Source organism: Tauraco erythrolophus, chromosome 12 (assembly GCF_009769465.1).
Source record: "Tauraco erythrolophus isolate bTauEry1 chromosome 12, bTauEry1.pri, whole genome shotgun sequence".
NCBI classification, from domain to species: domain Eukaryota; kingdom Metazoa; phylum Chordata; class Aves; order Musophagiformes; family Musophagidae; genus Tauraco; species Tauraco erythrolophus.
This window is the reverse complement of record NC_141476.1, coordinates 20,971,978-21,106,508: the sequence shown is the minus strand read 5'-3', so window position 1 is coordinate 21,106,508 and position 134,531 is coordinate 20,971,978. Positions and strand designations below refer to the sequence as shown.

The 134,531-nt window shown below is 37.9% G+C and overlaps 2 protein-coding genes across 3 annotated transcripts; both read right to left on the bottom strand.

The window, feature by feature from the left end:
• Positions 1-15,991: 15,991 nt before the first annotated feature.
• Positions 15,992-125,084, bottom strand: ATG7 (autophagy related 7). 2 transcript variants are annotated; one of them, XM_086618875.1, is made up of 19 exons: positions 125,045-125,084; positions 120,666-120,876; positions 120,381-120,435; positions 118,495-118,612; positions 117,129-117,206; positions 116,428-116,544; positions 115,203-115,352; positions 112,907-112,995; positions 111,696-111,817; positions 110,595-110,685; positions 108,995-109,139; positions 108,232-108,390; positions 101,992-102,186; positions 97,521-97,724; positions 97,155-97,270; positions 96,362-96,437; positions 94,809-94,889; positions 76,603-76,725; positions 15,992-16,597 (listed from the first exon to the last, which is right to left on the bottom strand). In XM_086618875.1, the coding sequence occupies exons 2-19, from the start codon at positions 120,841-120,843 to the stop codon at positions 16,565-16,567; spliced, it is 2,130 nt and encodes a 709-aa protein (XP_086475001.1). In that variant the 5' UTR covers positions 120,844-120,876; positions 125,045-125,084; the 3' UTR covers positions 15,992-16,564. The 2 variants fall into 2 exon arrangements, with proteins under 2 accessions (XP_086475001.1, XP_086475000.1); XM_086618874.1 differs by lacking the exon at positions 15,992-16,597 and adding an exon at positions 71,411-71,476.
• A 7,738-nt stretch (positions 125,085-132,822) lies between these two features.
• Positions 132,823-134,256, bottom strand: HRH1 (histamine receptor H1). The gene has a single exon (XM_009989440.2). The coding sequence runs from the start codon at positions 134,254-134,256 to the stop codon at positions 132,823-132,825; it is 1,434 nt and encodes a 477-aa protein (XP_009987742.1).
• Between the last annotated feature and the right edge of the window lie 275 nt (positions 134,257-134,531).

The window sequence follows — 134,531 nt, the reverse complement described above, 5'->3', positions numbered from 1 at the left end:
CCGTGTTCACTCAAGGCCAACTGGTGACCTTGGCATCGGGTTTGATTTTTATTGGCAGAAAAGTTTCAAATTTTCTTCCTTAATTCTGCTTGGCAAATCCAAGCATCACATTTGCAAAAACCCACCAGCACACAAAGGCACGTTCAGGTGAGCAGAGCAGCGCGCGAGCGACTCCGGGCGTGGGACCCCTCTGCCCACCGCTCCGAACGTGCTCCCGGGCTGAGACAGGGAAACCACCGTCTTGGGCAAAGCTCTGTGCCCCTCTGCTGACACGCTCAGTATTCCTGAACTTCACTCACAAGATTCTCCCTCGCCTCAGGAACTTCCACACCAGTAAATATTGACTTAAAAGAGAGACTCTCACTGGCCAGCATGGTGGCATTCATGAAGGGAACCAGATGCTCCACTGAGACTATTGTTAAAGTCTCCATACACGGTTTGTGCTTAACATGGACAACGCTCGCCTCAAAGAGAAGCAAGAGCAGCAGCTCTCCAGATGAGTGAGACCCTCTGAACGAGACCAACGTACACACCCTGAAGAGAGACACGGGGACCGGTGCCAGAATGCCAGGCTGTTCCCAGTACAAGCTCCTCCTGGGCTTCTCCTTCCTCTGGTGCAAGAGAGTGGACAACATCCCGAAGGCAGGCTCCGTCCTCATCTGACAGGAGCATCCCTGAGGAACATTAAATCGGAAACTCTCACATTTCCCTTTGTGACACAATCAGGAGCCCAATTCATCAGACAACAATGCACTAACGTAGGGGTTTTTATAGCTGCTAATTGCTGTATCACTTAAGCATTTATACCCGATTGACATGCCTCTCTGTTAAGAATGGTTGGCACAGGATTAGTCATACATGGATATTCAGATTGACATGCATTTATATTTTAACAGAGAGGGAAAAAATTTCTTTTTTTACAAGCTACTTTTAAATGATGACAAAGCAGTTACTGACTCCCAGGCAGAACACACTTCGCTACATTGACATGAGACTGTTTTTCGCTTGTAGGCCAGCCAGTTACACTGCTCACTGTCGCACTGTTCGTTCTAATTTTACATCTCATTTTGCTAAGTAGCAGCTTTCTTAAATGCCAAGGAGAACATCTGTCTTCTCTCCATCACTGAGACAGACACAAAGGCATCTGTCAACATGAAGCTGTGTCAGCCACATGCCTGCTACGTTTAATAGTCAAAAAGCTGCTTATCTTAAAACTGTTTACTCCATTTAGGCAAATACTATGCACGCAGAACACTTCTGATAGCGTCCTGCTATTCATGGTGGAATCAACGTTTTTTAATCCAGGAATACACAAAGCTCCAATCTCCTGCTTCCTGAAATACTAAAACAATGTGGGTCTAGTTGTATCAATGACATGTGGCTTGTGTGTTAAAATACACACGATATACACCACAGCAACTACATTAGTTCTAGTTAGTTAAAATGAAGTACAACAAATACAGTTGTGGGTTGTTTTTTTTTTTTTTTTCTTTCAGAGGAAAAAAGAAATACTTCCAACTAGTTTAAAAAAAAATAAATTCTCAGCCTAAACCCAAACCTTTGCTCTTTCCTGATCCATTGTAGCATTCTAAACTTTTTTTGGAGGGGGAAAGTGGGGAGAAAATAATGGAAAGAACTAACAGTACTTAGAGATTAAAGCAAGTGCCTTTCCTTTTCCTTTTCATCCCACGTGCTAAGCTCTTGGGCTCCTGCTAAGGCTACAGAAATTCTCAGACTATGAACTTCTTCAGAAGAAAATGCACGTGTTCAATTAGTACCTCAGGTAACACAGCATTGTTACGGGGTTTACAGCAGCAGCAAAGTCCTTTTCTCACACTTTCACTGACTTACCTTTATTTAACTTGATGTTACTTTCATTCATCAAACACCTTCTCATGGCATTGGTAGTTACTGACATTGTTCTGGCTGCGAGAGCTCACTGTTCTGCTTTACATACTGATATAAACACGTCTGCTCTGAAAACAAAACCAAAGTAACAGAACGGCAGAGAGTTAAGAGGTTCTTAATTTGGCCTTACCTCGTGATGCTGCTGACACACAAGCAGTCAGAGGTCACCGTGGCTTTGGGACAGGGAGCCGACGCAGCTCTCGGTGTCCCACTGCTCCCAGGTAATACACTCAGAAGAGCCGGGGCTGCCCGTGGAGCGGCCACCTCTGAGGAACACACACTTCATACCTGCCCCAGGAAATGCCCTGCTCCCTCCCGGAGCATGCCAGCCACCTGCACCACCCAGCTCTTCACAGCCAGAACAACCTGAAGCGAGCAAGCTGCTTTCAAAAATGATGACAAACTAGGACATGACTCAAATAGGCAAGGAAAAGACCCCAGGTGAAAACCTCCTGCCACCAACCTGACTTCCCCTACCAATGAAAATGCTCCAAAACAGTCAACAGGAACAGATATCTGATTAAAGAAGATTATTTCTTCTCATTATTCAGAGCTGCTAAAAATAAAGAAAAGTCATCCTCTGTTGTGAAGGTCTTTTTTGTCTTAATGGTAACCTTTCATCACTTGTTGGTAAGTCTCTCCTTCGCAGTGGCTCAAATCCCTGCCCCAGGAATTTCACAATCGAGATTAAAAGTCATTTCTTAACCTGTAGGGCCAATTCAGTGAAGTAACAACTGAAACCAGGAAACCTGTTTCTTCAAAAGTCAGCAATAGTCTCATTTTGTCCCCTGAAATGCAGGCATACATATGTCCATAATTCACCTTTTGCTTTGAGAAAGCCTTGATGATGTATCAGGAAAGCAGAATTAGCTATTCCAGAGGAAAACAACATCTAAAAGCACGCAAGACATTTTCTTTCTTGTAATGAAGATGTGGCTGCCTGAATATAGGCTAAGAATAGGGTTCAGAATGATCAACCATATGCATGTAAAATGCACTTCAACTTTTACAGACTGCACTACAGACGTTGCCTAAAACACACTATTTCAGAGATTTTTGTTTTGAACCACTCCTCTTGTCGTTTCACGCATTTTCTAATTCAGCCTTCAGCTTCCCTAGTCTGTACAAGGTAATGTCATTAGCTCAAATGTTGAGTTTTCAGGTGGGGAAATGAGGAAAAACCCAAGTCCTGCAAAGTCACCACCACACAGAACACAGTGGGAATCTAGGGCTCTTGATTTAATGATTTTCATGACAAGAACAGATTGCCTCACAACAAAAAATAATGCTTTTGTTGTTGCCAGGCTTTCAAATGCAGTCTGTGATGTGAGTCAAGCTACAACCTTTCAGGATGATGCAAAATCAGCAGTAATAAATAAACGGTAACTTTGCTGACATGTCTGTAACTTTAGTGATGAATCCAACAAATAAACAATTTCTGCTTGGAAATACAGGAAAGAGGAGTGTGGGATTCTCCTCCTGCTCTGCCCTGTTACAGCTGAACTCTGGATGCAGTTTTGGTCCTACCAGTTCCCACAGGAAACGTGAAAAATGCCTGGGCAAGGGCTGAGAATTAAAGTCAACAGCAGATCCACCCATAATACATCATTGAAGAAAGAGAAGATAATGAAGGCAAGAAGAAATATTGTTCTATTTATACAAAAATTTTGTTCCTTTTAACAGTTGCCCCATGACAGGTCCCCCATCTTCTCTCCATTCTGTCCTTCTGTGACATACTCCCAGAGCAAATTATCTGCACTTTGCCCCAAGAGAAGCGTTAATTTTACCAGCACAGCTCAATCTAGCTCACACATCAATCCACTGCCTTCCCCTCTTTCTATCCTTTACCAGACCCTTCCCTTTTCTCATCGGCACAAGACGCAGAGCCTCAGGTGGAGCACCAGACCCCCTTCACACAACCCTTGGGGCTCTGGGAAACCATTACATAAAACCCGAGTAACTTGCACAGATAGTTCTTTGAGCTGACTTTTCTAAAGTATAAAATAAGTTCTTCCCTTGAGCTATTCATAGCGTAGAAATCTATACTCAGAATGCTGATTTCCAGAGCTCAACAAAAAGAAAACTGTGAGTGCATCCAATTTGATTAGCTGCCCAGAATGTAACTTCTAATGCTGGTATACAGAGGAAATAAAGCATCAGAGCTGCCAAATATGTGATCTTGCTACTAGAGAATCAACAGGCTTTGGACTTCAGGACCTCTTTTCACCACTCCGTAGCCATTCAACAATTGGTTTTCTGCCGTTAGAGCACGGAGGAAAGGATACAGGCCATTGCTTTTATATGACTTGCACAAATCTCAACCGATTTGGGGGCTGTTTTTCCCACACAGATACCAAGGCATAACGATCAGAACAGTATCAAGGTGTTTCAGTGACAAGAAAGCTTTCTTGCCATGCAGTTATTTTGGTTGTAACTCACAGGAACAACTGGAAGGTGGTAAGGTAGTAACACCAGTATCTCACCACACTGTGTTATGTGTTCACAGAACTCACCAAAATTACTGTATGAGAAAATATTTCACTTGAATTTTTCAGAAGCAAAATTAAAGTTAAAATCAGGTTATTGTAAGTAATTACGTTTGGAATTAATTCTGTTCTTGAGCCATTTAGCTTCACATTTTCAAGTCTTTCTGCACAGCCACAAAACAGATGTGTTCATTTTTAAATTAAAGAAAAAAGAAAACAGATTCTTGGGAATAGAAGGAACATGAAAAAACAAAAACAAACAGTGTTGGGAGACCAGCATCAACATTTTGAGAGCTGAGAAAGCTATGATCTACCCAACTAGTCAGACTGATGAAAAGTAAAGATTCTCTCCCCAGGAACCCTCCCTTGCTTAGCTTTGCAGCCCTGATGTGGGAATTAGCTACACTATAACCTCAAAGCAAAACACTTCAAGAACTTCCACACAGGATGGTGTTTAGGGACCACAGGGAATGTTCATTAAGGTACAGGATCACATCGTGAAGCTTCCAGATGATTTTTTTTTTTTTTTTCCTGGTGAGTGAGAAGTCTGCTTAAGCAGCTATATTGGTCTAATTCCTCTGTCGGTACAAATTAAGAATGTTTCTCTCTTTCCTGAGCACACTAGAAGAGTTGGGTGACAAAAGAGAAGTAGCACTTAATTTCTGCAACAGAGCGAAAGGGAGAAGTAGAAAGCTGGCTGGGTAACCTATACTCCCTGTGATCCTTTGAAACCTTATAGCTAGAACAACCCAAGAGGAAGCCCAATAAGAGAAGAAAATTGATGCTAAGCCTCAGGAGAGCTTCCCATAGACAGACAGGCCTTGACCAGAAAAACGGATGTGCTAGGATCTGTCAATAGCCAAGGAAATGAACTGAAGCTCAAAGGAGGAATGGAAGTTACTCAAATACCTCTGATGGGAAAGCTCCCAGACTAGGGCATCCTTCATCTATTGCTCCTAAAGCCTCAAACAGGAATCCATCTCTTTGTGAGCGTCTTTCCCGGCTCTCTTCCAGGTTCCTCCTCTTCTGGAACTTCTGCTTTTCTTCTGCCCCTTCATATCTCTCATCTAGAATGGAAACAGTGGAGGAAAAGGAAATATTAGCATGGTAGGATGAAAGAGCGAGTGGAGCTTCATTACAACAGAGATTTGGGGCAGTGGGCAATGATTACAAAGGATTTCAGTTTATTTGCTCTTCTCTCATAACTGAAGTCTCTTTGCTGTTTTTTAAGGCAAGTGATTGTATATACAAGGCTAGATTTATTTTTTACTTTATTTGTGAAAAGTTTAACTGGGGAAAACGGCCAATGACTACACTATGGAAGTTTAGTAAAACACAAAAGTGTCACTAACACCACTACATAGTCCAACAAATCACAGGTCATGGCAACTTATTTACACCTTGTATTTGACTCATGAACAGTTCTCTGCATTTCACTCAGGAAACAGACAAAAAAAAGGGTGTCTTCTTCTTGGGAGTACATTTATAATATATAGTCAGAACTAATCAAGAAATGTTTAAATGTTTGTTAATTAAGAAAATTAAAAAACTCTCAACAAATAAGTCCAATTCTTACCCTGGATCTTGATTTTTAGATGTATTTTTTCTTCTCAATTCTTCTGTTCCATTACCAAGGTCAATGCACACCTTCCTTTTGCAAATGAATCCAAACGTTTAATTCTAGGGGACAGAAACTTGAAATGGCAGTGCAGGCCTTGGAGAACAGAACCAATGTTATTTCTAGCCACTCTCAGAATGGGTTGTCACATTCTATTACCCTGATTTCCAACTGTGCTGACAACCCAGGCTTAATGTGGATTTGAATCCCTTTGGGAGTAGCATGCCCTTACTGTGAAACAAAGAGTTAAGCTTCCAGCAGTCAGTCTGGTAACAAACACAAGCCTCAAAACCAGAAACTCCTTTTAAAAAAGTGCACTCAACAAACTTTTTCCCTTCTGTATTTCTTTTCTGCAAGAATAACAAAGCTCTTGTGTGACTCCTCACTATTTTAGCTGATTTGTTACACAAAAGCTAACGCTCATCCTGCTAGGCGTATTTTCCAGTACATTCATGCAAGAAAGAGCAAAACTGAAACAACAAGCGTTTAAAAGTTAACAGATTTATTTAAGTCTTTTACACACATAAAAGTTTTTAAAATACATGCTTCATGTAAGATTGTCTTTACATTTGAAATCAGACTCCTTTTAGAATTCCGAAATCCAGTTTAAGACATCATCAAACTCTGGCTTAAAGCATCCAAAGTTGGGCATCCAAAAATTGAGGCAAATGAATTTCACTAACCACTTCTGAACTCCCTGTCCAAACTGGTTAAATTAAAAGGCATTAATAGTCAACGTTAGGGATGAGATCTACCTGTATTGTCTCTAACACTTGCACTATTCTACTGCCCAGCTGATTCAACCAAGATTGGTCTTGCTGTGCCAGGCACTTAGCAAAAGAGACTCTACCAAACAAAGCTCAGACAACGGGTGCGAGGTGGAGATGATGTGACTTTCTTTGTCTTCACCAAAGGTCTCTGGTACAGACCATGTGTTCTGCCTCAATTCATCTTCCCACGTCTATAACTATTATGGAGAGGACAAAGTTGCTTTAAACATGAAGTGTTTTTAAAAATCACAATAATCAATTACATTAATCTCCAAACCGTGAAAGCTGAAACATAACATTTTGGCTTAGAAAATTTCTGAAGCCACAATCACCTACTAGTATAGCAACAAGATAATTTAAAAACAGTTATTTGGTCATATTCTGAAACTATGTACTGCTGCATGTCCTCGTGGCATGAGTGCCAGTCCCCTCCTGACACTCAAGTGACATTTAAGTCACATTCTTTTCCAGTATCCCAGATCAACAGGCGCATCGTTATTCTCTGTTCCTAGCTGATTTTTAAGCATTGGATATCTTGACGTTATCTATCAGAATCTCTTAATGACATTTCCAAATACTAACAACAGGAAGCTAAATTAAATAACGGATGCTATCATTGTTGGAAATGAAACCAGAACATCTCCAGCAACAGGAAAACGCTGCACACATGCCAGTTGACTTGCTCCCCGTTTCTCCCTCGCAAATCCGAGCAAGTGGTGACAAAGCAGCCTATCTTAATTTATAATGTTTGACTGCTAAACACTACTGAATTCCTATTCAACAAAATATAGTTGGCAAGTAATTGAAATGCCTTACCCAGGATTTCCGAGAGCACAAGTCACACAAGTGTATCAGGCAGGTGGTGAGAATGATCTAGCTACGTACTATACATCAGCTGCTGCCCTCCAGGGCTCCTGGGGCAGAATATGTATGTGTAGCTTACTCATTCCTAACTACTGCCCTAGAGAAAATCACAAACACTGTCTAACTGCATGCAAGAGACATACAATAGTAAACACTGTAATTAGGGGAAAATTGTCTTTATGTCTGCGTGACCAAATAATTGTAATGTTATTGCATTTATACCATCTATCATCTCAAAGCATTCCCAACTTAGTATCAATAACAACTATTGCTCTAACAGCCATTGGGTGGAACTTGAGAAGTTTTTCACTAAAAGCATGCATGACCCCTGCACAAAAGTCATTTGGAAAACGAAGGATCCAGAGGAAGCTAAACAGCAACTTTAGGAAGGTAGGATGAAATAAATTTAAAAAACGAACAAACAAACTATTAAAAAGAAAACAAAAAGAGATACAAAACCTTTTTTTAGGACTTTGGCTTAGTGTAGTGAAAATCATCTGAAAAATAACTTTAATTACATTTTAATAGTGCCAAAGTTTGAGATGGATTGATATAACTGGAAGACAGACCGTTACCTACAGTAGTCTCTGATACCACCTCCCTGAACACATGGGCTTTCTTTGAGTCCTTTAAAGTGCAACCACAACGGCACTACCTGCTCAGTGAGAACCCCCACAAGTAAAGCACAACCCAGAGGACATATCTAAAGTCTCTACTGTGCCAACATCTATGGAGTCCCAAAAGTGCCACTATTCAAACAAAAGGACACCGATCCTTCACTCATGACAATAATAAATGCCACACTTCAATAGCCTGTCCACGAACGCTATGAACAAACGACCTAGACAGACATCCAACTTGTCCCATCACTTTGATGATACGAACTCCTGACGTTACTTTTAACGGCAGTTTAACAGCCAGCTCCTGCGGCGACGTCACTGGGGGTTCTGTCCAAGAAAGAAGCACAGCCCGGCCCCTGGACCATGCCTACCTGCTGCAGCCACTGCTCCCGCTGGCTTTGGAGACATGCTGCAAAGAAGCGAATTTTACTCTGGCTCCTCCTATTCCAACCATGTATTTATATAGCATTATCATGGAAAAGTATCAGTGGCAGGAAAGGAAACATTGAAGTGTACCAAGAACCTCATGTGGAGCAAATACACGCTACTGAAAGCAGCAAGGGAGATCCAGTAGAACTGCTCAGCAGTATGAAAACACATTTCTTTTGTTTGCATTACTTCTAAAATAATACTGGAAAATCACGCTCAGGCCTTTTCCTTCCCCCTCCCCTCCCCACGCCAGGAGTGAATTAAGAATTCTTTGTAACAACAGAACCTCTACTAAGACCTAATTACAGTTACTTCATTCATAAACAGCTTGCGTAGAAACGCGGCTCTCCTGTTGTAAGCAAACTTCGGAATCGGCGATTTCAGCGATTCAAAAGGACAAAGCACATGCAGTGTGGTTGCTCGTAACGGCAAGGCTGCCTTCGATAATTAAAATCCCTCGTCCCCTCCCCCCTCACAAAAAAAACCCAAAACAAAGCTGCAAGTATTAAAAGAAAAACCAACAGTCCCTATTTAGGAAACAAGCAATTCAAACAAGAGTTGCCGGTGATGTCATTTCATTTATACGCTGCCTGAGTCACAGGTTCCTGAGGAAATGGTAACACCTACAGAATTACTGTATAAAAGTCAGACTTTGAAGCCTGAAATGAAAACAAAGACTCCCGAAGACAAAGCAAAACCCTCAAGCAAACTCATACCTACTTTATAGATTTGCTCCCCTCTTACACTAATTTGAAAGAAGGCTGTCACGAGAAATTAATGTGCTTGTTCGTCCACACCCTCCCTTACCAGTGAGGCACTGAGCACTGGAGGTAGGGAGGAGATATCCACAGGGAGAGAAAAAGGAGAGGGAGGTAAAGAAAGAAAAAAGGAAAAAGGACGCCAACTTACTAGCTGTCAAAAACTCGAGTTCAAATGCATCCAGAGTGTGCCAGACTTGGAACCTCCTCAGCCCTCGCCTTTCTTCCAAGCCTATTGACATGATGCGGAAACAATTTCAGCAGCATTTCTGCACACAGTTGCAGCCCATACTGGTTTTGATTTAGACGTAAAATCATTCCAGAAAGGAGCCGCCAGCTTGCGTTTCGAATGCGCCGGACCCCCGCAGCCCTGCTCGCAGGGATGCATCGACCGCAGTCCCTTCAGAGGGTGCACGCGTGAGCCCCAAAGAGAAATTGAGGAAAACACTACTGACCTCCTCCAGAAGAACAAAACCAGGATAACGTCTCCCTTTTCTTATTTAGGTAGTGCTTAACAGTATCTCACCAACAAATCAAACAATGAATCATTTTGCTGAGATCTTACAAAAATCCTATGTCCTGGTGCCAAAAAGCAAACTGAAGTTACACACAAGTCTAAATTTCTGGATGCTCAAAGGCTACTGAAGCAGCAATTCACAGCCAGTAAGAGCAGAACGTAACTGTATGGGAAAGAGGTTACAAAAAAAGAATTTTTTAAAAATTGTGCTTTTGATTTGCAGCAGTACAACTCTAAGTATGCTTCTGTCTTTTCCTGTTAGCTTACTAAAATATCTTGTTGAGAAGTATTTTGAAATTTTTATCATTTAAAATGAGATGCACGTGTGCACGTGACCTTCAGTTCCAGAGGCAAAGTCCATTGTACTTTATATCGATCTCCTATACAAACAGCTATTCAAAAAACAAGAGGAAACAGGCATTTAGACTGCTACAGTAGGTGGAAAGACAGTGTGTACTCCATGCCAGTCAGGAAACATAACATGTTTGTTTTTAGGACAGAAAGGGACTCCTGACTGTCCCTTTTTATCCTCAAACCCAAGGAAGTGCCTGCAAGAAACTACAACGGCAAGGGAGTACTGGCCTGATCAAACAGAAAGACACCATGCTCTTTCTTTTGCAAAGTTCAGACACTCAGCTGATGGGTTCTGAAAATCTTTTCAGAGAATGTCCTAAATAATTCCACCAGATTTGAATAAAATGCTATGTTTGCATAGTAACAGGCAGATGATACGCAACAATCAGAACCTGAAATTATAGATGGCTGGAGTACTCATCAGCACCCTTATCCTGGGGTGAGATCATTTGAACTGGGAAATTAGTTGAAAAAACTTGCTGCCCTAAGATACAGAATACCTTAAGGTACTTAACATCATTGTTACTCAAGCTTATTACTATTAATTCCTTTGGGAGTAGCTTTGTTTTCCCTTCCACAGTGCCAATTTCCTTGGCCAGGTTAAAAAAATCCTCAAGTGACTCACTCCAGAGCCTTCACTACAACCTGGACAAAACACCAACCACTGGCTGGTGGAAGAATATGAGTTGCTGAATTTCAGCTCCTGTACTTCAGAGAAAAGCAGCTACAAATTAGCCCAAGCCACAGCCTATTTTGGTTAACACAACACGTCTTCAAACAATAGACAACAATACTGCAACAGAACAATGGGCCGAAGGAACAGACCAGTTTTTTTGATGCAGGATAATTGAGAATGAAAAACATAGATATTCCTTGCCAAGTACATATATCCAATTTCTGTACCTTTTACCATTGAGAAATTAAGTAAAAGGTTTTTTTTTAAAAAGCAGGAGGTGTTAACCTCTCTGTGTCCACCTAGAAGTGCTACCACAAAGCACAGAGTCCTGTCGTCCTTGCATCAATCACTGCTCACCATGAAGAGCCACGATTGTCAGTGGTAGTGGACCAAAGGGTATCAATACAAGTAAAATGAGGCTGAAAACACTGTCAACAAATAGTCAGGGGATTTTATTTCGAAAGCTGCCCAGTGCTGCACAAGTAAGATGACCAAGTTTTTAAAAATGATTACACTGGATGGCTGCAGTGATAATAGACAAGGAAAGTCTGTATTAGTTCCAAACCTAAAGCGTTACCTGTGTGGTGCCACAGTTACGTTAAACACTGTTATGGTTCTGGAGAAGGTCCAGGAAGCTGCAAGGGAAAGAGGGCTGGAACTGGAGTAGGACAGATAGGTGGGTTTTACATAGGTTAGGAATTTACACATCACCAGACTGGGACAGTCCAAAGTCCTTCCAGTGTGGTATTTCTGTCTTTTAAAACAGTTTATCCAGGTGCTCTAAAAGGGAAAAGGTGCTCAACACCCTCTCGAAGGAAAGTTGCATTTTGGCAGGATATGCAGGAGCACATCTGCTCTGAAAATTAAAAAAAAAAAAAGAAAGAAGAAAAAAAAGGAATTAATGAAGCCATGTCAAAAGATTCAGAGACATCTTCCAGAGCATGTTTCTTAGGAAGTCTGCTAAAGTTTACCATGTTGCAAGTACTTCTTTAATGGCTCTCTTTGGAGTACAAATGCTTATTTGTTTCTAAGGAAAGTATTGCACTAGTATTTAAAAAACAAACAAACAAACACAAAAAACCACCCAACCTAAAAAATTGGGTATAAAAATTTGGAAAAACAGCAAATTAAAATCCCACCACCTAGCTGTTCATGCTCCCTTCGGCTTTTGTGTACTCTTAACGCAAAGTCACAGCACAGCAAACCCTGAAGCAATGGCCAGCACGAGAAGGGCTATTTGCACCGCTGGCCAACCGGCTGGGCTTGCACCGCCGAACAGCTGGCAGGATGGTCAGAAAGGTTGACTGTGCTAGTTTGCAACAGATTTGTTTTTGAAAGAATGTGAGCTATCCTTCTTATTCCCGTAAGAATAGAGAGTTAGGACTCTCCTTGAACTCTTAAGACATGGTTGAAGAGAAACTGAAGAGAAACTATATAAAAATATCTTGGTGGATCCTATCATGGCTCTTAATGAAACAGGCAGAGCTGTTCTTGATCAACAGCCCAAAAGCTGGTATCGGAAGCTCAGCGATCATTCCACGCATCCCTGGCAGTACGGGGAATCCTGCACACCAAAGTCGATTTGCAGTCACATCTTGGCAATCTCACTGCCTTCATGATTTGGCTCCAAAGAGAGGAAGAGAACTCCAAGGAAAGTTGGGAGCTGGATGAACTCTTCACGGCCCAACACCATCCCAGAGTAGTGCAACGATGGAGTAGCTAGTGGTGGACCTGGCAAAGTTAGGTTTACAGTTGGACTCTATGATCTAAAGGGTCTTTTCCAACCTAAAAGATTCTATGATTCTATTAGCAATTCCAATTAGACTAGTTAACATACATTTAGAAGGAATTTGTTCAGTAAGAGGGAGAAAAGTGCCGTGATATGATTCTAGAGTGCATACTGAAAAGTTCAGCAATACATAAAACCCATTTCAGTAAGTTTTCTATGAGATCACAAGTAAGAAATTAAAACAAAATGCTTATATATGGAAAAATATTCAATTTTGCTAATACTTCTTTTGCATATATTTAAGGTGAGTAGCCAAAACTTATACAAAGAAATAGAATTAGAAAGAACATTATACAGGAAGTAGAATATCAAAGATGACAAAACCAAAATTTTAGTTTATGTCACTGACCTTCTCTGAGGACACAATACAGAACACAGGGAAGGGAAAAGTATTTTTTCAGGTTCAAGTGCAAGGATTTCAGGGGCTGGAGCAATCACAGCGGTTTCCTTTGATGTGCCAAAATAACTATGGTGCTGTTGACTTCTATAGAAGCTGATTCTCCCTTTAGTTCTTGGGAGTCATCAGGTTCCTAGGAATATAAATTCTATGGCCCCATTCCTTTGTCATTTTCTCAACCAACCACTCTGGGACAACATGCATCTTTCTTCATGGATCTCAGTGTAATTTTCAAATTTGTGCCCTTTCTCCCTTACAGAGCCCAGTGTTGAAGGCTTAAGACTCAAACTAGCCCCGTGCTCCATGGACTAGATTCTCATGTGGGCTGAACCACCTGCTGGCTACGATTCTGCTGGCTTTAATGGTGCTAAGACAATCTACACATGATATAAAGACCTTGCCCTAAGCGAAATTTATTCCCAAACAACAGACTACAACACAGGTCAAAAGAACTTAACAGCAGATTGTGAAAGTAAGGATGAGAGCAAGTGAGGGCTTTAAAGAAGAAAACTCTCACATAGAATTTCAAGTACCTCACTTTCATGAACGTGGTACTACTCCGTAACAAACTGTAGACTTCAGCCAGCAAACACACTGAAGGGATGACACTGAAGAAAAATTCTCGTCAGCGAGAGTGTGAAAGCAAAACAGAGGCTATCATTCCATGAGTTTCTGTAATGCTCAAGCACAAAAATCATGTCAAGAGCTCTCCATTGCTATCTGTGGTCTTCTAACACTATTAGAAGTTCCCAGACGTGCTAGGTAGGTGTCATAGCTGCCTTCTGTGAGATGCAGTTCCACCCACACTGCCATATAATGCCATTACATTTCTGTTGGATAGTTTAGGAAGATGAGTAGATTCCTCTGAGGCGGCTCATTCCCTCTTCCCAACAGATTTGGTTTATACCTGAAAAGTCATGGTAGCTCTTGGGTTCTACAACAAAAATTAGTTTGGGCTCTTCACAGATGCCTAGGAGGTCATGGCAGCACAAAAACTTTAAATCCTACCTCCTTCATGAAGAAAGGTAAAGTTTAGCTTCTTCCATTAAACAGCAATAACTGGAGCTGAGGACAGTGTCGAAATCCTGCCATTAAGTGCATACAAGCCAGTAAATAGATGTGTTTATCTGTTAATAGTATTTGAATATGCACTCATTCATTTGAACGGATTCCCATGATTTCTCACCCAGCAAATGCCTAGAAATTGAGTAAAAGCAAAATAAGAACAATTCTAGTCCGCAAGGAGAAAGAAAACAACATTATAGTTAGACAACGGAAGTTATTCCAAGTCAAACTGAAGTGTTTCTGAACATCAGACACATCTGGGAAGCATATGTACAGGAAACAGCTCAGCCTGAGAGTTGTATGTCACTGAAATTACAGAGGTAAGGAAACATTATATTAGCCCTGAGTTTTGAACCTTTGGATCCTGTACACTTCTGCAGTTAAATAGATTCTTCCAAAGTAAAGCTGTAATAAGTAAAGAGTTTCAGATATTTAAAATAATTATTAGTGTTTATCAGACTTCAGAAAGATGTCTAGTTTTCCAATTTTAGATCACCAAAAACTGCAAAGAGAGTTTTATGCTCCATGGTCAGCAACTCCAAAAGATCAAAATGCAGATCATTCCCTTTAAACTATCCTGGTACTGACTGATGATTCCGGTTGGACTACAGCATGGCTAACAAAATGGAAGTCATCTGAGCTCATAACTAATTATGTACACTAACAAAGTGCTTTAAAATGGACATGGCATGTTATCAACCTTATTGTTCATTGCCTGACCACCAAAAGATCAGTTTCCTATGATAACTAGTCTTTCAAAAAATATATTTCATTCATATATATTTTTATATTACATTGAAGTAAGCTAAACAAGACATTCCCTTAAGGCTACTTCAGAAATCACATAAATATAATGAATAGGAGAACTAAAATAAATATAAATAACATCTATTTTAGACACTTGATGCAAACCTCAGCATGTTTCAGTAAATCTTCTTTTATGATCAGAACATGGGAGTTGCAGATATCCTTGTTTCAAGGCAAATTTCACCTGACAGAACTTCTTCTGATGTGGCCTAAGAGAGAAGCTGTGAAATTATCTACATCAAACAGTCAGAGCTTATGTTAAGGAAGGAACTAAAATAATTGGATTGATCAACTAATTTTCATAATATATATGGGAAATAAAGACTGCTTGGCAAATAAAGCGATTTGCACTTTTTCTGAGTGAGTTACTCCATAATCCCCACAATATAAAGCCATAAAAGGGATTTCAAATATACTTCTAAAACCTATTCCAAAACAAAACCCAATAGATTCACTCTCATTTTTGTAGTAATGTACTTTGATATTTTACAAATCCTTTTTTCTCAAATCTTTTCAACGCAAGGATTCTCAAACTATTGTTTGTGCTCAGCCATAATCTCTGATGCCATTCCTGATGCTGCAAAAATTGAAAAACTTAAAATCCAACCAAAATGAAAATCAGAATTGCTCTTTTTTAACTCTTTAACTCTTACCTGTAAAGTACCTCATGACAGCATCCAAGAATAGCAAAGTCAGAGAACCAATTTCTTATTTCAGTTAAGCATTTCTCTACAAGTTTTGACTGAGTCAATGATCCACCCCACCCCACCCCTCCCCAAGCAATTTTTACTATATATCAGAGCCTTCTCTAAACTTCGGGGGTGCCTAATCATGATACCAATGTGTTTTGGTCTTTCCTGTGCAAAAATAATTCAAACCACATTTTTTCCATAGCATGAAGTTACGAGATCTTTACAGAGAATAACACCTCCATTGACACAGGCAAGAACAATCAATTGTACTATAAATATGGACTTTGAAACAGCAAGCAATGTGGTGTAGGCAGTAGGTGTAGGTTCTTACCTACTCCTGCTCTCCTTTAAAGATGCAGTTTAACTCCCAAGAGCAGAATATTCTCAATTTTAACAGTAAAATCCAACTAAAGGGGCACAAATCTGGGAAAGATGAAGAAAGACATTTAGACATGCTGCTTGGACACGTCCATGGGCAAGTGAAATAAAAACTGGGACAAATAAACCACTAAAGTTTACTTAAGCAGCATATTTTATATGTAAGCTGTATTTAGAAACCAAGAAAAAAAAAAAAGACAAGGTTTAAACGTAACCACATTGCTTTAGTTATTTACATAATAAAAATGAAAATGTAGAGAGTTATATCCATAACAGACTGCTTTTAAGGTGAAGATACTAATGTCAAAATGTCAATGATATTTGTTTGTATTTGTAGCAGTCAGAACGGGTAAGCAATCATTAACTTGTCAAATAACAGATAAAAGGCAGCGCTGCAGTCCAAAGTAGGTCATCTTCCACCTTATTCAGCTGATTTTCAGACTGTTTCGTCATCACTCATGTCCCAGATCTGCAACAAAAAAGGAAGTGTAATTTTAGTTTGTGGAGTTCAAATATGCTTTTAATATACCTTTATAAAGTTAGTATTACTGTTTAAAAGGAAAAACAAATAATGTTTATGGACTGTTGACTAGCACCAATGGAGCTTCACGTAAAATTCAGTATTTTTCTCTACTGTTAACAACCTACACACCACTCATTATTTATAATTTTGGGGATATTTTTTAACATACGCTTTTCAACATTTGTCCCTGTAACTGTCAGTTTGGTTATTTGCTATTTATTATCAGTTACGGCAAGCCGTAGACCAAAAACCAGACATTTTGTTTTGGTTTGCTGACTCACTGGCACAAACTCAATCTGGATAATCACTCATAATAAATAGCACGCTTTACTAAACACTGCAGAAAATTTTCAAGACTTTAATGAAGAATTAGTTGTTCTCCAAGAATTAATTTTGCACCCAAGCAGTAGATCTCACAAATAGCAGCACAAAGATGAAAAGTTATATGGAAATTCGTCCTTTCCTATTGTTTAAAGAAATTTCAAAACTGCACAGATTTTTTTTCTTCTGCAGTACAATATAATCAAACTTTTACTTTGCTACTCGCCCATGTTCAGTAAGTGTTTGTAGATTGGGGGGAAAACAGTGAGTATTTTCACAGAACATCAAGGAATCTGGCATCCTTGTGAACATACTCCGGTGACTGATAGAAATTCATACCAGTTACCAGGGAGCAGAATGCACGATCTGAGGAAAAATACAAGGACTTGCAAGGACAACTATTTAGCGGGGAGCAGGGTGAAGGAGAGAACATATTGCGAATACATGCTACAAGCCGTTTCTTCCAGAGAAATGTGGGTGCTCTTAAAAGTTGGGGTTTTTTTATGATTTTTTGGAAGTTTAGCTCATGGCAAGTACCCTCTTCCCACTTGGCAGGGTTTGCAGTAGCCTGGGATCAAGACTAACATGGATACTTAGCTTTGAGTTGCATTTAATAATATCATAGTACCAATTTTATAATATATAAAACTACCTGTGACTCAGAGCATTTCAAACTTGCCTAAATTAGCAGCATCACTGCTGGAGTACCATGACAAGTCTTTTGGATTACAGGAGCAAGAATGCCATTTCTATGGGCTACAGCACTCGAAACCGCCAGTCCCTCACTGCAAACCACCTAACGCAAAAGGAGCAGCATCAGTCCTTTGTCCCTCTGGAAAACGAAATTCAGTTCATTTGTTCCAAAACATAACTTGTGTGTTGGCATAAAGTAACCCGCTAAGTTGTTCTCTCGTTTTACATCCTGACCACTAAAATATATCCGAAGAAATACAGAATGTGAACAGTTATTTAGGCTGTAAATTCTTCAGGGCACAAAGGAGTATTTTACCCATATCCAGCGTCTAGTACAATGGGGCAGTGTTCACAGTTGCATTGTCTGACACACATGCGTTAGTGTTAGACAATAAAAAACACAAACAAGCCCATTTCTAGACAGGCAACAATGAATATTGACTTACAGCTTTAATAAACCCCTTCAAGACAAAATGTAGGATTTCTGGAATTCGAAAACACTCTGAAAAATAGGTCTTCGAATCCAACTTCAGAAAACATATAAACCCAAATATTTCTATGCAGTGCTACAAGCTGTGCAAAATGAAAACTCTGAATGGCAAGATTTTCTCAATTCCTAGAAGCGTTGCAAAATGGTGGTGTAAATCCTTATGGAAAATACTGAAGGAACAGTTTGTTTACAAAAGGAAAAAAGTTTTCATCCTGCCCTAGATGAGCAGCTTGAAGCTTGCCAAGGCAAACACAAATGTCCAGCTCACCAGTCAGGGTCAAGGATGTGGAAAATAAATACAAAAAACAAAATCTTTAAATAGAGTTTATGCTATGATTCGAGTTGGCAAAAAGCAAGAAATCCAAAGTTCAGCCTGATAGCCCTCTTTGGCCAGCCCACTCCAGTCTCTGCAAACAAAGCCCGTAGACTGTAACCCTCACAAACACACCTCTCTGTCAAAGCAGCACAAGAAATACTTTCAAAAATACACCGCGAGGTGATGCAAAGGCAAAAGTGAAAGAAGCCAATCGACAGCCCTAAAAAAAATCTTCTTTATCTACTAAGCAGATAGAGCGGGAGCGCAGCCAGCTGCTCTGCTCTGCGCTTTCCCACCATCCCTTCCGACCCACGGCGTGCAGTGAGAAGGCAAGGACGCTCTGCCTTCTGCCTGCTCAGTTTTTATGGAGAAAGGCTGGAAAGGGTGCCAGTTACACTCGTAACCTTGGATATGAACATACTTCCATCCAGGAACCAGCTAGCTGCTCCGCAGTTCCTGTAAAGCTCGGAGAGCCTTCTGCCTTGGTGCGCAAGGCCCGCCTTACTCTAACAGCCCACAGGATACAAACAGCAGCTCCAACGGCATCGTGCTTTCTTTTTGCTGAAACTAAGGGGAAGGAAGCAGTTCCCTGGATTTGGCCTCAATCGTGGAGGACAGGCAACCCACTGAGGGCCTCAAGTAACATGAAGACTAACAGTGCCCATGCACTGCAGAGCCAGCAGCAGTGCCCACCAGGTCAGTGAGGAACTACAGCATCATCAGCAGAGGATGAAAGTGAAAAGAATGACAGTTAGATTGGCTCCTATCTAAAGCACAGCTCTTTTCTAGGAGGCTCTTAACATAAAAATATTTGCAAAAAGACTGAAACTGAGGTTCAGAGGTATTTAACCACTACGCAAACATCCTGGATTGAGGAGAATTATTTTTAAATGTCTTCAAAGCATGCTATTACTTTACTTCCAGGAGAACAGACAGTTTTATAAGACAGTTTACACCTCATCTAACTATCAGAGTAGTCACAACCATAGAATCATAGAATGGTTTGTGTTCGAAGGGACTTCAAAGATCATCTAGTTCCAACCCCCCTGCCATGGGCAGGGACACCCTCCACTACACCCAGCTGCTCAAAGCCCCATCCAACCTGGCCTTGAACACCTCCAGGGAGAGGGCATAGCATTATGTGTCGAAACTTACTCGGGTTTATAAAGAACAAAGTAGAAGTACCTTAATAAATGACATGCAGAGGGGAGAGAAGAACATGAAACAAAAGGGAAAAATTCAATACAAAAGTTAACAACTGCGCGTTAACCTAAAGAAAACAAGCTACAGGATATTGTGTAAAAGAGGTCGTGTTAAATGTCAGTACCGACAGCTAAATTACAATATATCATAGGCTCCTAGTCAACAGCAACACACACTTTTATGAAAAGACATTTAAACTAGATAGACTATGACTATGCAAAATTCAGATATTACTTTTTAGAGTGAAATTTTTCAGAGGAGAAATCTTAATGACATACAGAAAGCCAGGAAAGACAACATCTGAAATGACTGTCGTGACAAGAATCTGATATCCAAACCAAGCTGTGAATTTGGATTTTGTTTTCACTTCTCTTCTGTCCTGCAGCACATCTGGGTGAGTTGAACCTAAATGCAGCCACAGGCAATGACAGGAGAAGTCATAAAATAGGAAGATAATAAACCAGCTGTCAAAACCAACCCAGTCTGCACAAATCTGGACAGATTATCTGAATGCACCTGTTTCTTCAAATACGTGCTTTTATATTCAAACTTCTTTGCAGAAGTTCTTAAATTTCAGACATAATTTATATCTATTCAGGATAAGAGAATTCCCACTCTCGTTTTCTTAAGTATTTTTTTATATATACAATAGGAAGGATGGAGAAAAACACACCTGTGTATTAACTGTTCACAAGTTCCCACTGATTGATTTTACACAGTTCCAGATTGGATGTTCAATAAATCCTACCGAATAGGGAGTTTTGCATTTCCTTCATACAACGGTAACACCTAGTACCTGAAATTTAACTTCCATGACAATGGTTCCAAAATTGGTGTTCACCTACTGGAGCAGGTAGTGGCTTTGCATCTTAGAATTAACACATGTAATTCAAATAGATAATGACTGTTTATCTTATAAACAAACTCGCAAGAATATAAATGTATCCCTAGGATATTCTTAAAAAGTTTCTTGCCAACATGGATCTAGCAGGATTTGCCTCAAAAATGGCTACCTCGTTAAGAGAGACAAAACAACCAACCAACCAACTCCCAAATGTACTATTTTCTACACACAACTGAGATAAATTATACATACACATGTACCAAAACACTCTGCTTAGAAAAACCTGGAATAGTTTTATGATGTAAACCACAGTATTTACTATGCTCCAAATACGGTGAGGAGTAAGTAAAGAGTAAAATTCTACAGGCAGAAGCAAGGGCTAAAAATTAGTCGTTACATACATCAAACAGCACAGCTGAGTATCACATGAGAACATACGGCTTCCCAGGTCAATTAAGGCTTATCATATCTTAGTCTTTGATCTAGAAATGTACACTTACTCAGGAAATCTGAGTAAATGAAAAAAAAAAGAATACATTCAAGCATATGTTTAAATTTAAAACAACTAAATTCTTGTATAGCTATAAAATGTGGGGGTTTTAATAGATATTAGGTTAAACATGTTTTTGTTCTGTGCTCTACCAGAGAGACAACACATCAGAACTTTTGGCAGCCTAAACTACTTTACAAAATGTGTGTGTACGTGTGCCTAAATATACTTGTACTAGAAATGAACGAGACACAGCAGGCTGCATAACACGCCTCGTGCGACTTGTTCAGTATTCTCCTTGGTCTACTGGCTGTATCTTTGAGGAATGGCAAAAGAAATGAAATTGTAACTTGAAATTCATTAAACACCTGCAAGTTCTAACGTGTGACTTCTTCAGACTTCACGGCATAGACTGTGGGTTAATTACAAAGTTCAGCACCCTCCTTTCATCTTGGATCCCGACGCACAGTAAGCACTACCCTTCATCTCACTGAAACTGAAAACACTTCAAGCATTTTGCATATTCAACAACTCCTTCCCCATCCCCCTTTCCCACAGGAAAAAAAAAGCTGTAAATGAACAACGAACATGATCAGTATTCTACACTAACCCGAGCGCTTAGTTTTGTTCAGAATTTATATCGAGACGCATGTCAGAGCCTGCACAGAGCACTCTATGGTGAGGTAATTTCTTTGCTGTCTAAGAAACCAAGGTAATGCTCTTCCACAAGGATCCACTCTTACCTTTTTTTTTTTTTTTTTCAGAAGTGGCTGCTAACTTTCTATAATTAAATTATAGCTAAAATGAGTTTTGGCTATAATCTGAAGAATTAACTACAGATTATCAGGTACTTCTTACTTTGGTTGATATAGGACTTACAAACTTAAACATACACAAAAAGAAATCAAACTTAAAAAAAGAATATCAAAGTCAAGGATTATAAAAACTGTGCTTCCTTCCTCAAGCTGCATTATTTAAATAGCAGGTGGAGAAAATAATGGATAATTTTTCCAGATCCCTGTACACAATGGTCCTACCCTAGCTAGTTGACCCAGCTGGCAAATTCCTGGCATCCCTAGTACTTACACAAGTTCTTTTTTTCTGTCTCTGCCTTCACAGCCTTTCCTGTCTGAACAGTTTACCATCTTGCAATAAAATTCAAGTCCATCAACGGTGTCCTTTTTTTCAATGACGGTGTCCCTGACTGGTGCTTGGTTTCCCTTTATATCCTTTCCAAAATTCTGTATTTTCAGCCCATAACCACAGCTTAAAATCTAGGTCAAGGTCAGGAGGCATTCTCATTTTGATCTCAACCAACAGCAACCATTTGAGTTCCTCTTGCATGCAATTCTCTTAAATGTATGTAATACTTCTCATGAGTGGCCTCACTTTTCATACAAACTGCAAACACTACCCCTCTCAAAACCATCCGACTGATTTCCATCTTGTCAGATGAAGTGTGTTTAAGAACCCTACCATCACCTTTCAGGACATCTCTTCTTTTTTCCTCTGATGCTCTCCATTCTATCAAGCTAATTTCTATCCCTTTACCGTTTACTCAATGTTTTTATCCTTTTTATCCAGCATCTAGTGTTCTGGGAGCTTGGGACAGAGGGATCACAGTCTTTTCCTGAAAATGTCCTCTTCCGAGATGGGTTTTATACTTTGACCTACCTACATTTGAGCTGTTACTGCAACAGTTGGTCAATGCACATATTCAGCAAGCTCCTTAGCACATGGACTTAGCTGGCTCAGACACTTGAAACCAAACTATTTTTTTCTAAATATCTGGTAGAACTGGCATCTGAAGATTCCAAATACTTTGAAAGATATGTTTAAGAACAAAACAGAAAAAGGCAAGTAAACAGTACAGAAAGTATTTGTTTACAGTGTAAACCTTTAGCTCAAAAGCCTTTTTAATACCCTCTAATAATATGTTCCAAACATACAAATAGTAGCACTGGTCAGTAATTAGTCCCTTCTGTTTTACAGCAGTTTTCCTAGGTATTAATCAGATTATATGAAAACATTAATAAAAAGGATTTTTTTTTTACATGACTAACAGTCAATGAAACAATACAACAAAAGCAACAAAAAAATATGCATGGTAGGGTTTTTTTGGTATAAGAATGCCTCAGACACATTTCCTTCCGTTGTTTCTTGTTTTACGAGAAAAAAAACAAAGCAGAGAAGCAAGCAAATACAAAACCAATTTCTAACCCCTTCTAAAAGTGCTTTAGAGCTGAAAACGCCATTTTTCAGGACACAGAGCTTCAGTTGTTCAAATGATGTATAGCTAAGAGGATGGTTTCTACTATTAAGGCAGTTTCTACTATTATTTTCTTTTCCTCAGGCTCTTAAAAATTGAAAACAAACAAGTGAGAAAACAAACAATCACCCCCCCACCAAGCAGGTTTGATGACTACATTATTCTATTTTGCGTGGGATTTTAAACTTCATTTTACTACCACCAAAAGGCAACTATCCAACAAAGCCACAACTAATGTAATACTGTCACAGTAATGATTAGATCTGATATAAACCCTTTGACTGAAATGAAAATCAAAACATTATAGTATAGAAAAGTATACACTCAAATTCTTCTATCATCTTCCTCCTCCGATATGCTCAGATTTTACATTAAAAATAAAAATATGCTTATGTCTATATTAATGACATTGCTCAATCCTGCAAGAAAATCACAACGTAGATGTAAACACACACTTACTTTCAAGGGTTTCACAGACTTGTCCAGGAAATCTAGATCATATACATAAGAGGAGCTCTCAGAATAATTAACACCATTTACACACCTGACTCTATGCCATTCCAACTACACCGACTGCATTTGTTTTGCTGTAAATCAAGAGCTTGTCACGTTCCACTACAGCTTTTTAATTCACAGGTGTTGCATAACTGCTAAGGCCTGTAAATTAGCTTTCGGGTCATACAGAATCAAACATTTGATAGTGATCAAAAAAGAGCAGTGCTTTACTACACAAGCTATTCAAATGAATTTCAGAAATAAACAATTCAGAAACAATAAAGGGATTATAAAACTGAAGGCACACTCAGTAGTCTAATATGGGGTCACAGAATTGACCAAAGTCAATTGGAGGATAACTCTGGAAATCATTTTGTCAATTCCTCACTCAAAGCAGGGCCAGCAAGATCACCTTGTTCAGGGTCTTGTCCAGTTGAGTTTTAAATATTTCTGAGATTTCACAGCCTCTCTAAGAATCCTGCTCCAGTGTTTTACTTTAGCTCCAAACATAAGATTAAATCATCTCTTGAAACCAGGTTCATTTTTGTCAAATCAGCCCATACCCATCACATATCCATAAATTTGTGGATATTACCACATCATCGCTATCCTCCCAAAGCTTCTTTATAGCACCTGCGCATGGTTGACAGACATCAGCACCTTCCTGACAGGAACAGCAGACTCATCTACTTCCAACCTTTTCAACAGCTTAAAGATGCTTAAAGATGCCCACCTCAAATACTGCGTCCAGTTCTGGTGTCCCCACCATAAGAGAGACATAGATTTGTTGGAGCGTGTTCAGAGGAGGGCCACAAAGATGGGCCAGGGGCTGGAGCACCTCTGCTACGAGTAGAGGTTGCAGGAGCTGGGATTGTTCAGCCTTGAAAAGAGAAGACTTATTAGGGGGGACCTAATAGCTGCCTTCCAATACCTGAAGGGAACCTACAGGAAGGCTGGGGAGGGACTTTTTACAAGAGTGTCCACTGATAGAACAAGGGGAAATGGGTTTAAGTTGAAGGAGAACAGATTTAGATTAGATCTTAGGAAGAAATTCTTCAGTACGAGGGTGGTAAGACTTTGGAATAAATTGCCCAGAGAAGCTGTGGATGCCCCCTCTCTGGAGGTGTTCAAGGCCAGGTTGGACAGAGCCTTGAGTAGCCTGGTCTAGTTGAGAGGCGTCCCTGCCCATGACAGGGAGGTTGGATTAGATGATCTCTGAGGTCCCTTCCAGCCTGTGCCATTCTATGATTCTATGATGCGAAGTTATAAAGGTACAGTTCTGTTCACCTAATAAACCACATAACCCCTATATTCAACAGAAATTCAGCCCACAACTAGATGGCTGGTCAGACAGAGGATGCGCTCCTGGATGCTGCTGTGACAGTCTGTGTGAAGACTCAATCATCTCACCACTCTTCGTGGAGAGAGAGATTTGGGGTGGAAGAAGGAACTAAGATCGGTATTTGGAAATCGTGTCATATCACAAAGCCAGACTGTCAAATATCAAGAAGACCCTTCAGAACTGGAAAAATCTCTCTTGTATTTTCAAATAAACCCTCAACTTCTACAAGTCAGAAAGAAGTCCACAGAAATTCTTGAAGTTGTATTGCCTGATTAAAGCACACAGACCATTTTCAGATGAGACAACAGAATCCCACAACAAAAAGTATTACTGGAAGGTCATCTAACTCAGGTACGAGTCGTGTTTCAATCCCACGCCTACGGTAATCAACCACACTCCATTCTTACAAAGTGTAGCTGGCAAAGACAAACAAAACACACATTATTCTAAATAATTCTAAAATCAATAATATTCAGCTCAATTCCCATTATCAGAAAATAATATTTGGCAGAGAAAACTAACACGGGTTTCCCACATGCAGTTATGTCATCTTACATGCACATTTTGTACACATCTGCAGCATAACCATATTTCCTCTAGTGCTCGGTATACAACACATAACTAATAGAAAACTTGAAAAGCAATCAAAATACCAATTCATTATAATTTTGATTTATCCAGTGACCTCACTAATCTCATCATTGCTTCCATGGAGATACATGTGGTGTATACATAACATTTCTATCTTGCGGAGGAGGCATCAAGAAGTTCTGGAAAACTTTCTTCTCTCTCCCGCACAAAAAGAATGCTCTTCGTATAGTTAGGAACTAAAGTAATTTCTGAAGACACCAGCTGAAACTAAATGAATAAAGGAAGATGGTTTCCAGTATTAAATGCATTATTGCAGTATCATTTATCAAATGTTTCACGCTATATAGTTCAAAAACTTAGAAGATAAATGCGTTTGTATTAATATCTTATATGTCAGTTTCCCCCATGATTACTATTAAAATCCTCCATGCCACTTTTCCCATTACATTTATCAAATAGGATAAAAATAAATATTATCCAGAAAATGGCAAGTGTTGCTATCAAAGCACAACTAGTAAAATATTTAGATATTAAAGGCAGAGATATTCTAGAAATATAACAGGCAGATCAGGTTTTGGTTTAGTTCTACTGAACCCCTATTGTTTCAAATGGACAGAAAATTAATGTGCAAGAGCACAAGGTGCATCAGCAGTAACAGAACTCTACAAGCACACTGCCTCACTCCTCAAGTATTTGCCATGCTCCCACATTACAGTTTTCTAAACAATAGAGGCAGCCTCACGCTCACTTAGAAACCTGTAGTGACTCAGGAAAGAGTTCTGAAACTACATTTCCAACCCAGATCCAGCTGAAAACTTGTACAAGTGTCATTTTTATGATAACACTCCTGCTAGTATGGAAGCAACTGCACAAACAAGAATTCTAATGATCCCGTGCAGATGCTGTGCTAGGAGGGCCCTGCATGACTCTCAGGATTGTGTAACCCTTTTCAAAATCACTTTTGATTTTCTGACGACATAATTTCAACTTCTATTGAACTAAACCATCATTTGCAAATACTTGTATGTGTCCTAGCTATCAACTCACCTTATTTCATTCTCTCATTTTCCCTTTATCTGCACTGCTAGACCTGCTTTAACAAAGCAGAAACCCACTTGCTCTCCTGTTGGCCTTTCTCATTCCCAGAATCATGGAATGGTTTGGGTTGGAAGGGACCTCAGAGATCATCTAGTTCCAATCCCCCTGCCATGGGCAGAGAAATCCTCCACTACACCAGGTTGCCCAAAGCCTCATCTAACCTGGCCTTGAACACTTCCAGGGATGGAGCATCCACAACTTCTCTGGGCAACCTGTTCCAGTGCCTCACCACCCTCAATGTAAAAAATTTCTTCCTTGTATCTAATCTAAATCTCCCCTCTTTCAGTTTAAATCCATTGCCCCTGTCCTATCACTACACGCCCTTGTAAAAAGTCCCTCTCCAGCTTTCTTGTAGCCCCTTTAGGTACTGGAAAGCTGCTATAAGATCACCCCAGAGCCTTCTCCAGGCTGAACAACCCCGACTCTCTCAGCCTGTCTCCATAGCAGAGGTGCTCCAGCCCTCAGATCATCTTTGTGGCCTCCTCTGGACCCGCTCCAACAGCTCCATGTCCTTCTTGTGTTGAGGGCCCCAGAGCTGAACGCAGCACTGCAGGTGGGGTCTCACAAGAGCAGAGTAGAGGGGCAGAATCACCTCCCTCGACCTGCTGCCCACACTGCTTTGGATGCAGCCCAGGACACGGCTGGCTTTCTGGACTGCCAGCACACATTGTCGGCTTGCGTTGAGCTTCTCATCGACCAGCACTCCCAAGTCCTTTCCCTCAGGGCTGCTCTCAATCCATTCTCCACTCGGAAAACTTGTACTTGTGCTTGGGATTGCCCTGACCCATGTGCAGGACCTTGCACTTGGCCTTGTAGAACTTCAAAAGCTCGTACAGGCCCACCTCTCCAGCCTGTCAGGGTTCCTCTGGATGGCAAGTAAGGATACAGTAAGAAAGCAATATTTTAACAAGCTCCTGACAGCAGGTGAACCTTATTTCAGCCTGATGGCTCTAAACTGTTGGAAGATGGCATGACCATGCCAAGTGACTTGTTTCTCCGAGCGCAGCAAATTGTTCACCAATTCAAAATAAAACCCGTTCTGTTGCACTTCATTATTTGTGTCCCCTGGCTCTGAAAAACAAGAGAAACAACCACAGCCCCTGCAATGTAATCTACCTGGTACAAACCAATGTGTTTGTCACAAGCCTACTGAGTCCCATCGAGCTTAGCAAAGCCCTGTTACAGCATTTCCACAGTATCCCAGTGACACGAGTACGCAGCGTGCCACGCCACGGAGCTCTGCAACGCAGAGTACATTGCAGATGTGCTGGAGTAAAGGCTTCCAATTGCTTACAAGCCAAACAGCTTGTTTTGGCTCTGAATGCTCTTTCCCCCCCATATGGGATTACTTTGATCTTTTTGCCTATTATATGATTGCAATTACACTGAGTTTATAGGATCAACGGGGACCGCAGAAAGAACACATTAATCCAACTGTGAACGACAGAGTGAGAAGCTACTTTTAAAAGTTTGATTGCAGGGCAGCAAATATAGTTAGTATGTTTTCAAAATGGGAATATAAACCAAAGCTGTTCAAGGCATTTTCCATAAAGTTCATCTTAAAAAAAGCAACAGATCTCCTGCACTATGAAAAGATACTGTACATTTTTGTGGCACTAAATTTACCTTATCTTAAATACCTCATTTTTTTTCCCCACTTCACCACCTCCTCTTCCTCCCAAAGAACAAATTGGAACATATTTATGAGGCAGTTCTGCATAATTCTGAACAATGAAGTGTTATATTTCAAACAGAAAACCATAAAATACGTCAGGACCTACAAGGATACCCTCTCACGCTGTGATTCCCAGCAGGATGCACGGGCCACACGATGCCAGGCTACGACAGCATTCGACTGAGCTGTATCCCCAGAGCTCCAACCCGCAGCAGAAAGCAGCGCTGCCACCTCGTCAGGCTGTGCTTGTCCCTCTGTGCCAGGAGGAGCGGGCTCAGGCAGCCATCTGACAATATACTGTGAGTGACACCTTTCAGACGATGTTCAAAACCAAGGTCATACTAATTTATAAACATTTAGGACCATACTACACTTCAAAAAACGGTTTTCTTTTCAGTAGTGAATGAGTCATTTTACCCAGTTTATAACGCTCTTCAGTTCCTTACAGAACTGATAATAAACAGAATTTAAAAGGAACAGGTGATTATATATAGTGCACAGGGGAAAATTGAAGACTCAACATAAACCAAAACAGAAAAGATACTCTGTAAATAATTGAAACTAATATATTGTTTGCAACTCCAATCTTTTTGAACAGAAAAAAACATCCAAGGAGCATTCTCATAATGTTAATTTAAATGTTTGAGTCTAAATTTGAGACACGTAAGATAGTGTTGAATAGCTACAGTGTGGGAGGACTCAGGCAGGCAAATGATTTTATCCAGAATAAACACCTCACAAGAACTATTTGGATCATCTCTTTACTTTGGCAACATATGATCTCGCTCCCTAAATATGGATCTTGTCTTGTGTAAACTGGTATACTTTTGCTGCACAGTGCTCACTGATAAGCTGCATTCTGGCTTGCAACTCCATCTATAATCATCTCGTTCATATTCGTTCTGACTGAACATCTCATTTTGATAACCTTTTTTTGGCTCGATGGAATATTCTTACAAAATGCCAGTGCTGCATTCACCTCTTGTGCAATGCAGAAGACTTAAAAAAACCACCAACAAACACCCAAATTAAACCCCCAAAAATCCTACAAAAAACATCTAACACAAAGCACAGTTTTCTCAGGAGTAGTAATTCTTCCAAAACATCCTCACTGGGAGCTCAGAAAAGTGATACTATCTTGTATTTTCTGTAAAGCTGACCACCTCTCTTGGGTTAACCTTTCAAACGCCTGCTACTTTATTGAAAATTGTATTTAAAAGTTCTTACATAATTCTAGTTTCTCTTTTAGTGTCATAAACAAATGAATTACAATTCCATTGAAACAGTTCTTTCTCTTTATAACAGTACAAAAAACCCTTCTGTTTTAACTAAGAACTGAGGTTTTGCTTTCCTCCACGTCGGAGATGGATGTTTTTCCCTATTTTGTTTTTTATGAGGTGTAACAGAAAATATTTTCTAAGGAGCTAAATCTGAATTACAGTCATATCATACCCAGGCTGTGGTCTAAGACACTACAAAAATAACAACATTAGAGAAAAGAAGTTTCAAAAGACATAAATGACGTTGGTTTCTTCATGACCGTAAGCAGGGCAGTGTTAGCTAAGCACCAGTCATTTCTGCCTTTGAAATCCTCTCCTTTTTTCTCTCTTCTCAGTAATTCAAACCATTCTGGATATTAGAGTCTGCCTTTCTTTGAGCTACACATCAAGACAATTTAAAACAATATCATAAACATTTTTAACATAGTCCTATTTGTCCAGAGGTCCTTGTTAAAGCCCACATCACCTCATGCCTTAAATTCCCTTGGTTTTCTTACTGTTCTGAGAGTTATGCTGATCGCATCAGTCCCATTCAAAGCCCAGATCTACCATTTAGGTCTGTTATTCCAACTACAAATCTTTTTGCCCCTTTGTCTCCTGGCAATACGGTCTCCCTTGTATCACAAACTCTGTGCCTTTCACTGTACGTTATTTCACCGTGCAGCTCAAGCCAGCTCCTGTCTTAAGCTACAGACTGCACGCCATTCTGCCATCAAGGAAAGCTTCCCTTGTCCGTTCATCTATTTTATCAGTTACTCCCACACTGCCCTACCCACAGGGGATAAATTCTCAACCAAAACTGTATGATAACAAGATAATTTGTTCTTTGATATTGCTCAAAACTAAACTCACCACATTCAAGAATCAAAGAAACAAGGGCTACAATAAAATTTTGCTGTTGAAGTAGAATTTCTAAGTACAGCTTCAACCTACTAAAGACAGCAATTTTGTTTTGAGGGAGAATTAAAACAGGATATAAAAAGCAGGAATTATTTCCTTTGTTGCCCCTCTGCACAATATTTAATATAATGATACACAGTCCGCTTTCATTGTAAAGATGAAGCAAAGTTTTCCTTTGTCTTCAAGTCATGTGCTGTTTCTTCCACTGATAAGACTATGTAGCCAACAAAACTTGGCATAGTCAGTCTTTATAAATTATTCCAGATATACAGAGCTATAACTGAGAGAATAAGCTGGTTTAGAATTGTGCACTCTTCAGATAAGGCAAACTTTGAAGAAACGGGAAGAATCTTCCTAGTCCCATATATTTCACCTAAACGAATGATTTTCTTTAAAAAAGCAATTCCTTCTTTCTCTAAAACAAAACGGCAATTCAGTAACTCCTTTCAGTTACTGTATCCAACAGTAAAGTACAGAATAAAACCCTTTATGAAAATAAATTTTTAAAATTTATTTGGCTCAACTTTGATTTAAACTAGCTCTTAGCATTGAAAATAAAGATTTACCAAGAAATTCAGGGAATAAATGGTATATAAAGTTCACTGTGTCAGATACTTCTCTAACTTCTTAGTAAAGTATTTCCTCTCTCTGTTCCAGCAAATAATTGGCTGTGGAATCAGATAACAGACTCCTCGGAGTAGCACGTACAGAGAGAAGAAAAGGCAATGGGCACAAGTTGCAACAAGAGAAATTCTGTCTGGACATAAGGAAAAAATGTCAAGTGACAGTGGTTAAGCACTGGGACAAGCTGCCCACGGATTCAGCCCTGCACTGAGGAGGAAGCTGGATGCTTCCAGAGCTCCCTTCCAGTCCTGATTTTCTATGATTCTGTAACGTACTGAATAACTGGTAGTTAGGTGTTGTAATTAAAGTCGTATGAATATTATTAGGTAACTTAGATGACTTAGTTATATTTGTCATGAACAATTAAATCCTCTAATGAGTTTAGCATCTCAACTGAATCTTACCTACTTTAAAGGCTTATTTGTTGGTGGAGGAGGGAGGATTGCTAAGGGAAAGAGGGGATGGCATTTCTTTGTCATGTGCTGCTCAGCATGCACCGCGGTGAAGTTCCATTCCCAGCTGCAAACCCTAGGTAGCAAAGTTTTAACCAAATCCTGTCTAATTATTTTAATACAGAACAAATAACCTACACTTATTACAAATACACACTTTATAATTCTTCTTTTGAAAGTCATGGAACTGTTTTCCAGTTCAAAAGGTTTCTGAAAGACTGAACGATTAGCTGTCATAGTCTGATGCAGTCATTTCCTGCTAATCTGATATCCAAATATTGTTGCTCTCGCTGACTTTGGCGATGTAAGGAAGTAGCTGCTCATGGAAACTTTTGTATTCCTTTGTCTTTGTAGTAACACAGCTCAATTAAAATTTCAACGACTAAAAAAGTTCCATAATATTAACCAACAATACCGAGGCATTAAAAAACCCCAACCCATTAACAATCATATCTCAGGTTTGGATCTGTATGCTTCATTTTCTGTGGTGGTTTCTCTAAAGATCACTCAATACTTTAAATTCACTAGCTTCAGAAAATGTCTCTAATTACCAAATAGACATGAGACAGATATGAAAGTAGGAAGCCTAAAGGAAACAGGTCTGCCTCGGAGAAAAGCCCATATGTATCCGGTCTGCCAGCCTACCTCAGCAGATAAATGACTCTTCGAGGGCTCTCAGGACAGCAGGTTCTCCCCCAACTGGACACCACCCATAATAACTTATCACTGGACCAATGCCCACAGTGATCACACTATTCAGCATGATAAACCTAGTCTTTTCTCTCTCAGAGCTTTTATCAGTGACTTCCCTGTTCCTTGTCTTATTTAACACAATAGCAAACAGTTCCCCCGACACCAGCTTCACAGCATCAGTCCCCAGTTCCATTTGCATCCTGGAGATACCACTCCAGAGTTCTAAACTTACATTCAAGAGCCTCCACATTAAAGAAAAATTCTCAGATTCTTTTTGTGAGTCACGATGACAAGAAAACTGTTGTGGTCATGTATAAACATCGCTGAGTTTTCCTACTTTGTTTTCATATAAAGCTAGGTTTGCATTTTCTGGCTATGTTAAGTATTGCTTCCAAGGAATTAGAAAAACTAGAAAAATCCAGAGACTGGAAGTGGTTTTATTTATGCAAAGACTAAGGCACTCCTTGAAAAGTTACAGTTCTTGAGTAAACCTTAAAACGAAGAGAACATGAACAGCTAAAACATTTTTGCGCAGACTGAAAACCTCCTCTACCAGTTGGGAACAAGCTGGAACTTGCACAGGGCCCCGCACACACTGGCAAACATCTTAATTGTTCAGAGCAGACAAAGTCTGTTTAGTCATGTCTGCTGAAGTGGGAAGGATATTACAACACATCTGTGCAGTCTGTTTCCACATAGGTCAAACAGTTCTTGAAGCTGGTTTTTAAACCCCTTTCCTCCAGCCAGAACACCAGGCATACACACACCAGTGCACAGGGTGCCCGTACATCGGGCTAACGGACAACTAATCTTTTAACAGAAGCACACAAACGAGCAATCGAAGAAAATCTCAGAGCCCGAGCAGACACGCAGTGCCAACACGCTCACGCTAACGTCTGCGAGGGATTTTGTAAGAGCCTAAGTATGCCTCAGTGAAATTTCAAAACAATCACATTCAAAGTTTCAGTGCCCACTGAGGACAGCAATAATCTATTTAAAACACCCAGGGAACCACAGCATGGCAAGCAGAACAGGCAGCAGCTGACACTGGAAGATGAATTCAAATTGGCTTCTTCATTTAAAAAGGATGGGGCAGGATTCATTCTAAGATATTGGAACTAGATGATCTTTAAGGTCCCTTCCAATCCAAACCATTCCACGATTCTATATTCTAGCAAGTTTTTTAATCCATATTCCAAAACAGCCAAACACTATTCACCCACAGAACATGTTGCATGGCACAAAAACATATTTAGAAACAGCACTGAGGTGGACCTCACGTAAACCAACTATGCAAGGAGTAAGTACAGTTTTGCACTCTACAAACACCCAAACATTGTTTTTCTGCTTTGGAAACCTCCATTTGCAACACATCCCCTCTCTTTTACCTATATTGCATTACCGGAAGGAAAAGAGTTTCAAGATGCATCTATACACTGATTATGAAATGACACGTGAGGTGCCAGCTCTGTTGAGAGCAGCTTCATGGTGACCTTTTCAACGTGGGTCAATCTTGATCCACAAGACTGCGTTAAGGTCAAGACAACCAGCAAAATATTACACGAATCCATACACAAATTAGCATACAAATCTCACTGCGTTTGGATCTCTGTCTCATCTAGAGTATGGTGTGGCTCACAGAGCCCACAGGTATATTGGTTCTGTTGTGTACAGGGAAGGACCAATGTGGCACCATAAGTAAATGTTTTATTTGTATGGAAACATATACTCTTCCCTTCAGCTTAATTTTGCACTCTGGAGAATCTTCAGCCTTTGCAGGTAAGAAAGATACAATATTAGGTGGCAGGTTAAGTTATTTATATTTACTTTAATAAATTATTAATTAATAAATAAAAAGAAATAAAAAATTAATTTAAGCTTGTTTTAAATTCAAACCCTTCAGAACAGAAAACTATGCCTAGGCTTCACATCCCATTAAATAACTGAGTAGGATTTGGTTTTCACAAAGAAAAAACCCTAAAAGATCATGTTCAATAAAAGGAATGGTATATCTCCATTGACGTCTCCAAGCTGCAGTCAAGTTCTAATCCAGACAATAATAACATCAGTGATATTAGTTCAGAAAAAACCACTGTTTGCTTTATTTAGAGCAGCCAGTCAAAAAGGGATTTATCTCTAGACTAGTACTTTTCCCACACCAAGGAAAAATGGAATTCGTATGGAGACCAAGTACAAAGCTGGGCAGGCACATCATGTATTTAAAATTATGGCATTGTTGCTAACGAGAAGAAAGACGTCAAAAAACAACAAATCATTCAAAAGGCAGAACAAGTTCCAAGTTACTCCAATTACAAAGTTCATCCACAAAGATTAGAAGTACTATAAAAACTTATGGAAAATTATGCAGTGAGTCAAGGTTTATTAAAAGACAATGGGGAACGGGATAATTATTGCATTCCTTCATGCTTGTGAACTGGACTCAAAGAACATTAGATGAGCAGGACAATGTAGCAGAGGAGATACAGGTATGTTCCTTGACTTACACAGTATGGTATGCTTACATTAATAATGGTAATCTTTGTTACTTTGAGAAAATGGTGGTGTCACCTTGATTTATAATCCATATGAAAACCGCAAATTAGATACATCTCAAGAAAGAGCAAGCACCTAAGCTGATGAAATCAAGCAGCAATGAGATTGAAGAATAAACATATTTAGGTTGTCTGATTATTGGTGACAGCTCTAAGAAAAATGAGTTAAAGGAGATTTATTAGATGTGTTTCTTAGAAATCGAGATGAAAAAGGTATTATATAGGGTTCTAACATCACTACAAACTGGAAGTATTTTGCAGTAACAGAAAGGTGTCAGCTGACAGCAGTGGTGACAAGAGTTCAAAAGAAGATAGATATCAAGTAAAACGATTTTTAAGATAAGCTGAAAGTTAGGTCACAAGATGCATGGATTGGTAGACATCAAAAACCTTACAGTGACTGACAATATAAAGGACAAAGATGCTAGAATAAAAAATTCCTTAAGACAAAATACGGGTAAAACAGTGGACGAAGCAGACATGGTCCGTAGGGACAGTGCCATACAGCACTTAATAAAAGACAAACCCCTGGCCATGAAAAGCTATCAGCGCCACACAGAGATACTCCCTGACAGAAGGCAGCCTTCAGCATTGATGGTACTTCTGCCTGAAGAATCAGGCTTTTCTTTGAAAGTGTCCAAACGATGACGCAGCCCAACTTCTTTAAGAAATATGGAATAAAATTATTTTTGAAGTTTAAGAACCAGATTAAACAATATAGGTGTCTCCTGATGGCTCTGATCATAACAAACCATTTTATATTTTTTTTAAGGATTGATGACAACGAGCTAGTTACCATCAAACGGTGTGGAACTCAGCTGACTAAGTATGGACAGACCAACAGTTGTCACTATGATAAACAACGGCTTTAGAGCTCGTTACTGAAGTCATATTCCCAAGGGCTGTACAGTGGGAATTCCAGCCTCCTTCTGTACCTAGTCCTTTAAAATTGCTTTGTCTGTTTTGGCCCTAGGCTGCACATGAGAAATGATAAAAGTAGTTCTTTCATACTCAAAGCAAGACAGTTCGATTGCCAGTGTCAACATGACAAAGTGCTTATGGCTATAGGAGCGGGGGGAGGAAGCAAAAATGGGGGTGGGGGGAGACGAGGGCGGTGGGGTGGCACGAGAGAAAGCTCTGTAGTTAATATTAGGCAAGTAGGAACAGAATTTTTCTCTCCAGTGGAAGCCTGGACTTATCCCACCATATTTTTTACCTTCTGTATGTTGACTAGACTCAGAAGTGTTGCTCTGGCAGTAATTACAAATCAAATTCGTTATATAATTATTCTTACAACATAAAGATGAAGAAACTTCCCTGGAAACAATTCTATGCCTTTGATACACATTCAACGCTTATTCAATCAGTGTTTCCTTTTTTCAGAAACCGTGAAAAAGAAACAAGCAACAAGGAAATAAAGGAAGAGAATTTCTTGAGACAAAACCAAAATGCTATGCTTTACGCTGACCTACACATATAAGGTAAGGAGATTCTTTTCTCCCACAAGGTTAGAGTGAACAAATGTTGCATTTCAGCAGTAGAATAGTGGTTTTTTGACAGCATACAAATTTGACTTTGGGCAGACAGACAGACAAACAACCCCAACAGACTGTAGTGGCTTACCGCAGTACCTAAGAACATCCAAATTACACCCCAATAAGACTTTTCAAATATAATAATTAAAATCATGACCAAGATGCACGTTAAGTGTTCAAGAGCCAGAATCAAAAGCCTAAACAGGAATTTACTTCATCTTGAAGAATTATTCCACTACCTAAGAAGAACTATTCACAATGGGAGATATTACAAGATCTGTAGAGAGTGTGTTTCAGGAATTTGCAAAATTCAAACGGCGTTCTCAACACTGCAGTGTCAATTAGAATTTTTAGATGTTTCGACTCACGTTGACACTAATTTTTTTATGAACAGAAAATGCTCTAACTAATATAGTCAAAATATCCTCAAGAAAAATCCAGGTAACATACAATTTTAAATTATATATTTTATATTTACATGACATACGTACACTTATGGAACATGGCAAAAATTTTCTGTCATAGTACAAAGCCTGAAACAAGGCTGTGAATGCAAAACCAGTAAGTTAGCTTGACGGGCCCTTTAAGATACTACATAGCATGCAGTAATCTTAAATTTGATTGTAGTTTATGTACAGTAAGCTTTCACATACTTTACAAATAAAATCTTATTTGGTAATTTCAATTATTTTATTCCCTAGTGCTTCTCCTTTTTTGGACGTCTGTTTCTTCACACATTTTGCCCCAAGCAAACCAGCTGTCTTCACAGCTGAATGAAACGTCCTTCTCTGGCTCAAAGGAAAACATATTTTGTTTGTTTGTTTGTTTAAGTAGAACAAAGCCAGCCAGCAAAAAGCAGAAACCCTCACCTATAATCTGGGCCTTCGGATGCTAAGAACCCTCTCCCCATGAATATCTGTATACTCTGACTTTGAAATGAAAGAAAATAAGCTGGTCTACCACAGGTTATTGAGTCTGTCTCAAATATCTTTACTAACATCAGGCCTTCTCCTAGGAGTTTTCTATTAACTGTACTGAGGTTTCTGAAAACACCAGGAATGCTCTTATATCCTGCCTACCACTTATCACAGTAAGATGTCACCATCTGTGAGCTGAGGCACAGTAGCCAACTTTGAGCGCAGCCTTCATTAGTACCTCCTAACACTGAACTGCAGGCTCAGCTTCACATCATATGGGACTGCAAACATTGGACTGTCTTCAAACGACGCTGTCCTACTCCTCCTCTTCTGCACTACGTCTAGCAATCGAATAGCTACACATGAACTGTCAGCAGAAAGTAAAATCACTAAAATTGGCGTTACTTGTAACTGTTTTTCTTCACTGCTCATTGGTATCAAATAACTATGTTATAGTAGCACTCCAGGACTCTTGTCATGATGTCATCATTTGCTAAGACATGTTCAAGCTCATTGGAAATCTGTTTCTTGAGTCCTCGCTGTAGTCTAAGGCCTGTGTACTGCTGGAACCCACAGCCTCACTATTACAAAGCCTCACTATTGTTACCAGAGCTCCTTTTGGCTACCCACCTTCCTGCAAACAGAACATTCTGGCCTATTTATTGATACATCACTACACTCAGAGTATTCTGGGCAGAGTATCAATCAATAAAGCGTCAACTATCTGCAATTTTCTCTTCAAGCCATGACACTCAAATGAATCATTTCTTACAGATACCACATATTAACTGAGCTGTGAACAGTAACATGAAGAAGTGAAAATAACCTTCTAAATCAGCGCAACTAAAAACCAAGTCTGCTGCATGACGTCGAATAACGCAGGAAAAATATGTCTAAAGCAGAAAATCATAAACGGATATAGCTGCCACCATCGATTCAGAAGAGAAAGTTAAGACACAGGAAGGGATAGGAGATGCAGAGAATTTGGGAGGAGGAAGTTCATAAAGAGCTATATTTAGGGAAGCTTTTTTCATCTCAAATTTTCTGGAAAACATCTTACAGCCAAGAGTCTTAAGACGAATGAAAGGCACTCAAAGCTGTCTAGAATATGATAAGCATCCAGTTAACAGCAACAAAACAGTTTTCGTAAAATCATCCATCTCTTTCCATCAAATCAAACCATCTCTAAGCTCACATTCCTCATTTAGGCCTGACCACTTCACTCTCTCCAGTCATCTGTCAGATTTAAACTCTGGCTGCAGCCTGGGTGAGACGTAGGCTTTGGCAGAGACATCAGCCTAACAAGCTCTCTGCTCGCTTGCTCTCGCCTACTGCTGCACATTATCATACTTGCAGTGATGGCCAACGTAACTGTTCACGAATTTGCACTGTGAAATGATTTAGGAAAGTGATCTACCTTTGAAGAATGAAAACCAAATCTAAAACCAGTTCCTAACAGAAAAAAAGGGAAATGGAAATGACTGGATGACAGTGAAGCAAAGGAGAAACTCTGCTATTCCATCAATTCAGATCAAACGATTCAGCTTCAGGCAGCCGAAATTTTGCAGCTTTCCCTTTGCATGTAAATGCTGTAGGTCAAACGATTCTCTTGCTTTTCCAACTAAGTCAGTACGACTAATACAAGACACTACCTTCCCTACAAACCTTGCTGTGCGCACTCCTCAGATGGCCACAGCTCTGCCACCACTAGCTAACTGTTCCACATCACAAACTCAAGACCAAGAATCACTGCAACGATTTAAAAAGGTAGAAGCAATCAATAACTGGGACAACTGGATCAGGAAGGAAGTTTGCTTGTTAAGTGCAAGCTGCCAGTGTTTGATGGCACCACAATACGTCTAGTGAGAGACAGTGTCTTTAACGCGAGGCTGCCTTCCCCGAGCAAACAAATACACACCTTCAGTGTCCATCCGAATGAAGACTCGCTTACCCAGTTGTCATTTCCCTTCAGGTACTCGGTTTCTACCTTTCAAACAAACTATCATGCATGACCCTCCTGTTTATGAGATAAAATCAGAACGTGTCTTTTGGTGACTAAGGTCTTAATTCTGCTCCCTTTGAAGTCAACTGGAATTTTGGCATTTATTTAAACGATGAAGGATCAGATCCCAAAGCATTTGTGCAGCAGTTTTGGAAGAATGCCAGCCTTAATAAAACCAATTAAAATACATTTTAAAGACATGGCCAATCAAAATATTTCTTTTCAGACTCACAGACTCATCTCAGTATTTGGCGTATCTTTTCGGCTGAATCGCACGACGCTCCTTGGCAGAGGTAACACGGCACTGCAACATGTTCTACAGATTTCATGATACAACATTCTTGTTAACGCAAGCATTGGAACCAGAAGCTTGTAAAGACTCAGCAGTACTGAAATACTATTGACGTTTTCTTTCTCATCTTCACTAATGGCATAATGTCTTTGATACATCAAGATCTTAATCCTACTCTTGGAAGAAGTTCATGAACTTACCAAGGTTTTCCCCTTGAGAAAAGAATCCTTTTCAAGATAAGCTATAATATTTACTTTTCAGAAATTAATTCTATTCCTTCAATAAAAAACAAAAGCCAAAAAAAAATTGCCAAGGGTATTATTATCACTACTTTATAAAAGTATTAAGTAATAATTAAAGTGGAAAATAAGACTTTTTTCCACTGTGGCTTGTTATCACTATGTTCTTATATTTTCAGTATACGACATCATACTATGATAACTTGCTATTCCCATAGTTTTTTAGAATCACAGACAGATTTAGAAGGTGATGTGTAAGGATATCTGAAGGCTTCCAGAAAGAAGAGAAAAGGCAGAAACCATTTCTCATATATACACAATTTGATACATTTGCAGAGTGCAGAGGTGAAGAGACCAACTGAAAGTAGATCCTTAGTGCAACCATTTCATAGTTCTTAGAAGTCTTGTATGAACATGTTTTTAAAAGATTAATAGAAGTTCAGAATTCTTTGTAATCTTGTTTATACGTTGCTGGATTATTTACACACATAAATTCTCCAGAATTTTGATTTCTGCAGTCTTTTGAAATAAATATCTATAAATATCCATATCCACATCTTACTTTCCCCATTGCAAGCACAAAGACCAGCACATACTCTCTACTCATAATATTTAATTAACTTCCTTTCCATTATGACAAGGCTTTTTATTCGATAACTAACCCAAACCAGTTTTTTTACTTAAAATGCAAAATTAAAAACAAGTTGTCAGGGGTGTGAACTGCTCTGCAAAAATCCAAGACTTACTATCTGTAAATTGATGGTTACTAAGAAAACAGTGCATAATATTCAATGTTTTGAAAAGCTGCAGGGATGGCTCTGTTAATAAGGAATCGTCAAAATAACAACTGTGTGTTTATCCTGACTAAGAATACTTAGTGTTAACAGCCAGTCACACAGCAAGGAGAATTAAATATTCCATGTTGAGAAATCAACAATATAGGCTATGTTAAAATGTCTATATAATTTTTAAATGTATTTTTGTGTCTACTTGTGACAATGCTATATATATGAATATTTTAATTGGTTTTCAAATTTGAATATATATTATAAAAAGCATAATGTGGTTTTTGTGGGGAGCAAATGAACTTCTGGTTTTAATTACTGTATCACAATTAAATTACCTAATGTACATAAGTTCTGCAAAGTCTTGGAAACAATAGTGGGTGGTGTTTCCTGGAATAGGGCGATAGGTCTTATGACTGGGAAGGAACACACACCACCTCGTTCTAATGTTAAGGCACACAGTTCAGTCCACACAGTGAGGCAAGAATTAAGAACAGGAAACAGAGGGACTTCTTGTCAGGGTAACTATTCAGAGAATGGAAAAGTTAATTTAGTAGCCCAAGGCAAACAGTTAGAAGTAGCTGAAGTCAATTATATTTGTTTTGACAAAACAGTGTATCTATTGCTAGGTTAAGCAAGTCCACAGAAAACATAAATAACTGTTTTTAACACTGGTTTTAAGATTTAGGTATTTCAGGAATACACAACTCAATACTGCAACACACTCTGAAAATTAAGTTCAGAAAATTAAGAACTTTTCACTGTTTTACTTATAAAAAAGTTACAGTACTTTAATTAACACGTGCATACATAGTGTAGCTAGATACACAAACTGAGTACTGAAAACAACTTTTTCAAGTAAACCGAAAGCCATTTAACAGAGACATAAAAAACTAATATCCTAGGACACATTATCCCTGCTTGCCTTTTTTTTTTTAATGTATTGCGTATGATTAAAAAAACTACAGCTTAAATAAGTCTTGCATAGTTTACACCTAACTGTGTTTTTTAAAGTTAATTCCCAGTTAATCTAGAAAAAGTAGTCTAATTCATATGCTATTTCCAGCAGGCATAGCTAGAACTAATTTTCAATTATTCATATTGTGAGACTCTGAAAGGGAAACTCGAAAACGTTCCCAAAGGATTCATAAATAAAATTGATTGTTCAACACTGCATAACATCATACTAAACTTTAAAATAACGTCGTACGTTTAATCACTGAGAGGATAAATGTAAATGGTCGCATTTTCAATCAGTGCCCCAATCAGCACTGTTAAACCAGGAGTGCACAGCTGGAAGTTTACTCTACAAGATACAGGGCTTTAGAACATCTACTTTCATAAAAGTCAGAAGTGTATATTATAAACTGCTGAAGTTTTTACTGTAGCTGTACACATTAAATTATGAACTTTTTATCAGTTTCTCAACACAGCACCATATTTATTTGTTTTGAAGTACATGACTTCTCTTACACAGGATTTCTACGAAAAACAGGTTATGTAGATCACAATGGAGCTTGTGAAATTATGCAACGACTGAGTTCACCAAAACGCTACCATTCAGTCAAGATACTCTCCCTCGACTCTCCCTCGTTTATCTGAAAGATCACGAAAGATGAGTCAGTTTTCAAACTGATCAAGGAAGCCTTGAACCGTATTACTCTACATGTAAGTCAAGAGCAAAACTTCCTTTAGCTTCACTGTCAGTTTTCCAGCATGTTCAAAACTGGTTTTGTACGTTTATTGCCAAACAGGGTTTCAACATAGTTTAGTCTTGGTCAACACAGTTACAGGCTGCAGTGTGTCTAAGGACAGAAAGCAGCAACATGTGAGCAAGCTGTCTAAATCCAACAATAAGCCAAATTATTTTAAAGGCAAATTTTTGCAAAACCTACATTTATGGTAGATAGTTATTAATAATAATTAAAAAAATTATTTCCCCCATGTGTCAACACAGTCCCCAATTTCAGAAGTAGTATTCATGAATAATTGATGTGGATAATATTTGCCTTCTAATATCATGTCCTATATTTAAAAGCAACCAAGTTAAGAAGTTCCTGAATGTTGAGCCATCTGCAAAATTAGCTCGTTTCTACTGTAGCAAAACCATTTATCCTTCCATGTCATTAACTCCATTCAAATCCATGAATTAAAAAGTTTTCAAATAATTTTTATAAAAACTATATTAAAAAATTAATTAAGCAATGCAGTCAAGGGCAACTCTTACTTCTGCTAACTAAAATATGGCTAAACAATAAGAGATTTTAGTGTAGTTCAAATGTTGTGATTAAAACTTCCAGAAGTGCAGGCTTAGCAAAATACAAGAACTGAGCACAAGGACAGATTTACAAATGATATACAACACCTGTGTGTTCCTCTCCCAGAATTATTATACTTTTGATTAGAATTATAGAACAAATTAGGTTGGGGACAGGTGGAGGTCCTTTACCCACACCAAAGAGGGCCAACAAAACCAGGCTCAGGCCCTGCCCAGTTGAATTTGAGTATCTCTAAGAATGAAGATCCCACAGCCTCTTTCCATCCCTGGTCTAGTATTTCACCACTCTCATGATTAAAAAAACAAACAAACAAAAAACTGAACCAAACCAAAATAACCCCCTCAAAAAAACAAAAAAGCACGTAACTTTTTTCCCTATATCAAATCAGAATTTTCCCTGCTCCAACTGTCCTGTCACCATTTGCTTCCAGGAACAATCTGGCTCCGTTTTCTTCGTACAGTCCCCACAGGTACTTGAAGAGGGCAGGGAGATGTTGAAAACTTTTTCCCCGAAACGAGGAACAACGCGTTGAGACGGAGGCAGATGGCTACTGAAGCACTGCAATGTCTGATGGTGAGACAGGCACATCTGTTAGAAGAACAGAGCAGACAGAACTACTACTTGAGTAGAACCTCTACTCAACTCCAACCAGCCCTAGGTCTCCTGAGCAGTCTATCGATGTCTGCTGAAATACAACATTCTCTCTTGGGGTCTCATCTACTCAAGTGTTGCAAAAACAGTTTGCATGCAACTGTAAAGGAAACTTCTCCCATTTTAAACCTTCTCCTCAGTCTATCCTAATGTCACTGTTTTTGCTCTCTAAAGAATTACTCTCACTTACAAGGAGCCAGTTGTGAGCTCTGCAACTTCTTTTGACACATCGAGAAAAAAATCACAGCTAAAGGCATGAACATTTACCTCTTGCCTGTCAGTATCCAGTACCTCCTAGATGTTAGCTGTAAAATCACGCGGCCTTGGTAGGTATGTCAGATTGACTCCTTCACTACTGTGCGATTAAATACTGTATGTGTAAATTAATAGTAAGAAACTAACGACTTTGTGTCCCAACTGCTTCAGTTCCCCTTTCTGCTTTCCCACATTTGACAGCATTGCATGCTTAGAAAGACAGAAATTTTGTGTTCCAAGTGCAGCGCCCTTATTAGGCTTGGGGGATTATTTTAAAAAAAACACCTTTTACATTAGATGCAAGTGTGGAATGTAATCACTTTTAAAACCAAACCTGCTCCTCAGGATTCTACGAGAAGTCCTCTTAGAAGGAAGATGAAGGCCTCTCTGTTTGCATCGGCAATTCAAGGTAAAAATCTTGATGCTTCACTTCATTTTTGTTGAACGACAACAATCGAGACTATTGCTTTGTAAAGTTACAAATGTTTATAGCTAAAGTTTTTTCCTTCACAATAGCAGAGTAATTTTTGTTCGGCTTCATACAAATGAAGCCTGTATTACTTATAAACAGAGCTGTTTTGCAACGTGCCCCTTTTCTTTAAGTTAACCTTGATTTTAATCAGAAAGCAGATTTCAATACCTATTCAAAGATGTGACTTCCCCATAAACAATCCCATAACTCACACTATAGTTTACTATAGTAAATGAAACAATGGACAGGTGTAATCTCACTTTTTTGACTACAAGGAAACATTCAGTTAAAACAAACAGTTAAGAGGTTGTTTTATTTTGTTATGACTAACAAGTCCAAACAAGCAAAGACACTCTCAATTTAAGATTATTTTCCTCCAAGCAGGAAAATGAGTATCTTTAAAGTCAAAGATTCAATTTTTTTTTCTCCATATATTAAAATATCCAACACATTTAATTAGGAAAATCCCCCAAAAGACAGCTTGCACATAGTAAAGAACTATTCCCTGATTGCTAAATATTTTTCTATTTAAGAGAACTATAAAAAAGAAAAAACAGTCTGAAAGCCTAAATACTTCCAAAATCCAGCACTTACTGAGCTTTTTCAAGGAAGGTTTTACTCCTTATTTTTCGAAACACAGCAGAGGCTTGAGCTTCCACGTGCAAACATTCTAACATGCTAGATTTCGGTCAGTGTTTTATGTAACTCAGGGGTTGGCATTTGCACACAGTCAGGGCAGTATCCCTACAGCTGTGGGGTTGGAAAATAAAACCAAGCCCTCCAACAAAGATTTCCGTCTTTATAGGACCTTCCTAAGGACCATGTTTTGCCGCATTACAATTCTGATTCACAGGTAGTTAGCCAGTTAACTAAAAAGCCAAACCAAAGCAGAACAAGCCTCGGTCACGTCCTGGCAGTCTAGAACTGCACACCTAGAAACGCCCTGCGGAAAAGAAAGCGGAGGAGGGAGGGAAGCATCGGCCTCGCGTTAGCTTGGATGCCTATTCAACACCACGGCTCCTCTGCAACACTAGCCAGATACAGCTATGAAAATTTTTCATAACTTAATTGCAAGTCTTAAGTTTACTCTCCAGTTGTATGACCTTACTTGGTTGATTTTTTTAAATTGCTTTCTTATGACTCTTATGCACCCATGGAAACAAAGACAAGCAAGGGCTACTGTTTTGTTGAAGAGCTGGAAGACATCTGTGAAGGCAAGCCAAATCCCTCCTCTTCTTTCTCTTATTCAAATATTTGATGAATAATAACATCAGCACTCAGAAAACGCGAAGGCCTTGTATCAACTACCCACTCAGAGGGCAAGATAACCTGCTTCCTTCAGGTTTCGTTTATTTGCCTAACATTTCCAAAGGCTCACAAGACATTGTTTAAATCGTGATACAACACTCTACAAACATGAAGCTGTATCAGTTCGGCTGAAGTATTAACAACAAAAACTCCCTTCAAATAACTGCAGCAAAACCCGTCAGATGCAGCCCGACGTACTAGCATAGTTCAGGAGCTGAGTGCATACAAAAGCCACCGTCCAAATTTGCACTTAGTGTTATTTTTATCCCACAGTTCAAATATCTGAAGATGAGTATTTTAATGCATTGGAATGAAATTTGACTGTTGAACGTTGGAAAAAAATAGATTTAAGCCACTTCCAATGCAACTTTTATATTTTGATTTTTTAAATCCCTTCCTTAGCAACAAAACACAACAAAGAATAAATACAAAGTTAAGTTATTAGCTACATCTTCACTGCTTAGTTTCTTCTTTTCTCTACTAGTCACCTAATGTGACAGTGCCATAAGAAGCAGCATTAGTGGCCTCACGCTGAGTGGTAACATAGGGGTCACATTTGCTGAAGGTACAATTTTTTGTATGTATTTCTTCCTCTGTCTGCAAAGAGGGGAACGTGAGAACACTGTGAAACCCATTACACGTGAGACATGATAATTGATGAAGTGCCAAGTGTAAGACAATGCAATTTCGAATCGTGTTTTGTAATACCTGTGTACTTGTTTATTGAGTTTGAATTTCTCTTATTTTCCCAAGAGAAGTTACTGAGGATAGCTGGGAAAAGCCTGCTACACAAGCAAGAGCTTTCAAGAAGTAAATTTATATCAAAATTCAATTATGTAAATTACAAACTAATTCATAACCTGAAGATGTTGACTGGCATTGAGTTTAAGATCTCAGGGAAGATCCCTGCATGTGAAAATTCTGATATTGAGAAACACCCCAGAGGCTTCACTTCTCAAATTAATCCTTCATCTCCAAAAAGACATAGTAGTACTGTAAACATCATACAAACACTTCAGATGTAATCTGCTCTAATTCCCTTCTCATTTCAACAGAGCAAATCATATAGAGCTGTATTTTGTAAAGGTATTTGCAAAAACTGTATCTTGTTTTAAATTATTAAAAACACAGCCCTTAAATGGGACGATGACAGCATAGTGACTACACTAACTTATGACATAAAAGTACCACTAAATACTGTTAAAGTCTAACGTAAGCATTTGAATGTTAATACAAATACCCAAATTAAGTATAAATAACAGGAATAGGGAAACCTTGTCTGCACTATGGAAAGAACTGCAGGAATAAATCTGCATTACAGTTACAATCATGAAAAGATCATACCTGAAAACCTGACTTTATTATCAATGCATCATAATAGCAAAACTTGAATGAACATTCTTCAGATAGCCATAGACCCTCAGTAATTCTTTGTAAGAGAAAAGGGCTTGTGGGAGAAGGCTTTGTGCATAAGACCCTCCAAAACCACACAATATTTGCATAGGAGTGACCTTAAAGTAATTTGATTAGCCACAAGATCCTGTATGTTAGTATGGAAACACCCCTACTATTTCCTAAAATTACAGATTGGCATATACATCTCAGAACTAAAATGAACAAAAAAATCATTTGATTCACCACGATTTTTTTGTTAGGTTATTGTCAGAATGTAACTGCCCATGTCAAATCAAGTACATATGTATTTATAATCAGGCACAGAAAACAGAGCAATGCTGGAAGAGATGGTAAATAAACTCATTGGAAAAATACATCTCTCTGCTGAACTACGGAAAAAAACTTTAAAAAGAATGCATGCCCAGATAAGAATATGCTGTTTCAATGGCAGAAGCTTTATATTTTGTAACTAGAATTATCACAGAGGAAACAAAAATCAGCATTCCATTTTGCTTTGCCTTTTTCTTTTTTTTTTTCCCTTTTAAATAGGTTTGCTTTCTTTCTAGCCTCCCCTTTTCCCCCTCCACAGTTGTCATGTCATCTGGTAACACCAGAAATCTACACCAACTTAGTGCCTTAGTTATTCTGTGGAAGCAGTCAGGCAAATACATGATTAAAATATCTTTAACTAGTTATCCTCTAGTTATAATAATAGAAAAAAAACACATAATAGTTGATTTAAGGTTTGCAGAAGTACAGTAGTAGCCTAGGAAACCATTGTACAGAATCAAAGAATCAGATAAACAACATGCAAACAGGCTGAAGAGCTGCAAGCTGTAGTTTACTTTTTCACTTCAAATTGCCCTTCAATTATGTCACAACACACCTATTCATAGATGTGTAGGAAGAACACAGTTTTGGTACATGCCAAAATCTGGTAAAATTACTCGTAATGCAAAAACCCACCCACAAACATGGCACAGAGTGTATTGATTTAGCCTTAACGAAAATGAGCACAGCAGAGCAATGCAGCGGAATTTCAACCAGGGGCAAGTATGTTGTGGCTGGTCAACAATACATCATACCCATACCTACCATAACATACATCACCTGAGAACGCGTGGGGGTGTCAGGTAAATACTCTGGGGACACTTCTGATTTGTATTCAATGTAACAAGAAAACATTAATGAATTTTCAGATGTGGGGTCAAATTCTTAGAGGTTCAGAAAGATAAAAACTCAGCACACCAGTGAAGTTTACATGAATGCTCATCAATCGCACTCGTTAACTAGGTGAGACAAGGAAAGCATTTTATTTTTTAAATCATAACCTACTGAAGAAAAGCTAAAAAGTATAAAAAGACAGAAGAGTCTGAATAATATACAGTGAACACTGAAGAACAACCGGGATACCTGCCTGTCAAAGACATGAATCCATATACACTAAGATCACAACATCCCACCAGCGAGGCAAATAAAAGCAAATGATGAAATAAATCACCTGTATGAAAAAATTCTTCAAGGAAAAGCAAAAGTACTGATTTAAACCATTTCTTCTACATTTGGCTTTATTGTCTATAAGTAGTTCCTATGTAATTGTCCGTACAGACAGAAAACAAGAAAAAAATGAAAGGATGTGAACTACGTTTAACTTTGTATACAAGTCACCAAAATTACATAAATTGATAATTATATGAAATAAGGGTTAAAATTATTAAATATAACTGATTAAACAAGAGTATATTAAGATGCGATAGATGAGCTTCAGTGCCTTTATATTTATGAAAAACACTCAATTACATCTCGTAAAAGCTATAAATAAAGGTCAGTAATCAGAAGAGCACTTGATAACAACAGGTATTTGTTGGTTAAAGTAATGCTTGTTCAGTTGGGTACAGGAACTTGCATTAATAAACATTATTTTGGCGGAGATAACTGGCTGGCTGGCTTGGGGAAGCCTTAATTCCATCTTGCAGGCTAAAGATTTTGTTTCCAACTTCACTGCTTTTGCATGACCTTGTCAATTCAGCAGCCAGGAGTGATTGATTCCTCCTGCCCCAAGTCTGCGGTGTTGGTACCAGGTGGTAAACTTGGAGGTTTTTGTGTGCAACTTTCAGGACATGTAGCTGCGTTACCTCCCTGTTAGGCAGAAGCAATTACATACGACCAGAATCTGGGAAAAATTTCAGTATAACACTGTAAGGTGGCTCACTTGTTTCTAATGGCTTCTTCATCTTGCCTTGGGAATTGCTGTTTCCATTTTACTCCCAGTTGTTTTGTGTATCAGTTAAAATTTTGCAACTGTGGAAGCGTTATGAAATGAATTTTCACTACCTATGCTGAGGTAGTCTGTCACCCCAATTTAATCAATACCTACGTGTTTTAAACGGTGTCTGCTTGAAACAAAGCACTCTTACTGAAGGTGAACTGGGGAGCAACCCACATTTCGTACAGATGGTCCTATCAGAACCTGGTTTCTTTCCTCAACAATAGCTATTTTAAACATACTTCTAGCAAAAGACTTCGCTGCCATTCTTAGGTCTTTCTCTTCTTACAAGGTTCAACTCTAGGGAGTATGTATTTAGAAGTTTGTGGTGTGTTTTTTTTTGTTTTATCAGTTTGGCTGCATTCTAAGTCTTGTTTCAGAAACACTAGAAACTCACTCTGCCTTGTACAGAACAATAATGAACTGAAATAGAACATCTGTTTCAAAGAACTTAGCTGAGAGACATATAGACAAAAATTAGGAAGACATGAGAAACAGAGGTAATTTGCCCAGTGGCATAGTAGACTTAACCACTGGGCCCACTGCCTACTCTCTTTTCTTCTTGGAAAAAATACCCCTTAAAAATACTGCTAAGTGAAGGGGGTTAGGAAGGAGAGAAGCCTTGGCACCATTGCTCTCAGTACCAAAGGTGCACTAATTCTCAGTTCACAGGAGTTAAGGAAGCCTTGCCTGGGCCATAGTGAACCAAAGCCATGCCAAATATTTACTGAAACAGAAACACCTCTAGGTAGTTTTTCTCACAGTTATAACAGGTAATACTCTGGTTATTGACTATGTAGTCATATAAGCAATTTTCTTCCATTAGAAGTAAATCCTTTATGGGTCATACACGAGTGCTCAGTTACTCTGCATGAAAGCCTACTGTGAAGTTACACTGGAGTTCCAGTCGACAAACTTTAAATAAGAACCTTTCTGCTCTCTTCCATAAGAGGGAACTGATAAACATCTGGTCCTTGGAAACTACTTTGTGATGCTTGGATTTTGTACCAGCAAACTGCTCTCACACACTGTGGTATATCATCACATGATACTGTACTTTTCCAAGAAAAACCTAGTAAAATGAAAATACTTCATTACCATGAACTCTTGTTTCTTAAAAGTTATATAATTACTCTGCAATCTCTTATAAGATCTTATTTATTTTAGCTTTAATTATTCACTTAAATGAAAGGATTATTTCATAAAATGAATCTTTTCACTTAAAAAAAAAAACCAAGTCTTTTTTTCTTCACTGTGTGTATATATATTGTTTACCACTTGCCAAACTGTTATTTCACATATGTGAAAAGAAAACTGGACTGAATACATATGAAATAAACTATTGGCAAAGGAAGTGCAAGGCCTTGCCATTGAGAAGATTAAATTCACAAGAAACGCCTTTTACTTTTTCCAAAATCAACAAGCTTCTTAAAAAAAAAAGCCCTCATAAAAAGGAAGAGAAAAGATTTGTATGAAAGGAGAAGGGATTTTTCAGGTAACTATGAATTCCCAAGTTATTTAGATTATCCCCAGAAGACTTACATGTTTCAATTGTATGTTCACTAGAACACTAGGGTTCACTACACTGAGTAAAGACAGAAAATTACGAATTATTGTTTTTATTTAAGTCCATATTCCTCACTTGCTTAGCAAGACTAAAAACTCTGGATTACACCATTAACAATTCTGATTAGATTTTGTGGACAGCACTTAAATTCTGCAGCTTTCATTAATTTTTATTCCATCTTGCTTAGTCCATAGTCTGCAATATAATCTATTTCAGTCAATAATGAACATCATAATTCCTTAATTTGAGAGATCAAGAGAAAAATATATTAAAAAGCAAAGTTCTGACATACTGTATATATGATTCACTGCAGCCTAATAGTTAATTTCAAGTCAGGAATCTGTTGCACACACAGGGTGCGCATCTCTCTAGTTCTCAGCTGTGGTAGAAAATTGTTTTCAGCCAAATACACACTTGTAAAATTTTAAATGAAATTATTTCATTAAGCAGCTTCAACTCAACAAAATTCCACAGATTCAGTTCCCAGAAAAGTTCTCTAGGTGCAGATTTTCTAAAAGGAATCTCAGAGATGAAATGTTAGCAGATAGGGCAGATACGAGTTAGGGAAAAAAAGTATTGCAAAGCTCCTACATAACTTCAGCGTTCTAAAGAAATATTTTCTAAAGTTTATTATAATGATCATGTATATACTTTAGATTATCAATAATGTACTGCTGAGAATCAGATTAAATTTTACCATCAGCTGATGGTAATTTCATGCAATTCCTTGTCCATGACAGTTCAACTATGCTACTAAGACAAGTTTACATTTCTTTCAACTCTGCAACAGCCACAAGTAAATGACATGTACACCTATGAAATACTCACTTTTAAAATAATTTTTAAGCTAGTAATTTTCTCACAATTTTTCAAAACTTTACAAGCGGAAAACCAACAAAAGTGAGATTGAACTCCCTGACAAAAACCATACAAGAGTAGAAAAAAAACTTGGATTGGATTCAAGGATCCTCGATTGCTCCTTTTCTGCTAGAAATGCACATTCCTTCCGAAACCCAAAACAAAAATAAAAGATGTGAGAAGATTTACGACAAACGAAACTGTCCTTTTATCCCTGACATAACCACAAATTTTGGTTCAAACACAGTAATTACGCAGAAAGTCGCACTTCCACAACATAGAGCAAAATATTGTCAGATTAGAATGCTTTCATGTCTTCTTAGTAGAAATAATTGCCTTTCAACTACGTTTTTTGCTCACCCTTAGTAGCTCTCAGAAGATCCAAGCAGGTATAAACACGCTGTCTTTTAATTACAGAACTGGGTTACTGTTGTAACTGATTCCCAGTTTCAGCAAATTATAATCAAGTACCCATTGTGCACAACAATCATTTAATGGCCGAAAAACCATAATAAAGAAAGCTTTAATGAAGAAAGCTGGAAACTTGCCAGAATTTTATGGCAGTGCACTCAAAAAGAAAGAGTTACAATCTGTCTCTAAGATTAAGAGAGCCTTTTAATCCAGATGGCCAGAATTAAACAAGGCAGTGCAGGGAAATTTTGATCAAAAGCTAGTACAACATGAAAGTACCAAAATTCCTCACGTAAACCACTGCTAATTATTTCAAACAGAGGCTGCGCATTCATTTTGCATTGTGAAGAATTTTGAGAAAAATAAAATATGAGCATGTTGCTTTCTCTAACTTTAGGGACAAAAGTGCAGAAGGGTTTAGCAGCAAGAAATCCATTTGCTGGCAGTTATTTGGGGAAGTATTTGAACAGTAACGTAACAAAATTTTAAAAGAGTTTGCAAAATTAGTTACAAATTATTTCAGACTAGTATACATATAGTTTTAAGATACAAGTGAGTAAAATATAGCTGCCACAAGAGATCTGAAAAGGTCCTTAGTTTCAGTATTGTATTAATAATATAGATGATGTCCAAGTTTCAATTTGCTCTCCTCTCCCTTACTTCACTCGGAGCTGCTGACATGCTACTTAGTCATATCAGCTTTCCCCGATTCATCCCCCAGCCAGCAGAGAGGATGAGAGATTTCCTATTTTGCATAAGCCCCACTATAAAGGGACCGTTCGTCATTGCAGACTGGTCCCTGGATGGGTGTGAACAGGCTTCTCACGGTACGGCTCCTGGCAGCATCACGTTCCATGAGTCGGAAGAGTAGAGTATCGTCTGATGTCAAGGGCACTTAGAGCCAGTAAATTGTGGAGTATTTCTAAACCAAAAATCTTCAGCAAGTAAAAAGTAAAAATATCATTTTTTAATAGAGCAATATAGCAGTAAGAGGTTTGGGGTTTTAATGGCCCTTTTTCCACAAACATCGGAGTGGAGAAGCACGCACGGAAGATGATTTCTCAGCTCCTCTATAATAAAAACTCTTATCTTTTGCCAAGGCTTTTTATGTTAATGAAATAAAACCTCTGTAATATTCACTAATGAATTAGAAATCACAGAGTCCAGTCAAGCCTGAACTTACACAAAACCCGCAACACTTTACCTTTCTAAAAACACCTAAAAAAGAACTCACTTTGTACACCTAATTATTCTTATTCTTTCGCTTATGCCCATTTCTTTGATCTTTTTGCTGAGGCCAAGCCAGTGCTGAGCCATGATATAAATCACTCTGTCACAGTTACAAGCTGGAAATACTGATTCAGGCAAAAAAAGTAAGAAATCCTTGTGAGGATCTTTGTAACAGAGACGGGGCAAATTCCAGTGTCTACAAAGTAGTGTGGCTTCAGAGCGCCCCGTTCCCTTCCTCAGCCCCATGAACATCAGAGCATGATCTGCCATTTCTGCGTTCTGACGCTATCCCTGTGCTGGTTTAGAGAATCAAGAAACGATCTGCTTTTTGATAGTGACTTTTTGCTCTTGCTTCAGACAGTTTTAGTTGGAAGGACATCACTGTATCTTTGATTTGTACTTTTCCATTGCATAATCTTCTGACAGCAGTAACCTTTGAAAGCCTGCCAGACTCCCGTCAATGAAAAGAACCTGCAAAATCTGATCAGTCTACGTCTCTGTGCTGATGTCCGTATCTCTGCTTTGTACTTCTGTTATTCATGTGCAGATACAGAAGGCGGCTTTTGTTATCTCTGTCAACCCATCTCCTGCTCCCAACCACAAAACAAGGTCTGCTTGCACACCCAGAGCAGCACAGAACTACGTTTCTCTAGTTCTTGATTCTACCTAAGAGATTAAAGGAGATGAGAAAAGCTTGCTGAGAACATAAGCGATACACACAGGTTTGACAGAAGCGTGGAAGCTAAGTCTGAAAGGTCTGTCTGAGACCCCAGGCGACAGGCTCACATGGGCTGCATAACATTTTTCCATTTCTGAATGTTATAAAGTTCCCTGTGAGCTCACCCAGGGTTAATGAAACATTATTGACATGAATCAAAAATCCGAAAAAATATTGCAGCAACTGAACATGATCTGAGATAAAAGTTGTACTTCTGGAGATAACAGAATCTCCTGGATTATTTGTGCATTGAGCACTAGAAAATAAATCTTGTCCAAAAGCAACAAGAGCTTTTTATGGGCATGCAACTGCTATCCCCTTGGGGCAATGAGCAATCCAATGATGTTCATTCCCCCTTAGCCTCGATTTTTCAAACAAAACTCTTCTGCAATATCAACATTAGAGTTTCTGCTGTATGAAGAGCTGCTGCTGCCCCATTAATGATGCACTGGTTTATTGTGCCGGTAAAATATGAACTGTCACTTGCAATAGTTTACACACAGGGCAGAAAAAGCCAATACCAATGTAACTACTATTATGGTCGACTATTCACCAAAAACAGCTCTGAAAGAAGCAAGAAAAACAAATCAAAACAAAATCACATGTGAAATTTATTAATGAAAAATACAGAAGGAAAAAGTAGGTGAGGAAAAAAGATCAAAATAGCCAAAAGGATTGCAAAATGCAGAAAGAAGCAGAAAGACAGCAGCTGGCCTATGTAACCAAACTGTTCTGGCTCTTCTTCCAGAACCATGGAAATCAAGGAAATATCCTACTTGGTTCTGTATCAGCACTTGCTAATCGGAACAGCATTGACTCATGCTCTAAAGCACTACTCTCTCTGCTGCTACAAGAGAATTCTTAGTATAATTAAGTTAAAAATCACAAAATACCATACTGAAATAAACATTGGAGAACAAATTATTATAAAATACTCATAAAAACGTCCCCCCAAATCAATGTATTGTTTATTTGTGGAAGGCTTGCAATTGTTTTTTAGGGGAGTCATAAAAATTCCTCACTCATCAGGAGTCCATTCATGAGGGCAATGAATTTCCAGAGGATCTGATTTTTTATAGAACTCAAGAGAAATATTTTTGGATACAAGTTAAAAAAAAAATGTTTTGAAATTAATAGTTTTATTCCTTAAAACAAGCAAAGACTTGCCTACAATGTAAACAATGAAAATTAAAAAAAAAATAATAAAAAAACCAAGTCTGGTAACCTAAATACAATACCCATTGTCTAGACTTCCCTATTTCCATGAAGCACATCTGATTTTCATTTTGGATTAGAACATTTTGCTAAAATTACTAATATACTGGGATTTAATTGAATTTAATAGCAAAATTTCAAGATGAACAACTTCAGCTATGATCTGACCAGTGTTCCATAACTGAGAATCCACATTCTAACTCTGGAAACAACAATTAAAATCTAATTGTCAATCTTAGTTGAAATAAGTTTTGATGATCTCAGAGCGAACAGTAGTTCTCGTCAGAAAAAAACACCACATAAAACTCAGATCAACTGGCAGCTTTTGTCACTGCTTAGCCAGGGAAAATTTGGCTAGCGACTTGATATGTTTGTAATTCCAAGAACTTCCAGTATTCTTCTGTGAAGAGACACACAATTGCCAGAGATAAAAACTAGCCTTAAAATGTGCTTAACTCCATGGTGAGAGCAATAATGACAAACTTTTTTTCTGGTATTTCCCTTACTTGGCTATTCTGTTCAGTGCTGTGAGTTGAGTATACGAACAGTCTGTAACAGGAGGAGCTCCTTCTCCTTTTTGTTAGTGTGTGTGTAGGGGTGAAAACCTATATGGGAATTGTTAGTAATGTCAACATGCTCCAGCTTGTAACAAAAGAACGAAACATGTGACCTAAGAGGTTGACAACAGTTTTAACACAAAAGACTCCATAATTGCAACACAACAGATTTAAACAGAATTAATTTTTTTTCAAGTGCTCTACTCTCTTCATGGAATTCTGGTGAAATAATAGCATTATTAAGGAGATACAATAAAATATAATAAAGTAAAATATAAAAAAATAAACTCCAATAAAAAGTATAGAAAGCCCCAATACAAAAGCTTGACAGAAAATGTATGGGCCAGAAACAGATGGACTGACTCATGTCTGAACTCACTGCTAGTGAGGGTAGACATCTATTTTTGACTATATCTATCTATCTATCTATAACATTAAAAAAAAAAAAAGAGGTTGCTCTGCATCTAAGGCAATAAGTATCCTTATGTGTATAGCCTTAATTTTCCTTAGGAACCCATGAAATTACATTACATTAAATAGTAGTCTGGGGCAGGGAGAAGCAAGATAAGAAAAAAAAAAAAGAGAAAGCAAGCTCTTTCTACATAAATGTTAGTGTTTAAAATGTAATCTTTGCTATTTAGTTGTCAGATCTAGGAAGTAACAGGGCTTGGCAACAGACGTATGTTAAGAGTAACACTCTGGGCAGGAACTGTCCCACAGGTGAGGCAGTTTGCTGACAAGGAGCAAGGGACTGAGAGAGTATTTCCCCAAAACGACTGTTAAATTACACCTGATACTTAACAGTCAAGAAAAACAGGTATCGAGAACTTCTCGTTGCTCAGTGAAACACAACTATTGGAAGATGCGTGTTTGTACAAGAAGAATGGGAAATCATCCAGACTATTAAATTGACTTTATAGGCAAAACAGGATAAACAGAGGCAAGGCAAGCGTGCTGTGAGCCCCAAAACCAGCACACATCCCATCTCACACACCGAGTAACTGAAGAAAACAAATGAAATACCGATGCAGTATTTGATTCTAATCTTAAGTACCCATCTTTGTAAAGAACAAATTTAAATATTTAAATACAAGCCAAAATCAATTTACATATAAACCAGTTAACAGCTTCACAGTAACTACTAATGTAATTCATTTAAATTGCCAAGTAGTTGTTGAAAATGAAAGTATTTGCAAGTGTAAATAGAATAAAGGCCACATTACTTATTTACTGAGATTATTGTGAAAGAAAAAAAGATGGAAGACAATTCTGATTATTTATTTTTTTTTTAACATGACAATCTGCTCAGGAAAAGTGCAAGAAAGAACCACTTATGAACAGCATTTTTCTATGGCATTCCGATAGAAAAACAAGTCTATTATTGAAAAGTAAACTGTGTCAACTCACTACTGTTATTATAATATAACAATACCAATATAATAGGAATCTAGAACTGTTTATTCAGAGTTTACCATTAAACAACACAAAGTAAGTTTGTAAATCTGGAATTTGAAGAGATTACATTTTTATTTGAAATCATGCAGAAGCACACTTAAAATAAAACATACAGATGATACAAATTAGACATTCAAAGTTAATGCAAACAGATGTGAATCAAAGAGAAATTGTGGATGACAGGACACGAGAGAAAAAGTGTTATGATGTAGTAACAGAAAGTAAACTACAGATCAATTGAAGTAAGTGAATGAGACAACAGAATTTAATCGCTGAAATGACAGTGATGATACATCTTGGAAAACTAAAGCAATACTGAGAAAATTTTAAAAATAACAGGAACGGAAGTTTAAACAAGACTACATTGGAATAGGACTGGAGAATTTTATAGTAAACTGGAAAAACACAATAGAAGGATGAGACGTTTTGAATACTTAAAAGAAAACACTTGTGGCCCATGAATGAAATAGTTCCATCTTCCAACAACAACAAAAAAACTGTCACAGCAAAAGGGAAACCAGGAAAGTATTTAAGAGAAAATAATAATAATACTGGTTTGAATAGTGACAACATCTGTGACTATATTAATATAAATGCAAGGGCGAGAATAAGAGCTGTCTTTGTCCAAACTGTTTTAAAAATACCTTTGGGTGGGATAAAGGGAGGAAAATTAACTGAAAGCCTGAAAAACAAGACAAATTGCAGCTGTTGTTTTTTGTGGACTAACAGATTTTTCCTAATTGCCACTACCACATAATGTTGGCAGGAGACCGTTCCCTTCTCTCCTCCATCTCTGAAGACATAAAGAACGACTGGACTGTTAGCATTTTATGGTTTTGTTCCTGCGATGCACTGTGTAGCACGGAACAATTAAAAGTTAACATATTCCAGTGCAATTTGGAACATAGGTTTCACGAGCCAGCACGCACCACTTCAAACCAGAAAGCACTTTCCACACGGCTGGCTCTGCGGACGCGCCTTTACCCTCCAAACAAGGCACACGCATCTCCAGCACAGTGTGGGCCAGGCAGGAGGGCTGGGTTGGGTTTTAAACAACGCTCATGCAGGTCCCAATGACCCTCCTCTAGGCTTCTCTACCTACTTACTCCGCTCCCACAAACACGCTGCACTGGTATGTCTCAAATGTATTAACACCGCGTAGTATATCAGACTTCTGAAAAAAACAGTCATCTGGGCAGGCTGTGACAGAAACCACACTTGACTTCTTCTTACATAAAAAAATAACTCAAATAGCACACTGTTAAAAGGAGTTAATACATCACTTTCAAATATTCTGGCATATGTTAAGCATGTCACCCTGAGAAACTACACAATATGCACCTGGATTCCTTTTTACTCTCTCTCTTTGCCGTATCTACCCAGGGATTCGCTTCAGAGCCATAATAGCCATACTTCAAAAGGTACAAAAGACAACATATATGAAAAATTATAGGTTTTATTCTGCAGGGGAACCATTTATTAACGCTGAGAGCTTAATTTAGTAATCAGACACTATTTGAAGAGAAAAAAAAAACAACTGATCATGGAATAGTTTGATGAGGAACCTATTCGAGCTTTTGATGTAGTTTTGTCCCAAATTCAAAGTCAAAAAGACTGAGAAAGAACTTTCCCAATTTACTGAAATCCAATCTCATATTGGATTTCATCCAGGTCCATACCTCAAAGGCAAAAGGGACTTAGTCATATTTTTACATAACTAAATTCCTGAGTCACATTACAGAGGCAGAGTCAAATGAAACTCAAGAACAATTTCTGCCATTAAATATTTTCTTTTTATAGTATGGCTTGTAAGAAACAAATGTTGTAAGACTATTTCAAAACTTAAAAGCCTTTCATCATTGGTTATTGCTCATTTCTCACTCAGATTTACGAACACTGATACACATCGATTCTGCATCATGGTAACAAGAGCAAACGATGACTGCTCAGCTAACTCTTAACAACCCAATAAATAATTTGTAATTAACCAGCTGCTAAAATAGTAATTGTTTTGAAACATCTTTGCAGTACTACGGACTTCACATACTGGAATGCAAGACAGCTGTCTAGAAAAAGTTACTGCAGATCACACTAGTCTCTGAGCTGGGTTAATGAAGCAACGTTAAAACGCAGCCAATTTTATACAGCTGAGATTAATGGAATGAGCAAATTGACGTGATATGCATTCACTGAACTCTTAATTCACATAAAAAAGAGACCTCGCAGCAGCCCAGAGCGCCACAGTGCTGCTAGAAATTTACATTTCGTCATCCCTTCTAATTACAATAACCATGACTAAATTTTGGAGATGCTACAGAAAAAAACCAAATTTAAGTCCTTTGTTTCTAAAGCCACATTTTCCCATTTCCTCTTTGCCTGAGGCTTGCAATCTCTGTTCTTCTAAACTCCTCTATGCCCTCAAACTCAGAACATGTAGAACTCACTCACTCAGCCTACCTAGCATTTCAACAAGCTCCAGATCTCTTTCAAACTACAACAGTTGCCAACGCCTTTGTCCCCAGGACAGCACAGCTCAGATCTCTGATGGCACTCAGTTCTTGTCTTGCTCTGACACTCATGACCAGTGCACTGGCATTGCCCTCACTCATCCTTGTGCTTCCTCCGTATGTCTTTGCAGATACTGACTGCTCTCACCAGTTTTTGTCTCCAAGATCGAGACCATAGACACCTCCTCCACAAACACAACAGACCATTTCCTCTCTCACACGCATACGAATGATAAGTCACTTGAGAAATATCCTTAAAGTGATGTCTTGATCATGTCAATCCTGATGCACGTCACTCCAATTATAAAGAATATTAGTTTCATTTCTCTGTGCAAAGGCTCAGTTTATTATTTTCTGCATATTATCTAGCCATTTTGAGACTTAAAGAATACTACAATAAAAGTCATCATTTGCTCAGCATCAGTTGAAAGCTGTCAAACCTGCTGATTCATCTCATCAGCATTTATTGTGCTTCATTAACTCTAGATCTAAATGTTTTCAACAAAATAACGAAGTTATATATAACTCAAAGCGGCAGCACCTATAAATCCTTCAAGCCTTTGGCAACTTCTGTAATCTAAAGTAATCGTGTTTCCTTGTATAACAAGCCTTGTGATGTCTGTAGCAGCATCTCACCATAGTAACAACAGTCTTAACGTTATAGCTCTCTGCATGCCTGAAGTATTAATCAGATCTCACATTTAAATACGAAATCAGAGTACTCTTGATACTCTTCCTGAAACAGATACGCCAGTAAGAGCCCCCCACAACATTTCAAAAAAAGTACAACAAAGATCGTGACTGCGAAGTTGGGTTTGATTCTGGAGTCAAATGTTGCAGCTTTCTGGTTACTGCTTTACTCTATTACCTCGTCCCTTCACATTAAAATAATGCTTCTAAATAGGCAGTCTTATAAGTGGTTGTCTTTGCCACAAGTTCTCTCCTTTTGCTTTTAAACAGAAGAGAGTAAAGAAAAATCCCACTTTACAACCAGAATGAAGGACAGCAGATTTATTCCAGACTAGTGAACGTCATTCTGCTTTGAAAGCAAACGGCTCAGTGATCACAGTATTCATTCTTCAATTTGGGAATTTCTTTATGAAAACAAAATTTTCCTCTTCTTTAAGTGAGGTTAAATCCTAGTGTTTTCCAAATACACTAACCTTTAACTAATATTGTCCTGAAAACTCACACAGCATCCTTCATCAGCTATTACTTATGAGATAAGGATGTTATTAATGCTACATTATAAAAAGCGATAATATTTTTTATAACCAACCTTGCTTGAGTTTAACCTCACTTAGCGGAAAAATCATGTTCGTGACCTCAATTTAACCAAAAATGTATTTAACAGGAAGTATTATCTCCTTTTCCTAAATCTCCCACAACCATATTAATTTCCACTGTATCAAAAGAAAATTCACTGTCAGCTCCTTGAACTTTCTCAAGATGTTTCAGCTATAACCAAGATTTTACTTTGTTAAGTAATCAAAATATAATCAAGCATAAATCTATACATTAAACACATATTAAAAAGAATTAAATTACATATTAAAAGCATTAAACTATTTGATCCAAATGCTAAACTCCAGATTAAATCCAGAAAGTAGAACTACAAAAAAGTAGCCCCGACTGACACAAACCCCGTGATTCCAAGCAAGGCAGGGCTGAAAGTATTTCATTACCCATGAAAAAGCGTGAGCTTGTGTTTTACAGTTTGGACTCAATCCAAAGGCTGTCCCCAGTTAATTCACCCCCGTCTTTGGGGAACTAAAGACAGCTGGAGAGGATGATAACCGTATCAATATCCATGCGTGCTGCTGTCATGAATGTGTGCTAGCACAGTCGGACAAACTCACAGAGTATATATAATTCAGTACAGAATTCTCTCATAGGAGCTTGCCTGTTCCATTGCGCCGTCAGAGACAATGTGAAGTCTTGTGAAGGCAGCAAGAAAGCCTACAACTGTGGCTGCTCTTTACAATAGTGTCATCACTGCCTACAATGATAAAGTTAAAACAGACCGCCCAGCAGGCATTCACTTATGAAAGCTACCACAGATGCTCTTTAATTCTTTATCTGAATGAACCTCAGTCATTTAGCTTCCACAATTCTTTTTACTATTCCTTATAGTGAGCCAAACTCATGCAGAGAGGCTTCTTTTAGAGCCTGGAAATAACATCTTATTTTGCATTTGTCCCTTCTTTGTCCATCACCTTTTTTAATTCTACTAAGAATTAAAATCAAGCCTCAATTTCCTGACTGTCTGTCCCTGAAAACACATTCAAAATATCAGAATGTATTAGATGTGAGACTATTTGCTTGTGGAATAAGAGATTAAAACTAGATTCAGTGAATGATATACTCTGCTAGTCAACTCTATTCTTTCAAAAACGCGAGCACAGCAATCACGGATACAGCAGTACAGTGCAGTATTACCACTGTTTTGGTACGCACCATGTGTGGCAGAGGCAGATCCAGAGATACGCATAAATCACTCACCCAGGAAGAAAAAAGTCTATACAATTGCCAACTAAGACAACTAACATGAAATGCATGTCTTTACAAGGGCTATTCAAAGAAACAGTATTTGTGGGAAGAATGAGTCATAGGATAGCAAACTTCATATACTACAGTTACCCAAAGTGAAAAGACAAAGGGAATTAGATGATTTTTTTTTAAATAACCAAGAAACATTAGCAAAACCAGCTGTAGCACTGTAATAATTTTAAATAGCTTTGTTATGCCTTCATATTCTCTTCCAGTAGTAGTTTTCTCTTTGTTCTAACTTGTATTTTGGGTTTGCTGCTGTTGGTACAGTCTCTTTAGATACTAGATAAATAAACTTTTCAACAACATAAACCCTTTTAAAACTGTTATCTCTTCACCCCTATCCCCCTGAGAGGTTGGAAAGTAATTACTTAATTCTACACAGGTTTACTTGTGCGTCCCTCCTCTATTTCTCTGACTTTTCTTTCTCCTTTAGTTACAACAAAATAAACATCTTAGTAGTTGTCTCCATCTAAATCACAACTTGCATCTTTTCCTTAACTATGTATTTTTTGTATTTATTGATTAACCCACCTAATTTCACACTCAACTCTCAGAGGATCAATTCATTGCCAGGTACGCTTGAGTCAGTACTTTAAAATTACAGAAGTTTATTTCATGTAGAGTATGTACTTCAACGGAACCCATATTTTAAGATTACAAAGCACTAATGTGCTTGCATAAATAGAACACTTCCCCAAAATTATTTCTACAATCTCACCGCTTTAAATTCATTCCAAATAGACTAGTTTTACTATTCTTAACTTTGTGTTTTAACTGGAATAGAGTCGATTCATTTCTTGTCTTAATTTGCTATGAGCGCCACGTGTCATTAAAGAATCACTTGGCAATATTTTACACTTCAATAATAAGACAACACCCGCACACATACCTTCAGACAGAGATTTCAGCATAACTGCTACGCAGAGGCCCCTGAACCCACAGAAGGACCAAAACATACAGTGCTACACGGTGCCAGAACTGAGGACAACACTGACATGTATACCTGAGACAACTTTGAAAAGGAGTTTTTAATTTTAATAAACTCAAATTAAATAAACAAATTTTATGGGAGTCTGATTTAGTTTTCTTTTCATGAATTACAGAATCATGGTTGTATTTCCTTAACCTTACAAGAAGAGATTCCTGTAAGGTTAAGATTGAATCTCTTCTTGTAAGGTTAGAGATTCCCCTACTTGTTCTCAGCCTTTCTTTAAGCAGGCACATACATACATGCTGCTGGAACAGAACTGAGTGTTGCCCTTCTCCCTGTGATTTGAGAAGTGATTTCTCCAGTGCTGTTTTAGAGTTAATAATAATCGTTCCTTCCAAATCCCTGGCACCTGGTATACCTGCTTATTTTGATTGCTCCATTTGTTTAACATCTGCTTAAAAAGCAGACACTTGGCTCTGTGAGATTGAAGACAGGCAACTCACAAAATCACAGTATGACTGAGTTGGAAGGGACCTCTGGGCATCATCTTGTCCAATTCCCCTGCTCGAGCAAGGTCCTCTAGAGCACGTTGGGCCATGCCCAGACAGCTTTTGAGTATTTCCAAGGACAGAGAGTTCTCAATCCCTCGGGGCAACCTGTTAGTCTAAAGTCTCATGTAGGTAACCATTTTCTCCTGAAAACCAGTGACCATAGGTGAAAAATCGATTCTCACTTTTCACGTTTTCCAAGAGCATCAGTTACCAACAAGGTCTAAGGACTTGCATTTGGCCTTACAGCTTTCGGCAACAAAGTGCTAATGAGTTTAGAAAGCTAAAAGACAAAACTAGTAATATTTGCTTCATCTATATTCACATATATTCTTAGCCATGTTTTAGCCATGATTTTCACTTCATACTAGGGGGCTTGCCACTCAACCTAACCTTTTTATAAGAGTATGTTGTTGGATTTCAAGGTGTAGCATTTTTGCCTTATCAAAGCCATTCACGTTTATCCAGTAAAACTGCATTATTTTAAGGTTGCTGTATAACAATTAAATGGCTTCAAAAATCTTCATCACATCTGTAGAATGACAAATGTTTTCCTGTATATGAAAATAACATAACAAACTCAGTAACTCACAAGCTGCTCTTGCTTCATGAAATATTATGTGTGAAGTACAGTTTCAGTGTCCCAGACCCAGTACCTAGAGAATGCAACAACTCATCACTAATTTGAAGAATGTTAATTAATTAATATCAAGAGTGGGGGTTTTCAAGTTTGAGAGATCAAGAAAAAGTCATCCTGAACCTTTTTTTTTTTAAAAAAAAAACAACTACATTATGTTCTCCAAACTTAAAAATGAAACCTTCTTCTCTAGGCAAAATTTTTATTGTGTACATAACACTATAGACTTTTTTGATGTCTCTTCATGAGGTCAGACACACCTTTCATTTACAAGGAGATGAGTTTCCATCAGTTTGCACTTAGATCAACTCAGACAAGTCACCGCTAACGAAAACTTATTACTGAAGCGATAAGACAAGCAATCCTTATCTTCACAGGCAGAAATAAGCTAATCTTGCAATCAAACCTGGGTTTAAACTCTGGAATTGGTCATTAATTTTTTATCACTCCTAAGCTATCAGGTGGGCTCTCCAGGACTCCAGCCAATTCCATAAAAACAAGTACGTTGCATAGCAGATTTTGGCTAGAAGCCAAGTTATAATGTGTTCAAGAAAAAGATGTTTTAAAAAGGAAACTTCAGGAGAACCTGAACTAGAACAAGGCAAAGGAAATACCAGCACTTTGTTGAGATGTTCATTAAAGTGTAAGTATCAGGAAAACACACAGAATCAAACAGAAAAAAAGTCAGGCCAGTAAGAGCTAGGTTAGTACTAATTTTAAAGGCTATCCAACTTTGTCTGTTTTATAAGTCTCTGCAAAATTAGGGTCAACTTTAGCCAACAACATTTGCATTATAGTAGTAATACGGAGGTAAATCTTTAAACAATCATGCTGGTAAAATGATTTCCTACTTCATAACGAAACGAAGTTTAAGACATTGTGAAAATCTAAGTTGAGAAGTAGTTTACAAAGGGTTTTCCATACGAGATTCCCATATGGGAGTAGGTTTTAATGTTGATGTTTTGTTATTAAAATTTGTGATGTTTAATTTCCTCTGTCGTGTGAACGTGAATTAGCAATCACTGGCATTAACACAAAGTAGTGGTAAACCTGCATGATTTTTTAACAACTCTTGGCATTGTAATCAACTTCTTTTATTACCACTGACTAGTTCTACTTACATTTACAGGAAAATCGGTAGTTTTCAAAGTTGGAAAAAAGCTACTACTGTTTGTACAGAACGGTCTTGCAGTCAAAATTACATATTGACAATAACAAAATTTCTATGCACTTGGTGCATGTGAGAATTGCCAGCACAAGTTCTCTTGCAGAACTCTAACATGAATGATGTAGAGGAAGATTTAGAGACATTTCCAGAGGAAACACGGATTGTCAGAAGAATGCAAACACGGTTAACAATTAAATACTATTGCGGACAACATTTAACGGCCTAGAAGATGAACACCATCGAAAGAGGGGGCAGGGAGTGTCTTCATACATAATACAGGAACTCAATTAACATTCAAACGTTCAAGGGTTTAGTGCCTGCGGAGGCAGACTTGCCTCAAGAAATTCATAGCACCTCTGGGTAAGGCTACAACAGTACGTGTTTATTGAAATCTGCATCTGGTAGTAATTTGTCCAGCAGCAAACTTTTTTCTTTTTTCACTCGAATGATCTACAGGGGCCCATATACTCTGAACTGTTCGCTTGCACTAAGATGCACATTGTATAATTTATGTTCTTAATTATAAAACAAAGTTTATCAGCATGTTTGTCTGTGCTGTGTCATTTCTTATTCTTCACATGAGAATAATAGAATGCATCTTGAACAGTCTATTCATTCTTCATTGTAGCAAAATATATTGGAATGGAAGAGATTTAATCCCTAAATTATTTTACTTCTCTTTTCTTTACTGGAGATTTTTCCTTTAAAGAAAAAGGAGTCAACATAGTTTGAAAATCTTTATTGAAGATAATTACTCCCCTCCTCTCATCCTCCTCCCCCCCCCAAAAAAAAAAAAAAGAATGCAGGTTATAATCTTAATTTGCCAAGTACTGTTTTAGTAATGACATTTGAAATCGTGGCCTGATCCAAAAGACAGTCTTGTTTTCATAAAGCCTTCTCTGCAAAAACTAGCTAGATATTTTGGACAATGCAGCTCTTGTCCTCACCACCTGTCTAATTCCAAATCCCACAAGGAAGGAAAACTGATTAGAGCACGGGCAAAGAAAAAGTCAGCATCTTGTGAAGGGAAAGAAAGGAGGCTGAAAGCCCTCCGCCAAGAGGATCACAGTTTCATCTCCAGATATGCACTTGCTCCCTCTCAGTATTTTAAGTATTAATTAATGAACTTCAGTTTCTTGCTTACTGACTATCCTGTCTTCACTAGAATTCCAGTAAAGGAACTGCATTTTTAAGATAGATAGTTTTCTGAGGTTACTTCAGGAATTAGGAAGATTGTTTTTCCTGTTATTACTCAAACTGATGCAGTTGTTCTGCGCTTCTTCGTAGCAAGACATCAAGAGTTAGGTGAGCAGAAAAAAAAAAAAATAGTTCCAATACACAGTAATTTTTAAGACCACTTAGTCACTGTAAGGTGTGACGCATCTAGATGTATCATTTGGCTGGGTCTCAAAGGCAAGAGAGACCTGGAAACTTTTTAGTACACCTTGTTCAAAAGGGGACGGAGACAGCTGACAATTTCATAATATCTATTCCCACAAAAGGGAAGTGCAAAAAGATTCAGAAGAATTGAATTTTTGGGGTAGAAAGGTTCACCAGTAAGCTGCTTTAAGTCTACCTGCCCGCAGCTTCATACAACTTCATTTTTAAGATGCTTATGTCTCACTACTTTTCCATTTGTGGATATAAAAATGCCCTATTTCAGTAACATCAGTATTTGAAGCATCAAACAAAGAAGCTGAGAGCAGAGACACATGTAAGACCTTCTTTCTACAAGAACAAGATCACAATCACTTGATAATTCTCCCTTTGTTTATCACATACCAATAGCACTGCAGTAACTGAGAAAATCAGGTCCCAATCACAGTTAAACCATTACTTTTTTATGATAGACCATAAAATGGACCTCTAATCAGTGCAGGTTATCAAAACGTTAGACAGTTATTCCCCAAAAGTTTACTCCAGGGATTTTTGAACCCAATTACCATGAGACACTGAGTACTCTGACAAGGTTTTTATTTTATCTGTATGTAATGTTTAAAGGCCATCTGAACCAGCTAAAATATTCTCTTTCAGAGAGACGCAGAGGGCTAACAAAGGCAGGTAACGGTAGGATAAGTTTGAGTGAACGTTCAAATAAAACAAACCCAAAATCTGGAAAGCATTCTTTATGACCAGGCAGCTGGACAGTTCAGTATTAGGATAATATAAATAAAGACAAATACTGCAGGATAACGTTGACAAATTACAAATTACGACACGCAGTATGACCTCTTTTTCTATACATATCACGGTGCTCTCTTATGTATACATACAGTGATGAAAGAGTGAGAGGTAGACTTTCACACTACTATGCTGTCTTTTACCACATTTTGATACTTTTTTCCCCCTACTATAAACTTTGTTCCTGTATTAAATGTAAAAGTCATGAGCAGCGCTCACTTTAACTTCGTCGTGACAGACTTTTGCAATCTGACTGCTGAATTGCATAGCTGACAACATGGAGAAGTCATTTTTCCATTTTAAGCAAGACAAGAAGATTGAGAATTAAACCTATTACAAGTGTAAAGTTATTAGTGGCTCTCACCGCCAGGTAGCAAATCTGTCTCTCCAACACATGGTTAGTGTTGTAAAGTACTAGTCCTCTTCTAGATAGAGGGAAGCGGAAACGGAGTATAAGGAGGGAATAGACTACAAGCCAAAAACATTTGGATCCGATTACGAAGAAAGATTTTAGGGTCTCTGTAACTCCCCATGAATTTCAAGGTGTGAGACTCCTCGAAAATTAGGCCAGAATTTACAGGAAATCCATGTTCATAACTTCACTGTTTTGAAGTGACAGACCACTTCAGTGATTCCATATCAGTTTTTAGGCACAGTTGTTCAGCATTGCTTTACCTTAAAACTCTGGAGAGTCATTAGGAAGATGTAGGAAAAGCACTTTGCACAACTCTATCTCCACTGCCAACCTAGTTGATTTTTTTAACTCCTTTGATTGCCTTTCTTTACCTTTAGATTATATAGGATTACATTTTGTGCCCAGATTGGTAGATTTTGTGTCTATTTCTGCTGATGGAGCAGCCAAAACACTCAAGATAGGATTTCCTTAGCCATATACAGAGAAGGTGAAATGGAAACATGGAAAATTAGACAATAATAGAATATATTATATTGTTAATAAATTAAAAATTATATTATGTGATAGAGATGTGCAGCACTTTTTTCTCAGTCAAATATCAAAAGGGTGGGAATGCTGCTGAAGAAAAAGTTTTACCTTTGTTACATTGGGAAAAATGCACTTACTGTCCAAAGCAGAAAAAAAGAAAAAAAAAAGGAGGGATAGGGAATATTTAACACAGTGATAGCGTTGTGCTGCATTTGCACATGCTTCGTGCCCTATCATCATGTCTCCTTCTCTGGAGATGTTCAAAACTCGCCTGGACACGTTCTTGTGTGGTGTGATCTGATCTAGGTGGTCCTGCTCCGGCAGGGGGATTGGACTAGGTCATCCTTTGAGGTCCCTTCCAATCCCTGACATTCTGTGATGTCAAAATTGCAGGTATGTCTTTTTCTGTCTTGCAGAAGACAATAGTAAAAAATGTAATTAAGTGTACTAAGTTCCTTAGAGGCACAATTAGTTTCTAATAACATCAACAAATCCATTTTTCAGATTTTATAGCTTCAGTATAGATGTTCACTCCAAAATTTTGGGTGTTATGTTCATCATGAACTAAAAATACTCTAATATCTTAAATATTAAGTATAATTTACTATCATGGTACAAACTGAAGCATAACTTCATCAGTTCACACACTCCTTCCTTAGATACTGTTCTAATGAGAGTGATTAAAATAATTAATGAAAAAGAAAACAAGTGTACCTTTGCAAATGTACCTGAGGTGCTGTTATTGTTAAAACAGGATCATTTCTGTTAAATCAGAAAGCAAAGACACTTTGAGCCCTCTCGGTAGAGAGCATCTCATACTGAACAGTACTAACCTGATCAATACTGTTTATGAAGAGGAGAAACAATCCTGAATTATTAACCACACAAGCCAGTACTCAAAAGCTGCACAGGCACTCTGAAGAATATAGAGTAAATATTAATGCTACAGCAGTTTCACAGCACCTGGAAAGGTGCTATATTACTAAGGCAATTTTTCTTTTATAGCTCATATAAAGTGAGGTACTGCCTGCTATTTGTTGCATAGCTTTTTCCTTCACATAAAAACTGATGAGATTATAAGTTTATTCATAGCAGGACTTTCAATTTTATGGTTGGGCAAGATTTATTGTGAAATTTTATACGGAGATAGATTTAAACTCTATCAAAGTTTGGAACTATGACAGTTTAATACATAAAAAAAAATCTAAAAATTACCATCTGTTGCTAACCCAAATGCCATTATTCTGTTTCTTTCAGTGGTTTTAGTCTATTTTTTCCCCATATATTTGAAATTTCAAACAAAAAAAGACAGCTTGATATCAACAGCAGCTTAAATTAAAAAAAAATAAAAATCTTTACACTGAATAATCATTTCCGCTATCTCTATCCCCGAGTACTAATTCTTACATTTGAATTTCAAGAGTTTCATTCTATTTGACTAAAAATTATACAAGTTTAATAAATCTATCAATCTATGCAGCTAATCAGTAGCACCTTTTATTGAAGGATGCCAGCATTTACAGGCCAAAATTTGCAAGTAAAAATATTTTATACAGTTATTTCACATTTTTGAGACAAGGTCACACAGGACGTTCATGACAAGGTAGATTTACTCATTCGAAGTGATACGGGCAGCATTTCCGTAGCCTTCCTCACTTTTAACATCTCTCTTTGAAATGCAAAAATTCACAAGGGTTGACTGATGAAAACATGTTTGTAGCTATAGCACTCCAAGCTCTGGTGTTACAGGACTCTCGGCTCATAAACTTGCCAGGCTCTCAGCCTTGAGATCTCCCTTGAAGCATTCCTGTGGTACAGTACACCCAAACAAATCTTTCCGTTCTGTACAACCCTACAATCAACTGGTCCTTCCCCCTTCTTTCCCTTGGCTTCCACTAAGTCAAATGACTGCACATGGCCCTGCCTGTCCTGAAGGGACAAATATTCACTCAAATATACCATGAAACACCAGTATTTGTGCATATCAGTTGCTGATGTAAATACTAAGAAGAGCATTTAAGTATTATTAGTAATAATTAGTTATCAGGGGAAAGACAGAGATCATGCTTTGGTACAAAATAGAGGAAACACTTCACAGATATTCCTAAACTCTTCAACGAGCATCGTAAGGAATGAGCATAAAGACCACTCTTGGGCTTGTCCAAAGGCATAAAACTCAGTTTGGACTGTTTTCTGTTGATGTAACAATTACCTCTCCTTGGCAAAGTCTCCACAGCAGAAACCACAGATTCAGCCGAACATCGTGGTGAAGGACAGACTTACTAAGTCTATTTTAGGCATGTAATAGCAAAGCATAGTAACCAGAATGCACTGGAAATTTACATACATTTTAAAATCTACCATAACTGAGGATCATTTCTCATTTGGATTGTGTTCTACAGGTTTGATTTGTTTGAGTTCTTTTGTAGAAAAATTTACCATTATTTGAAGATCTGGGAAATACTGCTCGATGAATGAAGAAAAATGATGACACTAATTGACATCATGAGAAAACTCAAAAAGAAAAAAACAACCCACCTCCTGAAACAAAACAGATTAATCTCTTAATCTCTTAAGAAAGAGATGCCAAGGCAGGCCTGAACCTGTCAAAGCGAATTTCTCCTGAAATGCACCAGATTAAAAACATGAAGGAAAACAAAAAAGCTCAGAGACACAGAAAAGTCTCAAATACTAATTCTGATGTACTCATGAGTAGCGGATTTTTAGGAAATTTTCATAACACCAAGTAAAATTCAACTCCAAATACTGCTTGGTTAACTGAAAAAAAAACCCAAACCGTTAAGTTACAGAACTTTTACTATTATATTGTTGAAGTTGAGTTTTTCTGTTTTATTTGGTTTTTTTTTTCAGCAAGTCATATGTTATTGTTTCAGCATCAAACACATTACATAATATCATGCAGAATCAGAAGCAAGCAGGATATTTTTAATAGCAAAGCACATTGGAAATTCTGAATTTTCTTCCAAATTTGGATAAGCACAAAATTCACTTTCAAAGCAGCTGCCTATTATACAACGAAGCCCTGTTCTCCAAGAAATGGCTGAAAAAAGTTCAGGCACAAACTTCAAATAAGTGCAGAATCAGAATAAAAAAGGATTTTTTATGTTTTCACCTATTCAAAGAACTCAAAGTATTTTACTACTTTTTAAAAATTAATCCTACTCTTCTTTAGGACAAGAGTTCTAATCTGCATTGTAACCCAGCACAGCAAAGGGATTTTGCAATGATCAAAAAGGGTTCATTCACTGACCACAAGAACTTGTCATAGAAACTACAGATACTATAGATCACATTATAAGAGACAAAAAAAACCCCAAAACTGAATTACCAAATTACTAAAGTAAAATAACACAGACATCATGATGTGCCAGCACCAATATCTGACCTTTATAATCACATTCAGCAATATGAACTCTGGTCAAAATTTGATTTCTTCCCAAATTCTTTATGATTCTCTTCGATTGCAAGAGTTCTACCATTTCTCGCATTTCAATTAGTCATAAAATATAAAGAAAATTTTATTTCTTTTACGTATTTGGTGATTTCTTTCATCCTGATGAAAATAGAAAGAATAGTAAAGCTTCCTAAAGCATTCAAGTAATTTAAGAATTGACATCTGAAGTAAGAAAGTATATTTATACTTGGGTCTTATTAAGAAGAGAGAGAAATCAAGTTTCTGTACTTCTGAAAACGGACATCACTGAAAAAGTCTTGTACAGAAACTCAACTGCACACACTCCAGTAAATTTATGCAAAAAGATCCACTTTACCACCATTATCACTCCTGTCAATACATCTCAACAGATGCTGCATCTTCCAGTGATTCAAAAGCACTTTCATACTATCAGTTGTTTCTGAAGAAAAAGGGCAACAATAAAATGAGTGCCCTTGAAGAAGGAAGCTTCTTAGAAAATGTTATAAATGGGAATGGTTCTTCCACAACTATGGAATAATCCTGACTATCGGTTTTATTAATGTGTCAGTTTTTACTTCCAGAAGCGTACCACATCAGTACAAATCAATCTTTAACACAGAGGAGTCGAGTGTAAATTAGGAAAGCTATAATTTTAATTTAATTTAGGTTAAATACAAAGAGCTTTCCACACCAGCAAACTAAATATACTTTGCAGGGTTAAGTCTGGCACATGCAGCAAACAAACCAGCTGGTTTTAGAGATGCACTGTGATGCACAACCATCACAGGGCAGCCCAGCCAAGCTCCGAACAGGAAGTCACTCAGCCCGTTGCTGTTGTGTCTCCAAATCAATGCCTCTAGTTCCTGATGAATAATTCAATAGATGCATAGGCTTCCTCTAGTTTAAGCCCAGCTATTAAACTTGACTACACATTGAACAAGCATCAAGTTAAAAAGTTCAGGTTAGGAGCAAGAAGACAAAGTGATCTGGAAAACAGGAGTGTAATTTTCACATGAGCTTGGGCAGCTCCCAAAGTGAACTGCATCCAGTGGAAACAAGGTCTAAGTGCTGATGTGGGAGTTTCCCACAGCTTCTATTGGCCTTCAAAGCCACGCGTGTCATCAGAGCCTCTTGTTGAAGCTGTACATAAATATCTAACTGCTATTAAAAAAAATAAAAAATGTTCCAAAGAACCTAAATTAAAGCCAGATGTGGAAAAAGCAGATGCCTGAAATTCACTGTCATTTCAAGACAGAATAGAAACACTTGCTAATTTTATTATTTACTGAGTAAATTGTCATGCTAAGCAAGTCATGTAGAACATTTATCATTTCCTGATGCATCTCATGTTAAAGAAATAGATGCTCTATTGGCTAAAACCTCCGTAATTAGTATCAAATTTGAACCACAAACTAAATCTGTGCTATGATTCCTACTCTGGTTACACATTGATTTATGATTATATACTTATCAGTAATTTTAAAAGGTGAAGTATGTCAAGATGATACTTAGGTCAACAGCATGGCACGGGAAGAGGAAATTGAACAATGCAAGTTAAAAAGATATTTAGTAAGTGAAAAGTCTTCCATATCTTACTGCAAATTGTGATGCTTTAATCCAGGCAAATGCAGTCTGTGCTAAGCATGTGGAAACTTCTGAGCAAAACATTAAAACTAAATGGTCTTAATGAATCGACATTTTAAGATCAATCCTTTTTAAAAAGAGAACAACATTGAGTAGTTTACCTATCAGATGCAATTTTGTTAGCCTAATATCAGTAATTTTATATATGGAATTATGACACAATTATGACATCACTGCAGTAAATTTAAGGTTGGATGACGTACAAGTTTACAAGTCTATTTTCATTCCAGCCGAGCAATGGCACTGGCCAAATTTTACTGCATAGGAGGAATGGAAAATTTTCAGTTACTAGAAGCCACTTTTATGGTCTCCAAACCCAACAATCATCTAGAAAATATTTTTGAAGAGTTTGAGCGCAGAAAGGCAAGTAACTTCTCAACAGAACAAACAAACACTCCAGTTACCAAAATAAGCCATAAATGTCTTTTGAAACTTTTCTCACTACTTTTCTTGCAGTTTTCAGAATGCCATGTATCGAGAATATCTAAATCAACCTAAAGAGCACTAATCTGAACATATCTAACACCTCCATTTTAGAGACTACATTCTGCCAACAGCAGCTCAAAAGTAGCCAGAAACCTGCAAAGCCATTTCGCAGTCTTCAAACTCAGTAACATAAATTGCACCAACTGCATTGTATGAGAAAAATGAGCTCAAAATACAAGAACAATTCAACAGCAAATATACTAAAAGCACTCTCTTGTGAGCCTAAAAACTTTATAACCTTCCCCAGATTACGTACTGAGGGAGTGGTGGAGGACAACAAAACCACCTCTTTATTTTTCAGTCAACACTGGCAAGATGTAACAAAAGAACTGGTCAGGTCTTTTACCCCCCAAAAGCAAACATGCTCCAGAACCTGCAAATAATCTGCCTGTTGGACCTTCCCGCTCATAAGTGCGAACTTTACCGAGACCTTGAGAATAGTTAACCCTGATAAAACAGAGGAGTTTTTACAAAAACACAGCAATGCTCCAGGGAAGCAATCAAGAAAAGTCGTTGGTTCTATGGTGGCTGGGCTAATTTGAATGCATTAGCATTCAGTATGTCAGTTTTTCCACCTTTGAGCAATGATGTCACTGTATTAACCTCACTGTTGAACCCGAACATTTTTGAAAGCACATTAATTCCATTTTTTTATGTTAAACTTTCAACTTGAGTAAGCTGCAATAAACTTACACCAGACTCTACATTTTGTCAAGGATATCTAAAACTTTATAAACAAACACCTGTACACATTCTGAAGTTGTAAAAGGAATTTATTAATATCCACAAAGTAATAGATTACTAAATAGGGCCACCGTAACTGGTTTTAACGCTGTCATTAGCAGACTAGACACTTCTCAGCAGCCTAAAAGTCATGTGTGGCAATCAGACTCCAATCACTCATACTGCTAGCGAGTAGCACCTGTTAAAGGGTGTTTGTTTTCCTTTGTCAGATCCCTCTCATAGACATATTTGAATATTTTCTAGGTATCATCATGCAGATTTAAGAATGCATCAGGTATTTCACAGTTTAACGTCTCCAGCATCTGCTCCAACTATTTTAAGAGGTTAAAACATGAAACAGAGAGCCAAGTCATCGTTATCCCCACAAACCTTATTAAGCAGCACTGTTGAGCCATTACCAGCTGAAAAAACAGTTATACCATTTACAGAGGCTACAGTAAGTGAATAATCACTTCTCAGAGCCAACCTTGGAAACATCCATGTGATACAACTACACTAAAATTAAATTACAAATGTAGAACACTATAGACATTTGCAGACAGAGTAAGGATTACAGATCATTATTAAAATACAATATTAAGTCAGATACCTGTTTCATTTTTTATGGGACAAACTCAATATCGCAACTCATTTGGACAGGGTTATCTCCCATGAGAACAAAACATCCCCCAAATTTCCTTCCACATTACAACTTGTGTCACTAGACACATAAACAGCATTGTTTTCCCCACGTTATAATCCATCAAGCAGTATAATAACTACATTTTAGACTGACCTAAAAGTATAATTGATTTCCTTACACTACATAACACGAGTCACCTCCTTTCTTCAAAAGCAATATTCGAAAACTCAGAGATAAGAAGTTACGATTAATTTAAGAGACTGTCCAACCTACTTAAGAAGTGTGTAAGTACTGTGGCTGTTAGCTCATACTGGGCCCTGTGCTATCATGGCTACCTAATACCAGTACTTGTGTACAGTACTTGTAATGCTTGTACAAACTGCAGTTTACACTGCCAGTGAAACACCCCCTAAAATGACAACAGACGGGAACTTTCCTGATACAAATTCAAAACTGTCAAGCAACAACTGTCACTGAAAAAATTTCTGTAATTTCATAAAATGTGACAACAACAAAATGAATAATAATAATAGTGTTACACGTTTCTAACTGGCTATAAACATGCATCCCATCATCTATTCTTTAAAAAGAATGACCTCTCACATCCAACAATGTTTCTTATTCTATAACATTAAAAGGACACGTCTCACTGGATGGAATACGCACATGGCTCGTCTAAATCATCCTGTAAATCAAATACCACTGCTCAATTCTATTAGTGATTCATTTAATCACATGGTTACACAACTGAACATAAAACCAAGCACCCTTTGCTGCCACTTGTTTATTCTTAACACCCAAAGTTTATTTTCTTACCTCTGCAGCTTGTGTCTCCTGGTGTAATAAAGTTAGACCTGTCAAGTCTTCTAAGAAGGAATGTGAAGAATTAAAAACTTTAGCTAGGAAATTGAACCCTTCTCGTTCATACTGGTCAAGGACCTGTCAAATAAACAAACAGAAAAGAATTTCAAATAAGATGCCCATAATGTGATTCATCATCATATTTTGCTCATAAAATAGAAGTACAATCTTTCTGAACACTCAGAAAATGACTGTATATTGTAAACAGGTAAAAATTATAGAGAAAAGAATGATCATTTCTCCCAATTCAGTTTCTAAAGTGAGGAAAGGTGGAGGTCAAGAGGGAAGAGAAGTGAGGTTTAAAAAAAATCCTGGTTTAAATGCATTTTTAAGCTTATAAGAAGACAGATGATATGTTAAGAAGAAAAACTTAAGTTGCAAAGTCATGAAAGGAGCATTTGAGTTACACAAAACACAGTTACACAGACTGTTCCAACGTATCAGTTAAGGGAAAGAACCAGGCTGGGAGAGACCGAAAAATTCTCCGAGCCAGTGTCCAAATCCAACATCCTCCCAATCTCCAGAGATTCATAGTTCTTAGACTATTGTATCTTAAAGCACTCTCTATTTTTCTACTTTAATTTTCCCAGATTGTCTTTTATTATGAGAATCTTATAGACTCCTACAAGAATTGTAAGAAAGGTTTTAGCCTATGCTCCTCTCAAACCCCTGGCCATGAAGAATTTATTTCGTGTTCATGCAGCTTTAGCTTAAACAGCTATTTGGTAGGCTGATTTCCATGAAGCATGATGGAGATTGAGGAAAGAAAAGAGAAATGTCAAAGATGAACATGACTCTACAAGTTCTGTGAAAGCAGATAGCAAGGAAACGGAAGGAACTGATGACAGAGCAATCCCAGTATCCATTGTTTTCCTATTTTTGTTCTACCACTGATCCTTTAATATCCTGCTTTGCTGCCATCAGTCTCACAGACGAAGCAGCTGAGCTTGACAGACTGCAAAGCACCGTCTCCTACAGAAATTCACGTAGCAGAGCAGGATGCATGCAGGGAGTTCAGAAACACACAATATTTTAATGCAAAGGAACAGTATAGATGACATCAACAGAGAAGTAGGGGAAGGATCACCAGTATCCCCACACACAGAGAAGATGCAAGCTTTTCAGAAGAGTCCATGGAATGGCTTAATCTATGAAACTGAATGCCTGACAAAGACCTTTTACTGTCAAAGTTATCGTCGTCTTTCTCGATGCTTACATCTTCATCTCAATCATCACCTTCCTCAGATAAATCGACATCAGTTCAAGAGTGAAGGACAGAAAAAGCAGCTAATGATCAGGCAGTTTCAGGTATGGCTGTTATTTCTCAGAATGGCTGTTATTTCTCCAAATGATGATCCTTTCCAAAACCCAGCATCTGCAAAAGCCAGCACCTCTTCCAGTTGCTGGTTCTGATAATCCACTCCTGCTTCTCACCTCCCACCCACACATGCCATTCCTATGTACTTAAACCCTGGGCATGTCTTAAGTCCCTGCACGAGTCCCTCTTCACCACATCCGTTCTTACAAGCAACACTGCATTGCTGTCACATCACACTTTTCAGAAACGCATCCTCTGCAGATAGCGCGGCAGAAGCCCAACACTTACTAAACACCAGAGAATCCACAAACTGCATCTCTATAACCGCCCAGCCACAGCAAACGTACCAAAATCAGGCATCAAGATACGGCTGCGGGACTCCTGTGCTCAGAGAAGTACCTGTTTTTTCATTCTCTGATGCATAAATTTCCGAACAAATCCCAACATTGTGCCCACCCACGCCTTCTGATAGCTTATCTGTGCAAATTATCTGTACCATGTATCTCTATTTTTAACTTCTCTCATTTGGGTATAGTTCTTGCAGAACAAGTGTAAGTAGAACACAAAGTTCTTTTATGCAGAGCACTGCTGCAGGGGCTGTGGACAAACTTTCTTTCACTGTGTATGTTCTATCCTTATCTTGGGAGACAAGCAGTAAGGGAAATATGTACAGCTTACGTACTCCCTAAACATATCTACTCTTACTGGATGGACAAGTTCCCTGTAACCAGTGGAATTCATTTCCTCTGGAAAAGAAGGAAAAAATCATCCTGGAAGGACTGGATTTTGTTTTATTGTGAAATATGCGATTCAACCAAGTGAGTTTCATTCCAAGGTTTAAGAATGAACGGACAACTCCTGCTCCCCCCACACTCAAAAAAGCCATTCACCCTTCTTTGGACAATGGTGGGGGAGAAGGGGAGGGGGGCAGAAAATAGTTTCATTATGAATTCATCTAACCCAACCAAAACCACAACCTACACTCAATAATCATACTCTCTTCTAGTTTAACAATTCCTAAAGGTCTCAAACCACCTTTGCATTGATACATCTTAAAACTGTAGGAACTTGCACAGCCCACCAGCGTTCTTCAGCGAAACAGATTCAGTGAGCTTTTACACTGCCTCCTACAGGAATTCAAGCTCATTTTAAAATATATTTATTTATATTTTAACCAGTAAAAGCAGACTAGGATCTGCATTAGGATCTGCATACAAAATGTCCTTTTATCAGCAAAATTACCTACTGCATACTTAGGTTTCAAAAAACACAAATAGAAACAACAAACACAACTATAAAGAGGAAGAACACAGATGCAGGTGACTGACAAACATTTGGTACCTTCTTGGCGACGCTTTACACCTCTAAAATAAATAAATAAATATGTCACCTTCTGTTACTAAAGCTGGAGAAACCGCTGTTCATACTTTAAAGATTATTTTGCCATTCATAGAGTTTTGTGTATCTGTGCAATGACCCATAAACATAATCAGAAATTGAAAAAGAAAAAAGGAAGGAAAAAAAAGATTAAAAAATGCTTAGCAGCATTTCTTTGGGTTTTTCTTCTTGTTTTTTAATTCCTGAGATAAACACACCAAGACAAACTCATCTGACTGTTCATAATGCAATGCAGAGAACTGGACAACTTCAGCATTCCATTTGAGACGTGTCCTCTTAATCTTATCCATTATATACATTGAGAAATTGCACTGTGGATGTATACATACATAATGTATGTATACATCCACAGTGATACAGTATCCTATATATACAATAATACATTTAGAACATATATTTTACATAGAAAAATATATAATACACAGAATAGTGCATATATATATATATACAAAAAAATAGGATTCTGTGTTTCAAAATTCTAATGAAACAACCAGATGTGCAGACGTCTCTTGCATCTGGCTCTTTGTGATACACCGTACACAGACATCAACCTCTCAACTTGGATTACGTTCTCAGCCCTGCCTGTACACAATCCTCAAAGCCATCAGCACTCTCAAATGTGTTGCTGTTGCTTTAATTTGTTGGAACCCCAATGCAGAGCTTATGAGCCATCTTTTGGTGATGTAGGCCAGATCGTAGTTCACGGTATGTTGAAACAATTTACACAATGAAACTGTAGCCTTAATCTAAAATATTACAGCATATCAAAGAAATGCAGCGACAACAATAATATATTTTGGTCTCTTCCCAGAGGTAAAAATTGCTACAAGACGTATATTACACAGCAGGGAATCCAGTGCAATCTTACTACACACGAGAAGTCTATCAAATAGCCTTCAAATCTGGCTGATTTTGTTACTCTGCTAACTATGCCTTGATCCTCATTTCCACAGAACTGTAACTCAAGCCTGAAGTGCAAATTTCCAGGTATTGCTTCTTCAGCAAGCACGTTACCTCGGCGTGCCAGGGTGCTCCGTGCCAACTGCCCTGCTTTATCCCAGAGCTGTGCTCAGCCTTGCCGTGTTCCCTGCCGCAGCTATAAACGAATTCTCATGTGCTGCACGACTACGCTGACATCCACAACGCCTTCCATTAGTTTCGGATGAATCACCTGGAAGAATTTTTATTAAATCCACGCGCCCTTTGTACTGTGATTAGCATGGAAGAGACTAGGAAGTCTCCCATTAAGTGTCTGTTAAAATATTAATAAAACATTAATATTAGTAAAATAAGATTACAGAACCACGAGTTGAAGGCATATTATTTTTGGATCTAGTGAACTGCAGCTTTTTTTCCACCCCCCTCTTTTTTTTTTGTGAAGTTGGGTAGAAATGACACACATTAAAATGACCAAATCTGCTATTGTTATGGAAAGACCTAAAAATATATTTTCCCCCTACAGAAACTCCATCATGTCACACTGCTACACATTCCAAGGTGCTACAAAGGCAAATCTAAATTAGGGTAACAAATCTGACCATAGACACAGTATCTTAAAAACCAAAACCTCAAGTACAACAATATGGAGTATTTTTCTTGTATTAGCACCTGCAGAAGTCTGAAAAACGTTATCAAAAAGTGTATTTGCTGAATATAATTACTTGTCTTTTATAATGGGAACAGCCTGCTGAATATAAGTATCTGCTAACTCGTCTTAAAACAGAAATTCCAGCCACATGGCCCAGAGAACAAGACATCAAGGAGCCAAAGAATGACCTGGCAGCATCACTCAGTTTGCTGCCTGAGCAGGGGTGGTACCACTAAAGGAGGCATACACTATAATGAAATTCTTTTAATATAGGCAGCAATTGAAAGAACACTTTGTCACCTTCAGGGACTTTATACCCCAAATCAGATTATTAAAACTTTAAAATAAATACCATGAAAGGAATAAACACCGTTAACTTGTCCACATCTAACCTTTACTATATAAATTCAGTAACAGCTGATCTTTAATAAATGTAATGTAGCATATAGTTATTCAGTAGCCACTGAACTTACCACAAAAAGAAAAAAGAATGAGGCAAAATAAAACTCATCTCAAATTCCTATGCCAGGAGACCACACAGGAACACTCTGCAGGTCATCAGGAATAAAGCCAGTCTTGACAAATAGGCATAAAATAATTCTAAAAAACGTTTCCAGATTTAACAACTGCCCAATTTGTTGCTGTGTGGAAAGGAAGTTTTCTCCTATTTAATCATGTCCAGCAGAGTCTAAAGGCCCATGTTTGGCATGAGTTTGCTTTTCTAGTTCTTAACAATTCTCTTTGCTGCTAACACCATACTTCGTACCAACGCGATCATTCTGAATAACAGCTTTACAAGAGGAAAATACTTGAGAGATGTTACAATTATTATTATTGATCTTAACTAGTCACTATCTGACCACAGAAGTAAAAAATCCCTCACAAACAACTTCTGGGAATAAATGTGTCACTATCCAGTCATTCAGTGACATGTCACTATGTAGCAACTAATTTTGTCAAGCAGGAAAAACTGCAAAGCAGCAACAAAAGGAATCAGAAGGATGTAACTCTTCAGCCTAGCAAGGCAAGCTGGAGCAACACGGATTTATTAAGGAACCCTGAGCTTTTTCTCACTTGCAGATCACTATTCAGAGCTTAGGAGGAGAATTAGAAAGTAGCATGCCTTCTGTATTCCACAACTGTTAGGAATGCTGTCAGGAGAATCCACATTTTAAAACCACACTCTTTTCTGATACATGGTAAATCCACCCTCAGGTGGACGCTATAACCTCAGTTCCAGTCTCCATTTTCCAGAGCCAGAGCTACAACTGATTTTTCACATGATAGCATTTTGATAGAACAAATGACATTGTGGATGCTCATTATCACAACAGGGACAAATTAATATATTGCTAAAGCCTTTTGTGCAAATGATATACAGTAACTCATTTTATTAGCAATCTTTTTATTTTTGTCTGTTTACTGAAGGAAAAAAAACACAAATCTCATGGTAGGTGGAAAAAAATACAGGCTTAGAGTAAAAGAACTTGTTTTGAAATGAGAAACAGATGTGCAGCCTTGGTGTTATATTCTTTTTAAAAGCATTCTTAACAAAGAAGTCTCAATTGCTGGGTAGAAAGCTATTCAGAAAGAGAATCTTGCTCCAGGATTGCTTTATAGCATAAAAGTTAATATCTGGTTAAGCAAAAATACAAAAAATAAACTCCTAATCCCAAGAACCTGGCGACTGTTGTAAAACTGGCTCACATTTTATGCCTCATTTCTGTCACACAATTTTTAAACTTTTTACCAGTGTTTACATTTGCTTTGGCTTTTTTCATTTTGTAAGCATCTGTAGAGCTTCAAACAGTGTTGTTTACTTTCCAGGAAGAAGAAAACAAGAAATGAAAGCCAGCAGATTTATTGTTTATACTAAATAAGATCTATGGGCAGCCTACCTCCAAAACAACACGGGTGCTGTGTTTGACACTCTTCCTGGCTTTAAACACTTTCCACTCTAAGAAAACAGTACACTTTCCCTCCCTGCCCTGCCTCCCTCGTCCAACGGGGACAGATACTCACTAAACATTTCAGAGTCGGAAAAATCACAAAATTCAATGTTCTATTTAGAAATTTTACGTGCCTAGATATATTTTTGCATACTGCTAACTATGCAGTTATCACGGACAACGCAGAATGAACAGCAAACTACTGCGACTGTCTCCATGCTGAGAAGAGACATTTCAGTTTCAACAGCTGCTTAGAAAATAAGGAAGACGTGTCGAATCTTGCCAGTTAAACTCCTCAAAGGTCAATGTATCTGCTATTAAAACAGGAAGTTTAGTGAAAGGCTACAATGCTGTGAAGAATCCTAAGTGAGGAGAGAATAAGGTGAGGCACATGAGCCATTGGGATCTTGGGTCTAGGCAGTTGCACAGGACAGTATCACTACCATTCAAAATTTTATTATGAGACCCATAATTCTAGTTTCTGTAAAAAAAGGACTCCTAGACTCTTCCCTGTTGATGAAGTTTTCAATTTTTATTTGGTCCTAAAGAGTTGTAAAAAAAAAGTCTACTAAGGTGATCCTGTGATACACCTATGGAAAAGAATGCAACAAAACTGAACTTTTCTGGACATCACATCTTGATTTTCCAGGGTCTCAGCTCATGATATTGGAACACAAAATTCTGACAACATTACATGAGCACAAAGACGACTTTTAAAGACACTTCATCTTTTGATAATACTCCAAGTATTATCTTAATTTGTGTATGAACGGTCAGACACACTTGTGCATTCACACACGATTAAGTTTTAAGAACAAGATCATAAAACAAAGTTCAGAAGAAGGCTGTATGCCAGGTGCAGGCTGAAGGAGGCTATTCTGAAAACACTGGAAGGTTAAAAACCACAAGGCAAAAATGGCATCATTTTTGGCTCGTGTCCAAATAATTAAAACACCCTCTGTATACAGAATTTTCTCTTTACCTTCCCGTAATCAGAATTAAAAATGAAGGTAAACCAGTACAAAATGTTAACTAATCCAAGTACAATATGCTGAAAATTCATTTAAGAAAGAGACTGCTGTTTTAATTCAGAGTAAGAATGCAGTGATACAAATGTGGTTTGTCTGTTGTGATTACCCACACTGATTGTGAAGTGCAATGGACAGAAAATGGACTATCTCCTTACTGAAGAATAGGCCCTGAAAGGTCTTAACAAGGTTTTCTTAGCTCAGGACTTTTTAGTTTCTTCTTTTGAATAGTGAAAAGGAAAGTAGAGTTCTTAGAAATTTAAGAGATGTCAGTTTAAGCATGGTTTTGCCTATGTCAAGTTCTGGGGAACTGCATGCATTCTGAGCTTTTCTGAAATAACCTTGCCGTGTTTTGTATACAAGTAACCATTTTTCCTGATATGAACTCACAGACTAACAATACAGACAAAACTGCGAGATTTTTATCTGAGCTATTCTTTCCTTTCTAAAATATTTCTCACAAATTATTTGAAACATAATGGCATCTTCAGATCCCAGTCATAATAAGGACTTCCTACTGGGCAGTGTAAAAGTTTAAGGCATTCCCTGCCTGAAAGCATTAGTAAATAGAAGTTAAAAGAAAGAAAGAGATAAAGAGAGAGTGGAAGTAGAAGAAAATAAACATCTCCATTTTAGAGACCGAGAACAGAAGAACAAAAGAGTTGTCAAGTAGACGACATCATTAGATCATCTGTCCTGACCTCTTTTAATACAGGGGTATATCCTTCAGTCCCCTAATAGCTGTCTCTTGCTCACTCCACATTTTACAGTTGACGGATATTTACAACTTTATTTATCCCCATTCTGCTTCCTGTCCAAAATTTATGCTGATTAGCTCATCAGCAGTTACAACACTTTTGGCTCCAGTTCATACTGGCATTAGTCACTACCTATTGTACAGCAACTGCAGAAAGCTCTTCTTTTTCCCTGACACATCTGAGCTTATTGACGACATGTGGCTGGATATTTTGTTTGTTACTCATATATAGGGGCAGGCATCTATAGCACAATTCTTGTTTTTACCTTGAAGAAACAGTCCAGAAACAACATCCATTTTCCACAGACAATCCCTAATGCTGGGAGTGAAGTAAGGTCACTTCCTCAAACACCTAAGAAAATTATTCTGCTCACAGAAAAGCAACTGTCTTATGCTGAATACCATTTTGGTTGTCTGTACAGTATTTCCTACAAAGATTGGAGTGATCCGTCTTTGATGGGTTGACTTAAGCAAGCAAAAAGCCAATGCTGACTGGGCACCATGTATGAAGTCACTCCATCCAGCTCTCACCTGCCACCAGCAGTTCAACACAGAGGCATGATCTGTCAGACACTAAGCACCCAAAATTATCACAACCTTAAGCAGAAATTGCAGCTGCTCACTAGTTCCTAAATCCAGATCTCTAGCTCAAAAATCTGTATTTTGTAGACTGTTTCAGAGGAGAAGATTTTACAACCTGGACGTGCTACAACACCTATGCAAAACAGCACTGGAGAAACAACAGTATTTTCACCAAACTCACATATATTTACTGGATTTCATCAATTTCAATTATTTTACCATCTTTTTATATTCAATTTCCCTCACTTTTTTCCAATTTCAAAGAAAACTGAAGCACTTCTGCAAAGATACAGACAACCCTGAAAAACGTGGAAAAATTAAGTAAAGGTTAAACTTAACTTAAACAGTTCAGAAAATGCCTACATGGGCATTTGCAAACAAAAAAACAGTTGCCCAATAAAGCAAGGCTGATGATTTGTTAAGTTTAACAAAAGAAAATAGGTATAGATACAGACAGACTCCTCTCAAAGACTGCAACGAGAAGAACACAAGCATACAAGAGAAAAACAACAGTTAACAAAAGGAAGGTACTAAAAATTATCCGAGAAAAGATATAGTAGCCATCCCTTTAATCTCATGAGATTAAAAATCTAATTGAAATACAAGTAAACTATATATCCTTTAAATATTATAACCTAACATTTTAGCATAATTTAAATATGAGATTACAATAAAGCAAGTTCTATTTGCATAGAAATTAGGGGAAAAAAACCCCACCAGACTCTCACAGCATCACCCAATCCCATGAGACAACTGTTACATGACCTGACCACGGAAGAAAAACACAGATGTATTTCCAGTCTTTCCCCGCTGCATGTTGGCATTGCTTTTCGATAGTAAAGGTAGGATTATGGCTAATTTTGAAAAATCCACACAGTCCTGCACTGTATAAATCTGAAGCACTTGTCCATCAAAATTATCAAAGCAAAAGAGTGCTTTGGACCATAATCTTGCATGCTTCATGTGATTCGGACTCGAACCTTTACGTAACCCTGCCAATTTTTTAAAGCCCTTCAGTTTTTCTTACCTGCACTCTAACAACTGACAGTTAGCCCTCTTTGCCCATAACTGACGTATGAACAAGTTATTTTGTCTCACCTATTGCACTAAATACGTCAACATATTAAATGACTTCTTTAATAGTCACTAACATTAAAGAATTGTATATGTTCCAGCCAGGAGCACGTGCGCTTTTTTTTTACTTAAATTGGTTCCTCAGCTCAAAAATGCAAAATCTAGGCATAAATGGCAGACATGAAGCTTTCTGTGTCTATATTTTCCTTGATGAATATGGACTGAATCCTTGGGATAACTGAACAATAAATAAGGGAACAGAAGGCATTAGGTTGCAAGTATGCAAAAACCTTATGGAAGTAAAAAGAACAATTACAAATTTCTCATGTTAAACAAAATGAACAACTGATAACTTTGAGTTCCAGACAGAAATCTACAGAATTAGGCTTGAACTGTTTCTACATTCAGCAATGGCAGGATAAACATCATCACCAGACCATCACTACCCATTACATGTTCCTAGTTTTTATCCAATTCACTATTCACCAACTCCGGTTTCGCAATTCTTATATGAGAGTCTGTCAGCAAGTATGTATTTTAAGTCAAAACATTTTACTTTGGTTTTGTTGTAACTGACACAAAAGGAATTCTGTAACAGCTTCACAGAGAGATGACAAGTCAGCATTAAGTCATCATTGGAATAAATAATTAAAAATGGTATTCCCGACCCAGTTAGACATGGAACGTGTCGATACCAGACAACTGTGGTGATGCTATCTCTTTCAAAGGATTTGATCTTATCAAAGGACTTGATTGACAGTCCTTCAATTTGTGCTAATTGTATTTAAAACGTAACTGAAATGGAGGAAGGAGAAATATTGAAAAAAAAACCCAAAACTCTAAGATCCATAGAATTTACTTGAAATGCAACAGAAATACAACCTGTCAGAAATATGAATAAATTGTTTCTAACAATGGCGAGTTTCTTCTTCCCCTTAAAACCAGTATTTTAAAGTTAGTTAAACTTAAATATAGGCAAGTTCATGTTATGCATGGTGCAGAAACTATATCATTTGAGTGCAGTATTTTCACTTAAAGACTTGAATTAATTCTGTTTTTTCTTTTAGTATAGATAATACAAGTTTCTATTTAAGATAGATTATTAAACAGTTTTCTCTTCCACTTACAACTGCTTAGAATAATATCTTACATCCATTGAAGGTGACTGAACAATTACTAGAACATATTTTTAGTTCTATTAATGCCATTTAACTTGGAGACAAGTAAACTAGTTAATGCCGTGGACCAGTCAGTCACACCAGTTGCTTCTTGGACCAAATTCTGGGATTCTCTGCAACATAGCTTTGATTCTACTACCTAACATGGGACGCTGCCACATCAGCATAAATCAACATGCCATTTCACTTAAACATCAGGAAACACTTAACATATTCATCAAATAAAAGAAATACAGAAAACAAAATCATTTGTTTCTTCTCTGAAGGGCAAAAGTGTGTTACTTATTACGAGAAAGGGATTCTTAATCTAGTAACTTCACTATTCTGAAACCCAAAGTAGTAACAACAGAATTGCTGAATTTCTAGAGCAAAAGGAAGAGGGAATAAAACAAGTTTCAGGGTTGTATATTGTCCGTTGGTTTTGTCTCCCTTGTTCTTTCTCCCTCTCAAGAAATCTTCTTAATAATTTAATCACCAGAGTTCAAAACTTTCATTGCAAAGAACACAATAACCGAGAACGACTCCCAAAAAACACTTTGCAGTAAACCTGAGCTGTCTACACCCTTGTGCCATGAAGACAAGACCCCAAACCATAATGATTTGGGGAGGAATGTTGTTTTACTTTGATATTTAAACACATTTTCTGTGCCAAGGTGTATTTAACCTCCCCATGATATCTAACGGTTGCATCTGCCATCCAGGAAGAAGCCATCTTACGTGCTGAAGCCAAATGGATTGTCCAGGACAAAGACAGTGATCTTAGGATAGGGGGTTGGGTAATAAAAACTGGTTTTGCTCAGCAAAACATGAAATACTCAAACCTCCAGTTTTCAACATTTAAATAGAGTTGCAAACACCCACACTCAAAACAAAAGTTTGACGCTGCACATACAGCTGCTAGCTTCTGAGAGGCTAGGAGCTACTTATCCTCAAGTCAGAAGTTTTGAAAATCCATCCTCCTCTCCGGGCTCAGCGCCCTGAATGCAAAACAAATCCTCACCCATATGAAAGTATTCGGGTGGGTGGTTTAGTCTCACAAGGCACAAACTGATCTCTAACTTCTTATAAACCACGTCAGTTCTTAATACTGAGAAATATACTAACAACATAAGCTAAAATGGAATAACATCTTACCAATTTGTTGTGGACATGCACACTACTTTCTTCCCCTTAAGAGAAATAGTCAGTAATAACAGCAAGAAATTAGTCCCCGCTGTAACTCCAACTAGATTACAACAGAGAATAAAAGCGAGTAGCCAAAAAGGAGGGAAAAAAACACCAAAAAGTCTCCTGAATTCTTTTGTTCTTGCTACATTTATCTAAGTTGAAGAAAACATAACAAAACAATAAATTGACTAAGAAGTGATTTCACAGACATGTTAAAAGTTGAAATGATGACACAACAGAATGGCTAAGAGCAATTGTTCATTAAAGATTTTAGCATCATCGTGTCTGGGAGGGGAGGACAAGTACACACTGCCAGCAGCAATACTGGTTACAGTTTTGAACTATCCTTCTTGTGATCTGACTGAATTTTTAAACAACCTTACTTCTCTTCAGTACCATAAAGCATCAAGTTTTGCTTCTTTTTTAAAATTCTCTCTTCTGTTGGCTTTGGGATGCAGCTTGGTGCCAACAACCTAGGTTAGCTACTAAATGTCAATAAACCTGCACCACACCTTGAGTAAGTGGTGCAAAACAGCCATCGTTTCTAGCTCTTACAATCTACAGCGCTAACATCACATGGGAATGTTCCCTGCTTTCTGAATGTTGGTAAATGGTATGATTTAAGATTGAACATACGCATGTTCTATCTTTCCACACGTTCCCTCTGTTTCCAGCCTTTATTGTGGAGCAGTTGTCTGCAAGGCAGTTTATTTGGCACTGCTGCCTTCACCCAGCATTAGCTATGAAGTTTTCAGTCATCATGATGGACTAAGCAAGGAGTAACAAGACGTAACTTCTCCACTGAGCTACACATACTTCATTAACATCGTGGGTTGTTTTTTTTTCGGATACAGGACAGAGAAAATGGACTCTCTCCCACTTTATTAGAATTCAGTTGTGGTGTTTTTTAAGTTTCATTTTTCAATTATCATCCATGCAGCCTGAGCAGAACTTCCTCATCTTGCCCAATGCACAAAACTGAATACACTGCTGATTCCGCACCCTTTTCTCATCAGACCCCACCTGGAATACTGTGTTCAGCTCTGGAGTCCCCAACACAAGAAGGACGTGGAGCTACTGGAACAAGTCCAGAGGAGGGCCATGAAGATGATCAGAGGGCTGGAGCACCTCTGCTATGAAGACAGGCTGAGAGAGTTGGGGCTATTCAGCCTGGAGAAGAGAAGGCTCCGGGGTGATCTTATAGCAGCTTTCCAGTACCTAAAGGGGCTACAAGAAAGCTGGAGAGGGACTTTTTACAAGGGCGTGTAGTGATAGGACAAGGGGCAACGGATTTAAACCGAAAGAGGGCAGATTTAGGTTAGATATAAGAAAGAAATTCTTTACATTGAGGGTGGTGAGGTACTGGAACGGGTTGCCCAGAGAAGTTGTGGATGCCCCATCCCTGGAGGTGTTCAAGGCCAGGCTGGATAAGGCTTTGGGCAACTTGGTGTAGTGGAGGATTTCCCTGCCCATGGCAGGGGGGTTGGAACTAAATGATCTTTGAGGTCCCTTCCAACCCTAACCATTCTATGATTCTACGATTGTCTGTTCACAAAACAGGGTGTTTAAAGCTAATGTTACTTTTAAGATTTCTGGGGGTCTTGGTCGCATTTGCCTTCCTCTAAGGGAACAAAATTCCATCATAATGGTCACATCATTTCTTAGTGTGTGATGTGGCATTCTTAGTACACATCACAGCTTCCTGCTGTTTGTATCCTTTTTCTTGGGATAATCTACATTACATTTCATTGCCTCTATAATAAAAGTTCAGTATTTTTGACTGGCATTATTTTCAAGAATGTGCATCTTCCAGGCAACCAGCAGTAAAACCATCCTCACTGTGACTAATTTTGAAAATATATATTATTTCAATTCTCTCACTGAATTTAAAATTGATATACAGAGAGGTAAAGACTGTCTGAGATTTCAAAAGTTACAGGCAAGATAATCCTGCCCTCTGCCCTCCCCAGTTAAGATGACATTTTCTGAAAGAGGAAAATCAAAAGTGATAAATTTCTTTAAGTCACTTATTATAATGCAATTTCCTATGCCACCTCAAGAGTAAAAAAAGCATTACATTTAACTCATTATGTTGAAAATACGTCTAGGTATATTAACGATGCATTTTTAAAGTCTGAACGAAATCTATTCAATTCTAATACAGAGGCTGCCCTGTACATAGAAGTGTCAAATGTTAACATACATAAATTCAGGAACTAAGGAAAGTTATAAATGGATTCAGTTACATAGACTTAATGTTACAGCACAGTTACAGAAATAACTCTTTTTAAACATCCTTTTGAATTTTTGCAGTGTTCATTCCTGAAGGACAAACATTTCTCCCCACTTCCTCCACCATTTCTGCAAGCTAAGTGAGAGTTAGCTTGCTTTAGCACAGGAAAGACCAAGGCCTTTTTTTCCTCCCATGACTTATACATCCCTATTTAATATCAACACAATACTGGAACTGAGAAATGTATAATAGAAAAAGATTAAAACCGATTTCACTGACAGATGTTACAACGTGCTATCACTGAGAGAAAGCAAATATGAAAGTCTTTTCTCAATGCAGCTAGGACAAACATGAAGGGTCTTGCTGGAATCAAAATTAAAATTATCTCAACTGAAAAAAAATCAGTAAGCTACTGAATAGTGCAGGTTACTGTCATAACTGATCAGAACCATTTAAAGCAAAAATGCATGCAAAGCAGTTAGCAGATGAGAACAATAAAAGCATTGTTATGTCTACATGATGATAGATTTCAAAACTGCAACACTCAAATAACTTATGCAACACAGGCACTTAGTAAATGTCACAGCAGAAGTGTTTAATGTATTCCTGGGATGTTGAAAAGAGAAAACATCTGCAAGGGTAGGGAAATACTTGACTGAAAACAGAAACTGTAACATCATGCCTAGAATACCATCCCTGATCCTGGCGTCTGCCCCTTTATGAAATGCAATGGAATTGAAAAACGTTTCAAGGTAAGTCAGTAAAACCACTCACTGGTTAAAAAAATACGACTTAAGCCGATCAATTTTTCAACACACTGCATAGAATGTTGAGAAAGAACTTGAAAATTAGTAGAGATACTTAAGCTATTTTTTTTTTTAAATTTGATAGTGGAGATAATCACACATCAGAATAATTTTAGTAAGGGAAGGAGAGAAATATCTTTAAGGAAAATAAGCTAGCTTTCTAGCACATGGACAAGAAATCCAAACTCTGGAGGAAATAAGATCTGTGAGCTATACGTAAAAAAAGAGTGGACATCTGTATATCCAAGTTGGTTAGTAGCAATAATCTTTTCTGACATTAAACTCTGAATCTACGAGGTCTCCTGGTTCATTCCAGGATGCATAAGGAGGAGAGAGGAGTAGTAACAGGAAAATTTGCATTACCCTCATTAAAATATAAACACTGGCAGTTTTGCATGAAGAAAGTTACATATTTTAACATTCACGTTTCAAGGCTTCAGCCAGTTGCCTGCAAGGATCAGGACCACTCTATTTTTTTAGGGGATGGTAATGCTTCTCACTATAATATTATGAGAAAACATCCTTTTGCTCCCAACAGAGTAAACGGTTTAATTAGCACAGTAAGTAATAAGCTTAACGTTCTCATTCTATAAGTAAAGCAGTTACTAGAAATAAATATCTACACTAAAGAACTTCAGTCTCTTGCTTGTCAGTAACAGAACAAGTGACACGTAAGAGGAAGCGCATCAGAAGAGCTGTTGCTGCTCCTCAGCCCTACTACTCACCCGACAGCGCAACACCGTTAGCTCTGAAAGAGGATACTTTCCATTCCAGCACATGCTTGTGCACAACCAGAATAAGACAGAGGGGAAAAATCATACGAGGAATATTTGGCCCAGAATAAAAATAGATTGGTTTCCTGCTGCGACCATCCCAAAATTCCTGAACAATTGCCTGCGGGAAGCTTCCCTGGCATGCAGCCTGTTTAGGACAATTCTGGGTAAGGAATAGCTGGCTGCTGGGACGTCTGGTCTCTTCGGCTTCAAAAACAGAGAAATGAAGTCATGACAGTAAGTCAAGATGAAACAGAATCTAATCTCTAAATGTGTAGATCATTAGCAGCTTCTCCTAAGTCATCCAGCTGTACTGGACGGCTTAAGAATGCAGTGGAATTTTTTAAAAGATTCCTGATCCATTAGTTTCATGTTTTAAGAGTTACAGAGTGACAAGAGCTCAAGAAAGAGAATGCTGACATAAGAAGAAAGAAAATTAATAAGGTACCAGCAAATTCAATTATATCAGACAAGCTACTTCTCTCCTGTGCTGAAAGTCTGAATCTAGTAAATCTGACATAGATCAGGATGAAATTATGCCAAATCGCTGCATTAAAAAAAAAAAAACCCACTAACAAAAACCCATACAGATTACAATTAAATTGTAATTGGATTTGTCATTTCAAAGCATTAGCATCAGATTTCCAGATAATACAGGGTGACACACTCTTATGCTAATAAACAGAAAGTTAGTAAAGTAAACAACCGCTGTGTTTCTACTGTAAGGAAATACGTGTGCCAATGAAGCAACCTTTTCAGCAGAGAAGCAATTTAATACCCAAACCACATGAAAAGTGATCTCTCTGGGAATAGCACAGCTGCTAAAATCCAAGTCAGTTTTTATTAAATCATCAAGTCTGTTTATGTAAAACAGGGCTCTCTTAAAACGACCTCCAAAAGGAAATGATTTGCTAGCAAAAAACTGATACCTGCATTTAATTTATCTCCATGGATGTATGTTTTTATTGTTTTTATATATCAATATGTCCTGGATCGCAGATAAAAAGACACAAGGAAAATAAAAAAAAAGAGCTTATTCTAACAGTTTAATTTCTCAGGCTCCACCATCATAAAGCTTTTCCTTTTTGTTTTTTTTTACATAAGTATTTTTCTGAAGCAAAATCCTTTAAGTAACACATAGAACTTCTGCAAACCATACTTCTGGAAAAGATGAGAAAATAATCTCTTTTAGCTACTGCTGAGCTTTCAGCTATTCAAGAGGGTAGATACGTGTTTCTGAAAATAACAGTAGTTTTAAGTTCAGTGCTTCAACTTTTGAGGACAAAATGAACATTAGTAGTCCTTCAAAACTTGTCAAATGTACTCAGATAGCCTAGAGAAATAACAGGAGTACTGTAGAAGAAAAAAATTGTGCAAGGCTTCAAAAAAATTATAGCGCCTTAAGAGTTTTTGATAGCTGTTTGAAAGAAGAAGGACAAGTGCAGTGAAAAGAACGGAAAGAACTTCTTGCAGTAGGTCTCAAGGTACAGAAAAGTGAACTAAATTAATGGCAATCCCAAATAGGCCAAATCATGAGTCAAAACCTCTGAATCTTCATACTGAGACATTTCAGTCAAAACTTCTTGAGAGGCAGTACCTGGCCATAGAAAACCTGCCCGAAAAACTTTTCAAGGCCACAGCTCAGGAAAACAACCCAAGACTGAAGAGGAGGCCTCGCACAGACACATCCGTGGGCTGCCCTGGTGTTACAGCAAGACACAGCTCAGATCCAGGCAACAGCCCTAAATCCGTCAGACGACTGAAGACTGCCAGCACTAGCATCACAATGAAACAGTCTTTTCAATAAAGAAATGTTATGGAAGAAATTTTTTTCTTAAGTGTTATTTATATGTTTGTTTTATATCATAAACAGAAATTTAAAAACTTCACATATTTGTTATGATACTAAGTTCAAGAAAGCTAAAAAGATACAATATGCACCAGAAATAATTTCTTCAACAACTAAAAACAATAACAATTTCATTCCTTCCTAAAAACTAAAAGATATTGACAGTATTTATGCAATAAACTTTTCAGAAATGTGTTGGCCCCAAACTCTGCTTGGCTTCTTTAGCTATGACTGGAACGTTTATGTGGAGATAGCATGCTAACAGGTGATGCCAAGGAAATTTGGGAAACAGCTAAAAAAGAAGGGTATGAGGGCAAAAGAACTTTAACTGAAGGGAGAACACAGATTCCAAGGCCTAAGGAAGTAAGAGAAAACACCAAATACAAAGCAGTCCTCAGCACCCCAAGACTGACCTAGAGCAAGACCATTCTGCACATACAAACAGACAAATTCTGACTTACTTTGGCTGAACAGGCTGTGCACTTATCAAATGCCAGGCTGACTGGAAGAACATTATCAAATCTTGATAAAAATCCACGGATCTGGATGACAAAAAAAATTCGCAATATTATCTTATAATTACAAAAAAAAAACATTTCCAAAATTTCCACATGAACTGGACACATACATTCAGTACAAAGATAATGAATGGCTATAACTGGGGCAATACTGTTCTGACACAGTGGTCTCAAATAACACCTGTAGTAAATTTATGCTCAATGTATGTTAATGTTTTTCCACATACAAATAATGGCACAACTGTCTAAATGCAACACTTTAAACACAGAGGCACAGCACCATCTGGAGTTTGAGTTTTCTGATTGCAAAGTTCAATCAAAAATAAAGTCAGAGTATAACCAGTTAACCATATTTTTTTTCCCATTTCTATTAATATATAATCCAAAAACTTAAGTGTCGTGCAGACCATTGTCTCTGGTAACAGAGGCAGCACTGAAAACACTTTGGAGCAGGGTTTGATCATTTGGACTATGAACTCTTTGGAGAATAGATCATCGTTTTTATTCTGTGCATTTACAGGTCTACTAAAACGAAGAGACGTCACTAAGAACAGAACTTAAACTTTGCAATAAAAATAATAATGCCTTAATTAATATTGAAGTCTATTAAAGAAAATCCTTCCAACGGTCACTCCACACATTTGATGCAGTTCAAATAGCATAAACCTCAGAAGCCGATAGCAGTATCAACACTGAGGTATTTTTGCAGAAACACCAAGCCATACAAAATTATAGTCAGTTTTAAACAAAATCCACACCCAGGAAAAGAAAGGAAAACAACAAAATCAAGTCTTTCTGATACCCCACTGCACTCCCATTATCCTAGGAACTCCAAGACACTTTAGTTCATTTACAACAGACTAAGACTATGAGTGTGGAACATTTATTATCCACAAAGGAGTACATTCTTAATAAAGAGGACTGCTGCATTAATTAATTACTATTCTTCTTTTTCACACCAGCGGGCTAACCAAATGAACAAAGAACACAAAAAAACACATCAGAAAGTAACAGTTCATTCTAGATCCTTGGGGAAAATACTGCGCTCACCGAGTTGATTAGATGGGTGACTGCTACAAGAAATTAACAGTTTGTAAAAGGATTAGATGTCACAATATCTGAAAAAAAATAGTCTATTTCCATTTTATACCTACTAAAGTTGTATTTGAGTTACAATGTCTAAAAGAAAAGACATTTATGATAGTCACTAAATGTAAATGTGAAAACAGATAGAGGATTGACAGAAGTCATAATTCAATGAAAAGTTTTCCAATCAAAATCTAGATCTGACACAGATTACATCTCAAAGAATAGCCTAAGACAGAACAATAACACACGTAAGATCATACCGGGGTAGAAACCAAATCAGACAGTTAACATTCTCCTCATGGAATCAGCATAGAGTATGTTTTTGTTAAAAAAAACAAAGTCTGTGATGCTTGCTTTATATCAGTTCCCAGCTTTTAAACAAAAGCATTTACTAACAAACTATTTACCTGATGAGGAACAAGTCCAAGAGAAGTAGGTGGTTCATTCATTCTATCATCACTACTGCTGGCCACAGCATAACCACTGCCAAAAATCCAAGAAGGAAAATTAGAACAAGACAACATACCAAACAGTCAAAATTTCCAGTAAGCTTCAAGACATTTTGTTACAGTTTAGAATCTGGAAAGGAACCTATCTGAAAAATCTGTTTCATAGTAACTAAGATTCATCATGGCAATACAAAACTCCTTTTTCAGAATCAGTCTTGGAGACTTGTAACATGCTCATATCCAACTCTTAACTCACTCTTTCTTTCAGAGATTTTTCAAGACAGAAAACAGGCCTAATTTTCAGGTTACAGAATTTCAGAGTCATTTCTGTATCAAACCCACTTAATTTTACTTAAGATTTTGCAATATTTGGCTTATCTTGAAGCCCTTCATGTGACAAAAGTAGTTATGATAGCTCTTCATTACACTCAAAGACTCTCCTGAATAAAGGAATGCCAAGATCCACTAACACTTTCTTCTTTTGAAATATTCTCCATGCTTTTCTACTTACAAACTCAGAAAGAGAGAAAACTTAAATAAAGAGAGAAACTTAAGATGTGATGTATCAGTTCTCTCCTAAACACTGTTAAATTACAGTCATACACTATACATTACATTAATTTACAGGCAACTTCACACCTTACAAAACTGTCCTAATTAATGTGTACTTTCTCCTCTCCCAAAAGATTATATTACATAAATTTTATTTCTCAGAGAACACCTTTCGAACAGCAATCCAGAAATGACTCACCCTTCTGGATGCTGTAAGACAGAAACCATTAATTCCACTGCAAGCGCTCCAGCTATCATGGCTAATCCAGGTCGACTGACCGTACATTGTTGATCCAACGTCCGATCCCTGGTGGACTACAAAGATAGACAATTCTAAAGGAAAGAAAAAAGGAACTCAACAGTAACTACCTGCCCTACTACATAAACCATCTTCCATTCTGTGCAATTTATTTCTTTAGCTTCCTAATAAAAGATGAGCTATTTCTTAATCCTGTGTACACCAACATAAAACAAATCTCTTTATGAAACGCCATTTAAAGGAAAAAAAAAATTAAGTCATGACAAAAGAGTCACATAGTCACTACTTGCATAAGGTTCTACTCACATCCCCTGGTGCCACAACATCATTGCAGAAGTAGCAACCCAGTTTATAGCCAGGGATATTTGAAAAGAGTGATGATCCCAAAAGATCAGAACCACCAGAGGCATTGTTGAAACATGAATCACCAGATTCTTGCTGTTTTGGCTTCTTCAGTCCATGTCTCATAACAACAAATGTGTCAAATCCCAATGCAGCATTGATGACCAACTGTGAACAATAAAGAGAGAACAACAGATTTTAAGTGAGCCAAAAGAGGAGGGGAAAAAGGCCTCAAGTTTTTATTCACTATAAATGTAAAAAAACCCCAACAAACCCAAATATGCTGTAGATGAACAAACAGCCTATTAACTGCAGATCTATTACTGTGAAGTTCCAGTTCTCAAGCATTTAGAAAAAAAACAAAACGAAAACAAGTCTGTTTCAGAAATCCACAAGACATTAGCTGTTTCTGCCTTTCAGGGAAATTTGATACAAATTAACGACTTTAATTGTTACACAAATCTATGTGCACTTGATGACAAAAAAAATATTAACATCCATATATCCAAATTTGGCCCAATAATCACACAATGATTGGTATCGTGATTGGAAAAACTTATTTTGGTTCCAGCCCAGAATTTATTTTCAAGTTTGCTGCATATTCTGTATATTCATATTCTCTGAGGGTTAGAACATTCCGAGTGGCATTTAAGTACAACCATGACTATCAATAACGAGCATTCATGTAATCTGAAATTCTTTGTGTGGTCTTTTCAGTTTCGGGTCCAAAATAGAACTCATTAAACGCTCCTGTGTGACAAAGCAATGAAACACAAGCCTGTTACCCAAAAAATTTCTGCTCGGTGAGGAAAGCAATTAATGATTACTTACGGTCTTCATATGCATCTGTTTAGTCACATGGGGAGTACAGGCAGCTGTGGTACACAATTACACTGCCATCATTTCCCCTTTCTCTCCAGTTTGTGACAAGTGCTTAGAGTAATCTGAAGCTGTACACGTTATGACTGAACTATCGTAAAGCCAATGCTTAAACCAGCATATATTACTAAACTTACAGCCAGTGATTTAGCTACAGCAAAAAGCAGAACCAATTATACAATAATGACTGCAGCCAGCAAAATATAAAGGAAGATATTCTACTGCTTCATATGCACATATTTCAGACAGAAATTCTAGGACATCAGTTTGTCATTTTTCATTCTTATAGCCAGGATTTATTTAAAATAGAGACTTTGAGAGAAGCTGTTAAGAATTAGTCATCTTTAAAAGGAAGCTTGTCAGATTCATCATCATTCTTGGTATTTCAAATAATTTCTGGATATTCACTTTCGACCTTGTAGTTTATTCTTTCCTCAGTCCTAAAGGAGAACCGTGCTGCTGAATTTGTGATAGCACAACCAGGTCTACAGCAAACGATTAAAAGATTGCATCTTCTCACTGCATCTACCTGCAAAACCTGAAGATGGTGTTCTGTTTTCAAAATATGAATAACATGGCACAGTTGGTATTATCAGACATTAATAATATTGCTAAACACTTTTCACTGCAATAAACTGTTTCTCTCTCTTTAGTTTGCTGTCCAGAAACTATTTGCACCTAACTGATTGACCCTTAAACAAAAAAAGAATAAAAACATCTGGTTTTCATAAAGAGACTATAAAAAAGTGTATCTTTTGGCATGTGTTTCAAAAAGAAACTAGCAAAATTTTAAAAGTTCCAGTGCTCAGCAAGAACAGAAATTTAACATCGGTCACAGGGATTTAACATTTGAGCTCTGTGTTTGTCTAAGATACTTGTTTTGGGAGGAAGGACTGCAGGAAGATTGAAGAACATCAAGGCAACTGAATGATTACGTGGGGAAACCAACTCATATTTCTACCCCTTACAGAGAACTTTACACGGATTATCACCCGCTATGTTCTTCATTTTCTGTGTGCCTGTTTTGAGGCCTTCAGGACCAAACTGCAGCAGTACTTCAGATGTGCAGTTGTCATGCAAATTCACATTTGAAGCAGAGCTCTCATTAAGTATTTATCAACACGAAGAACACTGAAAAGCAGATACTCAGCATTTCAGTTTGGATGCCTTGATATTTCAGTGCTGTGCTTATTCAGTGACAGAGAATTCCAGCTCCTCACATCAAAGTGAACTTTACAAAAATCGAGTAACTGTGATGCAGTCTGATACACCATGTCATTGAGTATCGGCGAAATGTCACCAAAAAATTACAAAATTTGTCCTCAAAGTATGATTTGAACACTAAGGCAAAAACAGTGGGGGACTGCTAGCTCCGCAAACGTCGCGGGGGGAAAGTTTTGGGGATCACTAAAACAACCCTAACCTGACTGAAGCAGATGGAGGGGCTCCATATAAAACCACACATACTGCTTACAACTACCATTTCAATACCCAGCTTTGCTAACTTGCTCTTTTATGTCATTTCTGTGCTGTTTTCAAACAGATAAAAAGATTGCTGAAAGACCACAGGTGCAAACTACAGAAAAGACGGTAGGATCAAGTAGGAACTGATTAAGTTATCAGGTTACACACATTCAGTTACACCTGAAGTGAAATCCACATGGATCTTTTCACTGGCAGCGTAGTTCACTGGTAAAGGGAAGTTCATTTGAACTCCAAAGACATACAAGCCTATCGCTCAGGATCAAAAATATATTGAAAATAAGGAAAGAATGAAAGAAAAGACTTTGGCTTGAAAAAAAATGAGAGAACTGTTCGATCTGGAAAAAACCTGGCAGAGGAAATTTAGTTGAGTTCAGATGAAAACAAACTTCAGCAGAAAGGGGAATATACTTGGAATTTAAAAGATAAAACTAGTTTGCAAATACCACAAATCTGCATTCTCCTTTCTACTGTCCAGTTTTTTGGAAATAAATATAAACACAAACAAAAGAAACCTCAAACAACTAACAACTATTAGGAAACTAGAGTTGTCAGAGCTGAAAAAAATCACAGAAGTCAGGAAATACGAAAATCAAAGACTGAATAATAACCTTGACCCAGCATGTATGTTTTCTTGCACTCTCTTGTGTTAAGTTCACAACTTAATAAATTGTTACAGGCATCATTATATTGATGCCACACAATACACAGGCTGTGCACTGTGGTTAAGCTGACGTGCTAAAAGCTTGATACTTGCATTTTCTGATTTTGTGCAATTTTAACCCAGCAAACAGGAAACTGCACAATTCTTAAATGAATTAAGAAATATCAAGATTACTTGAGACTGTTTTAACTGGTCTACATCGTGATAGCAAGGGAGGTAAGTGTTCAGGATAATTTAGTTGGATTCTTCAGCAAAACTCTTATTTTCAACACTGCATTAATTGGGCGAAAGATGCTGCTTCCAGAACCCTGTGTGATTTAAGAGTATTCTTTCACAGGAAAGTTTGGATGCCACACTGTCTTCAAGAACAAAATTCACATAAAAGTAAAGGTTCTATCATTCATATCTAACCCTCTGTAAGATTTGTAGAGCAGCAAAAACTGTCTCAAAATCTCCCCATATGCTTTTGTGACTCTCCTGGAGAAATTCCATTAAGCTTGTTTTATTTCTCATTCTGGGTCATCTGACCAGATCTGTATGCTGACCACAAAAGATGTTTTAACATTTTGACCACATAAGCATTTATGCATAGTCTCACTGATCTCATACACAGAATATAACCTGTAAAGCTTCAGATACTACTTTTTTTAATGTGAGAATTCAAATCTTAATGGCATATATGGCAGCCTGTCCATTTTTCTTTGCCTTTTAACACAAGGATATTACTTTTAAGCTACAGAAATAGCTGAAGCATTCAACACTACCTGAGTAAGAGTCATGTGCAGAGTCTGGATGCATTGGCTCAGCTCAACAGTATGTTTTCCAATAAGGCAGTGAGAAAAACCCAAAGTTAAATTTTGACCGAAAAAGTGCTGGCAGACTTCTGAAGTTCAGAATTCACTTCCTCATTTTTCACTTTTGAGATATATTTTGAAAACGTCATTTCAGACAAGTTTCCACAATTCACACCCCTTATCAGTCAATCATTACTGTAATGTCTTTAGTCCTTACTATGTATGATTCTCTCACTATGAAATTACTCCTCTTAGTACTACTATGAAATACGTACCCTTTGAGATGCTCAAAAGCTACTGACCAGACAAGACCCTGAGCAACATGCTGTAGCTTGGTTCTATTTTGAACAGGGAGTTGGACCAGATCACCTCCAGAGGTTTCTTTCAACCTAAGTAATTCTGTGATACAAGTTTCTATTTCCTCTTTTCAACATTCTCTTTTTATCTTATACAGAATCTTTGAGGCTATGGAAAACAAGAAAAAATTTCAGCACAACCACAAAAGACTGGCCAAATATTTCAATTTCCCAAAAAGTTCTTTTAGGTATACATAGCTGGTTGATATGCTAGAGCTGAAATAACACGACAAGGGTATTAGCAAGGTGTGGTACAATACCTTCCTCTTGCTGGCTGCAATGACAGCAGGAAGCCATCGACTCTCTCTAGTGTCCATTAGCAGGAAAACAACATCATGAGCATCAATAAGATCTTCAAGTTTAGCCACATCCTTCCGAGCCTGTGCCATTGTTACTTCAGAAAAATTCACTGGGTGGCCTGGCATAGGGATGCTCATGTTATAGCCTTCTGAACTCTAGGTGGAGACAGACAGAAAACAACTTATTAAAAAGAAAACCTTGTGACTGAACGGAATTATTATAAAGTTGGATCAAAAATTGTAGAGTACAGATTCAATTACTCTTTGGCTGAATGGCAACTTCATTCCTTACATCTCTCTGTACATCGGTGCTGTGCACTAAAGCACTGGGCTGAAGTTGCTGAGGGAATGGCATTTATTTGTGCAGAACAGAGCAGCTGAATGCAAACGCACTAGTTTGGGTCATGAGAGCAGACCAACCATGTACAGGTGGCTTGGTGTCTCAACTAACGAGCCCGGTCTCTCAGAAGGTCTTATTAGGTCTGGCAAATCACTACGAGAAGATAGCTGAACTGCTCCTAATCCCAGAGGTAACAAATATCACTACAAGAGCAAGCAGGCAGATTTTACATACGAACACGATCCTGCTGTTAAACTTAGATAACATCTTTGTCCTGGGTCATCTTTGCAGTCCTTCACACACAATGTTAATGGGATGTAGTTTATATTTCTGATACTGAGTATTGACTCGATGACAGTAAGACAGATGCAAAGTATCACACATTCTCTTCTTTTTTAAATTCTTTATGAGAAGAACAATAGTCTTGAATGATTTTCATGTAATTCGACCAGCCATATGTGAACTTGATATAGAAGAAAATCACTTCTAAGACTTGCTACTCCAGCACTTGGATGTCTGGAGGCCTGTACTATGCAGATGCTGGAAGAGCCTGTTCTTATCGCAGAAACATATGCCTCTTCCAACTCCCTACTTGGGCAAGGCATATTGAGCAGAAAAGGGCTAAAGAGCCAAATCAGCACATACAAGGCATATACAATGAAAACAATTAACTCACTCATTTGGAAATACATTAACACAATCTGCCAGCCATCTGCTACAAGAGAATAATGGAGCCTTCATATATATTACAGAAGCCTAGGCCTTGCCAAAGTCTCCTTGCTGGTCGCTGTGCTGTAAGCAACTAACAACTTAAAAGCCAAAATTTAAAAGCTAGATGAACCAAGCATAAAATTACATGGGAAGAGAGGAAAGGAATGTTGGTGGAACGTGCTTTTGTATAGACCAATTACATGCACAACTCATAAATCCAGGTGAACCAAGTAACCAGAATGGTGAAGTACACGTTCCATGTATCATAAATATCCCTGAAGATAAAAAAAAATGAGACATAGAGCAGGTGGGGGAAATGAATTTGAGTACTATCTGCACTAACCATATTAAAGGATGCATCTTTTCCCCCACCACTTCCTTCCTCCCCATCACCACTGCCACCTCCAAGGAGAAAAATGTAAGGTCCGCAGTGATCTAAGTAAGCTGTTAATAGGGCAGCTCCACTGGGTCCCAGTGAGGACAGCCTGGGTTCTGCATCACCAGCACAGACAATGCACAATACTGGAGGAGATTTTACCTTCACTTTTATCACCTCTAAAAAGCTGTAGCAGGAACACAAAACTTAATCCATGCTGTATATGAGTAATGTATTTATGGATAACTCAAGCCTCTGTAATATATACAAGTGCTTATTTATTAGATAAGTATAACTGACACTGTTGGTGACTTAGGAGGTCAATTTTTCTTCAAAAAAATAAAACAAACAAGTAAATAAATAAGTTGAACTGTACTTGCACAGAAATATGGTAACAAGGTGTTTGTAAAATACCGAAGTCTTACCAGAGTTCAGAAAAAAACTCTATCCAGTGACTGTAGCAGTAGGAATACATACAAGTCTAGCAGCTTCAATTTTATTTGAATAACTGTGTCTTGGAAAAAAGACATCAGTCACGAGCTGAGGTACACTTTTGCAGCTAAAAGCTGGCAAAAAGAGGTAAAAGGGTGCCTTGCGATGGCACATGCGTATTATTTTAAGGAAAAGTAAATGTGCATATACCCCCAAAGACACATCTCATTCATTCCACAGAATTTCAAAACCTCCGGGAATCTTTACATGATAAAAAGAATTCTGCTTGATTGCTCACAAAAAGGCTTAGATTTAAGACCAGGGCCTTCATACTAACAAAAGATTTAAAATGCCTCCAGATTATCCAAAACAAAATAATACTTAAGTTACCGTCCCATGAAGTATTAGAATCGCGTACTTATTAAAAAAAAAGAGACTGCGTGTTGACGTGCAAAATTATAGAAGATAATGCACTTTTCAACAGTTTCACTGACAGCTGACTAAAGCTGTGCTTGAGGCTCTGGTGCTGTTTGGTTGGTTGTTTTTTTTTTTTTTTTAAAGCAAACAGACATCAAAATGTTCCAATTTGTGGTGCTACCACAACCTTCTCTCACATTTTTATTCACATTACTGTTAACTGTCTGCATTTTTTGTTAAACCATGGCTCAGATCACTTAGAAGATATCTGTGCTCAACATATTGAACCTGAACAGAGGGGTGCTGTGAGTAGGCACACACAAAATCAAGAAATGTGATGCTAGCATCATTAAATTCTGCTATTGGAAATACCTACACGAATGATCCTCTGTGCAGTATAGTACAAAAGATGATAAAATGCTGAATACACTAAAGTTCCATGCCTGAATACTTCAGGAAATGATTGTATAAGAGAGTCAATAAAGTTAAATTCCACAGCAGGTATATGAATGACTCTGTGTGTTACCTACTTGTAATGAAAGGCTGTGAATCCATAAATTCTGCTATTTCCGAGTCCTGCCTTCTTTTTTATTATAAAACTCTAAGCTACAGCTAATCTTAGAAGTGGAATGAAAAAAATCAAAGCTCCTTGCCAAAGCATTCCTTCTTGTTTCATTTGCAATGATGAGGCGGTTACTCTTCCAACTAGAAAGGATGTAAAATTCAAAAAATAAAGAATTCATACAGAGCAGGCAAGCATTTCAAAGTCAACCAGGAGAAACTGCATTTTGCATGCAAAATATTACTCACACTGAAATCAAACAGAATAAATTAGACTGCAAGTGAATGCACAGAAACGTAAAACCAAATTTTCAGAAATGCCTTCAGAACCAGCAGTACTGCTTGGATTCCCATGGGCTTGAAAGGACCGTGTGGGTTTCCAAACAGCAAGAGACAGCTTTGGCTACTCCTTCAGTCTGAGAGAAACCAGCAGGCTCAAAATCCACAACAACTAATCATTTGATTCCAAGACATTTATACTGATAAATATGGAGGTTTGGTAACAAGCACTCGTGCAGTCTGCAGTAACAGACAGAGCTCTGTTTTGAGAAGTCTGGCAAAAGCAGCTAGATTTTGCAGCCTCCGGCTACAGCAGCTTCACTGTCCAAACTGTCCCAAAGCACCAAGGCTTTATCCAGGCTAATTAAAGACTTATTGTTAATCCCATGTGCTTGGCCTGCTGCTTAAACCTCACTGCTCTCACATGCTGTCAACATGACAATAACTGATTGAACCAGAGTTTCCACAGTTAAGGCCTGCTAATTTTTTAATGCTTGCAGGTTGTCTCTCTACATATTTAATGATGGTCAAACATGACACCTCTTCTGCACGAACTCTACTGTAGAAATGAATTTGATTGAAAAATATATTAGAAACATTCTATCATAAGGATACACAGAATCTGTGCAACTGCCTTCTCCTCATCTGTGCCACAAAGCTATGAAAGTCGGTGTGAGTCCCACCGAAGGCTGATCACCTGTAACCCATCTAAGACACGAGGAAACATCGGACAATGCGTAACACTGATGGGGATAATGTGCTAAGAAAACAGTGGTAGATGCAGAACATTTGAGGGGTACGGTAGAGGAAAAATTAATTACATACAGTATGGGTCGCACATTGGATATGCTATTACTGAACTGGAAAATTGTTTTTTTCCTATGTGTACTACGTGTCCTAGCACTTATTGATACAGGCTCACTAAAGCTTTGTTATTGGTTCCCTCTTATTACTGGAAGTTCCTCTCCAGGTTACATTTAGCTTTTTTTTTTTCTTATTCTTTCTTTTTAAAGCCTCATCACAATCTCAAGATTTCATAGCACAGACGGGTCTTTGTTTCTAACAAGAAAACTTGTAACACTAACTTTTGGTCTTTATCTCTACGTGCAAAATTGTATCATTCAGGATTCCACAAACAGCTTTTATTGCTTCTAATTAAACTACTCATTCTTCCTTAATATTCCTATTTTCATTTTTTTCAAGTTTAAAAAGTAAAAAAATCACGCGACAAATTCTAATTGGTGCTCTCCGTGACACCGCACATGCTTTCTTTTCTGCACTTGTTCTACTATTTAATATTTCTATAACTACACGAATATCACCAAGTAACAATAACACTATAATGCAGCAAGATTAAACAGAATTCTAGGAAACTTTCGGACAGTCTCTACTGATTTACTTATCAAAAGTTCTGCAAGTGAAATGTTTAGCATTTTTTCATACTGAGGATCATTGTGATATACAGATACTCACTGAGTTACTGCTTAGTACCAATAATGATTTCATAAATAATGACAATAATAGGATCAACACAGACAAAACCAGAACAAAAACACAGAGCAATCCTTGGGTCAAATTAAACAAACATAAAAAGGTTTGGAAATGATCTTCTGTAAAGCTTCTTCACCACCCTGATCATCACCAACATAGCAGATCTAAATTCCACTGCTCACAACTGTCAATAATATTATGACTAGTAACATAATCAGTGGCATTTTAAATACAGAATTGCATAGTACACATACATAACTCATTCTTAATACACTAAGTGGTTAAGATACTGTTTATCAGCTGAGCTCTGGTAACTATAGCTACCAATCCTAAGGCAGTCTCAATTCCAAAGTAAAAACTATCATCAGTTGAGTTACTTCTATCACATGTCAAATGAGTATAAAAAAATTTTTGTTCATGATAGACCAAGCTGAGAGCATGTCTATTCTGAAATTGTAGACCATATAAATTCTTCTCTCAAATGAAGGATGAAACTAAAAGAACTGCAAATATTTGTAAGTTGTTTTTCTTTTTAATCTACTCTTTTTCCAGCGTTGAAAATTAGGTGTGTTTGAACACATGCACTGAATAATGTTTGTATGATGTGCATCCTTGGAGTCAAAGAGGATAAAGGCTGCCATTGGCAGGCCTTTCATCATAAAGCTTCTAAAACATAAAAATTCACTCATGTCTTTTGTTTCCTTTCAAATACTTCATTCTGATAGAAAGTTGTTACCCTCAGGCTCCCCAGAGAGAAGTACTTTGGTCAAAGGCCAACACTAATACCTTCTCCAGGCTGCTAGGAACTACTTCCCTTTTCAGGATCTGATTCAGTTTGCTTAGTTCTTGAAGAAAACAAAAGCAGCCAAGAAAGTTCTCTTACATCATCTTAATACCCTGTACTACACTTCAATGCAGAGCAAGTTTTTAATCAATGCTTGCTGCTATCAAGTTATTCTGGGCAAAACCAACAGAAAAATTAACTGTCAGTTTCAGAAGTACAATTTTTTCTTTTACTTGTATTACACTACTGATCATTTGTAAAGCAAAATGTCCATCTACAGCAACCTTGAGAACAATAGGTCATTAAATTCCAAAGGCAGCACAACCAGTTACAGATTAAGGATTTGCCTCATGTAGAAAATAAATAAGATTGCAAATTTTGGGTGTAAAACATAACAGGAAATCTCAACAACACATTTATTACTGCCTTCAAGACTTTTTGCTCCCATAACAGACAACTAATGTGTCTAAACTCACATTTCAGAGCAGAGTGGGAAAACACAGTATTAAAAGCAGCCATTAATGAAAGTTCCTTAGGACATACCAGACAGGAAAAAAATTTTACTTCACCATCAATGAGCTACAAGATGATTCAGATGATCCTTAATTATATTTCATTGTTATAAATATTTATTGTCTAAAAAAAGTTTAACAGGTATGGAGTACTCGAAGTAAAATGCTTACAGATTTCTCAGTAATCAATCCAGTAGTATTTTTCCCCATTCATAATAATGCTGAATTACCAGAACTTTTTCAAGTCACTGGTTCTCTTCCAAGGAACATATTAACACATTTTAAATACTGATCTTACCACTCCTGGGAAGATTTTCTGCAGCCTGTCTGCAGCTGCAAGTGCTTTAGGCTTCCCACCACTAAGACAGTCTTCAAACTCATACAGCGGCTGTCGTACTGGGTTAGAGTAGGAGATCTTTGCATTGTCCACAAATGTAATCTTCCTCACTCCCCAACCCTGAATAAGAAAGTATTTTAAAAAATGATAAGTACAATGGACTTAGTCATATATGTCTGAGTAATGCCAGAAACTCAAGAGGAGTTTTGTCCAATTTTCCTAGAAAGATCAAGCTACAAAAGCTTTTGAAGCTATTCACAGGAGCCTTGTAGTTGCAAGAGAACAGAAAATTTGGTCTGTCCAAATATAGCATTTAGCAGTAATCCCGCAAAACCCTACCGAATTCAGTGGGATGTGGCAAATATCCCTGAAAGCAAATATCAGCACAATTACTTCAAGTGCTGGTCACACTAGCTTGATTATTTGTTTCGGAATTTCTTGTTCAATCTTTTTTTATGTAAATTCAAAACAAATTACTATTCTGCTAAGGTTCTTTTACTATCTGCTATGCTACTACTAGCGGAACTTCAAGTTATTTCCATTGGCTACAGATCTTACCTCTTCCCTGCAATTTATAACATCAACTAACATGTATTATGTGTACAATAATATAGAGGAATACAACTTTTCTCTTATGTGCCATGGCAGCTGCTCAGAAAAAAAAACCAACATACAGAATTTATGAGAAACAGCAGATTATTTTTAAGACTAACTCAGGACTTACCATTAAGGTCCTTGCAACACTACAACCCAGTGTACCAGCTCCTAGCAGCAGACACTTGGCAGACACAATTTTATCCAAATCAAGAGTAGGCACCAACCGCCAGCACATCAATTTCAAATTAAGATCCACTGATGATTCTGCTAACCTTTATCACGAAATAAATAACAACACACTTCTGAATGTTCTTGTGTTTCTCCAACAAAGCAATTACTTCTATTTCAACTGAAGAAGTTCAATGCTTTTTTTCTTTAAGGCAAGAAAGAATTCAACAATTCAACATGCAGGTAATATGAAAAACAAAGTCCCCCAAGAATACTTCCACCTAAGAAAAAGGTGCATGGCAAGGAGATCAGCAAAAAAAATAGTTTCCTGCATCTGGTTACATCTGTCCTCAATATGAAATATTATATTCACCCTCTAAGGATTGAAGTCAGTTCTTCATGGAAATATTAGAAGGAAAACAAGGTAGGAAATCTATGCTCAAACTAATGTCAGATTTCTGTACTCATCAGAACACAAGGTGTTAAAAACTTTCATCAAGTCAGGTTATCACGAATCGTCCATAACGTAACAACTGGCACAGGAAAACGTCAGAAGAAAAAAAAAAGTCCATTCAGAGCATGACTCTCATTCACTCTCCTGCTTCCTCTTTCCAAAGGAGTATATTGCTTCACACAGAATAATAATGCTCATCCCTCTACTCCTTCTCATGCAACTCCTTACAATTGTTTTGCCTTCCTTGTCTTCAAATCAGACATGCATATAAGTTCTCAGATTCCTGACAGTTTCGCTCCCTTATAGATCATAAACCTAATTTTTGCAGTATCCAGCAAATTATTTGTTCAACAAGGATTTAAGATCACAATTGCCAAGGCTGGCACATTACCAACAGTCTCTACGGGAATTAACAGAAGTTAGCATGCATACAAGTAAAGAAGGTCAAGTTACATTTACTTAAAGGATTATGAGCCCCCAGATGAACCTTTTCTTACGTCTGTGAACACACTCTGAATCACCACAATTGCAAGACAGAAGTGGCTTGGCTGGATAGGTACAATATGTTAACCTAAATCATCAGATCAACACATTCCTACAGTGTTGCAACTTCAAGAACACACACTGTCACTGAAAGCAGATGAGGCTGTGCAACTAGACTGCTTTTGATCTACTGCCCATACATTATGTGCAGAATGATAAAAATTACTGAGGTAACGTTTCCCGAGCTCTCTCCTGTCACATCCTAACAATTCCGAAAGGCTGAAGTTTTCTCTGTCTTATTTTCATTATATTTAACAACTTGCAGGTTATAGAATTCAATGAATACCACAGGCCTGTAACACTATGACCTACATTCCATTTATAATGCATTTGAAATTTTAAGCTAGAGTCAAAAACTGCAAATGTTTTTGCTACATGCAGTGCACTCTGCTCTATTAAGGTCCCTACCTCCAACAGGACTGTCCAAAGAACACACAATGTATGTGTTACTGTATATTCTTACCTAGCAGAGACAGAGAGCCCTTGCATTTCACATTTCAACTTGTTATGGCTTAAGCCCAAGTAAAGAAAACTAAAGAAATTTGAATTATAATAAACAAACCTTTTTGGATCCATGCATTCACTGAGATTCACCATCCTTGGGCCCATGCCTCCCTTTTGGTTTTTCTCCCATCCAACAGCTTTTGGACAATCTATTTGACATATGGAGAAAAAAAAAAAAAGGAGAAAAAGAAGGAAAGAAAGAATGAAAGCCTTAATATCACAGGATAGAATAAAGAAATTTTGTTGGATTTAATCTGGTTGGAAAAAAATAAATTCTAAACTTGTAAGTAAATAATCTATATCTTAACAATCCAGTAGACATTGCTCTACAAATTTTGCTGGTTTGCATCAAGTGAAAGCACTGCTTCTTGAAGAAGTGTTTTACTCGCAGGTATCCGATGTGCTGCTTTTGCCTGTTCAGCTTGCTTCAAACCTAGAACAGAGATGGTATCATTCCTCATCAAGCCTCTGGATCTTTAATGTGAAACAGACTGCTATATTCAGAACTGAGTACATTGTACCAAGTTCAGTCATCTCTTCATGTCCCCTAGACCCCATTCCTCAATTCAATAGAGAATTATATATCCTAATTATATAATTATTAAACAATTCACACTATAAAGCAATCAGAACTTCTTGGATGAAGCAGAGAAATTTTGTGATGTCCTGTACACAGAAATTAAGTCTGAGTTTGTTCTCACGGTACAAGAGTATCGCTTTAAAATATGCCTGCCAACCTCACTGTGGAATTGAAGAAACAATTCCACGCTGTAGCAGGCTTCTAACGTTTTAGAAATATACAGAAAGTCTGCATCACATAAATTCACTATCATATGCATTTTTTCTAGCTGAAGGACTGTGTACGAGAGACCAATTGCGAATATGTCTGGGTTTTATATTTCATATGACTTTTTTTTTAATTAGAAACACGATTTAAGGAGGAAAAAATTAAAAGAGAATATGCTCTCTTCTTTCTTTTTTGAAAAAGGAACCATTTCCTTTATAGACATCTAACAGAAATTCAAACCATTTAAAATTCATTTGAAATAACTTAGCATAAGCAATGATTTAGTAGTATTAGCTTATTTTCTTCCATCTTCACAGTGATTGAGGAGGGAGAAAAAAAATGGGAAAGCTGTGGGTTTTTTTAATGGATTACCTGAGCCAAGGACTCTCTCTGGAAGTTTTATTTCAAAGATAATGCTGTGTGTTATGTCTCTCACTCCTTGCATGGTCCTATCTCTGAAGCAGAGCACTTCAACTGACTGGAGAACGCTGCCCCTGCCATTTCAAAAAAAAGAGACAGACATGCAACTTCTTTAATAGAAAAAGGACCTCTTCTAAACATTATCTCACACAGGTTTAGTCTCTTGCAGATTCTGAATAAGGATTTTTCTGTTAGTACTAGAATGCTGCTGTTCTGAACAGGTATAAATAAAAACAATTGCTTACTATATGAAAATTACTAGTTTGTTGTGAAACAGCTCTAAAGAAATGACACTGTCAGCCTGTACTCTGTCATTTATACAATGCTGCTGGACAAACTGCATATTTAGGGGAATAAAAAAAAACAGGGAAGCAACAGAGCACACATCAGGTGACATGAGGAACTTTGCCATGACACAAGCAAGATCCTCTTATCATTTTTCTTCCTTATGATTCAAATCCCCAAATCAAACAATTATAACTTTAGTGCCTAAAAACCTCTGAATCTCAGAATGTGTAAAGCTCTCTGGGCACTGACACATCATTCCATGTTACAGTTCAGCTAGCAGCCCAGAAAATGCCACACCTAACTGAGCATTTCTTCTCCCTGCTGTGTGCTTTGTAATAAAATGTAAAAGTCAGAACTATGAAAATGCAACTTACATTTTTGTAATTTGCTGTTGTTACAGCAACCCAATTTTATATTATACTTTAAATTATACTTTTTTCAAATACCAGAGTGGAAAACTATGTCTTGTCTTCTCGACTTCCGCCCAACAAAAAATTCAAGAAGGTACACTAAAGAAAGCCTAAGAGTATCCAATTTTCAAAATTTAGGTCTACTATTACTCGGCACTAACTAACCATATAAAAAACACAGAATATTTTCACGAAGATGTGAAACAGCTAGAGGGTATTGGCAGGGTCTGAAGCATGTATTTCCAGTTACACGCACACATGTGAGCAGTAGGAATAATAGGAACTTGTGACTTACAGAAGTAAAAAACAGAGTAATAAGCAAAATCAAAATCATTGAAGGTGAGTCACGTCAAGGTTAAAAGTTAAATCTCAGGTGAGTGATACAAGTAAAGTGTCATGGGGAAAAAATTCCTAATTTGGTATCAACCAATAAATAATCCTTGTGGGAAAGAATGAAATAGATACCATTTGTAGGCTGCCAGGATCAAGAAGTTTCTCAGTGGCCATCCCGGATAGTGAGATAAATTACATGGATCATAAACTCCAACTGTCACCTGCAAACAAAATTGCTCTAAATGAGAAGCCATCTATCCATACTGATACTCAGTTCACAGTAAAAGTTCACTGGCATTTTTAATGTAAAACTCCTGAACAGAGAAGGCCTACACACATATTTTACGTATTTACAAATGCTTAATACATGGTCACACTAGATTTCAGTCAAGCATTTGCCACAGCTTCAAGATTTGTTCGGTTTAGCCTCTCTAAGGACACTCACTTGTCACTCCACCATGTGCACCTTCCTCAAACACACCATTAGGGGAGAAGCCCAACAACTGAAGTCTTGCTCTCAAAACAAAATTCTGTGTTGATTTTCGGGTGATCAAAAAGTGAAAGGAGATGGGCCAGCAAGATGTCAAGTCAAAGGGAAAAAGAGCATAAATTCACTTGTAAAGCCAACCTTCAAGATGAGATCTAAATAAAGGAACTGGACATTCTGTCGCATGTTCAAGCAATGTTAATACCACACTCATAATTCAGGCATCTAAACTAGGAACTTTCTTCACAGTCACTGCAGAACTAAAACACACCCAGAGACTAGAAAGATGCCACTGCCAACCTTTAGATATGCTTTAAATCTGAATTGGCCATCACTAGCAATACCTGTGTCTCTCATCTCCTGCTTCTTTGCCACCAGATGGACTTAGAGTGAGTGGTCTCAACTCCACCACATCAGTGAGGTGTCCCTAGAAACAGTCTGAAATGCAGACGAGGCAATCCAACAGATGCAGGTAAGAGAAACTGTCCTATGGATGAGGAGCCCACTCCTCATCCCTTCTCCCAGCCATACACTACTGCTGCTTTGCAACTGCTGACTCAAGCAGGCACAAGACCCCTTACTAAGCTGATTCCATTTCATAAACTATCAGAAAGTTAACTCAGCAACAGCAAAACATATGTTTTTCTTCCAGGGGAGCAAGTTCAGCTGGCTCACTGAAATACAAATAAACTCTACAGGCAGTATTGATGCAATAAATCTTATCCAACAGGTCTAAAATTTTGGCACTTTCCTCCAAAGTGAATGTTAATGAAGAAATATATTCCAGATGATTACAGATTTCTCTCATATTGAGAATGTTCCTATTTAATAAAGTATACTCTTATCTGTGACCCTTTATTGTACTTATACTACTATTTAAAATCTCAACCTTCACATTCTTATTTTACAAAGAACTGTAGACCTAGGTCTTAATTTCAGAAAAACAAATCTGGAAAAGCAAAAAACCAATCCAAGATCAAGCATTATAAAACAGAATTATAAATTACTTATATAAGGTGTGACAAGATCTCCTTAACAAAAAAGTCTTTTTTGCATTTATTAGCTCTTCACCATAACTCAGAGTTTTGACTCCTTCAATAGTATGCAAGACAAAAAATAGTCCTAAGTTCACCAAAAATACAGTAAATCACTCAGAAAGGCTAGCAAAGCTCAGCAGCTGAGCAACATGATCCAAACCAGAATCCAACACACACGAACACAAGCCAACCAAGCCAGTCAACTCTTGCTGTGATGACATCTGCTCCATGTATCTTCATAAATTCTTCCCTAACTGAAACAATGGACAGTACTCACTTTACACTGAAAGGACATGCGTGATCTCTGTATTTAAGAGAAGAAATACTCCAGCCTCTTCTGGTGTGCAACTCACTTATCTTAACAAAACTACAAAGCATTTACTTTGAACATTCTCCATATACAGATTCTCAGCAATTTCTGTCCAAAGCTCTCATATTACGACACGTATATATGGCAAAACACACATTGAAAGTTGAAAACTCCCCTATAGTATTCCCTGATTACTGTTAGCACAACCGACAAATATATGAGTATCAATGTTTAGTACACAAACAATAAAAGAAGTGGTTTACTTTACTATAGCATTGTCGGTACAGCGGCTGGAAAACTTTGTTATGCTAACTCTTCCATAAACTTACGCTGTTTCTGTTCTGATAATGAGGGACACAGAGCACGAACAACTTTGTTTTCAAGCTGAGTGTAACTGGGCTTTGGCGTAACATCTAGAGACATTTAACTTGACACACACAAAAAAAAAAATCAATCCAAGCTGCTGCTCTTCAGCTATGTATCCAGTCTCTTTATTGGCCAACCACTGTGCCCAGCTCAGCACTACAGACACTTTCGAAACCATTTGTATATTAAACATTTGTAGGTTATAAAAAGACATCGAATTCTCATTACCTTTCCCCCTTGGTCCTGGAAGAAACCATCCCACTTTTTCAGCAGAGATATCATGACAGTATTGTCATGATACTTGATTAAAAAATAAGGCAAGGCTGTAACCCCCTCCTTCTGGCAAAGCTCATCATATGCTTTCTGAAGTGCTTGAATCTACAAGCAAAAAGACAACTGTAACCAACAGTTCTAACAATCTCACATAGAGCCACAGAAAGTGTTACAGCATCTGGGAAAGTCAGGTCACTCAAGTAATCCTAGAACACAGTGTGTTCTCAAATTTTAAAGCCCATTATGACCACAACAACTGAGATCTAAAATCCAGTTACAAAACCAGCATTTGTCAATGCAAATTTTGAACAGGGGCATTATTATCGTTGCCACAAACTGATATACCAATACAAATTAAAACGAGATAAAAATCTCATTCTGATAGTCACAGTAGCTTTATAAGAAAGTAAATCTGTCCCTCTGTTATTAGGAAAAGAACAGAGCCCCATTCCATTTACTTTGTTACATACATTTTCAGTGTTAAGTTGAAACTCTGTCTTTAGATCATGACAGGTATTTTTACACTATTTATTACTACAGAACTAATGAGGGTCTTCTGAGAAGAGAAAAACTAAACATTTTTCACTGAAAAAATGCAAACTGTTTCTCATTGATTATTATGCCATTACAAAACCACTCAAGGTTTTGCACTAAGTTCTGTCAAAGCACAAAGGCACATGTGGGTAAGTAGATTTTTTTATGTCCTTTTGCATTGTAATAGAAAAGAAACTACAAAAAATTGTTAGCTTTTATTCTAAAAAAAATAAATCTTCCATACCCAGTTCTTTTTCTTGTCCATTTATGTGTTTTATTAACAATTTTGTAATTGCTAATGACTTAGCTCTCCCAGGGTATGCCCCTTTAAAAAAGTTTCTTAGAAATAAAACAAGTTTCAAAAACATAGCTATAGAGTCAATAAGCTGCATATAAAAATTAAAATTAATAAATTGTTTGCCACATCTGCATCTAAATGAATAAAGCTGAAGTGATTTTAAGCTATGAGATTTTATACAGTAACAAGAAAAGAGGTAAACAAAAAATAACATGAAAACAAATTTAAAAAAAAATCTAAAATAAATTAGATTCTCAAATGAATTCAGTTTTTGTAGCAAAAATTAAGTTTTAAGCCCACAAAACTGCTTACTGCTACAGATTTCATAACATTCAGTATTTCAAATACCTGATTTAATGAGAATCTGTCACCGAGACACACTGGTTTCTGAATTACATGTATTCCATCAGGGAAGCAGAGAGCCGGGTAGCAAAACCAGTAATAGAAGTGATATTTTTTTAAATCCTAGAAAAATATTTTTGTAAAGTTAGATAATAAACTTATAAATCAAAGTAAATTATGGTTTAGAATACTAATCATAATCAATGGGTAATGATACTAACCATACCATCCATAGTTCTCTCTACTTCACAGGGCATTGTGTCATGACTTTAGAAACCAATAAAAAAAAATACTGGAAGGCTTCTCTTCTCTGTATACGCTTTTATTTAAGATTTAAACAGACAATGTATGTACAACACTTCAGTTTTTGTTAGCTGGAGCATTATCCATAAAAAACTTTCAATTTGTTACACATGAAACAGTTGCTCTACTTACTAATAAGGTGATCAGATAATCTTACACGTTTGTAGAAAAGAATATAGGATGGCATCAGCATTTTTTAAAGAATACTTCCTAAAATATTTTATCTCCATACATGAGAATGGCTTATTAGATATTTAAAAATGTTTTCAGACATTTTAATATGTCTGAGAATGATTCTGATAACATTTATATGCTAATACTAATACAGTATTTCTCCTAAAAAGAAACTACTTCTTCATTTCCATTACAATGCTGTAAGTATGAGACATAGCATTGTTACTCACTGCGAATGTCAGCAGCAGGAACCTGTTCAAAAGCATAGGGTTTTCAAGAGCAGCTCCAGATTTTATTGATTCCCATATCTGCCATTGATTGAGGGGACAAGAAGGAAGAGAAAGGGCAGAGAAACAAAATACCAAAGTAGCATGAGAACAGCTGCAGAAAACTTTAATTCTTCCAGCTACCTTTAAAATACTGCCAATATAATTTCCAGTAATCCATTGTGATCTTTTCCTAACCAATCCCATCCACACTATAATCCATGCTAAAAGGATTCTAAAGGTAAGACACAGACATGCACTCTCTAACACCAGAAACTATGGAAGCTGCGGAACAAGCAGAGCATTAGTTCACAGATAGAGCACAGAGCATTGAACAAAACAAAACAAAGCCCATCAGGAACAGTCCCTCATGTTTATGACCTACTAACACTAGGAAAATATAGAATATACTGTGACATTAATATAGCCTTTCAGTGTACTCTCATCTTTTTCATCGATGGAATCTATAGACATGTGAATCAGCTACTAAGAAATCTGACCAAAAAATGGAGACTTGCAAGAAGGCATTACACTGCAAGTCAGTGAGATAAGAAGCTGTAACACATTTATGAGGCAGATCTGTTTGTCTTAAAAAGAAAAATACAAGACCAAACAAAGCATTCTGACCTTCCCAGTTTTGAATTGTACCTGCTACTGGTAAGGAAGTGCTAAGCCACAGGAACACAAAAAATTCATAGCCTTGAGTGAAGATAACGAACGAAAACTTTGCTACTCAAGGTCAGCAGGCAGAAAATTAATTTAATTAAAGGAATCAAGGATTGATCAAAGTGAAGTCTCTCAAAACGAAAAAAATTGCTTTTGTTTGATTTTCACTTCTTCCCAAGCCATGACATTTAATTTTGTTAGTTACAGTGCAAGCAGACTAGCCCCTTCCTTTGAAAGCCAACTTTTTCTTGCTTTATCTCAGTCTTCTGGCTGTTCTGGAGCTTCCCCATCACTTTGTCACACAGATGTTTTGCAGTAATCTAAAGTTTAAACCAGGCACTTGCTGGTTTCTGGGTGCCAAGACGAATTTCAAAAACGTGCTCGACAGAATTCAAGTCACTGGTAGCTCCAATAGCACTGTTAAGCTAAGATGTGGCCTAGTAGAACACTGAAGTCCTCAAAGTATAATTAGCTACTTTCTACTCTCTGGTAAAGAACAGTAAAAAGCAAACATCAAACTATTCCTTCCATAATAAGCTAAACCCTGAAGCTACTACATGAGCGAGTACAGACAGTACCTCCAATATCTGGGGCAGAGACAATGGAGCACTTCCCTGGCTATTTTCAAACCCTTCCTACCTGTTGACTTGATTTTTAACCTTACCTCATTTGCTTCTTTTTCCAGAAGTGATTTCTTATCGCAGGATTTAAAAGTCTCAAAAGTGTTGGTATTATACAATTTTCCGAAAGCAGGACAGCAACGTGCTGGTATGGAAGCATTCCTGAATAAAAGAAAGAATCCTCTGGGAAATGAATGCTAATGCCTTTAACATGATCAGCAGTAGTAGCAGTAGCTATCCTATGCTGTAAGGTTGCCCTGAAATCATCAAACGATGAGGCACAGTAAAAAAGTTAACAACAGTTCTAAAGAAAACATTTTTATAATCATAATGCTTTATTGAACACGGATTGGTATAATAACCTGTGCAAATACACGTCTACATTATGACTTCGAAAATACATCAGGCATCTGTACTATCTCTAAGCAAGGTGGCATTAAATCATAGATTGAAGATTTGAAACTTCTGTTCAAATATGAACTACCCATGACAAATGTGATTTTCACGAAGAAAAAATTATTAAGGCTGAACTTCAGATGTCAGTATTTCAGTCACATAAAGAGTTACTCAGTTAAAATGGCATGTTTAAAAAACATCCCAAAGGAAACCTAAACCAGAAAAAAGATTGAGTAGTTTTTACAGTTTGTAACATCATCAGCTGAAGAAGCTGCTGTTTGCAAACACAGTATAGATTTTCCCCCCTTCTGAATGTAAATCAGCTAAATAACCTACATTACTCCCTTAATTTATAGATCTGATTGATTTCATTAACTCCTTTCACATCGTTCTCCCAAACTGTTGTTTCTGACCACTGCTAAAACCCAAACACATCAAATATTTACATTACATAATAAATACACATGACGTAGTTTCCAAAAAAAGTAAAGTTAAAAGGGAACTCTTCATGATCATCTAAACTATCTAAAGTACAGAAACAGAAGTACAGAAAATTACTACAGTAGAAGGAATAATTAAACATTACATAAACAGACCTTTCATAATTGTATTTTTGTCATAAAATTTGAGAGCTCAAACACCACAGTACCATCCATTTTTTCCCAATCTGAAGTTCCTGTTCCCAGTATCACAGTTTGCTTCCAATTGCATATCACTAGATACGCTTTCACTATCGTATCTAAAAGTTCTTCCATAAGAATTAATGGAATAATGTCTCTTATGAAATTATCTCAAAATACACAAAGCCTCACTAGGCTCCTAACATGCTCACCAAGCAAGGCAGAGAAAGTCACTTCTGTGATTTACAACTTTATAATCCACCAATTTAAGACAAACAAGACAATAACTACGAAGACATCTGTTCCTATGCTAAATACACTAACTTAGGCATTTGCTGAAAATGAAAACCATGTGCAAAAAATATTTTCCCTCTCATCTCATTTTTGCTGTGTACACTGAGCAGCTTTGATTTTTCTTTCACTTCAGGGGAAAAGGCAAGACTACAAAATTCCAGTCATAAAGGTTAAATACTTTGGAAGATACTACAACGTAACAACTAGGAATCGTAAAAACGATTTTGAGATCCTAATTCTAATGATGAATCCTCAATAACTAAAGATTGAGGAAAAATTTGGCCAGAAGTCAGATTACTGAATATCCTCCCTTACACAGAAGAGCTGAAGAAATGGGGTGGAAAAAAAAAAAAAAAGATATTTAATATAAACATATATACAAACACTGAGTGAATTTGAGACTTACGAGCATATTTTAAAGTTGGATGAATATACTACTTCCAACACAGAGAGCTAATGTTTGCGACTCAAACAGTCTCTCCACTGTTACAAAGTTCATGAAAACGTGTATTTATTTCCATGTGGAATATGTTCAAGTAATATTGCACATCAAAGCATTACTGTTATGCAAGGAAAGTGTCTTCCCAAGTGAGTGAAGGTAAATCACAGTACATACTTACATATCAAAGGCACTAAACTCCAATGTCAAGCGAGCTGGCAAACCCAAAGGATCACCTGGACAAAGAGCAGCAACATGCTTCTTTTAAACTGCAATACATAGATTAATTTTCCTCTTTTTGTTAACATGAGTTACAAATTATCTGCAGACACACTAGAATTCAAAGCTCACCCAGCTGTGTTTTCTAATGTTTCAGCAAAATGCCTAAAATATGTGACACAAACACTTAAAGGAATGACAGGAGAGAAACCCAAATGACTAAGCAAGATGTTCAGTTTATACTTACCATTGTAGTAATACCCTTTGATAATTTTGGGGGTCTCGTCCAATCGGTACTCGTTGAGTTTCTTCTGGGTTAGTTCGTGCCAGAATCCTGCATCCAAGGCACTACTGAAGGGAGCAAACTGCAGCTTTGAGATTCCAGGATCTACAGGATGGTGCACCTCACGACTGGCAGCTGCCATGATTTTAGGTAACGATCGTTGTTAAACAGAGTTCTGGAAGGGCAGATATCCCTGGTAAGTAGTACATACTCGACTGACCATACTACTCCTGGCTACTCAAAGCCTCTTTTTGATACAATTTTTTGGGTTAAAAAGTAGAAAACCTTACTCTACTGAATGTCTAAGTGACTCTAATTTTTAAAATAATTGATCAGAGGTCCTTTCAGTCTAAGCAAAGTCCTTCCAATTTCTTGTACATAAATTACAAAAGGCAAGGACATGTCCTGTTTGGCCAAGCTACCTAGGAAGGATCCGATTTCCTGACAGACATTTCACGATTTCTCCTGTTACTTAGGATACCACAGCTGAACTAAGTACTTCTGAGTTGTATCTTGTATTGTGCTGCCACAGATAAAGATAACAAAATGTTAAACCATGCATCTGCATTCCTTCTGTTATCTAGATATCCACCTAAAAGCCTATTAGTGCTATTTAAGTTCTGATGGCATTTAAAATCCAAACTAATGTTTCATTTAGCTGGGTCTTCACTCTCAGAAGTGAGATCGAACACTCATAAAGCATTTACAAATTAACAAGCAAAGCTAGCAAAGGGAAACAATTCCTGCAGCCAGCGACGGCCAAAGCTGGAGACAGAACCTAGAACTTCCTTAACACTTGCAGTAGCCATCAGAAAGTCAATGTGATGCACAAGTCTACGTTCTTACAGTTCTTCTCTCCTAAAGGTCTTTGTGTATGGGAAGCATTTTTTTTTTCTTATAACTGCAACCACTACTCCATATTGGCTGAATGGTATTCCTCTAAGCACGTAGTCTTCAACTGACAATGCTTATAAATTTCAGAATTTTAGAGTACACCCCAGAACAAGGAGTAGAACATCTAACATGTTAGAATATTTTAGTTATCTACTAACATGTTAGTAAAACATTTGGAGTCTCCTTCTCTGAAGATGTTCAAAACCCATGTGGACACGTTCTTGTGTGATCTAATCTAGGTGGTCCTGCTCCAGCTCCAGCAGGGGGATTGGACTAGATGATCCTTCGAGGTCCCTTCCAATCCCTGACATTCTGTGACTCTGTAAACTGGGCTATCACAAGCTTCTGCTTCAACTAAGCGTAACAGTCCCCTTGCTCACACTAGCAGCAGCATTCACTTCTCTGTGAAGCAATTCAGCTCAATCTGCTTATTTTCTTGAAAAGTCATCAAATAAAATTGTTGCCTTCAAGAATCTCCTGTACTTACTGTTAGTATTCCTCTCCATGTCTATACCCACACATACTAAGATGCAAGTTTCAGAGACACAGTCCATGACACAGAGCATTCAAATATACATCTGGGGGAGTCAAGGTCATCCTACTAGTCAGGATGGAATGCCTATCTAGCTAAGATAAGCATAAATGTTGCAAAACAAGGATTTGTTACATATTAAAAATACGATTTTAAAACGCAAGTTTTAAACTCCTCACGAAGATATGAACATATGCTCACACCTATTTACCACAACACATCTATCTACCAAGCTAGTAACTGCTGTTTTCCAAGTCCAGAAAGGAGATCAAGAGCCACCAATTCACATTTTGTTTGCAATGCTTATCAAATCAAACGATCTTGAAATGATTCCTTCAATTAACTAATTTTTAAAGACCAAATTTTTTAGCGTGCACAACATAATCCCACGTGATTGCCTTTTGTTATAGACCCTTCACAACACTGCTGCTACCTTTACACATGAATCAGTGGTAGGATTTTACATCCAGGAAAGTCACAACAAGGATCCCAGCATAGCTATACTATCTGACAGCAATCTAAATAGATGCACTACAGTTTTCCTGGACTGTAGCTTGGACTGAATTGAACGGTTCCAAGTTTATTGTTCTGTGAAGTCACTTGTGCAAGAGAAACAGGGCTTATATGCTTTTCTTTCATGTTTTTTGGGGATAGAGGGAAGGGAACGAGAGGTGGTTTTAATTTCTTAATAACTGCCAAATAGCCAGCTCCTCTCTGAAAGAATTTCTCAAACATGTCAAAGTTAATGTGAGAAAGACAGACTTATGCTTTTCCTTACACAATACTTCCCTAAACAAGGTCTTTACTGTAATCCAGCTATTCCTTCTATGTTCAGTTTATACAGCTTATCATCTTCTCCTAGGGTAAATGCTTTCCTTACTTGCTGGTAAGTTGTGGAATGTGGCTTCCTTGGTATAGATTCGAGGTTTTCAATGTTTTTCATGGTGAAAGCTATTACGTCTCAGTTTTGTCATGATGTCTTGCTTTAACTGGTATATTTTAAATATGCCATTTTGTCATGTCCCCTCTCTTTTTTTTTTTTTCTAATTTTCAACAGCAGCTGGAATTTTTGGTAGTGTGAATTTTGATAGCTTTCTTGAAAAAACTCTCCAATCTCTTTTCATTAGCATGAAAAAAAAAAAATCAGTCAGTTCTTGAAACTTTGCAAATACTAGAACTACAAACAGCAGAAGCAAGTGCATGGAATTTTCTGACCATTTTTACAAACCTGTTTTGCTGTGTGTAAGATGTAGCAGTCACACAAACTAGCAAACATTTAGCTTTTAATACTACATAGGTCTTAAGCCTTACAAAATTTTTTGGTTTTGCAACTCAACATCACAGAAAGTTCATCATAAAACAGGCAAACAATTGTTTGTCATACAGATGTTAGCAAAAACAGCCAGATTACATGGTACTTGACGCCAAGACTTTCATAATAAAACTTTTATTCAGAGGTTCAATGGCTGCCTAGTCAATACTAATCCATTAAGTCCCCCCTCCACTTTTTTCAGAAGTTTGGAAAGATATTACTTAACACTCCTTTTTCAAAATTAATAACAAAAAGCAACATAAAGCCATTACTTGCCTTGCCAGATAAGCTCTATTAAAAGTAGAAGTTTACTCATTTTGAATTTTCTTGAAGTCCAACATTCCACCAGCGTAAAAATTACATAGTAGGCAATAAAAACCTCTCTTATACCCCGGAGAATTAACGATTAAAAAAGCTGATGTTCTTTTTCAACCTTTGGAACAGGTAAAGTTTTCCTTTTTCTTTTTTTTTTGTTTGTTGGTGAAAATAAGTACTTGACGTACCCAACACCGCACTGTATTGTCAAACACTTTAAATGATTAAGAAGCCAGCTGACAGTACCTAGCAGTACCCAAGTAACAAACACTGGAAACACCAGCCTAAAGGCATCCACTGGGAACGAATTTTAACACCCTACTTATTTTCAATGTTACTGCCTGGTAGTAGTAAGTCACTAGGAGAACACAATAAACAAAGAAAAAAAAAAACTTTAAATGTAGAATAAACTCTGAGTTTCAAAAGAGTCCAGTTGAAATATGTGCTTGAAGTGAAAAGCTTTACCAGTATGCTTTAGACACTCCTCAGTTCTGTGACCAGTAGGAAATTTAACACGTGTAATCGGCAAGGATAACCTAAAGTACAGATGCACTGCCACTACTCTTCAGTTCTAACACTTGTTCTTAAATATGCAGGCGTTTAAAGTTGATCTAATGGGGGAATGTATTAAGTGACAAACACACTGGAACTTTTATTAGCATTTATCTTCCCCTTGACAGACATAATTAATCTGTTGTAAAAGCATGATGAGGAGTTTTACAGCATTTAAAACTACCATGAAGCTATAAGTTTTAAACCAGATTCACAAAATCCCCTAAAATCTACAGGTTCTTCACTGAACTTTTTATTCTGTGGCCCAGAGCCGATTACTTTGAAGACCTCCTCCATACTTAAGTGGCCAAGAAGAAAGTTACTATTTCCTACGGCTGCATTTTCAGAAAAGCTGTTCGTGAGCTAATGCCCGTTATCAAGCCTGTTTTCAGGGCCAGCAAAGCCTTCCCTATTTCCAACAATTTATTCGCACGGAAAGGCGGCTTGTGGCACCTGGAGCCAACCCGCTCCGCCAGCTCCCCGCTCCGCGGCGGCTCCGCTCCCGCCTCTCTCCTCACGCCCGCCCGCCCTTCGTGACTGGAGCCGCAGCTCCCGGCGCGAGGCGCTCCCGCCCGGCAGCCCGCGGCAGGCCGGCCCCGCCGCCCGAGGCCCCGGCACGCACCGACCTGGCGGGGCGCGGGGGGGCGTAAGCCGGGAACCCGAAGGCAGCGGGAGGCGGGGGGCGTCAAGCCGCCCTCAGCGCCCCGCCAGCGGCACCGCCGCGCGCGCCCCGCTCACCGGCTGCACCGCTCTTTACTTCCTGCATCGCCCGGGCGGCACGGCGGAGTGGCGTCATCCTGCCTCCGCTACGTCATCGGGGGGCACCGGCGCCAGGCGGCCGTCATTACGCACGCGCAGCCGGTACGTCGGCCCTCTGTGAGGCGAGGCGGGGCCGGGATGTCCGGTGCGGCCCGGTCTTGTCGGGCGGATCCGCCCCTCAGTGAGGCGGGCGCGGCGCCGTGCCCCCGGCGGGGCGGGAAGTGGCGCGAGCCCGCGTTAGCGGAGGCTGCGGCTCCTGTGAGGGAACTGCCCGCGCGCGGCGCCGGCCATTACCTCAGCGCCGCGGCTTTTACCTCAGCGCTCCCGCCTTCGCCTCAGCGCTCCGCCAGCCCCCGTCTCCGCGGGCTGTCGCTGTGCGTGACAAGTGTGCAAGCAGAGGAGGAAGTGTGAGGTACGGTCGTTTCACCGCTCACGGCAGCAGTGCAAAATGAAGTGGTGTGAACAAAACAAGCCTGCCTTTTCCTCCGCTGTGGTTATGGCTGCCGCGTGAATCTCCACAGGGATCAGGATTCGATGTGAGTGAGCGGTGTGTCCCCACAGCCGTGAGAAATGGCTGCCCTGGGGGCTGAGTTAATGCAGACATAGCCAGTGGGTCAGGTGTGACTGTTTCCCTGTGGCTGCATCTGGAGCGATGTGTGCCAAAAACAAGGAAATTCCAAAGGAATATGTAGAGAAAAAAATCGCCTGATATGACTGGTTAAGCACTGGAATAGGTTCCCAGAAAGACTTGGTGATTTTTACAAAGCAAGCATTACCTCTTCAGATAGTTTATGTCATTTACTTATCAGGGAGAACAAATTTGCCAGAGCTGCCTTCTATTTTGGAGCACACAATACTGCAGGAACACCCAAATTGCAGAAACTGCCAGCAAAATTGGGAGTAAGCCTCAGAGGAAAAGCTGCCAGTCAGATAAGCATGAGTAAGGTCACATAAAGACAACTTTTGAGGCAGCGTTAGGGGGAGATCTTCAGTGCTGCTAATTATACAGATTTAGACCTGATGTTCGTATAGAGGACCTGGCCGTGGAGCATGGGCCGAATAGACCTTCCAGGAATTTCACAAATAAACCAAATTGGAATAAACTTTGGAAGTCTGCTATGGGTGCTATACCTCGAATCCAACTGAATTACATCAGTAAAAGTCTACAGTTCCTCATTCTGCATGCCACTCACTTTATTAGTATCGGTAATACCTTTACTGTGTTGGACACTTTATATGTCAGTGCTGCGGTTTATTTCGCCAAGGCTGGAAAAGATCTTATTTTACCACTTTTTGGTCTTTATATACTCTTTTTACATGAAATATAAAGGGAACATTGATGACAGGCTGAGAGAGTTGGGGCTGTTTAGCCTGGAGAAGAGAAGGCTCCGGGGTGATCTTATAGCAGCTTTCCAGTACCTAAAGGGGACCTACAGGAAAGCTGGAGAGGGACTTCTTACAAGGGTGTGTAGTGATAGGACAAGGGGCAACGGATTTAAACTGAAAGAGGGCAGATTTAGGTTGGATATAAGAAAGAAATTTTTCACTCTGAGGGTGATGAGGCACTGGAACAGGTTGCCCAGAGAAGTTGTGGCTGCCCCATCCCTGGAGGTGTTCAAGGCCAGGTTGGACGAGGCTTTGGGCAACCTGGTGTAGTGGAGGGTTTCCCTGCCCATGGCAGGGGGGTTGGAACTAGATGATCTTTAAGGTCCCTTCCAACCCTAACCATTCTACGATTCTATGATTCTATGACATCCCATCAAAATAGCTGGAATGTTGTTACCCAGTCTCCGTGGAACGATAACCTAGCTTGGATTCGTAGCCTTTGAACAGTTCCAGTTTCATAATGTGGTTTATGAGACAGCTGTCAGCACATAACATAGGTCATGAGAAATGATACTAATACAGGGCAGAAGGACACTCTTCTATGAGCCCACATCCCCATATTATCTTAGCTAGAGATGTATCTGAGAAGAAATCAGACCCTGGGAGTTAGATTTTGGCACAACAGTTGTATGGGAGACACATCTGGTAGGTTTGTGGTGTTGGACTGTCATTTTTTTATACAGACTAGCTGACCTGGGAAATAAACTTGAGATTTACACATGGAACTGCTGATGTAGACATATGAGCACACCACAGTGAAGTCTTACAATGTACAAGAAAGAGGCAGCTTCAGTGAAAGATCTCTCTGTGCCTGGGATCTTCAGGAAAGTTAATCTGAGATTTCTGCTGGAGTTGTTTGATTGTTGTAGGTGTGATTTACCTTGTGAGATCTTCCTATGAGCAAATAAAAGTGTCTGCAATAAACATGAGAATAGTGATCAGCTAGAAGACAGGCTCTTTAAAAACAAGGAACGAATCTGTTGGGTGTTTTTGGCGTGTATTTCTATAGGTAGGACTTTCAATTTCCCCATACAAAATCTTGTAGCAAGGGAAAATCATGCTGGAATTGAAGTTGAGAATAAAATAGAAGTAGACTCAAACCCATCCATTCTTGGGAAACATGGACTTAACATGTTTTGGAGAAAATAACTTCCCAGAATTATTTAGTTCAGATTAGATTGTTATAAGTTTTAATAGGAATAATATTTATTTATGTTTATATCATGCTTTCCATTTAAGGATTTAAATGAGTTGTATACAAGATTCTCAGAGAACAAGATCACAATACACAAGCAGAACCTAGCTTCTAGAACTATTCTATCAATTTATTGACAAAAAATACTGTGAAAAATCATCTAGTCCTGTGCTGTACACCCATTACTCTGCAAGAGTGGGACACTGCAAAATTAAAAGTCTGTTATAGCAATGAATACTAGAATCAGGAGTGGAAGAAAGCAGGAGTATGCTGGAAAAGGTACCATCTTGAGTTTGCCGTGAGCATCGTCACTAATTTCTCTGGCACAGGCAGGTGCCTCTCCTGTGAGCACTTTGATATGAGGAAGAGTTGTTACCCCTCAAAGAACTGAGTTGAGAGATTTTTCAAATCTAGTTAGGAGGAAATTAGATTGCCCGGTGGGAAACTTTCATTCAGTTCCCAGGTCTGACTGTGTTGTTTTCAAAGACTGTTATGCCTGATCAAAACAAAAGGCAGTTGATTTTACTCAAGGCATTCAATTTAATTACAGGTAGGCATTCATTTTAATTATTACACAGTGCCAATGTATAGCAATGGGTGCTGTGTAATTCTTTTAAGGCATATTTTAGTTGAAACATGTCAGAGTTTAAACACAACATATCTTGGTAGACAAAACAAAATCATAAGGGATACAAATATTGTAAAAAATGGAAACATTGTAAGACTTACCAGATGTCAATACAGTTTTAACCATTACCATACACAAAGCTACATTTCTTTCAGTGGAAACTCTTATCTTTTTAACTGGTGGAGATCTCAGACGGCAATCTTGTAGTAGCCTGGTATGTGTACTTACGTGTCTGTGCATCTAGAGAGTGTACATCTCACATTTGATTTTTTATATTTCTATTTTAGACTGTAAGATGCCCATGTAGAAATTGTTTATTCCGATTTCAGGTATGTATCATTTTTAAAGATAATTTGGAATTCAGTATCAGAAGTGTAAACTATTTTCATGAGCTATTCCTCACACAGTGTTAACATTAATTGTTCTTTTTACCATTTAGTTCTTCAATAGACAAACAATTTGATGAAAAATAATAATTTTGTCATTGAACTTAATGCATAAACAAATGTGAATACGTATGCATAGCACTTAAACTTAACTTGGCATTTCCAAATGAACTAAATATCATTCTGGTGGGGAGAATGCATGCACTAGGAACTTTCAAGTGTATTCTTACACCTTGTCTTTAGGAACTTAAGCCATCCCAGCTAAGTTAGGAGGATAGTCCCTTAACATCCCTGAAAAGATACAGCAATCTGCAGAATTCGGGATCTGCTCTAGAGCTATTCAGAGGTGTCGATGGTGCTTCTATATTAATATCTTAGGATTAGAAATACATTTCTAAAGTGAATCTTTCAGTCATTTTCATTTATTGTGCTATCACAAAGTGCATCACAAAGTAGTCTCACGGAGAATGTAATGCAGTCCTTTTAGATGATGGAATGAAGCCCAAATGTGCACCTACGCTAATGTTTCCTTTATTGAATGCCACATTTCCTGAAAATAATATAGGAAAAGAAACTTGTAGTAGATGGCAAAATCCGCTTGCTAATTGCATCCCTCCTGTAATAAACTTCTGCGATACACAGTGTTTGATGCAGAAGCCCAGAATTCTTCTCATTACCCACTAGATGTCACCATTGACACAGAAAAAAAATGTGAGAATGTCTTCTTCTGCCTCTCAAAAGCTTGGTTGGTTCTTCTCACCACACCTTAATCACAGTAGCACTCCAGTCCAAGACATTCCAAGAAATTTGTTATGTTCTCTTCAAGCTGTGTGTCCTCTGACCTTGTTTATTAACTGGAAAACATTGAAAATATTTTACAGGAAACCACACCTGTATTCTCTTGCGGCTTGGGCCCACGTGGTAGTAGGCTTCTCCATTCCTTACCCTCATTTGCTTTCCTCTGCTTCTCTTACATCCAGAGCCATTTGAATTGCCTATTCAGTAAAATAAATTGATGAATCCCGTTAGGTCCCGTGCTAACTGGAAGTTTAAAATAGGCACTATCACCTTTTCTTAACTTATTATTATCTATTAGCTATCACATCAGAGAAGCCCACTGTGACGACTTCACCTGTCTTTATTACTAACACATTTACACTGTGATTATGGTTAAAAATGCAGAGAGAGAAAAAATATTTAGGCAGCTTTATTTGTCTCGGTTTAGCTGTTCTGTGTTTGAATACCAGAGGTATTCTTTGTTATAATCATCACCATTTTTAGACCAATTTTCAGTGATTTTGTTTAGGTTGCTGTTTCATGTTTTAATAGGTTTTGAAATCAGAAAAGGCAATTGTCATGATCAAGAGGATAGACTTCTTGACAACTCTACGTAGCCCTTGGGTGAGCATGTTTCAGCAGTGTACACTAATAACTGGAGCTGACTTAGTGAGCTGCATTTTTATTTCCTCAAGGGTCACTTAAATTACCATCCATTCTGGCTAGAATTGCTGTTGCATATCACAATAGAAAAAAAAGCTCATAATAGCTGTGAATCTGAGCAATTATTTGTCAAAGGCCAATGGATTAGAGCATCTGTTTCAAAAGATGCTGCTTTGTAGTCCAAAAGAAGGCATATTTTATTACTTGTGCAGACACTGCTCTTGCAGCGAAAAAGCTGTCTGAGTTCTGGAATGAGTTTGCTGCTTCTATATTCTCTCTCTATATTTTGCTTTTTTCTCCTAGAATTGAGCTCCCTAATTGCAGTTTCTCCTGCATGCTACTTGAGACCGAAGTCAACTGGTCTCTGAAACTTGTATGATACATTGAAATAGACTGAATTTAAGTTTATTTCTTTAATACATTTTTCCAATTTATTAAAATGCAGAGATATTAGGGCTTCATTGAATATTGAATACTTTAAATACAACTATTGACATTCAGGTGTTTAATTCAGAGAAATAAAACTGACAAAGGATAATAATATTTTGCATTTAGTTAGTGTATTGTATCCAAAATTTATGAGCATCATGCAAACATTATCTTCAGTGTTGCATTGTTACTGTAAGTCTTGTCATAGTCACTTTATGAAATAGGCACATGTGGCACAGAGGGACTCTGAGTAGCTCAAGATCATTAAGAACATAGAATTCAGAATTTCTCCTCCAACCATTAAACTATCATTTTTCACTTCTGATGTAATAAAGATGTTACACAGAACGTCCCTTCAACTCATCCCACCAAACTGTTGACCGTACTCAGTTGAAGGAGTTCCAGTTCCCCCAGAACTGTGTTGTTCAGCTAACTGAGAAATTTCAGAAGCAAGAAAACAGTCAGGAAGTGGTAAATTCATCAGCACAACAAAATGAGTGGGAGAACATTCTTTTTACATGGGTGCCTCTTCAGGCATGCCTTTGGATGCCTCTCCGATCATCCTTCCCAAAATTGATGGAAAAGACTTACATAAACTCACCATTACATGCATATGTGACTTTAGCTGTTGAAGTTATCTGGTTCCAGGATTTCTTCTTAAAACTAACATACTTCACAGTGTTTGCTCACAATGTTTCTCTCACTTAATTCCATAGCAGAAGAACAGGGACGAATGCTTTACTGGTGTGCCACAAACACGGCAGCACGCAATCTTGAGATATTCGGCCAGTATAAAGCCTGAGATCCCCTCTGCCTCAATTCTCTTCCCCGGTCCCCGATCTGCATACTCTTTTTTCATTTTGGTGTAATTGTTCTGTCAAGTTGTAAGCTTTCTGATGGGTTAGCTCATGCAACGTATGCCACTATGTGCTTTTTTTCTGAGGAACTATGTTTTCTTCCTTTGGGAACAAACCTATATGTGACAGCACTTAGGAAGAGGAGTTTGATTCCTGTTGTATGACAGGGCATGTCTGGTTTTAAGAATTAGTTTGTACTTAGAAGCAGTTAAGTTAATGGCTGAGCAAGTGAATGTTCAAAGTTTGTAGAGTGAACCTCAGCTGCTAACTTCTCCGTCAAGGCTGCCTCCCACTTTCTCCAGATGAAGCTGTTTTTACAGATGCTTGTCGTTCAAGTTGTGGACGGGGCCCAGAGCAACATGATGTAATGTCAAAGCCAGCCCAGCGTTGAGTTATAGGTTGTGCTTAGATATCTGTCTTCCTGAGATCCCTTCCAACCTAAAGTATGCTATTATTGTAGGTTTTTCCTGAAATATTTTACAGCATTTGCTGCATGATTTATAAAATGCAATTAAATATAAAGGATAGAAAAGGTAAACGTACTTCATGTATTTTATTTTCTGTTTTACAACCTTGAGTTGTTGCTCATGACTTTGCCTCATTGTACTTACTACAAGATAAGGATGTATGGCTTAGTCTTGCCACTGCACGCTTAGGTTGTTTGCCTACTTATAGGAAAAAGAAAATATGTGTGATCTGTAATTTTGTAAGTCTAGAAACAACAGCATACCCTTCTTGAGTGGACGGTGATAGTATGTTGAATATGGAAAGTTAGCAAAATTTCTAGGAATAAAAATGCTATTTTTTTTCAGTGAAGTTAACTTGTACGGGTATAAATGAAGCAAGCATGATATCAAAAAATACAGTAGGTTACAATATGACTTGACATTTCAAAAAAGTTTATGATTTGGGGGAAGCTATAAATAAATAGGGTAGATTTTTTGAACAGTCAAAGCTTCTTTCTTTGGCTATGCAAAGTACCTCCTCTTGCAGATCTCCCTTCACAAGCAAAGTGTTCCCGTGTTTGATGGAGTAATTTGAAAGAGAAAAATGTATCTGGCCAATCACAGAAACCTTATTCTATTTCTTCCTTTTCTGTAGTGCAATAATTTATAATCACTGAAGATCTCTATTCATATCTCCAGTTTTTGTTCTACATGAGGAAAGAGGTAATCTCAAATTGTAAGATGTGTACAGCAGCGTAGCAGTTCTGAGATTGCCTCTGAGTTTTTCAGATTCCTGATCTGAATTAGGTCTTCTTCAAATGTGTTAAGGCTGTTCAATGCACCTTTCCCACTTTCACTAACACTTGTTTAGAAATTACAGTTTTCCTAAGTCTTCTACTTTATCCATAGTGTTTGTCTTTGAAACTGGAACATTTTGTGTGGTTGAACTCTTGAGCTGCTTTTTAGCTCAAAAAAAAAATCAGACCAATATCAGCGAATGTGGAGGATCCTTTTGAATGTCTTCTTGAAATTCTGGTTACAAAGAGGATACAGGAATGGATTTAAGGTGGAGTTCACATAGCCAAGCCATATAGTGAACATATGTAATTTTGAATATTGTTCATGGCCATGGAAAGCTATTACCATAAATAATACAAAATAGGGAATCCAGCACAGCATAAAGGCTGCCATTATGACGCCTAACTGCTTAGCTGCTTTCCTCTCCCTGTTCCCATGCAGTCCTTGGATGTGCCTTTGGGAATGGCTGTGCAGACTTTGCCAGGTTTTCCTCAGGTAAGTCAGTCCTTTGAAATCCCTGTGCTCAGCCTTCTCCTGAGGACTGCAGGCTATTTCAGGGTTAGGACTGGAGTGCTTTCCACAGGGTACCTCTTCTGTGAAAGTCCGGTTGTCTGTGTCTGATGCATCACTTAAGTCACTGTCTTGTGAGCAAAGCTCCTCTTCGTTTTTGTCATCTTGTGTTGCACACCCACGCTGCTTTCCTGATTGATCCAGGTCTGGCTTAGACTGGGCAGTGGTGAGATGAAAACAGCTCCATTTAAGAACTTTCTTGTTACTCCTGCTAACTGCCTTTGAAGTCTTGTCACAATTTCTGAAATGAAGCTCTGCCTCTGTATTTTTGGGCTGAGGGGAGCTTTGCTTGTCTTCGGGAGGGGTGTTCTCATCCAAGATTTGCTTTTGGAGGCAAATAGTTTGCTCGTCCTTCATCTTACTATGATGTGTGGGGTTTTTTTCTGAGAAAGACCGACATGATCCATCCACGAGCTCTCGGTGTTGACAGTGTTTTTGAACAGCTCTGTATATTTTATAGTAGAACCATAACATCATGATAGAGGGTATGTAGAAATTGACAAAGGCCGTCAACACTTTAAACCAGGTGACTTCAGAGAATTCAGTTTCACATACTTGCTTTTCCTTTACTTTCCTTTCCCCGTTATGAGCAAAAACATGCCATCCTAGGATTGGAATGACCCACATGAAAGAGAGAAACCAAACTCCCAAAATCATTAGCGATGCTCTCGTTTTTGTTCTGTACTTGAGATATTTCAGTGGTTGCTGAACTGAACGATAACGGTCAATGCACAATATGAAGAGATTGAAAATGGATGCAGTACTGGCCACATAATCCATCGACAGCCAGAACAAACATGCTGGTAAGCCTAGAGTTGTCACGGGACTTAGGAGATAAACAATGTTCAGGGGCATAACAGCTGCACCAACTATAAGATCTGCAATAGAGAGGCTGACAATGTATAAATTGCCAACTGTTTGCAGCTTCTTTTCGGTTTTCACAGCACAAAGTACTAATATATTCATGACAATAGTGACCAGTGAAATGCTTCCCAGGAACAGACCTAGAAGAACTGAGTGAGTGTTAGTCGAGTTCTCTGTTGTATTATTTGACATCTTTTGCACAAGAACACAGAATGAAAGTCAGAGAAGATGTCCAGGCCTTGGAAATTCAGTCTTGGTTTAGACTCCTGGATGAAAATGTGCTGGATTGCTTTGTGATTTTTTTTTTCCAGAACTATAGAAAAGAAAATAAATATGCTCAATTACTGGAGTACTAAAATAAAATAATAAAACTAATCTGTGCATCAGCTTAGCACCGTCCTTCTTAGGACTTTCCTACGTACTTTCCTACGTAATGCATTTTTACAACATTTTACATATGGGTAATT

What these genes read in the sequence shown, in the direction of transcription:
- ATG7 (XM_086618874.1), bottom strand. Translation starts at nt 120,843, where the DNA reads ATGGCAGCTGCCAGTCGTGAGGTGCACCATCCTGTAGATCCTGGAATC. An exon ending in TGGAAAAAGAAGCAAATGAG is followed by an intron (nt 117,207 to 118,494) that starts GTAAGGTTAAAA and finishes AATCAATGGCAG; the next exon opens with ATATGGGAATCAATAAAATC. An exon ending in ATGTTGTGGCACCAGGGGAT is followed by an intron (nt 97,271 to 97,520) that starts GTGAGTAGAACC and finishes CTATCTTTGTAG; the next exon opens with TCCACCAGGGATCGGACGTT.
- HRH1 (XM_009989440.2), bottom strand. Translation starts at nt 134,256, where the DNA reads ATGTCAAATAATACAACAGAGAACTCGACTAACACTCACTCAGTTCTT.